The sequence below is a fragment of the Schistocerca americana genome, chromosome 5 (genome assembly GCF_021461395.2).
Source record: "Schistocerca americana isolate TAMUIC-IGC-003095 chromosome 5, iqSchAmer2.1, whole genome shotgun sequence".
Taxonomy (NCBI): Eukaryota; Metazoa; Arthropoda; class Insecta; order Orthoptera; family Acrididae; genus Schistocerca; species Schistocerca americana.
In genome coordinates, this window is record NC_060123.1 from 717999101 (window position 1) to 718143279 (window position 144179).

Consider the following 144179-nt stretch of genomic DNA (forward strand, 5'->3'; position numbering starts at 1 on the left):
GAGTTACTCCAACGACGATATCCTCGAGTTTCAAATAAATTTTCCAGAGTGACGAGGCATTAGGCTACCTTAAGAGAGTCATAGTTACTCCTGCCGGCTGCTCCCATTTCTTTAGGCCATTGTCATTCTTGCTATGGCCAGTCCTACAGAACCGATATGCCACTGTATGTCCACCTAAACGTCGTCACAGTTACTCCCACTACGAGTTTCTTGAGTTAGCAAATGTACTTCGCCGGATGACGAGGCATTTGGCTACCTTAAGAGAGGCATAGTTAGTCCTGCCGGCTGCTCCCATTTTTTCAGGCCATTATCATTCTTGCTATGGCCCGTCCTACAGAACGGATATGCCACCGTATATCCACCTTAACGTCGTCTCCCACTACGAGTTTCTCGAGTTAGTAAATGTACTTCGCCGGATGACGAGGCTTTTGACTACCTTAAGAGAGTCATAGTTCCTGCCGCCAGGTGCTCCCCTTCCTTTGAATCTTTCCTCTCTTTAATTCGTACTGCGGCCAGTCCATGCAGAAGCGAAATGCTGCAACATGTCCACCTTAACGTTGACCGAGTTACTCCAACGACGATATCCTCGAGTTTTCAAATAAATTTCGCAGAGTGACGAGGCATTTGGCTGCCTTAAGAGAGTCTTAGTTCCTCTTGCTAGCTGCTCCCCTTTCTTTGAACCTTTCCACTCTTTAATTCCGTACAGCGGCCAGTTCATGCAGAACCGGATTGTTGCAACATGTCCACCTTAACGTTGTCTGAGTTACTCCAACGAGGATATCCTCGAGTTTTCAAATAAATTTCGCAGAGTGACGAGGCATTTGGCTACCTTAAGAGTGTCATAGTTACTCCTCCTGGCTGCTCCCATTTCTTTAGGCCACTATCATTCATGCTATGGCCAGTCCTACAGAACCGATATGCCACTGTATGTCCACCTAAACGTCGTCACAATTACTCCCACTACGAGTTTCTTTAGTATGCAAATGTACTTCGCCGGATGACGTGGTATTTGGCTACCTTAAGAAAGTCATAGTTCCTGCTGCCAGCTGCTAGCCCTTCCTTTGAATCTTTCCTCTCTTTAATTCGTACTGCGGCCAGTCCATGCAGAAGCGGAATGCTGCAACATGTCCACCTTAACGTTGTCTGAGTTACTCCAACTACGATATCCTCGAGATTTCAAATAAATTTCGCAGAGTGACAAGGCATTTGGCTACCTTAAGAGAGTCATAGTCACTCCTGCCGGCTGCTCCCATTTCTTTAGGCCATTATCATTCTTGCTATGGCCAGTCCTACAGAACAGATATGCCACTGTATGTCCACCTAAACGTCGTCACAGTTACTCCCACTACGAGTTTCTTGAGTTAGCAAATGTACTTCGCCGGATGACGAGGCATTTGGCCACCTTAAGAGAGTCATAGTTCCTGCCGCCAGCTGCTCCCCTTCCTTTGAATCTTTCCTCTCTTTAATTCGTACAGCGGCCAGTCCATGCAGAAGCGAAATGCTGCAGCATGTCCACCTTAACGTTGTCTGAGTTACTCCAACGACGATATCCTCGAATTTTCAAATAAATTTCGCAGAGTGACGAGGCATTTGGCTGCCTTAAGAGAGTCTTAGTTCCTCTTGCTAGCTGCTCCCCTTTCTTTGAATCTTTCCACTCTTTAATTCCGTACAGCGGCCAGTTCATGCAGAACCGGAATGCTGCAACATGTCCACCTTAACGTTGTCTGAGTTACTCCAACGGGGATATCCTCGAGTTTTCAAATAAATTCCGCAGAGTGACGAGGCATTTGGCTACCTTAAGAGTGTCATAGTTACTCCTCCTGGCTGCTCCCGTTTCTTTAGGCCACTATCATTCATGCTATGGCCAGTCCTACAGAACCGATATGCCACTGTATGTCCACCTAAACGTCGTCACAATTACTGCCACTACGAGTTTCTTTAGTATGCAAATGTACTTCGCCGGATGACGTGGTATTTGGCTACCTTAAGAGAGTCATAGTTCCTGCTGCCAGCTGCTAGCCCTTCCTTTGAATCTTTCCTCTCTTTAATTCGTACTGCGGCCAGTCCATGCAGAAGCGGAATGCTGCAACATGTCCACCTTAACGTTGTCTGAGTTACTCCAACTACGATATCCTCGAGATTTCAAATAAATTTCGCAGAGTGACAAGGCATTTGGCTACCTTAAGAGAGTCATAGTTACTCCTGCCGGCTGCTCCCATTTCTTTATGCCATTATCATTCTTGCTATGGCCAGTCCTACAGAACAGATATGCCATTGTATGTCCACCAAAACGTCGTCACAGTTACTCCCACTACGAATTTCATGAGTTAGCAAATGTACTTCGCCGGATGACGAGGCATTTGGCCACATTAAGAGAGTCATAGTTCCTGCTGGCAGTTGCTCCCATTTCTTTGAATCTTTCCTCTCTTTAATTCGTACTGGGGCCAGTCCATGCAGAAGCGAAATGCTGCAACATGTTTACATTAACGCTGTTTGAGTTACTCCAACGACGATATCCTCGAGTTTCAAATAAATTTTCCAGAGTGACGAGGCATTAGGCTACCTTAAGAGAGTCATAGTTACTCCTGCCGGCTGCTCCCATTTCTTTAGGCCATTGTCATTCTTGCTATGGCCAGTCCTACAGAACCGATATGCCACTGTATGTCCACCTAAACGTCGTCACAGTTACTCCCACTACGAGTTTCTTGAGTTAGCAAATGTACTTCGCCGGATGACGAGGCATTTGGCTACCTTAAGAGAGGCATAGTTACTCCTGCCGGCTGCTCCCATTTTTTCAGGCCATTATCATTCTTGCTATGGCCCGTCCTACAGAACGGATATGCCACCGTATATCAACCTTAACGTCGTCTCCCACTACGAGTTTCTCGAGTTAGTAAATGTACTTCGCCGGATGACGAGGCTTTTGACTACCTTAAGAGAGTCATAGTTCCTGCCGCCAGGTGCTCCCCTTCCTTTGAATCTTTCCTCTCTTTAATTCGTACTGCGGCCAGTCCATGCAGAAGCGAAATGCTGCAACATGTCCACCTTAACGTTGACTGAGTTACTCCAACGACGATATCCTCGAGTTTTCAAATAAATTTCGCAGAGTGACGAGGCATTTGGCTGCCTTAAGAGAGTCTTAGTTCCTCTTGGTAGCTGCTCCCCTTTCTTTGAACCTTTCCACTCTTTAATTCCGTACAGCGGCCAGTTCATGCAGAACCGGATTGTTGCAACATGTCCACCTTAACGTTGTCTGAGATACTCCAACGAGGATATCCTCGAGTTTTCAAATAAATTTCGCAGAGTGACGAGGCATTTGGCTACCTTAAGAGTGTCATAGTTACTCCTCCTGGCTGCTCCCATTTCTTTAGGCCACTATCATTCATGCTATGGCCAGTCCTACAGAACCGATATGCCACTGTATGTCCACCTAAACGTCGTCACAATTACTCCCACTACGAGTCTCTTGAGTTAGCAAATGTACTTCGCCGGATGACGAGGCATTTGGCGACCTTAAGAGAGTCTTAGTTCCTGCTGCCAGCTGCTCCCCTTCCTTTGATACTTTCCTCTCTTTAATTCGTACTGCGGCCAGTCCATGCAGAAGCGAAATGCTGCAACATGTCCACCTTAACGTTGTCTGAGTTACCCCAAAGACGATATCCTCGAGTTTTCAAATAAATTTCGCAGAGTGACGAGGCATTTAACTACCTTAAGAGAGTCATAGTTACTCCTGCCGGCTGCTCCCATTTCTTTAGGCCATTATCATTCTCGCGATGGCCAGTCCTACAGAAACGATATGCCACTGTATGTCCACCTAAACGTCGTCACAGTTACTCCCACTACGAGTTTCTTGAGTTAGCAAATGTACTTCGCCGGATGACGACGCATTTGGCCACCTTAAGAGAGTCATAGTTCCTGCCGCCAGGTGCTCCCCTTCCTTTGAATCTTTCCTCTCTTTAATTCGTACTGCGGCCAGTCCATGCAGAAGCGAAATGCTGCAACATGTCCACCTTAACGTTGACTGAGTTACTCCAACGACGATATCCTCGAGTTTTCAAATAAATTTCGCAGAGTGACGAGGCATTTGGCTACCTTAAGAGAGGCATAGTTACTCCTGCCGGCTGCTCCCATTTCTTCAGGCCATTATCATTCTTGCTATGGCCCGTCTTACAGAACCGATATGCCACCGTATATCCACCTTAACGTCGTCTCAGTTACTCCCACTACGAATTTCTTGAGTTAGCAAATGTACTTCGCCGGATGACGAGGCATTTGGCTACCTCAAGAGAGTCATAGTTCCTGCTGGCAGTTGCTCCCCTTTCTTTGAATCTTTCCTCTCTTTAATTCGTACTGGGGCCAGTCCATGCAGAAGCGAAATGCTGCAACATGTTTACATTAACGCTGTCTGAGTTACTCCAACGACGATATCCTCGAGTTTTCAAATAAATTTCGCAGAGTGACGAGGCATTTGGCTACCTTAAGAGAGTCATAGTTACTCCTGCCGGCTGCTCCCATTTCTTTAGGCCATTGTCATTCTTGCTATGGCCAGTCCTACAGAACAGATATGCCACTGTATGTCCACCAACACGTCGTCACAGTTACTCCCACTACGATTTTCTTGAGTTAGCAAATGTACTTCGCCGGATGACGAGGCATTTGGCTACCTAAAGAGAGTCATAGTTCCTGCTGCCAGCTGCTCCCCTTCCTTTGAATCTTTCCTCTCTTTAGTTGGTACTGCGGCCAGTCCATGCAGAAGCGGAATGCTGCAACATGTCCACCTTATCGTTGTCTGAGTTACTCCAACGACGATATCCTCGAGTTTTCAAATAAATTTCGCAGAGTGACGAGGCATTTGGCTACCTTAAGAGAGGCATAGTTACTCCTGCCGGCTGCTCCCATTTCTTCAGGCCATTATCATTCTTGCTATGGCCCGTCTTACAGAACCGATATGCCACCGTATATCCACCTTAACGTCGTCTCAGTTACTCCCACTACGAATTTCTTGAGTTAGCAAATGTACTTCGCCGGATGACGAGGCATTTGGCTACCTCAAGAGAGTCATAGTTCCTGCTGGCAGTTGCTCTCCTTTCTTTGAATCTTTCCTCTCTTTAATTCGTAGTGGGGCCAGTCCATGCAGAAGCGAAATGCTGCAACATGTTTACATTAATGCTGTCTGAGTTACTCCAACGACGATATCCTCGAGTTTTCAAATAAATTTCGCAGGGTGACGAGGCATTTGGCTGCCTTAAGAGAGTCATAGTTCCTGCTGCCAGCTGCTCCCCTTCCTTTGAATCTTTCCTCTCTTTAGTTCGTACTGCGGCCAGTCCATGCAGAAGCGGAATGCTGCAACATGTCCACCTTATCGTTGTCTGAGTTACTCCAACGACGATATCCTCTAGTTTTCAAATAAATTTCGCAGAGTGACGAGGCATTTGGCTACCTTAAGATAGGCATAGTTACTCCTGCCGGCTGCTCATATTTCTTCAGGCCATTATCATTCTTGCTATGGCCCGTCCTACAGAACCGATATGCCACCGTATATCCACCTTAATGTCGTCACAGTTACTCCCACTACGAGTTTCTCGAGTTAGTAAATGTACTTCGCCGGATGACGAGGCTTTTGGCTACCTTAAGAGAGTCATAGTTCCTGCTGCCAGCTGCTCCCCTTTCTTTGAATCTTTCCTCTCTTTAATTCGTACTTCGGCCAGTCCATACAGAAGCGAAATGCTGCAACATGTTTACCTTAACGCTGTCCGAGTTACTCCAACGACGATATCCTCGAGTTTTCAAATAAATTTCGCAGAGTGACGAGGCTTTTGGCTACCTTAAGAGAGTCGTAGTTACTCCTGCCGGCTGCTCCCTTTTCTTTAGGCCATTATCGTTCTTGCTATGGTCAGTCCTACCGAACCGATATGCCACTGTATGTCCACCTAAACGTCGTCACAGTTACTCCCACTACGAGTTTCTTGAGTTAGCAAATGTACTTCGCCGGATGACGAGGCATTTGGCCACCTTAAGAGAGTCATAGTTCCTGCCGCCAGCTGCTCCCCTTCCTTTGAATCTTTCCTCTCTTTAATTCGTACTGCGGCCAGTCCATGCAGAAGCGAAATGCTGCAGCATGTCCACCTTAACGTTGTCTGAGTTACTCCAACGACGATATCCTCGAATTTTCAAATAAATTTCGCAGAGTGACGAGGCATTTGGCTGCCTTAAGAGAGTCTTAGTTCCTCTTGCTAGCTGCTCCCCTTTCTTTGAATCTTTCCACTCTTTAATTCCGTACAGCGGCCAGTTCATGCAGAAACGGAATGCTGCAACATGTCCACCTTAACGTTGTCTGAGTTACTCCAACGGGGATATCCTCGAGTTTTCAAATAAATTTCGCAGAGTGACGAGGCATTTGGCTACCTTAAGAGTGTCATAGTTACTCCTCCTGGCTGCTCCCGTTTCTTTAGGCCACTATCATTCCTGCTGTGGCCAGTCCTACAGAACCGATATGCCACTGTATGTCCACCTAAACGTCGTCACAATTACTGCCACTACGAGTTTCTTTAGTATGCAAATGTACTTCGCCGGATGACGTGGTATTTGGCTACCTTAAGAGAGTCATAGTTCCTGCTGCCAGCTGCTAGCCCTTCCTTTGAATCTTTCCTCTCTTTAATTCGTACTGCGGCCAGTCCATGCAGAAGCGGAATGCTGCAACATGTCCACCTTAACGTTGTCTGAGTTACTCCAACTACGATATCCTCGAGATTTCAAATAAATTTCGCAGAGTGACAAGGCATTTGGCTACCTTAAGAGAGTCATAGTTACTCCTGCCGGCTGCTCCCATTTCTTTAGGCCATTATCATTCTTGCTATGGCCAGTCCTACAGAACAGATATGCCACTGTATGTCCACCAACACGTCGTCACAGTTACTCCCACTACGATTTTCTTGAGTTAGCAAATGTACTTCGCCGGATGACGAGGCATTTGGCTACCTAAAGAGAGTCATAGTTCCTGCTGCCAGCTGCTCCCCTTCCTTTGAATCTTTCCTCTCTTTAGTTGGTACTGCGGCCAGTCCATGCAGAAGCGGAATGCTGCAACATGTCCACCTTATCGTTGTCTGAGTTACTCCAACGACGATATCCTCGAGTTTTCAAATAAATTTCGCAGAGTGACGAGGCATTTGGCTACCTTAAGAGAGGCATAGTTACTCCTGCCGGCTGCTCCCATTTCTTCAGGCCATTATCATTCTTGCTATGGCCCGTCTTACAGAACCGATATGCCACCGTATATCCACCTTAACGTCGTCTCAGTTACTCCCACTACGAATTTCTTGAGTTAGCAAATGTACTTCGCCGGATGACGAGGCATTTGGCTACCTCAAGAGAGTCATAGTTCCTGCTGGCAGTTGCTCTCCTTTCTTTGAATCTTTCCTCTCTTTAATTCGTAGTGGGGCCAGTCCATGCAGAAGCGAAATGCTGCAACATGTTTACATTAATGCTGTCTGAGTTACTCCAACGACGATATCCTCGAGTTTTCAAATAAATTTCGCAGGGTGACGAGGCATTTGGCTGCCTTAAGAGAGTCATAGTTCCTGCTGCCAGCTGCTCCCCTTCCTTTGAATCTTTCCTCTCTTTAGTTCGTACTGCGGCCAGTCCATGCAGAAGCGGAATGCTGCAACATGTCCACCTTATCGTTGTCTGAGTTACTCCAACGACGATATCCTCTAGTTTTCAAATAAATTTCGCAGAGTGACGAGGCATTTGGCTACCTTAAGATAGGCATAGTTACTCCTGCCGGCTGCTCATATTTCTTCAGGCCATTATCATTCTAGCTATGGCCCGTCCTACAGAACCGATATGCCACCGTATATCCACCTTAATGTCGTCACAGTTACTCCCACTACGAGTTTCTCGAGTTAGTAAATGTACTTCGCCGGATGACGAGGCTTTTGGCTACCTTAAGAGAGTCATAGTTCCTGCTGCCAGCTGCTCCCCTTTCTTTGAATCTTTCCTCTCTTTAATTCGTACTTCGGCCAGTCCATACAGAAGCGAAATGCTGCAACATGTTTACCTTAACGCTGTCCGAGTTACTCCAACGACGATATCCTCGAGTTTTCAAATAAATTTCGCAGAGTGACGAGGCTTTTGGCTACCTTAAGAGAGTCGTAGTTACTCCTGCCGGCTGCTCCCTTTTCTTTAGGCCATTATCGTTCTTGCTATGGTCAGTCCTACCGAACCGATATGCCACTGTATGTCCACCTAAACGTCGTCACAGTTACTCCCACTACGAGTTTCTTGAGTTAGCAAATGTACTTCGCCGGATGACGAGGCATTTGGCCACCTTAAGAGAGTCATAGTTCCTGCCGCCAGCTGCTCCCCTTCCTTTGAATCTTTCCTCTCTTTAATTCGTACTGCGGCCAGTCCATGCAGAAGCGAAATGCTGCAGCATGTCCACCTTAACGTTGTCTGAGTTACTCCAACGACGATATCCTCGAATTTTCAAATAAATTTCGCAGAGTGACGAGGCATTTGGCTGCCTTAAGAGAGTCTTAGTTCCTCTTGCTAGCTGCTCCCCTTTCTTTGAATCTTTCCACTCTTTAATTCCGTACAGCGGCCAGTTCATGCAGAAACGGAATGCTGCAACATGTCCACCTTAACGTTGTCTGAGTTACTCCAACGGGGATATCCTCGAGTTTTCAAATAAATTTCGCAGAGTGACGAGGCATTTGGCTACCTTAAGAGTGTCATAGTTACTCCTCCTGGCTGCTCCCGTTTCTTTAGGCCACTATCATTCCTGCTGTGGCCAGTCCTACAGAACCGATATGCCACTGTATGTCCACCTAAACGTCGTCACAATTACTGCCACTACGAGTTTCTTTAGTATGCAAATGTACTTCGCCGGATGACGTGGTATTTGGCTACCTTAAGAGAGTCATAGTTCCTGCTGCCAGCTGCTAGCCCTTCCTTTGAATCTTTCCTCTCTTTAATTCGTACTGCGGCCAGTCCATGCAGAAGCGGAATGCTGCAACATGTCCACCTTAACGTTGTCTGAGTTACTCCAACTACGATATCCTCGAGATTTCAAATAAATTTCGCAGAGTGACAAGGCATTTGGCTACCTTAAGAGAGTCATAGTTACTCCTGCCGGCTGCTCCCATTTCTTTAGGCCATTATCATTCTTGCTATGGCCAGTCCTACAGAACAGATATGCCATTGTATGTCCACCAAAACGTCGTCACAGTTACTCCCACTACGAATTTCATGAGTTAGCAAATGTACTTCGCCGGATGACGAGGCATTTGGCCACATTAAGAGAGTCATAGTTCCTGCTGGCAGTTGCTCCCATTTCTTTGAATCTTTCCTCTCTTTAATTCGTACTGGGGCCAGTCCATGCAGAAGCGAAATGCTGCAACATGTTTACATTAACGCTGTTTGAGTTACTCCAACGACGATATCCTCGAGTTTCAAATAAATTTTCCAGAGTGACGAGGCATTAGGCTACCTTAAGAGAGTCATAGTTACTCCTGCCGGCTGCTCCCATTTCTTTAGGCCATTGTCATTCTTGCTATGGCCAGTCCTACAGAACCGATATGCCACTGTATGTCCACCTAAACGTCGTCACAGTTACTCCCACTACGAGTTTCTTGAGTTAGCAAATGTACTTCGCCGGATGACGAGGCATTTGGCTACCTTAAGAGAGGCATAGTTAGTCCTGCCGGCTGCTCCCATTTTTTCAGGCCATTATCATTCTTGCTATGGCCCGTCCTACAGAACGGATATGCCACCGTATATCCACCTTAACGTCGTCTCCCACTACGAGTTTCTCGAGTTAGTAAATGTACTTCGCCGGATGACGAGGCTTTTGACTACCTTAAGAGAGTCATAGTTCCTGCCGCCAGGTGCTCCCCTTCCTTTGAATCTTTCCTCTCTTTAATTCGTACTGCGGCCAGTCCATGCAGAAGCGAAATGCTGCAACATGTCCACCTTAACGTTGACCGAGTTACTCCAACGACGATATCCTCGAGTTTTCAAATAAATTTCGCAGAGTGACGAGGCATTTGGCTGCCTTAAGAGAGTCTTAGTTCCTCTTGCTAGCTGCTCCCCTTTCTTTGAACCTTTCCACTCTTTAATTCCGTACAGCGGCCAGTTCATGCAGAACCGGATTGTTGCAACATGTCCACCTTAACGTTGTCTGAGTTACTCCAACGAGGATATCCTCGAGTTTTCAAATAAATTTCGCAGAGTGACGAGGCATTTGGCTACCTTAAGAGTGTCATAGTTACTCCTCCTGGCTGCTCCCATTTCTTTAGGCCACTATCATTCATGCTATGGCCAGTCCTACAGAACCGATATGCCACTGTATGTCCACCTAAACGTCGTCACAATTACTCCCACTACGAGTTTCTTTAGTATGCAAATGTACTTCGCCGGATGACGTGGTATTTGGCTACCTTAAGAAAGTCATAGTTCCTGCTGCCAGCTGCTAGCCCTTCCTTTGAATCTTTCCTCTCTTTAATTCGTACTGCGGCCAGTCCATGCAGAAGCGGAATGCTGCAACATGTCCACCTTAACGTTGTCTGAGTTACTCCAACTACGATATCCTCGAGATTTCAAATAAATTTCGCAGAGTGACAAGGCATTTGGCTACCTTAAGAGAGTCATAGTCACTCCTGCCGGCTGCTCCCATTTCTTTAGGCCATTATCATTCTTGCTATGGCCAGTCCTACAGAACAGATATGCCACTGTATGTCCACCTAAACGTCGTCACAGTTACTCCCACTACGAGTTTCTTGAGTTAGCAAATGTACTTCGCCGGATGACGAGGCATTTGGCCACCTTAAGAGAGTCATAGTTCCTGCCGCCAGCTGCTCTCCTTCCTTTGAATCTTTCCTCTCTTTAATTCGTACAGCGGCCAGTCCATGCAGAAGCGAAATGCTGCAGCATGTCCACCTTAACGTTGTCTGAGTTACTCCAACGACGATATCCTCGAATTTTCAAATAAATTTCGCAGAGTGACGAGGCATTTGGCTGCCTTAAGAGAGTCTTAGTTCCTCTTGCTAGCTGCTCCCCTTTCTTTGAATCTTTCCACTCTTTAATTCCGTACAGCGGCCAGTTCATGCAGAACCGGAATGCTGCAACATGTCCACCTTAACGTTGTCTGAGTTACTCCAACGGGGATATCCTCGAGTTTTCAAATAAATTCCGCAGAGTGACGAGGCATTTGGCTACCTTAAGAGTGTCATAGTTACTCCTCCTGGCTGCTCCCGTTTCTTTAGGCCACTATCATTCATGCTATGGCCAGTCCTACAGAACCGATATGCCACTGTATGTCCACCTAAACGTCGTCACAATTACTGCCACTACGAGTTTCTTTAGTATGCAAATGTACTTCGCCGGATGACGTGGTATTTGGCTACCTTAAGAGAGTCATAGTTCCTGCTGCCAGCTGCTAGCCCTTCCTTTGAATCTTTCCTCTCTTTAATTCGTACTGCGGCCAGTCCATGCAGAAGCGGAATGCTGCAACATGTCCACCTTAACGTTGTCTGAGTTACTCCAACTACGATATCCTCGAGATTTCAAATAAATTTCGCAGAGTGACAAGGCATTTGGCTACCTTAAGAGAGTCATAGTTACTCCTGCCGGCTGCTCCCATTTCTTTATGCCATTATCATTCTTGCTATGGCCAGTCCTACAGAACAGATATGCCATTGTATGTCGACCAAAACGTCGTCACAGTTACTCCCACTACGAATTTCATGAGTTAGCAAATGTACTTCGCCGGATGACGAGGCATTTGGCCACATTAAGAGAGTCATAGTTCCTGCTGGCAGTTGCTCCCATTTCTTTGAATCTTTCCTCTCTTTAATTCGTACTGGGGCCAGTCCATGCAGAAGCGAAATGCTGCAACATGTTTACATTAACGCTGTTTGAGTTACTCCAACGACGATATCCTCGAGTTTCAAATAAATTTTCCAGAGTGACGAGGCATTAGGCTACCTTAAGAGAGTCATAGTTACTCCTGCCGGCTGCTCCCATTTCTTTAGGCCATTGTCATTCTTGCTATGGCCAGTCCTACAGAACCGATATGCCACTGTATGTCCACCTAAACGTCGTCACAGTTACTCCCACTACGAGTTTCTTGAGTTAGCAAATGTACTTCGCCGGATGACGAGGCATTTGGCTACCTTAAGAGAGGCATAGTTACTCCTGCCGGCTGCTCCCATTTTTTCAGGCCATTATCATTCTTGCTATGGCCCGTCCTACAGAACGGATATGCCACCGTATATCAACCTTAACGTCGTCTCCCACTACGAGTTTCTCGAGTTAGTAAATGTACTTCGCCGGATGACGAGGCTTTTGACTACCTTAAGAGAGTCATAGTTCCTGCCGCCAGGTGCTCCCCTTCCTTTGAATCTTTCCTCTCTTTAATTCGTACTGCGGCCAGTCCATGCAGAAGCGAAATGCTGCAACATGTCCACCTTAACGTTGACTGAGTTACTCCAACGACGATATCCTCGAGTTTTCAAATAAATTTCGCAGAGTGACGAGGCATTTGGCTGCCTTAAGAGAGTCTTAGTTCCTCTTGGTAGCTGCTCCCCTTTCTTTGAACCTTTCCACTCTTTAATTCCGTACAGCGGCCAGTTCATGCAGAACCGGATTGTTGCAACATGTCCACCTTAACGTTGTCTGAGATACTCCAACGAGGATATCCTCGAGTTTTCAAATAAATTTCGCAGAGTGACGAGGCATTTGGCTACCTTAAGAGTGTCATAGTTACTCCTCCTGGCTGCTCCCATTTCTTTAGGCCACTATCATTCATGCTATGGCCAGTCCTACAGAACCGATATGCCACTGTATGTCCACCTAAACGTCGTCACAATTACTCCCACTACGAGTCTCTTGAGTTAGCAAATGTACTTCGCCGGATGACGAGGCATTTGGCGACCTTAAGAGAGTCTTAGTTCCTGCTGCCAGCTGCTCCCCTTCCTTTGATACTTTCCTCTCTTTAATTCGTACTGCGGCCAGTCCATGCAGAAGCGAAATGCTGCAACATGTCCACCTTAACGTTGTCTGAGTTACCCCAAAGACGATATCCTCGAGTTTTCAAATAAATTTCGCAGAGTGACGAGGCATTTAACTACCTTAAGAGAGTCATAGTTACTCCTGCCGGCTGCTCCCATTTCTTTAGGCCATTATCATTCTCGCGATGGCCAGTCCTACAGAAACGATATGCCACTGTATGTCCACCTAAACGTCGTCACAGTTACTCCCACTACGAGTTTCTTGAGTTAGCAAATGTATTTCGCCGGATGACGACGCATTTGGCCACCTTAAGAGAGTCATAGTTCCTGCCGCCAGGTGCTCCCCTTCCTTTGAATCTTTCCTCTCTTTAATTCGTACTGCGGCCAGTCCATGCAGAAGCGAAATGCTGCAACATGTCCACCTTAACGTTGACTGAGTTACTCCAACGACGATATCCTCGAGTTTTCAAATAAATTTCGCAGAGTGACGAGGCATTTGGCTACCTTAAGAGAGGCATAGTTACTCCTGCCGGCTGCTCCCATTTCTTCAGGCCATTATCATTCTTGCTATGGCCCGTCTTACAGAACCGATATGCCACCGTATATCCACCTTAACGTCGTCTCAGTTACTCCCACTACGAATTTCTTGAGTTAGCAAATGTACTTCGCCGGATGACGAGGCATTTGGCTACCTCAAGAGAGTCATAGTTCCTGCTGGCAGTTGCTCCCCTTTCTTTGAATCTTTCCTCTCTTTAATTCGTACTGGGGCCAGTCCATGCAGAAGCGAAATGCTGCAACATGTTTACACTAACGCTGTCTGAGTTACTCCAACGACGATATCCTCGAGTTTTCAAATAAATTTCGCAGAGTGACGAGGCATTTGGCTACCTTAAGAGAGTCATAGTTACTCCTGCCGGCTGCTCCCATTTCTTTAGGCCATTGTCATTCTTGCTATGGCCAGTCCTACAGAACAGATATGCCACTGTATGTCCACCAACACGTCGTCACAGTTACTCCCACTACGATTTTCTTGAGTTAGCAAATGTACTTCGCCGGATGACGAGGCATTTGGCTACCTAAAGAGAGTCATAGTTCCTGCTGCCAGCTGCTCCCCTTCCTTTGAATCTTTCCTCTCTTTAGTTGGTACTGCGGCCAGTCCATGCAGAAGCGGAATGCTGCAACATGTCCACCTTATCGTTGTCTGAGTTACTCCAACGACGATATCCTCGAGTTTTCAAATAAATTTCGCAGATTGACGAGGCATTTGGCTACCTTAAGAGAGGCATAGTTACTCCTGCCGGCTGCTCCCATTTCTTCAGGCCATTATCATTCTTGCTATGGCCCGTCTTACAGAACCGATATGCCACCGTATATCCACCTTAACGTCGTCTCAGTTACTCCCACTACGAATTTCTTGAGTTAGCAAATGTACTTCGCCGGATGACGAGGCATTTGGCTACCTCAAGAGAGTCATAGTTCCTGCTGGCAGTTGCTCTCCTTTCTTTGAATCTTTCCTCTCTTTAATTCGTAGTGGGGCCAGTCCATGCAGAAGCGAAATGCTGCAACATGTTTACATTAATGCTGTCTGAGTTACTCCAACGACGATATCCTCGAGTTTTCAAATAAATTTCGCAGGGTGACGAGGCATTTGGCTGCCTTAAGAGAGTCATAGTTCCTGCTGCCAGCTGCTCCCCTTCCTTTGAATCTTTCCTCTCTTTAGTTCGTACTGCGGCCAGTCCATGCAGAAGCGGAATGCTGCAACATGTCCACCTTATCGTTGTCTGAGTTACTCCAACGACGATATCCTCTAGTTTTCAAATAAATTTCGCAGAGTGACGAGGCATTTGGCTACCTTAAGATAGGCATAGTTACTCCTGCCGGCTGCTCATATTTCTTCAGGCCATTATCATTCTTGCTATGGCCCGTCCTACAGAACCGATATGCCACCGTATATCCACCTTAATGTCGTCACAGTTACTCCCACTACGAGTTTCTCGAGTTAGTAAATGTACTTCGCCGGATGACGAGGCTTTTGGCTACCTTAAGAGAGTCATAGTTCCTGCTGCCAGCTGCTCCCCTTTCTTTGAATCTTTCCTCTCTTTAATTCGTACTTCGGCCAGTCCATACAGAAGCGAAATGCTGCAACATGTTTACCTTAACGCTGTCCGAGTTACTCCAACGACGATATCCTCGAGTTTTCAAATAAATTTCGCAGAGTGACGAGGCTTTTGGCTACCTTAAGAGAGTCGTAGTTACTCCTGCCGGCTGCTCCCTTTTCTTTAGGCCATTATCGTTCTTGCTATGGTCAGTCCTACCGAACCGATATGCCACTGTATGTCCACCTAAACGTCGTCACAGTTACTCCCACTACGAGTTTCTTGAGTTAGCAAATGTACTTCGCCGGATGACGAGGCATTTGGCCACCTTAAGAGAGTCATAGTTCCTGCCGCCAGCTGCTCCCCTTCCTTTGAATCTTTCCTCTCTTTAATTCGTACTGCGGCCAGTCCATGCAGAAGCGAAATGCTGCAGCATGTCCACCTTAACGTTGTCTGAGTTACTCCAACGACGATATCCTCGAATTTTCAAATAAATTTCGCAGAGTGACGAGGCATTTGGCTGCCTTAAGAGAGTCTTAGTTCCTCTTGCTAGCTGCTCCCCTTTCTTTGAATCTTTCCACTCTTTAATTCCGTACAGCGGCCAGTTCATGCAGAACCGGAATGCTGCAACATGTCCACCTTAACGTTGTCTGAGTTACTCCAACGGGGATATCCTCGAGTTTTCAAATAAATTTCGCAGAGTGACGAGGCATTTGGCTACCTTAAGAGTGTCATAGTTACTCCTCCTGGCTGCTCCCGTTTCTTTAGGCCACTATCATTCATGCTATGGCCAGTCCTACAGAACCGATATGCCACTGTATGTCCACCTAAACGTCGTCAAAATTACTGCCACTACGAGTTTCTTTAGTATGCAAATGTACTTCGCCGGATGACGTGGTATTTGGCTACCTTAAGAGAGTCATAGTTCCTGCTGCCAGCTGCTAGCCCTTCCTTTGAATCTTTCCTCTCTTTAATTCGTACTGCGGCCAGTCCATGCAGAAGCGGAATGCTGCAACATGTCCACCTTAACGTTGTCTGAGTTTCTCCAACTACGATATCCTCGAGATTTCAAATAAATTTTGCAGAGTGACAAGGCATTTGGCTACCTTAAGAGAGTCATAGTTACTCCTGCCGGCTGCTCCCATTTCTTTAGGCCATTATCATTCTTGCTATGGCCAGTCCTACAGAACAGATATGCCATTGTATGTCCACCAAAACGTCGTCACAGTTACTCCCACTACGAATTTCATGAGTTAGCAAATGTACTTCGCCGGATGACGAGGCATTTGGCCACATTAAGAGAGTCATAGTTCCTGCTGGCAGTTGCTCCCATTTCTTTGAATCTTTCCTCTCTTTAATTCGTACTGGGGCCAGTCCATGCAGAAGCGAAATGCTGCAACATGTTTACATTAACGCTGTTTGAGTTACTCCAACGACGATATCCTCGAGTTTCAAATAAATTTTCCAGAGTGACGAGGCATTAGGCTACCTTAAGAGAGTCATAGTTACTCCTGCCGGCTGCTCCCATTTCTTTAGGCCATTGTCATTCTTGCTATGGCCAGTCCTACAGAACCGATATGCCACTGTATGTCCACCTAAACGTCGTCACAGTTACTCCCACTACGAGTTTCTTGAGTTAGCAAATGTACTTAGCCGGATGACGAGGCATTTGGCTACCTTAAGAGAGGCATAGTTACTCCTGCCGGCTGCTCCCATTTTTTCAGGCCATTATCATTCTTGCTATGGCCCGTCCTACAGAACGGATATGCCACCGTATATCCACCTTAACGTCGTCTCCCACTACGAGTTTCTCGAGTTAGTAAATGTACTTCGCCGGATGACGAGGCATTTGGCTACCTCAAGAGAGTCATAGTTCCTGCTGGCAGTTGCTGCCCTTTCTTTGAATCTTTCCTCTCTTTAATTCGTACTGGGGCCAGTCCATGCAGAAGCGAAATGCTGCAACATGTTTACATTAACGCTGTCTGAGTAACTCCAACGACGATATCCTCGAGTTTTCAAATAAATTTCGCAGAGTGACGAGGCATTTGGCTACCTTAAGAGAGTCATAGTTACTCCTGCCGGCTGCTCCCATTTCTTTAGGCCATTGTCATTCTTGCTATGGCCAGTCCTACAGAACCGATATGCCACTGTATGTCCACCTAAACGTCGTCACAGTTACTCCCACTACGAGTTTCTTGAGTTAGCAAATGTACTTCGCCGGATGACGAGGCATTTGGCTACCTTAAGAGAGGCATAGTTACTCCTGCCGGCTGCTCCCATTTTTTCAGGCCATTATCATTCTTGCTATGGCCCGTCCTACAGAACGGATATGCCACCGTATATCAACCTTAACGTCGTCTCCCACTACGAGTTTCTCGAGTTAGTAAATGTACTTCGCCGGATGACGAGGCTTTTGACTACCTTAAGAGAGTCATAGTTCCTGCCGCCAGGTGCTCCCCTTCCTTTGAATCTTTCCTCTCTTTAATTCGTACTGCGGCCAGTCCATGCAGAAGCGAAATGCTGCAACATGTCCACCTTAACGTTGACTGAGTTACTCCAACGACGATATCCTCGAGTTTTCAAATAAATTTCGCAGAGTGACGAGGCATTTGGCTGCCTTAAGAGAGTCTTAGTTCCTCTTGGTAGCTGCTCCCCTTTCTTTGAACCTTTCCACTCTTTAATTCCGTACAGCGGCCAGTTCATGCAGAACCGGATTGTTGCAACATGTCCACCTTAACGTTGTCTGAGATACTCCAACGAGGATATCCTCGAGTTTTCAAATAAATTTCGCAGAGTGACGAGGCATTTGGCTACCTTAAGAGTGTCATAGTTACTCCTCCTGGCTGCTCCCATTTCTTTAGGCCACTATCATTCATGCTATGGCCAGTCCTACAGAACCGATATGCCACTGTATGTCCACCTAAACGTCGTCACAATTACTCCCACTACGAGTCTCTTGAGTTAGCAAATGTACTTCGCCGGATGACGAGGCATTTGGCGACCTTAAGAGAGTCTTAGTTCCTGCTGCCAGCTGCTCCCCTTCCTTTGATACTTTCCTCTCTTTAATTCGTACTGCGGCCAGTCCATGCAGAAGCGAAATGCTGCAACATGTCCACCTTAACGTTGTCTGAGTTACCCCAAAGACGATATCCTCGAGTTTTCAAATAAATTTCGCAGAGTGACGAGGCATTTAAGAGAGTCATAGTTACTCCTGCCGGCTGCTCCCATTTCTTTAGGCCATTATCATTCTCGCGATGGCCAGTCCTACAGAAACGATATGCCACTGTATGTCCACCTAAACGTCGTCACAGTTACTCCCACTACGAGTTTCTTGAGTTAGCAAATGTACTTCGCCGGATGACGACGCATTTGGCCACCTTAAGAGAGTCATAGTTCCTGCCGCCAGGTGCTCCCCTTCCTTTGAATCTTTCCTCTCTTTAATTCGTACTGCGGCCAGTCCATGCAGAAGCGAAATGCTGCAACATGTCCACCTTAACGTTGACTGAGTTACTCCAACGACGATATCCTCGAGTTTTCAAATAAATTTCGCAGAGTGACGAGGCATTTGGCTACCTTAAGAGAGGCATAGTTACTCCTGCCGGCTGCTCCCATTTCTTCAGGCCATTATCATTCTTGCTATGGCCCGTCTTACAGAACCGATATGCCACCGTATATCCACCTTAACGTCGTCTCAGTTACTCCCACTACGAATTTCTTGAGTTAGCAAATGTACTTCGCCGGATGACGAGGCATTTGGCTACCTCAAGAGAGTCATAGTTCCTGCTGGCAGTTGCTCCCCTTTCTTTGAATCTTTCCTCTCTTTAATTCGTACTGGGGCCAGTCCATGCAGAAGCGAAATGCTGCAACATGTTTACATTAACGCTGTCTGAGTTACTCCAACGACGATATCCTCGAGTTTTCAAATAAATTTCGCAGAGTGACGAGGCATTTGGCTACCTTAAGAGAGTCATAGTTACTCCTGCCGGCTGCTCCCATTTCTTTAGGCCATTGTCATTCTTGCTATGGCCAGTCCTACAGAACAGATATGCCACTGTATGTCCACCAACACGTCGTCACAGTTACTCCCACTACGATTTTCTTGAGTTAGCAAATGTACTTCGCCGGATGACGAGGCATTTGGCTACCTAAAGAGAGTCATAGTTCCTGCTGCCAGCTGCTCCCCTTCCTTTGAATCTTTCCTCTCTTTAGTTGGTACTGCGGCCAGTCCATGCAGAAGCGGAATGCTGCAACATGTCCACCTTATCGTTGTCTGAGTTACTCCAACGACGATATCCTCGAGTTTTCAAATAAATTTCGCAGAGTGACGAGGCATTTGGCTACCTTAAGAGAGGCATAGTTACTCCTGCCGGCAGCTCCCATTTCTTCAGGCCATTATCATTCTTGCTATGGCCCGTCTTACAGAACCGATATGCCACCGTATATCCACCTTAACGTCGTCTCAGTTACTCCCACTACGAATTTCTTGAGTTAGCAAATGTACTTCGCCGGATGACGAGGCATTTGGCTACCTCAAGAGAGTCATAGTTCCTGCTGGCAGTTGCTCTCCTTTCTTTGAATCTTTCCTCTCTTTAATTCGTAGTGGGGCCAGTCCATGCAGAAGCGAAATGCTGCAACATGTTTACATTAATGCTGTCTGAGTTACTCCAACGACGATATCCTCGAGTTTTCAAATAAATTTCGCAGAGTGACGAGGCATTTGGCTGCCTTAAGAGAGTCATAGTTCCTGCTGCCAGCTGCTCCCCTTCCTTTGAATCTTTCCTCTCTTTAGTTCGTACTGCGGCCAGTCCATGCAGAAGCGGAATGCTGCAACATGTCCACCTTATCGTTGTCTGAGTTACTCCAACGACGATATCCTCTAGTTTTCAAATAAATTTCGCAGAGTGACGAGGCATTTGGCTACCTTAAGATAGGCATAGTTACTCCTGCCGGCTGCTCATATTTCTTCAGGCCATTATCATTCTTGCTATGGCCCGTCCTACAGAACCGATATGCCACCGTATATCCACCTTAATGTCGTCACAGTTACTCCCACTACGAGTTTCTCGAGTTAGTAAATGTACTTCGCCGGATGACGAGGCATTTGGCCACCTTAAGAGAGTCATAGTTCCTGCCGCCAGCTGCTCCCCTTCCTTTGAATCTTTCCTCTCTTTAATTCGTACTGCGGCCAGTCCATGCAGAAGCGAAATGCTGCAGCATGTCCACCTTAACGTTGTCTGAGTTACTCCAACGACGATATCCTCGAATTTTCAAATAAATTTCGCAGAGTGACGAGGCATTTGGCTGCCTTAAGAGAGTCTTAGTTCCTCTTGCTAGCTGCTCCCCTTTCTTTGAATCTTTCCACTCTTTAATTCCGTACAGCGGCCAGTTCATGCAGAACCGGAATGCTGCAACATGTCCACCTTAACGTTGTCTGAGTTACTCCAACGGGGATATCCTCGAGTTTTCAAATAAATTTCGCAGAGTGACGAGGCATTTGGCTACCTTAAGAGTGTCATAGTTACTCCTCCTGGCTGCTCCCGTTTCTTTAGGCCACTATCATTCATGCTATGGCCAGTCCTACAGAACCGATATGCCACTGTATGTCCACCTAAACGTCGTCAAAATTACTGCCACTACGAGTTTCTTTAGTATGCAAATGTACTTCGCCGGATGACGTGGTATTTGGCTACCTTAAGAGAGTCATAGTTCCTGCTGCCAGCTGCTAGCCCTTCCTTTGAATCTTTCCTCTCTTTAATTCGTACTGCGGCCAGTCCATGCAGAAGCGGAATGCTGCAACATGTCCACCTTAACGTTGTCTGAGTTTCTCCAACTACGATATCCTCGAGATTTCAAATAAATTTTGCAGAGTGACAAGGCATTTGGCTACCTTAAGAGAGTCATAGTTACTCCTGCCGGCTGCTCCCATTTCTTTAGGCCATTATCATTCTTGCTATGGCCAGTCCTACAGAACAGATATGCCATTGTATGTCCACCAAAACGTCGTCACAGTTACTCCCACTACGAATTTCATGAGTTAGCAAATGTACTTCGCCGGATGACGAGGCATTTGGCCACATTAAGAGAGTCATAGTTCCTGCTGGCAGTTGCTCCCATTTCTTTGAATCTTTCCTCTCTTTAATTCGTACTGGGGCCAGTCCATGCAGAAGCGAAATGCTGCAACATGTTTACATTAACGCTGTTTGAGTTACTCCAACGACGATATCCTCGAGTTTCAAATAAATTTTCCAGAGTGACGAGGCATTAGGCTACCTTAAGAGAGTCATAGTTACTCCTGCCGGCTGCTCCCATTTCTTTAGGCCATTGTCATTCTTGCTATGGCCAGTCCTACAGAACAGATATGCCACTGTATGTCCACCAACACGTCGTCACAGTTACTCCCACTACGATTTTCTTGAGTTAGCAAATGTACTTCGCCGGATGACGAGGCATTTGGCTACCTAAAGAGAGTCATAGTTCCTGCTGCCAGCTGCTCCCCTTCCTTTGAATCTTTCCTCTCTTTAGTTGGTACTGCGGCCAGTCCATGCAGAAGCGGAATGCTGCAACATGTCCACCTTATCGTTGTCTGAGTTACTCCAACGACGATATCCTCGAGTTTTCAAATAAATTTCGCAGAGTGACGAGGCATTTGGCTACCTTAAGAGAGGCATAGTTACTCCTGCCGGCTGCTCCCATTTCTTCAGGCCATTATCATTCTTGCTATGGCCCGTCTTACAGAACCGATATGCCACCGTATATCCACCTTAACGTCGTCTCAGTTACTCCCACTACGAATTTCTTGAGTTAGCAAATGTACTTCGCCGGATGACGAGGCATTTGGCTACCTCAAGAGAGTCATAGTTCCTGCTGGCAGTTGCTCTCCTTTCTTTGAATCTTTCCTCTCTTTAATTCGTAGTGGGGCCAGTCCATGCAGAAGCGAAATGCTGCAACATGTTTACATTAATGCTGTCTGAGTTACTCCAACGACGATATCCTCGAGTTTTCAAATAAATTTCGCAGAGTGACGAGGCATTTGGCTGCCTTAAGAGAGTCATAGTTCCTGCTGCCAGCTGCTCCCCTTCCTTTGAATCTTTCCTCTCTTTAGTTCGTACTGCGGCCAGTCCATGCAGAAGCGGAATGCTGCAACATGTCCACCTTATCGTTGTCTGAGTTACTCCAACGACGATATCCTCTAGTTTTCAAATAAATTTCGCAGAGTGACGAGGCATTTGGCTACCTTAAGATAGGCATAGTTACTCCTGCCGGCTGCTCATATTTCTTCAGGCCATTATCATTCTTGCTATGGCCCGTCCTACAGAACCGATATGCCACCGTGTATCCACCTTAATGTCGTCACAGTTACTCCCACTACGAGTTTCTCGAGTTAGTAAATGTACTTCGCCGGATGACGAGGCATTTGGCCACCTTAAGAGAGTCATAGTTCCTGCCGCCAGCTGCTCCCCTTCCTTTGAATCTTTCCTCTCTTTAATTCGTACTGCGGCCAGTCCATGCAGAAGCGAAATGCTGCAGCATGTCCACCTTAACGTTGTCTGAGTTACTCCAACGACGATATCCTCGAATTTTCAAATAAATTTCGCAGAGTGACGAGGCATTTGGCTGCCTTAAGAGAGTCTTAGTTCCTCTTGCTAGCTGCTCCCCTTTCTTTGAATCTTTCCACTCTTTAATTCCGTACAGCGGCCAGTTCATGCAGAACCGGAATGCTGCAACATGTCCACCTTAACGTTGTCTGAGTTACTCCAACGGGGATATCCTCGAGTTTTCAAATAAATTTCGCAGAGTGACGAGGCATTTGGCTACCTTAAGAGTGTCATAGTTACTCCTCCTGGCTGCTCCCGTTTCTTTAGGCCACTATCATTCATGCTATGGCCAGTCCTACAGAACCGATATGCCACTGTATGTCCACCTAAACGTCGTCAAAATTACTGCCACTACGAGTTTCTTTAGTATGCAAATGTACTTCGCCGGATGACGTGGTATTTGGCTACCTTAAGAGAGTCATAGTTCCTGCTGCCAGCTGCTAGCCCTTCCTTTGAATCTTTCCTCTCTTTAATTCGTACTGCGGCCAGTCCATGCAGAAGCGGAATGCTGCAACATGTCCACCTTAACGTTGTCTGAGTTTCTCCAACTACGATATCCTCGAGATTTCAAATAAATTTTGCAGAGTGACAAGGCATTTGGCTACCTTAAGAGAGTCATAGTTACTCCTGCCGGCTGCTCCCATTTCTTTAGGCCATTATCATTCTTGCTATGGCCAGTCCTACAGAACAGATATGCCATTGTATGTCCACCAAAACGTCGTCACAGTTACTCCCACTACGAATTTCATGAGTTAGCAAATGTACTTCGCCGGATGACGAGGCATTTGGCCACATTAAGAGAGTCATAGTTCCTGCTGGCAGTTGCTCCCATTTCTTTGAATCTTTCCTCTCTTTAATTCGTACTGGGGCCAGTCCATGCAGAAGCGAAATGCTGCAACATGTTTACATTAACGCTGTTTGAGTTACTCCAACGACGATATCCTCGAGTTTCAAATAAATTTTCCAGAGTGACGAGGCATTAGGCTACCTTAAGAGAGTCATAGTTACTCCTGCCGGCTGCTCCCATTTCTTTAGGCCATTGTCATTCTTGCTATGGCCAGTCCTACAGAACCGATATGCCACTGTATGTCCACCTAAACGTCGTCACAGTTACTCCCACTACGAGTTTCTTGAGTTAGCAAATGTACTTAGCCGGATGACGAGGCATTTGGCTACCTTAAGAGAGGCATAGTTACTCCTGCCGGCTGCTCCCATTTTTTCAGGCCATTATCATTCTTGCTATGGCCCGTCCTACAGAACGGATATGCCACCGTATATCCACCTTAACGTCGTCTCCCACTACGAGTTTCTCGAGTTAGTAAATGTACTTCGCCGGATGACGAGGCATTTGGCTACCTCAAGAGAGTCATAGTTCCTGCTGGCAGTTGCTGCCCTTTCTTTGAATCTTTCCTCTCTTTAATTCGTACTGGGGCCAGTCCATGCAGAAGCGAAATGATGCAACATGTTTACATTAACGCTGTCTGAGTAACTCCAACGACGATATCCTCGAGTTTTCAAATAAATTTCGCAGAGTGACGAGGCATTTGGCTACCTTAAGAGAGTCATAGTTACTCCTGCCGGCTGCTCCCATTTCTTTAGGCCATTGTCATTCTTGCTATGGCCAGTCCTACAGAACCGATATGCCACTGTATGTCCACCTAAACGTCGTCACAGTTACTCCCACTACGAGTTTCTTGAGTTAGCAAATGTACTTCGCCGGATGACGAGGCATTTGGCTACCTAAAGAGAGTCATAGTTCCTGCTGCCAGCTGCTCCCCTTCCTTTGAATCTTTCCTCTCTTTAGTTGGTACTGCGGCCAGTCCATGCAGAAGCGGAATGCTGCAACATGTCCACCTTATCGTTGTCTGAGTTACTCCAACGACGATATCCTCGAGTTTTCAAATAAATTTCGCAGAGTGACGAGGCATTTGGCTACCTTAAGAGAGGCATAGTTACTCCTGCCGGCTGCTCCCATTTCTTCAGGCCATTATCATTCTTGCTATGGCCCGTCTTACAGAACCGATATGCCACCGTATATCCACCTTAACGTCGTCTCAGTTACTCCCACTACGAATTTCTTGAGTTAGCAAATGTACTTCGCCGGATGACGAGGCATTTGGCTACCTCAAGAGAGTCATAGTTCCTGCTGGCAGTTGCTCTCCTTTCTTTGAATCTTTCCTCTCTTTAATTCGTAGTGGGGCCAGTCCATGCAGAAGCGAAATGCTGCAACATGTTTACATTAATGCTGTCTGAGTTACTCCAACGACGATATCCTCGAGTTTTCAAATAAATTTCGCAGAGTGACGAGGCATTTGGCTGCCTTAAGAGAGTCATAGTTACTCCTGCCGGCTGCTCCCATTTCTTTAGGCCATTATCATTCTTGCGATGGCCAGTCCTACAGAACCGATATGCCACTGTATGTCCACCTAAACGTCGTCACAATTACTGCCACTACGAGTTTCTTTAGTATGCAAATGTACTTCGCCGGATGACGTGGTATTTGGCTACCTTAAGAGAGTCATAGTTCCTGCTGCCAGCTGCTAGCCCTTCCTTTGAATCTTTCCTCTCTTTAATTCGTACTGCGGCCAGTCCATGCAGAAGCGGAATGCTGCAACATGTCCACCTTAACGTTGTCTGAGTTTCTCCAACTACGATATCCTCGAGATTTCAAATAAATTTTGCAGAGTGACAAGGCATTTGGCTACCTTAAGAGAGTCATAGTTACTCCTGCCGGCTGCTCCCATTTCTTTAGGCCATTATCATTCTTGCTATGGCCAGTCCTACAGAACAGATATGCCATTGTATGTCCACCAAAACGTCGTCACAGTTACTCCCACTACGAATTTCATGAGTTAGCAAATGTACTTCGCCGGATGACGAGGCATTTGGCCACATTAAGAGAGTCATAGTTCCTGCTGGCAGTTGCTCCCATTTCTTTGAATCTTTCCTCTCTTTAATTCGTACTGGGGCCAGTCCATGCAGAAGCGAAATGCTGCAACATGTTTACATTAACGCTGTTTGAGTTACTCCAACGACGATATCCTCGAGTTTCAAATAAATTTTCCAGAGTGACGAGGCATTAGGCTACCTTAAGAGAGTCATAGTTACTCCTGCCGGCTGCTCCCATTTCTTTAGGCCATTGTCATTCTTGCTATGGCCAGTCCTACAGAACCGATATGCCACTGTATGTCCACCTAAACGTCGTCACAGTTACTCCCACTACGAGTTTCTTGAGTTAGCAAATGTACTTAGCCGGATGACGAGGCATTTGGCTACCTTAAGAGAGGCATAGTTACTCCTGCCGGCTGCTCCCATTTTTTCAGGCCATTATCATTCTTGCTATGGCCCGTCCTACAGAACGGATATGCCACCGTATATCCACCTTAACGTCGTCTCCCACTACGAGTTTCTCGAGTTAGTAAATGTACTTCGCCGGATGACGAGGCATTTGGCTACCTCAAGAGAGTCATAGTTCCTGCTGGCAGTTGCTGCCCTTTCTTTGAATCTTTCCTCTCTTTAATTCGTACTGGGGCCAGTCCATGCAGAAGCGAAATGCTGCAACATGTTTACATTAACGCTGTCTGAGTAACTCCAACGACGATATCCTCGAGTTTTCAAATAAATTTCGCAGAGTGACGAGGCATTTGGCTACCTTAAGAGAGTCATAGTTACTCCTGCCGGCTGCTCCCATTTCTTTAGGCCATTGTCATTCTTGCTATGGCCAGTCCTACAGAACCGATATGCCACTGTATGTCCACCTAAACGTCGTCACAGTTACTCCCACTACGAGTTTCTTGAGTTAGCAAATGTACTTCGCCGGATGACGAGGCATTTGGCTACCTAAAGAGAGTCATAGTTCCTGCTGCCAGCTGCTCCCCTTCCTTTGAATCTTTCCTCTCTTTAGTTGGTACTGCGGCCAGTCCATGCAGAAGCGGAATGCTGCAACATGTCCACCTTATCGTTGTCTGAGTTACTCCAACGACGATATCCTCGAGTTTTCAAATAAATTTCGCAGAGTGACGAGGCATTTGGCTACCTTAAGAGAGGCATAGTTACTCCTGCCGGCTGCTCCCATTTCTTCAGGCCATTATCATTCTTGCTATGGCCCGTCTTACAGAACCGATATGCCACCGTATATCCACCTTAACGTCGTCTCAGTTACTCCCACTACGAATTTCTTGAGTTAGCAAATGTACTTCGCCGGATGACGAGGCATTTGGCTACCTCAAGAGAGTCATAGTTCCTGCTGGCAGTTGCTCTCCTTTCTTTGAATCTTTCCTCTCTTTAATTCGTAGTGGGGCCAGTCCATGCAGAAGCGAAATGCTGCAACATGTTTACATTAATGCTGTCTGAGTTACTCCAACGACGATATCCTCGAGTTTTCAAATAAATTTCGCAGAGTGACGAGGCATTTGGCTGCCTTAAGAGAGTCATAGTTACTCCTGCCGGCTGCTCCCATTTCTTTAGGCCATTATCATTCTTGCGATGGCCAGTCCTACAGAACCGATATGCCACTGTATGTCCACCTAAACGTCGTCACAATTACTGCCACTACGAGTTTCTTTAGTATGCAAATGTACTTCGCCGGATGACGTGGTATTTGGCTACCTTAAGAGAGTCATAGTTCCTGCTGCCAGCTGCTAGCCCTTCCTTTGAATCTTTCCTCTCTGTAATTCGTACTGCGGCCAGTCCATGCAGAAGCGGAATGCTGCAACATGTCCACCTTAACGTTGTCTGAGTTACTCCAACTACGATATCCTCGAGATTTCAAACAAATTTCGCAGAGTGACAAGGCATTTGGCTACCTTAAGAGAGTCATAGTCACTCCTGCCGGCTGCTCCCATTTCTTTAGGCCATTATCATTCTTGCTATGGCCAGTCCTACAGAACAGAAATGCCACTGTATGTCCACCTAAACGTCGTCACAGTTACTCCCACTACGAGTTTCTTGAGTTAGCAAATGTACTTCGCCGGATGACGAGGCATTTGGCTACCTAAAGAGAGTCATAGTTCCTGCTGCCAGCTGCTCCCCTTCCTTTGAATCTTTCCTCTCTTTAGTTGGTACTGCGGCCAGTCCATGCAGAAGCGGAATGCTGCAACATGTCCACCTTATCGTTGTCTGAGTTACTCCAACGACGATATCCTCGAGTTTTCAAATAAATTTCGCAGAGTGACGAGGCATTTGGCTACCTTAAGAGAGGCATAGTTACTCCTGCCGGCTGCTCCCATTTCTTCAGGCCATTATCATTCTTGCTATGGCCCGTCTTACAGAACCGATATGCCACCGTATATCCACCTTAACGTCGTCTCAGTTACTCCCACTACGAATTTCTTGAGTTAGCAAATGTACTTCGCCGGATGACGAGGCATTTGGCTACCTCAAGAGAGTCATAGTTCCTGCTGGCAGTTGCTCTCCTTTCTTTGAATCTTTCCTCTCTTTAATTCGTAGTGGGGCCAGTCCATGCAGAAGCGAAATGCTGCAACATGTTTACATTAATGCTGTCTGAGTTACTCCAACGACGATATCCTCGAGTTTTCAAATAAATTTCGCAGAGTGACGAGGCATTTGGCTGCCTTAAGAGAGTCATAGTTACTCCTGCCGGCTGCTCCCATTTCTTTAGGCCATTATCATTCTTGCGATGGCCAGTCCTACAGAACCGATATGCCACTGTATGTCCACCTAAACGTCGTCACAATTACTGCCACTACGAGTTTCTTTAGTATGCAAATGTACTTCGCCGGATGACGTGGTATTTGGCTACCTTAAGAGAGTCATAGTTCCTGCTGCCAGCTGCTAGCCCTTCCTTTGAATCTTTCCTCTCTGTAATTCGTACTGCGGCCAGTCCATGCAGAAGCGGAATGCTGCAACATGTCCACCTTAACGTTGTCTGAGTTACTCCAACTACGATATCCTCGAGATTTCAAACAAATTTCGCAGAGTGACAAGGCATTTGGCTACCTTAAGAGAGTCATAGTCACTCCTGCCGGCTGCTCCCATTTCTTTAGGCCATTATCATTCTTGCTATGGCCAGTCCTACAGAACAGATATGCCACTGTATGTCCACCTAAACGTCGTCACAGTTACTCCCACTACGAGTTTCTTGAGTTAGCAAATGTACTTCGCCGGATGACGAGGCATTTGGCCACCTTAAGAGAGTCATAGTTCCTGCCGCCAGCTGCTCCCCTTCCTTTGAATCTTTCCTCTCTTTAATTCGTACTGCGGCCAGTCCATGCAGAAGCGAAATGCTGCAGCATGTCCACCTTAACGTTGTCTGAGTTACTCCAACGACGATATCCTCGAATTTTCAAATAAATTTCGCAGAGTGACGAGGCATTTGGCTGCCTTAAGAGAGTCTTAGTTCCTCTTGCTAGCTGCTCCCCTTTCTTTGAATCTTTCCACTCATTAATTCCGTACAGCGGACAGTTCATGCAGAACCGGAATGCTGCAACATGTCCACCTTAACGTTGTCTAAGTTACTCCAACGGGGATATCCTCGAGTTTTCAGATAAATTCCGCAGAGTGACGAGGCATTTGGCTACCTTAAGAGTGTCATAGTTACTCCTCCTGGCTGCTCCCGTTTCTTTAGGCCACTATCATTCATGCTATGGCCAGTCCTACAGAACCGATATGCCACTGTATGTCCACCTAAACGTCGTCACAATTACTGCCACTACGAGTTTCTTTAGTATGCAAATGTACTTCGCCGGATGACGTGGTATTTGGCTACCTTAAGAGAGTCATAGTTCCTGCTGCCAGCTGCTAGCCCTTCCTTTGAATCTTTCCTCTCTTTAATTCGTACTGCGGCCAGTCCATGCAGAAGCGGAATGCTGCAACATGTCAACCTTAACGTTGTCTGAGTTACTCCAACTACGATATCCTCGAGATTTCAAATAAATTTCGCAGAGTGACAAGGCATTTGGCTACCTTAAGAGAGTCATAGTTACTCCTGCCGGCTGCTCCCATTTCTTTAGGCCATTATCATTCTTGCTATGGCCAGTCCTACAGAACAGATATGCCATTGTATGTCCACCAAAACGTCGTCACAGTTACTCCCACTTCGAATTTCATGAGTTAGCAAATGTACTTCGCCGGATGACGAGGCATTTGGCCACATTAAGAGAGTCATAGTTCCTGCTGGCAGTTGCTCCCATTTCTTTGAATCTTTCCTCTCTTTAATTCGTACTGGGGCCAGTCCATGTAGAAGCGAAATGCTGCAACATGTTTACATTAACGCTGTTTGAGTTACTCCAACGACGATATCCTCGAGTTTCAAATAAATTTTCCAGAGTGACGAGGCATTAGGCTACCTTAAGAGAGTCATAGTTACTCCTGCCGGCTGCTCCCATTTCTTTAGGCCATTGTCATTCTTGCTATGGCCAGTCCTACAGAACCGATATGCCACTGTATGTCCACCTAAACGTCGTCACAGTTACTCCCACTACGAGTTTCTTGAGTTAGCAAATGTACTTAGCCGGATGACGAGGCATTTGGCTACCTTAAGAGAGGCATAGTTACTCCTGCCGGCTGCTCCCATTTTTTCAGGCCATTATCATTCTTGCTATGGCCCGTCCTACAGAACGGATATGCCACCGTATATCCACCTTAACGTCGTCTCCCACTACGAGTTTCTCGAGTTAGTAAATGTACTTCGCCGGATGACGAGGCTTTTGACTACCTTAAGAGAGTCATAGTTCCTGCCGCCAGGTGCTCCCCTTCCTTTGAATCTTTCCTCTCTTTAATTCGTACTGCGGCCAGTCCATGCAGAAGCGAAATGCTGCAACATGTCCACCTTAACGTTGACTGAGTTACTCCAACGACGATATCCTCGAGTTTTCAAATTAATTTCGCAGAGTGACGAGGCATTTGGCTGCCTTAAGAGAGTCTTAGTTCCTCTTGCTAGCTGCTCCCCTTTCTTTGAACCTTTCCACTCTTTAATTCCGTACAGCGGCCAGTTCATGCAGAACCGGATTGTTGCAACATGTCCACCTTAACGTTGTCTGAGTTACTCCAACGAGGATATCCTCGAGTTTTCAAATAAATTTCGCAGAGTGACGAGGCATTTGGCTACCTTAAGAGTGTCATAGTTACTCCTCCTGGCTGCTCCCATTTCTTTAGGCCATTGTCATTCTTGCTATGGCCAGTCCTACAGAACCGATATGCCACTGTATGTCCACCTAAACGTCGTCACAGTTACTCCCACTACGAGTTTCTTGAGTTAGCAAATGTACTTCGCCGGATGACGAGGCATTTGGCTACCTTAAGAGAGTCATAGTTCCTGCTGGCAGTTGCTCCCCTTTCTTTGAATCTTTCCTCTCTTTAATTCGTACTGGGGCCAGTCCATGCAGAAGCGAAATGCTGCAACATGTTTACATTAACGCTGTCTGAGTTACTCCAACGACGATATCCTCGAGTTTTCAAATAAATTTCGCAGAGTGACGAGGCATTTGGCTACCTTAAGAGAGTCATAGTTACTCCTGCCGGCTGCTCCCATTTCTTTAGGCCATTGTCATTCTTGCTATGGCCAGTCCTACAGAACAGATATGCCACTGTATGTCCACCTAATCGTCGTCACAGTTACTCCCACTACGAGTTTCTTGAGTTAGCAAATGTACTTCGCCGGATGACGAGGCATTTGGCTACCTAAAGAGAGTCATAGTTCCTGCTGCCAGCTGCTCCCCTTCCTTTGAATCTTTCCTCTCTTTAGTTGGTACTGCGGCCAGTCCATGCAGAAGCGGAATGCTGCAACATGTCCACCTTATCGTTGTCTGAGTTACTCCAACGACGATATCCTCGAGTTTTCAAATAAATTTCGCAGAGTGACGAGGCATTTGGCTACCTTAAGAGAGGCATAGTTACTCCTGCCGGCTGCTCCCATTTCTTCAGGCCATTATCATTCTTGCTATGGCCCGTCTTACAGAACCGATATGCCACCGTATATCCACCTTAACGTCGTCTCAGTTACTCCCACTACGAATTTCTTGAGTTAGCAAATGTACTTCGCCGGATGACGAGGCATTTGGCTACCTCAAGAGAGTCATAGTTCCTGCTGGCAGTTGCTCTCCTTTCTTTGAATCTTTCCTCTCTTTAATTCGTAGTGGGGCCAGTCCATGCAGAAGCGAAATGCTGCAACATGTTTACATTAATGCTGTCTGTGTTACTCCAACGACGATATCCTCGAGTTTTCAAATAAATTTCGCAGAGTGACGAGACATTTGGCTGCCTTAAGAGAGTCATAGTTCCTGCTGCCAGCTGCTCCCCTTCCTTTGAATCTTTCCTCTCTTTAGTTCGTACTGCGGCCAGTCCATGCAGAAGCGGAATGCTGCAACATGTCCACCTTATCGTTGTCTGAGTTACTCCAACGACGATATCCTCTAGTTTTCAAATAAATTTCGCAGAGTGACGAGGCATTTGGCTACCTTAAGATAGGCATAGTTACTCCTGCCGGCTGCTCCCATTTCTTCAGGCCATTATCATTCTTGCTATGGCCCGTCCTACAGAACCGATATGCCACCGTATATCCACCTTAATGTCGTCACAGTTACTCCCACTACGAGTTTCTCGAGTTAGTTAATGTACTTCGCCGGATGACGAGGCTTTTGGCTACCTTAAGAGAGTCATAGTTCCTGCTGCCAGCTGCTCCCCTTTGTTTGAATCTTTCCTCTCTTTAATTCGTACTTCGGCCAGTCCATACAGAAGCGAAATGCTGCAACATGTTTACCTTAACGCTGTCCGAGTTACTCCAACGACGATATCCTCGAGTTTTCAAATAAATTTCGCAGAGTGACGAGGCATTTGGCTACCTTAAGAGAGTCGTAGTTACTCCTGCCGGCTGCTCCCTTTTCTTTAGGCCATTATCGTTCTTGCTATGGTCAGTCCTACCGAACCGATATGCCACTGTATGTCCACCCAAACGTCGTCACAGTTACTCCCACTACGAGTTTCTTGAGTTAGCAAATGTACTTCGCCGGATGACGAGGCATTTGGCCACCTTAAGAGAGTCATAGTTCCTGCCGCCAGCTGCTCCCCTTCCTTTGAATCTTTCCTCTCTTTAATTCGTACTGCGGCCAGTCCATGCAGAAGCGAAATGCTGCAACATGTCCACCTTAACGTTGTCTGAGTTACTCCAACTACGATATCCTCGAGATTTCAAATAAATTTCGCAGAGTGACAAGGCATTTGGCTACCTTAAGAGAGTCATAGTTACTCCTGCCGGCTGCTCCCATTTCTTTAGGCCATTATCATTCTTGCTATGGCCAGTCCTACAGAACAGATATGCCATGGTATGTCCACCAAAACGTCGTCACAGTTACTCCCACTACGAATTTCTTGAGTTAGCAAATGTACTTCGCCGGATGACGAGGCATTTGGCCACATTAAGAGAGTCATAGTTCCTGCTGGCAGTTGCTCCCGTTTCTTTGAATCTTTCCTCTCTTTAATTCGTACTGGGGCCAGTCCATGCAGAAGCGAAATGCTGCAACATGTTTACATTAACGCTGTTTGAGTTACTCCAACGACGATATCCTCGAGTTTCAAATAAATTTTGCAGAGTGACGAGGCATTAGGCTACCTTAAGAGAGTCATAGTTACTCCTGCCGGCTGCTCCCATTTCTTTAGGCCATTGTCATTCTTGCTATGGCCAGTCCTACAGAACCGATATGCCACTGTATGTCCACCTAAACGTCGTCACAGTTACTCCCACTACGAGTTTCTTGAGTTAGCAAATGTACTTCGCCGGATGAGGAGGCATTTGGCTACCTTAAGAGAGGCATAGTTACTCCTGCCGGCTGCTCCCATTTTTTCAGGCCATTATCATTCTTGCTATGGCCTGTCCTACAGAACCGATATGCCACTGTATGTCCACCTAAACGTCGTCACAATTACTCCCACTACGAGTCTCTTGAGTTAGTAAATGTACTTCGCCGGATGACGAGGCATTTGGCGACCTTAAGAGAGTCTTAGTTCCTGCTGCCAGCTGCTCCCCTTCCTTTGATACTTTCCTCTCTTTAATTCGTACTGCGGCCAGTCCATGCAGAAGCGAAATGCTGCAACATGTCCACCTTAACGTTGTCAGAGTTACCCCAAAGACGATATCCCCGAGTTTTCAAATAAATTTCGCAGAGTGACGAGGCATTTAACTACCTTAAGAGAGTCATAGTTACTCCTGCCGGCTGCTCCCTTTTCTTTAGGCCATTATCGTTCTTGCTATGGTCAGTCCTACCGAACCGATATGCCACTGTATGTCCACCTAAACGTCGTCACAGTTACTCCCACTACGAGTTTCTCGAGTTAGTAAATGTACTTCGCCGGATGACGAGGCTTTTGGCTACCTTAAGAGAGTCATAGTTCCTGCTGCCAGCTGCTCCCCTTTCTTTGAATCTTTCCTCTCTTTAATTCGTACTTCGGCCAGTCCATACAGAAGCGAAATGCTGCAACATGTTTACCTTAACGCTGTCCGAGTTACTCCAACGACGATATCCTCGAGTTTTCAAATAAATTTCGCAGAGTGACGAGGCATTTGGCTACCTTAAGAGAGTCGTAGTTACTCCTGCCGGCTGCTCCCTTTTCTTTAGGCCATTATCGTTCTTGCTATGGTCAGTCCTACCGAACCGATATGCCACCGTATGTCCACCTAAACGTCGTCACAGTTACTCCCACTACGAGTTTCTTGAGTTAGCAAATGTACTTCGCCGGATGACGAGGCATTTGGCCACCTTAAGAGAGTCATAGTTCCTGCCGCCAGCTGCTCCCCTTCCTTTGAATCTTTCCTCTCTTTAATTCGTACTGCGGCCAGTTCATGCAGAAGCGAAATACTGCAGCATGTCCACCTTAACGTTGTCTGAGTTACTCCAACGACGATATCCTCGAATTTTCAAATAAATTTCGCAGAGTGACGAGGCATTTGGCTGCCTTAAGAGAGTCTTAGTTCCTCTTGCTAGCTGCTCCCCTTTCTTTGAATCTTTCCACTCTTTAATTCCGTACAGCGGCCAGTTCATGCAGAACCGGAATGCTGCAACATGTCCACCTTAACGTTGTCTGAGTTACTCCAACGGGGATATCCTCGAGTTTTCAAATAAATTCCGCAGAGTGACGAGGCATTTGGCTACCTTAAGAGTGTCATAGTTACTCCTCCTGGCTGCTCCCGTTTCTTTAGGCCACTATCATTCATGCTATGGCCAGTCCTACAGAACCGATATGCCACTGTATGTCCACCTAAACGTCGTCACAATTACTGCCACTACGAGTTTCTTTAGTATGCAAATGTACTTCGCCAGATGACGTGGTATTTGGCTACCTTAAGAGAGTCATAGTTCCTGCTGCCAGCTGCTAGCCCTTCCTTTGAATCTTTCCTCTCTTTAATTCGTACTGCGGCCAGTCCATGCAGAAGCGGAATGCTGCAACATGTCCACCTTAACGTTGTCTGAGTTACTCCAACTACGATATCCTCGAGATTTCAAATAAATTTCGCAGAGTGACAAGGCATTTGGCTACCTTAAGAGAGTCATAGTTACTCCTGCCGGCTGCTCCCATTTCTTTAGGCCATTATCATTCTTGCTATGGCCAGTCCTACAGAACAGATATGCCATTGTATGTCCACCAAAACGTCGTCATATTACTCCCACTACGAATTTCTTGAGTTAGCAAATGTACTTCGCCGGATGACGAGGCATTTGGCCACATTAAGAGAGTCATAGTTCCTGCTGGCAGTTGCTCCCATTTCTTTGAATCTTTCCTCTCTTTAATTCGTACTGGGGCCAGTCCATGCAGAAGCGAAATGCTGCAACATGTTTACATTAACGCTGTTTGAGTTACTCCAACGACGATATCCTCGAGTTTCAAATAAATTTTGCAGAGTGACGAGGCATTAGACTACCTTAAGAGAGTCATAGTTACTCCTGCCGGCTGCTCCCATTTCTTTAGGCCATTATCGTTCTTGCTATGGTCAGTCCTACAGAACCGATATGCCACTGTATGTCCACCTAAACGTCGTCACAGTTACTCCCACTACGAGTTTCTTGAGTTAGCAAATGTACTTCGCCGGATGAGGAGGCATTTGGCTACCTTAAGAGAGGCATAGTTACTCCTGCCGGCTGCTCCCATTTTTTCAGGCCATTATCATTCTTGCTATGGCCTGTCCTACAGAACCGATATGCCACTGTATGTCCACCTAAACGTCGTCACAATTACTCCCACTACGAGTCTCTTGAGTTAGTAAATGTACTTCGCCGGATGACGAGGCATTTGGCGACCTTAAGAGAGTCTTAGTTCCTGCTGCCAGCTGCTCCCCTTCCTTTGATACTTTCCTCTCTTTAATTCGTACTGCGGCCAGTCCATGCAGAAGCGAAATGCTGCAACATGTCCACCTTAACGTTGTCAGAGTTACCCCAAAGACGATATCCCCGAGTTTTCAAATAAATTTCGCAGAGTGACGAGGCATTTAACTACCTTAAGAGAGTCATAGTTACTCCTGCCGGCTGCTCCCTTTTCTTTAGGCCATTATCGTTCTTGCTATGGTCAGTCCTACCGAACCGATATGCCACTGTATGTCCACCTAAACGTCGTCACAGTTACTCCCACTACGAGTTTCTCGAGTTAGTAAATGTACTTCGCCGGATGACGAGGCTTTTGGCTACCTTAAGAGAGTCATAGTTCCTGCTGCCAGCTGCTCCCCTTTCTTTGAATCTTTCCTCTCTTTAATTCGTACTTCGGCCAGTCCATACAGAAGCGAAATGCTGCAACATGTTTACCTTAACGCTGTCCGAGTTACTCCAACGACGATATCCTCGAGTTTTCAAATAAATTTCGCAGAGTGACGAGGCATTTGGCTACCTTAAGAGAGTCGTAGTTACTCCTGCCGGCTGCTCCCTTTTCTTTAGGCCATTATCGTTCTTGCTATGGTCAGTCCTACCGAACCGATATGCCACCGTATGTCCACCTAAACGTCGTCACAGTTACTCCCACTACGAGTTTCTTGAGTTAGCAAATGTACTTCGCCGGATGACGAGGCATTTGGCCACCTTAAGAGAGTCATAGTTCCTGCCGCCAGCTGCTCCCCTTCCTTTGAATCTTTCCTCTCTTTAATTCGTACTGCGGCCAGTTCATGCAGAAGCGAAATACTGCAGCATGTCCACCTTAACGTTGTCTGAGTTACTCCAACGACGATATCCTCGAATTTTCAAATAAATTTCGCAGAGTGACGAGGCATTTGGCTGCCTTAAGAGAGTCTTAGTTCCTCTTGCTAGCTGCTCCCCTTTCTTTGAATCTTTCCACTCTTTAATTCCGTACAGCGGCCAGTTCATGCAGAACCGGAATGCTGCAACATGTCCACCTTAACGTTGTCTGAGTTACTCCAACGGGGATATCCTCGAGTTTTCAAATAAATTCCGCAGAGTGACGAGGCATTTGGCTACCTTAAGAGTGTCATAGTTACTCCTCCTGGCTGCTCCCGTTTCTTTAGGCCACTATCATTCATGCTATGGCCAGTCCTACAGAACCGATATGCCACTGTATGTCCACCTAAACGTCGTCACAATTACTGCCACTACGAGTTTCTTTAGTATGCAAATGTACTTCGCCAGATGACGTGGTATTTGGCTACCTTAAGAGAGTCATAGTTCCTGCTGCCAGCTGCTAGCCCTTCCTTTGAATCTTTCCTCTCTTTAATTCGTACTGCGGCCAGTCCATGCAGAAGCGGAATGCTGCAACATGTCCACCTTAACGTTGTCTGAGTTACTCCAACTACGATATCCTCGAGATTTCAAATAAATTTCGCAGAGTGACAAGGCATTTGGCTACCTTAAGAGAGTCATAGTTACTCCTGCCGGCTGCTCCCATTTCTTTAGGCCATTATCATTCTTGCTATGGCCAGTCCTACAGAACAGATATGCCATTGTATGTCCACCAAAACGTCGTCATATTACTCCCACTACGAATTTCTTGAGTTAGCAAATGTACTTCGCCGGATGACGAGGCATTTGGCCACATTAAGAGAGTCATAGTTCCTGCTGGCAGTTGCTCCCATTTCTTTGAATCTTTCCTCTCTTTAATTCGTACTGGGGCCAGTCCATGCAGAAGCGAAATGCTGCAACATGTTTACATTAACGCTGTTTGAGTTACTCCAACGACGATATCCTCGAGTTTCAAATAAATTTTGCAGAGTGACGAGGCATTAGACTACCTTAAGAGAGTCATAGTTACTCCTGCCGGCTGCTCCCATTTCTTTAGGCCATTGTCATTCTTGCTATGGCCAGTCCTACAGAACCGATATGCCACTGTATGTCCACCTAAACGTCGTCACAGTTACTCCCACTACGAGTTTCTTGAGTTAGCAAATGTACTTCGCCGGATGAGGAGGCATTTGGCTACCTTAAGAGAGGCATAGTTACTCCTGCCGGCTGCTCCCATTTTTTCAGGCCATTATCATTCTTGCTATGGCCCGTCCTACAGAACGGATATGCCACCGTATATCCACCTTAACGTCGTCTCCCACTACGAGTTTCTCGAGTTAGTAAATGTACTTCGCCGGATGACGAGGCTTTTGACTACCTTAAGAGAGTCATAGTTCCTGCTGCCAGCTGCTCCCCTTCCTTTGAATCTTTCCTCTCTTTAATTCGCACTTCGGCCAGTTCATACAGAAGCGAAATGCTGCAACATGTTTACCTTAACGCTGTCCGAGTTACTCCAACGACGATATCCTCGAGTTTTCAAATAAATTTCACAGAGTGACGAGGCATTTGGCTACCTTAAGAGAGTCGTAGTTACTCCTGCCGGCTGCTCCCATTTCTTTTGGCCATTATCATTCTTGCTATGGCCTGTCCTACAGAACCGATATGCCACTGTATGTCCACCTAAACGTCGTCACAATTACTCCCACTACGAGTCTCTTGAGTTAGCAAATGTACTTCGCCGGATGACGAGGCATTTGGCGACCTTAAGAGAGTCATAGTTCCTGCTGCCAGCTGCTCTCCTTCCTTTGATACTTTCCTCTCTTTAATTCGTACTGCGGCCAGTCCATGCAGAAGCGAAATGCTGCAGCATGTCCACCTTAACGTTGTCTGAGTTACTCCAACGACGATATCCTCGAATTTTCAAATAAATTTCGCAGAGTGACGAGGCATTTGGCTGCCTTAAGAGAGTCTTAGTTCCTCTTGCTAGCTGCTCCCCTTTCTTTGAATCTTTCCACTCTTTAATTCCGTACAGCGGCCAGTTCATGCAGAACCGGAATGCTGCAACATGTCCACCTTAACGTTGTCTGAGTTACTCCAACGGGGATATCCTCGAGTTTTCAAATAAATTCCGCAGAGTGACGAGGCATTTGGCTACCTTAAGAGTGTCATAGTTACTCCTCCTGGCTGCTCCCGTTTCTTTAGGCCACTATCATTCATGCTATGGCCAGTCCTACAGAACCGATATGCCACTGTATGTCCACCTAAACGTCGTCACAATTACTGCCACTACGAGTTTCTTTAGTATGCAAATGTACTTCGCCGGATGACGTGGTATTTGGCTACCTTAAGAGAGTCATAGTTCCTGCTGCCAGCTGCTAGCCCTTCCTTTGAATCTTTCCTCTCTTTAATTCGTACTGCGGCCAGTCCATGCAGAAGCGGAATGCTGCAACATGTCCACCTTAACGTTGTCTGAGTTACTCCAACTACGATATCCTCGAGATTTCAAATAAATTTCGCAGAGTGACAAGGCATTTGGCTACCTTAAGAGAGTCATAGTTACTCCTGCCGCTGCTCCCATTTCTTTAGGCCATTATCATTCTTGCTATGGCCAGTCCTACAGAACAGATATGCCATTGTATGTCCACCAAAACGTCGTCACAGTTACTCCCACTACGAATTTCTTGAGTTAGCAAATGTACTTCGCCGGATGACGAGGCATTTGGCCACATTAAGAGAGTCATAGTTCCTGCTGGCAGTTGCTCCCATTTCTTTGAATCTTTCCTCTCTTTAATTCGTACTGGGGCCAGTCCATGCAGAAGCGAAATGCTGCAACATGTTTACATTAACGCTGTTTGAGTTACTCCAACGACGATATCCTCGAGTTTCAAATAAATTTTGCAGAGTGACGAGGCATTAGGCTACCTTAAGAGAGTCATAGTTACTCCTGCCGGCTGCTCCCATTTCTTTAGGCCATTGTCATTCTTGCTATGGTTAGTCCTACAGAACCGATATGCCACTGTATGTCCACCTAAACGTCGTCACAGTTACTCCCACTACGAGTTTCTTGAGTTAGCAAATGTACTTCGCCGGATGAGGAGGCATTTGGCTACCTTAAGAGAGGCATAGTTACTCCTGCCGGCTGCTCCCATTTTTTCAGGCCATTATCATTCTTGCTATGGCCCGTCCTACAGAACGGATATGCCACCGTATATCCACCTTAACGTCGTCTCCCACTACGAGTTTCTCGAGTTAGTAAATGTACTTCGCCGGATGACGAGGCTTTTGACTACCTTAATAGAGTCATAGTTCCTGCTGCCAGCTGCTCCCCTTCCTTTGAATCTTTCCTCTCTTTAATTCGTACTTCGGCCAGTTCATACAGAAGCGAAATGCTGCAACATGTTTACCTTAACGCTGTCCGAGTTACTCCAACGACGATATCCTCGAGTTTTCAAATAAATTTCACAGAGTGACGAGGCATTTGGCTACCTTAAGAGAGTCGTACTTACTCCTGCCGGCTGCTCCCATTTCTTTTGGCCATTATCATTCTTGCTATGGCCTGTCCTACAGAACCGATATGCCACTGTATGTCCACCTAAACGTCGTCACAATTACTCCCACTACGAGTCTCTTGAGTTAGCAAATGTACTTCGCCGGATGACGAGGCATTTGGCGACCTTAAGAGAGTCTTAGTTCCTGCTGCCAGCTGCTCCCCTTCCTTTGATACTTTCCTCTCTTTAATTCGTACTGCGGCCAGTCCATGCAGAAGCGAAATGCTGCAACATGTCCACCTTAACGTTGTCTGAGTTACCCCAAAGACGATATCCTCGAGTTTTCAAATAAATTTCGCAGAGTGACGAGGCATTTAACTACCTTAAGAGAGTCATAGTTACTCCTGCCGGCTGCTCCCATTTCTTTAGGCCATTATCATTCTTGCGATGGCCAGTCCTACAGAAACGATATGCCACTGTATGTCCACCTAAACGTCGTCACAGTTACTCCCACTACGAGTTTCTTGAGTTAGCAAATGTACTTCGCCGGATGACGACGCATTTGGCCACCTTAAGAGAGTCATAGTTCCTGCCGCCAGGTGCTCCCCTTCCTTTGAATCTTTCCTCTCTTTAATTCGTACTGCGGCCAGTCCATGCAGAAGCGAAATGCTGCAACATGTCCACCTTAACGTTGACTGAGTTACTCCAACGACGATATCCTCGAGTTTTCAAATAAATTTCGCAGAGTAACGAGGCATTTGGCTGCCTTAAGAGAGTCTTAGTTCCTCTTGCTAGCTGCTCCCCTTTCTTTGAACCTTTCCACTCTTTAATTCCGTACAGCGGCCAGTTCATGCAGAACCGGATTGTTGCAACATGTCCACCTTAACGTTGTCTGAGTTACTCCAACTACGATATCCTCGAGATTTCAAATAAATTTCGCAGAGTGACAAGGCATTTGGCTACCTTAAGAGAGTCATAGTCACTCCTGCCGGCTGCTCCCATTTCTTTAGGCCATTATCATTCTTGCTATAGCCAGTCCTACAGAACAGATATGCCACTGTATGTCCACCTAAACGTCGTCACAGTTACTCCCACTACGAATTTCTTGAGTTAGCAAATGTACTTCGCCGGATGACGAGGCATTTGGCTACCTCAAGAGAGTCATAGTTCCTGCTGGCAGTTGCTCCCCTTTCTTTGAATCTTTCCTCTCTTTAATTCGTACTGGGGCCAGTCCATGCAGAAGCGAAATGCTGCAACATGTTTACATTAACGCTGTCTGAGTTACTCCAACGACGATATCCTCGAGTTTTCAAATAAATTTCGCAGAGTGACGAGGCATTTGGCTATTTAAGCCGTCTTTATTCACGTCTATGTGAACATACAAAAGATATAGGTACCCACAAAGTGGGTTTACAAATGACAAAATACAAAAACAAACATTAGACGGACAGGAAGAGACGTTTACAGAGAAGGGTTTGTGCCTGTTGACAGACGCCAGGCAGCAGCGTAGACAACATATAATTGGGCCATCACCCAACACCAGTCCGGGGCATCGTGCGCGTAATGGCAGTCATAGTGTCGAACCGCCGTGCCGCCATCACAGTCCCGATGAGTACTCTTGTTGACATCGCCGCAAAGTGGTGGTCCTTGAATCCAAGTCGCCGCAGATCCTGCGCAGATGTGGGTGACCACACCCCCCTCCATGAGATGGTAGCTGAAGAGGTGGTGATGGTCTTGGCTGCTGGGGTCTGACTCCTAATCGCCTGGTGGACGGCTTCCCTATTGTAAACCGCGACTTTCTGCTGGTGACACTCTTCGACGTCAAGATTGACACCAACCACCTGGGCATCGATGATATAGGCTGCATCGCCATGAACTGCCACGATGTCCGGCTTCCTCAGTCCCTCAGATGTCCTAAGGTGGGGCTCCAGGTGGACGTCGAAGCCCCTGCGACGAAGCCCCTGCGCGACATAAGACGCTAGGGCGTTATGTCGCTTCACTCGTGCGTCGTGACTTCGGAAGCAGTGCTGGACAACGTGATTTGCAGTTTCCTTCGCGATGCAGCCAGCCCGGCAGTTAGTATCACCAGCACGACCTCGCTGCAACCGTGCCCGGGTTGGAAGGGCATTGATCCTCGTACGGATGCAGGAGATAAAGTCGCGGCCTGTGATCGCTAGTCGAGGATCGTCGACCCAGCGATGCTGCCCTGGTGTTCGGGCAGACTTCTTAAGGGCAGCGCCGTCCACCGACAGATGCAACCGTTCAGCCCACATCCGGCCCATTTGGTTGGAAGTTCTTATGACCGTATTATTACCCCGTAGTTGCTGCTCAAGCCTCCCAATCTCACGCCCCAGAACGTCGTCTGCTGTCCCGTCAGATAGGACACCCAATGCCCGCATCCTAGCGAGCCGGTTCCGCCGCAGAAGAGGCCCTAGCCAGCGCGCTGATGGCACTCCCAGCCCCCCAGATGACACAGGGGCATGGAAGTAACCAACAGGGACGTCCGCTGGCAGGCACAACCAAGATCTAATTGCTGCGCGGATGGTGGTGTCCATTGCTGACAGGGCTCCTAGCCGGGTCCTCGAAAGGGCCAGGCCATGGTGTATCCCTGGCAAGACGACGGTTCTGAGGGCGTGCAAACGCTGTTGTGGCTTTAGTGGTGCCTTGGACAGGACGGTCAGCTGTCGCTCGACCTCCCGCCTCGGATGAAAGAGGCTGCGTCCGCTCGTGGAGAACTCCAGGCCAAGATACCGGAAAGTGCTCTCGATCCCCAGGGCTGGGAGGATGGTATACCCAGCCCTGAAGGTCGCGGTGTCGTCGACCTTGATCTTCTTCTCACGGCCAGAAGCCGTCAGGGCGAGAGTGAAGCACTTTCCGGGATTGACTTGGAGACCAAGGTCCCCAAGGGCAGATGTTGCTGCATCAATAAGGTCCTGGAGCCCTCCTGGAGTCTCGGCGAACAGCAGGAGGTCGTCAGCAAAGGCAGCAGCGTTGAGACGTCGTCCCATCACATTGGCACCAATGTAATCTGGGAGGCGAGCAAGCATGAGGTCTAAGGACAGGTTGAAAAGGATAGGAGAGAGTGGATCACCCTGCCTAACACCCCTTGAAGGCCGCACTGGACCCAGCGACATCCCAGGACCAGAGATCATCGTCACCCCATCCTCATAGCATCCCAGGACGTATCCAATGAACTCGTCAGGCAGACCATGTGCCCTCAGGGCAGGCCTCAGGGCACCATGGTCTAGCGAGTCGAAAGCCTTGGACACGTCCAGGGACGCAACATAGAGGGAGCGACAGTTCGCCCTGGCCTGAGTCATCGCCAAGTCCAACAAGAACGTATTGTGCAGCATCCCATCCTGAGGAAGGAAAGCCCGCTGACGCCCGTCCAGCACACAGGTCCGCATCAGACGGCCCGCCAGGATCTTATGGAAGACCCTAGCGAGGACTGAGCAAACCGTGATCGGACGGAAGTCAGCGGGGGATGCTGGGGCGGCCTTCTTGGGCAACAGGGATGTACGGGCTAGGAGAAGACGGGATGGGAGGCAACGGGTCAAGAGGAAGAGGTTAAGGATTTTAAGGAGGACCTCACGGGGTATACGGCGAATCTGGGCCGGTGTAAGTCGGTCTGGGCCTGGAGCAGAGCGACGAGGGGGGAGCGCTGAAGCAACTTCCTCCATCGTAATAGGCGCCCACAGCTGTTCAAAGGGAACCTCGATGGAGGAAGGCAACAGCCGACCCTCCAGACGGTCCACCCGGCCAGATGGTCGCCGGGTGAAAAGGTCCTTCCAAAACTCCACCAACCCAGGAATAGGGGGTGGTGGGTGAAGGAGCGTTCCATCCAGAAGGCCGCTGATGCAGCGAGCAGCGCTCTTAGAGAAGGCCCGCTGACAGAGGGCGTACTCCCTCCTCCGCAGGGCCCGCTTCGTCGCTCGTGGCTCTGACATCCGGCGAGAGGCAACAGGATTAGGTGATGGTGATGGTTCCCTGCTGCCAATGGCGTCAAGGGCAGCCGACAGCATGCCCATTATGACTGAGGCCGATGTTGTTGGCCCAAGCGCCAGGATGTCATCGACTGCTTTATACCTAGACCCAGACGACGGGAGGGCTGCCAGGGCCGACCAGACAGCTTGGTCGACAGTATCCACAGCTGCAGACGGAGAGGGGGATGCTGCACAAGAACCGGCTGGCTCCACAGCTGCAACAGATGGAGGCGACCCCGCCCCAACAGCAGAGAGGGCAGCAACAAACTCGGCGACCTGGTTCCTATAGGCTGTTCCACGACGCTGCCCCTTAATGGACTCAAGTGAACGATTTGGGAACGCCTTTGCAAGCTCTTGATTTAGGAACCGGGTGCCCTTGAGCGTAAGTGCTGCTTCAGAGTGGGCCAGGCGTAGCAGCTCTTCACTAGACCACCTGGCCTTTACCCTCTCGGTGGTCACCTCTGCGTTGGCTGCGGCAGGATGGGCACGGCGACGATGTACTCCAAGACCCGTCTTCGTGGTGAAGGTCCGGTGGCACTCAGGACATGTGATGGCAGGCACAGCGGCTCGACCCGAACTGGCGGCGTCGGATGCTGACCCAACGGCTGGCGCGGCGTCTCCTGTGGGAGTACCGCTACCTGGTTTCTTCGTTTTGTTGGGGCCAGCTGAAACAAGGGCAGGGGGGGCGGCAACCCCCAAGCCCCGAAAAGTTCACCCCGCTCTGTCTGTCGAGGAACTTCGGAAGAGTTATACGCGAGCATAATCTTCCTAAGAACCTCTCACGACCCCTGCCACGAGAAGGCCAGAGCTAGGATTTCCCACCGAGAGGCTAAGCGAACCATCCTCCACTCGACATCGCTAGGATGCTGAGGAGTGGAGAGAGAGGATCCGTATATGACGCATCATGTGAGCCTTAAGAGAGTCATAGTTACTCCTGCCGGCTGCTCCCATTTCTTTAGGCCATTGTCATTCTTGCTATGGCCAGTCCTACAGAACCGATATGCCACTGTATGTCCACCTAAACGTCGTCACAGTTACTCCCACTACGAGTTTCTTGAGTTAGCAAATGTACTTCGCCGGATGACGAGGCATTTGGCTACCTAAAGAGAGTCATAGTTCCTGCTGCCAGCTGCTCCCCTTCCTTTGAATCTTTCCTCTCTTTAGTTGGTACTGCGGCCAGTCCATGCAGAAGCGGAATGCTGCAACATGTCCACCTTATCGTTGTCTGAGTTACTCCAACGACGATATCCTCGAGTTTTCAAATAAATTTCGCAGAGTGACGAGGCATTTGGCTACCTTAAGAGAGGCATAGTTACTCCTGCCGGCTGCTCCCATTTCTTCAGGCCATTATCATTCTTGCTATGGCCCGTCTTACAGAACCGATATGCCACCGTATATCCACCTTAACGTCGTCACAGTTACTCCCACTACGAGTTTCTCGAGTTAGCAAATGTACTTCGCCGGATGACGAGGCATTTGGCCACCTTAAGAGAGTCATAGTTCCTGCCGCCAGCTGCTCCCCTTCCTTTGAATCTTTCCTCTCTTTAATTCGTACTGCGGCCAGTCCATGCAGAAGCGAAATGCTGCAGCATGTCCACCTTAACGTTGTCTGAGTTACTCCAACGACGATATCCTCGAGTTTTCAAATAAATTTCGCAGAGTGACGAGGCATTTGGCTGCCTTAAGAGAGTCTTAGTTCCTCTTGCTAGCTGCTCCCCTTTCTTTGAATCTTTCCACTCTTTAATTCCGTACAGCGGCCAGTTCATGCAGAACCGGAATGCTGCAACATGTCCACCTTAATGTTGTCTGAGTTACTCCAACGAGGATATCCTCGAGTTTTCAAATAAATTTCGCAGAGTGACGAGGCATTTGGCTACCTTAAGAGTGTCATAGTTACTCCTCCTGGCTGCTCCCGTTTCTTTAGGCCACTATCATTCATGCTATGGCCAGTCCTACAGAACCGATATGCCACTGTATGTCCACCTAAACGTCGTCACAATTACTGCCACTACGAGTTTCTTTAGTATGCAAATGTACTTCGCCGGATGACGTGGTATTTGGCTACCTTAAGAGAGTCATAGTTCCTCCTGCCAGCTGCTAGCCCTTCCTTTGAGTCTTTCCTCTCTTTAATTCGTACTGGGGCCAGTCCATGCAGAAGCGAAATGCTGCAACATATTTACATTAACGCTGTTTGAGTTACTCCAACGACGATATCCTGGAGTTTTCAAATAAATTTTCCAGAGTGACGAGGCATTAGGCTACCTTAAGAGAGTCATAGTTACTCCTGCCGGCTGCTCCCATTTCTTTAGGCCATTGTCATTCTTGCTATGGCCAGTCCTACAGAACCGATATGCCACTGTATGTCCACCTAAACGTCGTCACAGTTACTCCCACTACGAGTTTCTTGAGTTAGCAAATGTACTTCGCCGGATGACGAGGCATTTGGCTACCTTAAGAGAGGCATAGTTACTCCTGCCGGCTGCTCCCATTTTTTCAGGCCATTATCATTCTTGCTATGGCCCGTCCTACAGAACGGATATGCCACCGTATATCCACCTTAACGTCGTCTCCCACTACGAGTTTCTCGAGTTAGTAAATGTACTTCGCCGGATGACGAGGCTTTTGGCTACCTTAAGAGAGTCATAGTTCCTGCTGCCAGCTGCTCCCCTTCCTTTGAATCTTTCCTCTCTTTAATTCGTACTGCGGCCAGTCCATGCAGAAGCGAAATGCTGCAGCATGTCCACCTTAACGTTGTCTGAGTTACTCCAACGACGATATCCTCGAGTTTTCAAATAAATTTCGCAGAGTGACGAGGCATTTGGCTGCCTTAAGAGAGTCTTAGTTCCTCTTGCTAGCTGCTCCCCTTTCTTTGAATCTTTCCACTCTTTAATTCCGTACAGCGGCCAGTTCATGCAGAACCGGAATGCTGCAACATGTCCACCTTAATGTTGTCTGAGTTACTCCAACGAGGATATCCTCGAGTTTTCAAATAAATTTCGCAGAGTGACGAGGCATTTGGCTACCTTAAGAGTGTCATAGTTACTCCTCCTGGCTGCTCCCGTTTCTTTAGGCCACTATCATTCATGCTATGGCCAGTCCTACAGAACCGATATGCCACTGTATGTCCACCTAAACGTCGTCACAATTACTGCCACTACGAGTTTCTTTAGTATGCAAATGTACTTCGCCGGATGACGTGGTATTTGGCTACCTTAAGAGAGTCATAGTTCCTCCTGCCAGCTGCTAGCCCTTCCTTTGAGTCTTTCCTCTCTTTAATTCGTACTGGGGCCAGTCCATGCAGAAGCGAAATGCTGCAACATATTTACATTAACGCTGTTTGAGTTACTCCAACGACGATATCCTGGAGTTTTCAAATAAATTTTCCAGAGTGACGAGGCATTAGGCTACCTTAAGAGAGTCATAGTTACTCCTGCCGGCTGCTCCCATTTCTTTAGGCCATTGTCATTCTTGCTATGGCCAGTCCTACAGAACCGATATGCCACTGTATGTCCACCTAAACGTCGTCACAGTTACTCCCACTACGAGTTTCTTGAGTTAGCAAATGTACTTCGCCGGATGACGAGGCATTTGGCTACCTTAAGAGAGGCATAGTTACTCCTGCCGGCTGCTCCCATTTTTTCAGGCCATTATCATTCTTGCTATGGCCCGTCCTACAGAACGGATATGCCACCGTATATCCACCTTAACGTCGTCTCCCACTACGAGTTTCTCGAGTTAGTAAATGTACTTCGCCGGATGACGAGGCTTTTGGCTACCTTAAGAGAGTCATAGTTCCTGCTGCCAGCTGCTCCCCTTCCTTTGAATCTTTCCTCTCTTTATTTCGTACTTCGGCCAGTTCATACAGAAGCGAAATGCTGCAACATGTTTACCTTAACGCTGTCCGAGTTACTCCAACGACGATATCCTCGAGTTTTCAAATAAATTTCGCAGAGTGACGAGGCATTTGGCTACCTTAAGAGAGTCGTAGTTACTCCTGCCGGCTGCTCCCATTTCTTTTGGCCATTATCAATCTTGCTATGGCCTGTCCTACAGAACCGATATGCCACTGCATGTCCACGTAAACGTCGTCACAATTACTCCCACTACGAGTCTCTTGAGTTAGCAAATGTACTTCGCCGGATGACGAGGCATTTGGCGACCTTAAGAGAGTCTTAGTTCCTGCTGCCAGCTGCTCCCCTTCCTTTGATACTTTCCTCTCTTTAATTCGTACTGCGGCCAGTCCATGCAGAAGCGAAATGCTGCAACATGTCCACCTTAACGTTGCCTGAGTTACCCCAAAGACGATATCCTCGAGTTTTCAAATAAATTTCGCAGAGTGACGAGGCATTTAACTACCTTAAGAGAGTCACAGTTACTCCTGCCGGCTGCTCCCATTTCTTTAGGCCATTATCATTCTTGCGATGGCCAGTCCTACAGAAACGATATGCCACTGTATGTCCACCTAAACGTCGTCACAGTTACTCCCACTACGAGTTTCTTGAGTTAGCAAATGTACCTCGCCGGATGACGACGCATTTGGCCACCTTAAGAGAGTCATAGTTCCTGCCGCCAGGTGCTCCCCTTCCTTTGAATCTTTTCTCTCTTTAATTCGTACTGCGGCCAGTCCATGCAGAAGCGAAATGCTGCAACATGTCCACTTTAACGTTGACTGAGTTACTCCAACGACGATATCCTCGAGTTTTCAAATAAATTTCGCAGAGTGACGAGGCATTTGGCTGCCTTAAGAGAGTCTTAGTTCCTCTTGCTAGCTGCTCCCCTTTCTTTGAACCTTTCCACTCTTTAATTCCGTACAGCGGCCAGTTCATGCAGAACCGGATTGTTGCAACATGTCCACCTTAACGTTGTCTGAGTTACTCCAACGAGGATATCCTCGAGTTTTCAAATAAATTTCGCAGAGTGACGAGGCATTTGGCTACCTTAAGAGTGTCATAGTTACTCCTCCTGGCTGCTCCCATTTCTTTAGGCCACTATCATTCATGCTATGGCCAGTCCTACAGAACCGATATGCCACTGTATGTCCACCTAAACGTCGTCACAATTACTCCCACTACGAGTTTCTTTAGTATGCAAATGTACTTCGCCGGATGACGTGGTATTTGGCTACCTTAAGGAAGTCATAGTTCCTGCTGCCAGCTGCTAGCCCTTCCTTTGAATCTTTCCTCTCTTTAATTCGTACTGCGGCCAGTCCATGCAGAAGCGGAATGCTGCAACATGTCCACCTTAACGTTGTCTGAGTTACTCCAACTACGATATCCTCGAGATTTCAAATAAATTTCGCAGAGTGACAAGGCATTTGGCTACCTTAAGAGAGTCATAGTCACTCCTGCCGGCTGCTCCCATTTCTTTAGGCCATTATCATTCTTGCTATGGCCAGTCCTACAGAACAGATATGCCACTGTATGTCCACCAAAACGTCGTCACAGTTACTCCCACTACGAATTTCTTGAGTTAGCAAATGTACTTCGCCGGATGACGAGGCATTTGGCTACCTCAAGAGAGTCATAGTTCCTGCTGGCAGTTGCTCCCCTTTCTTTGAATCTTTCCTCTCTTTAATTCGTACTGGGGCCAGTCCATGCAGAAGCGAAATGCTGCAACATGTTTACATTAAAGCTGTCTGAGTTACTCCAACGACGATATCCTCGAGTTTTCAAATAAATTTCGCAGAGTGACGAGGCATTTGGCTAACTTAAGAGAGTCATAGTTACTCCTGCCGGCTGCTCCCATTTCTTTAGGCCATTGTCATTCTTGCTATGGCCAGTCCTACAGAACCGATATGCCACTGTATGTCCACCTAAACGTCGTCACAGTTACTCCCACTACGAGTTTCTCGAGTTAGCAAATGTACTTCGCCGGATGACGAGGCATTTGGCCACCTTAAGAGAGTCATAGTTCCTGACGCCAGCTGCTCCCCTTCCTTTGAATCTTTCCTCTCTTTAATTCGTACTGCGGCCAGTCCATGCAGAAGCGGAATGCTGCAACATGTCCACCTTAACGTTGACTGAGTTACTCCAACGACGATATCCTCGAGTTTTCAAATAAATTTCGCAGAGTGACGAGGCATTTGGCTGCCTTAAGAGAGTCTTAGTTCCTCTTGCTAGCTGCTCCCCTTTCTTTGAACCTTTCCACTCTTTAATTCCGTACAGCGGCCAGTTCATGCAGAACCGGATTGTTGCAACATGTCCACCTTAACGTTGTCTGAGTTACTCCAACTACGATATCCTCGAGATTTTAAATAAATTTCGCAGAGTGACAAGGCATTTGGCTACCTTAAGAGAGTCATAGTCACTCCTGCCGGCTGCTCCCATTTCTTTAGGCCATTATCATTCTTGCTATGGCCAGTCCTACAGAACCGATATGCCACTGTATGTCCACCTAAACGTCGTCACAATTACTCCCACTACGAGTTTCTTTAGTATGCAAATGTACTTCGCCGGATGACGTGGTATTTGGCTACCTTAAGAAAGTCATAGTTCCTGCTGCCAGCTGCTAGCCCTTCCTTTGAATCTTTCCTCTCTTTAATTCGTACTGCGGCCAGTCCATGCAGAAGCGGAATGCTGCAACATGTCCACCTTAACGTTGTCTGAGTTACTCCAACTACGATATCCTCGAGATTTCAAATAAATTTCGCAGAGTGACAAGGCATTTGGCTACCTTAAGAGAGTCATAGTCACTCCTGCCGGCTGCTCCCATTTCTTTAGGCCATTATCATTCTTGCTATGGCCAGTCCTACAGAACAGATATGCCACTGTATGTCCACCAAAACGTCGTCACAGTTACTCCCACTACGAATTTCTTGAGTTAGCAAATGTACTTCGCCGGATGACGAGGCATTTGGCTACCTCAAGAGAGTCATAGTTCCTGCTGGCAGTTGCTCCCCTTTCTTTGAATCTTTCCTCTCTTTAATTCGTACTGGGGCCAGTCCATGCAGAAGCGAAATGCTGCAACATGTTTACATTAAAGCTGTCTGAGTTACTCCAACGACGATATCCTCGAGTTTTCAAATAAATTTCGCAGAGTGACGAGGCATTTGGCTAACTTAAGAGAGTCATAGTTACTCCTGCCGGCTGCTCCCATTTCTTTAGGCCATTGTCATTCTTGCTATGGCCAGTCCTACAGAACCGATATGCCACTGTATGTCCACCTAAACGTCGTCACAGTTACTCCCACTACGAGTTTCTCGAGTTAGCAAATGTACTTCGCCGGATGACGAGGCATTTGGCCACCTTAAGAGAGTCATAGTTCCTGCCGCCAGCTGCTCCCCTTCCTTTGAATCTTTCCTCTCTTTAATTCGTACTGCGGCCAGTCCATGCAGAAGCGGAATGCTGCAACATGTCCACCTTAACGTTGACTGAGTTACTCCAACGACGATATCCTCGAGTTTTCAAATAAATTTCGCAGAGTGACGAGGCATTTGGCTGCCTTAAGAGAGTCTTAGTTCCTCTTGCTAGCTGCTCCCCTTTCTTTGAACCTTTCCACTCTTTAATTCCGTACAGCGGCCAGTTCATGCAGAACCGGATTGTTGCAACATGTCCACCTTAACGTTGTCTGAGTTACTCCAACTACGATATCCTCGAGATTTTAAATAAATTTCGCAGAGTGACAAGGCATTTGGCTACCTTAAGAGAGTCATAGTCACTCCTGCCGGCTGCTCCCATTTCTTTAGGCCATTATCATTCTTGCTATGGCCAGTCCTACAGAACAGATATGCCACTGTATGTCCACCTAAACGTCGTCACAGTTACTCCCACTACGAATTTCTTGAGTTAGCAAATGTACTTCGCCGGATGACGAGGCATTTGGCTACCTCAAGAGAGTCATAGTTCCTGCTGGCAGTTGCTCCCCTTTCTTTGAATCTTTCCTCTCTTTAATTCGTACTGGGGCCAGTCCATGCAGAAGCGAAATGCTGCAACATGTTTACATTAACGCTGTCTGAGTTACTCCAACGACGATATCCTCGAGTTTTCAAATAAATTTCGCAGAGTGACGAGGCATTTGGCTACCTTAAGAGAGTCATAGTTACTCCTGCCGGCTGCTCCCATTTCTTTAGGCCATTGTCATTCTTGCTATGGCCAGTCCTACAGAACCGATATGCCACTGTATGTCCACCTAAACGTCGTCACAGTTACTCCCACTACGAGTTTCTTGAGTTAGCAAATGTACTTCGCCGGATGACGAGGCATTTGGCTACCTAAAGAGAGTCATAGTTCCTGCTGCCAGCTGCTCCCCTTCCTTTGAATCTTTCCTCTCTTTAGTTGGTACTGCGGCCAGTCCATGCAGAAGCGGAATGCTGCAACATGTCCACCTTATCGTTGTCTGAGTTACTCCAACGACGATATCCTCGAGTTTTCAAATAAATTTCGCAGAGTGACGAGGCATTTGGCTACCTTAAGAGAGGCATAGTTACTCCTGCCGGCTGCTCCCATTTCTTCAGGCCATTATCATTCTTGCTATGGCCCGTCTTACAGAACCGATATGCCACCGTATATCCACCTTAACGTCGTCGCAGTTACTCCCACTACGAGTTTCTCGAGTTAGCAAATGTACTTCGCCGGATGACGAGGCATTTGGCCACCTTAAGAGAGTCATAGTTCCTGCCGCCAGCTGCTCCCCTTCCTTTGAATCTTTCCTCTCTTTAATTCGTACTGCGGCTAGTCCATGCAGAAGCGAAATGCTGCAGCATGTCCACCTTAACGTTGTCTGAGTTACTCCAACGACGATATCCTCGAGTTTTCAAATAAATTTCGCAGAGTGACGAGGCATTTGGCTGCCTTAAGAGAGTCTTAGTTCCTCTTGCTAGCTGCTCCCCTTTCTTTGAATCTTTCCACTCTTTAATTCCGTACAGCGGCCAGTTCATGCAGAACCGGAATGCTGCAACATGTCCACCTTAACGTTGTCTGAGTTACTCCAACGAGGATATCCTCGAGTTTTCAAATAAATTTCGCAGAGTGACAAGGCATTTGGCTACCTTAAGAGAGTCATAGTTACTCCTGCCGGCTGCTCCCATTTCTTTAGGCCACTATCATTCATGCTATGGCCAGTCCTACAGAACCGATATGCCACTGTATGTCCACCTAAACGTCGTCACAATTACTGCCACTACGAGTTTCTTTAGTATGCAAATGTACTTCGCCGGATGACGTGGTATTTGGCTACCTTAAGAGAGTCATAGTTCCTGCTGCCAGCTGCTAGCCCTTCCTTTGAGTCTTTCCTCTCTTTAATTCGTACTGCGGCCAGTCCATGCAGAAGCGGAATGCTGCAACTTGTCCACCTTAACGTTGTCTGAGTTACTCCAACTACGATATCCTCGAGATTTCAAATAAATTTCGCAGAGTGACAAGGCATTTGGCTACCTTAAGAGAGTCATAGTTACTCCTGCCGGCTGCTCCCATTTCTTTAGGCCATTATCATTCTTGCTATGGCCAGTCCTACAGAACAGATATGCCACTGTATGTCCACCAAAACGTCGTCACAGTTACTCCCACTACGAATTTCTTGAGTTAGCAAATGTACTTCGCCGGATGACGAGGCATTTGGCCACATTAAGAGAGTCATAGTTCCTGCTGGCAGTTGCTCCCATTTCTTTGAATCTTTCCTCTCTTTAATTCGTACTGGGGCCAGTCCATGCAGAAGCGAAATGCTGCAACATATTTACATTAACGCTGTTTGAGTTACTCCAACGACGATATCCTGGAGTTTTCAAATAAATTTTCTAGAGTGACGAGGCATTAGGCTACCTTAAGAGAGTCATAGTTACGCCTGCCGGCTGCTCCCATTTTTTTAGGCCATTATCATTCTTGCTATGGCCCGTCCTACAGAACGGATATGCCACCGTATATCCACCTTAACGTCGTCTCCCACTACGAGTTTCTCGAGTTAGTAAATGTACTTCGCCGGATGACGAGGCTTTTGGCTACCTTAAGAGAGTCATAGTTCCTGCTGCCAGCTGCTCCCCTTCCTTTGAATCTTTCCTCTCTCTAATTCGTACTTCGGCCAGTTCATACAGAAGCGAAATGCTGCAACATGTTTACCTTAACGCTGTCCGAGTTACTCCAACGACGATATCCTCGAGTTTTCAAATAAATTTCGCAGAGTGACGAGGCATTTGGCTACCTTAAGAGAGTCGTAGTTACTCCTGCCGGCTGCTCCCATTTCTTTTGGCCATTATCATTCTTGCTATGGCCTGTCCTACAGAACCGATATGCCACTGCATGTCCACCTAAACGTCGTCACAATTACTCCCACTACGAGTCTCTTGAGTTAGCAAATGTACTTCGCCGGATGACGAGGCATTTGGCGACCTTAAGAGAGTCTTAGTTCCTGCTGCCAGCTGCTCCCCTTCCTTTGAATCTTTCCTCTCTTTAATTCGTACTGCGGCCAGTCCATGCAGAAGCGAAATGCTGCAACATGTCCACCTTAACGTTGTCTGAGTTACTCCAACGACGATATCCTCGAGTTTTCAAATAAATTTCGCAGAGTGACGAGGCATTTGGCTGCCTTAAGAGAGTCTTAGTTCCTCTTGCTAGCTGCTCCCCTTTCTTTGAATCTTTCCACTCTTTAATTCCGTACAGCGGCCAGTTCATGCAGAACCGGAATGCTGCAACATGTCCACCTTAACGTTGTCTGAGTTACTCCAACGAGGATATCCTCGAGTTTTCAAATAAATTTCGCAGAGTGACGATTCATTTGGCTACCTTAAGAGTGTCATAGTTACTCCTCCTGGCTGCTCCCATTTCTTTAGGCCACTATCATTCATGCTATGGCCAGTCCTACAGAACCGATATGCCACTGTATGTCCACCTAAACGTCGTCACAATTACTCCCACTACGAGTTTCTTTAGTATGCAAATGTACTTCGCCGGATGACGTGGTATTTGGCTACCTTAAGAAAGTCATAGTTCCTGCTGCCAGCTGCTAGCCCTTCCTTTGAATCTTTCCTCTCTTTAATTCGTACTGCGGCCAGTCCATGCAGAAGCGGAATGCTGCAACATGTCCACCTTAACGTTGTCTGAGTTACTCCAACTACGATATCCTCGAGATTTCAAATAAATTTCGCAGAGTGACAATGCATTTGGCTACCTTAAGAGAGTCATAGTCACTCCTGCCGGCTGCTCCCATTTATTTAGGCCATTATCATTCTTGCTATGGCCAGTCCTACAGAACAGATATGCCACTGTATGTCCACCAAAACGTCGTCACAGTTACTCCCACTACGAATTTCTTGAGTTAGCAAACGTACTTCGCCGGATGACGAGGCATTTGGCTACCTCAAGAGAGTCATAGTTCCTGCTGCCAGCTGCTCCCCTTCCTTTGAATCTTTCCTCTCTTTAGTTGGTACTGCGGCCAGTCCATGCAGAAGCGGAATGCTGCAACATGTCCACCTTATCGTTGTCTGAGTTACTCCAACGACGATATCCTCGAGTTTTCAAATAAATTTCGCAGAGTGACGAGGCATTTGGCTACCTTAAGAGAGGCATAGTTACTCCTGCCGGCTGCTCCCATTTCTTCAGGCCATTATCATTCTTGCTATGGCCCGTCTTACAGAACCGATATGCCACCGTATATCCACCTTAACGTCGTCACAGTTACTCCCACTACGAGTTTCTCGAGTTAGCAAATGTACTTCGCCGGATGACGAGGCATTTGGCCACCTTAAGAGAGTCATAGTTCCTGCCGCCAGCTGCTCCCCTTCCTTTGAATCTTTCCTCTCTTTAATTCGTACTGCGGCCAGTCCATGCAGAAGCGAAATGCTGCAACATGTCCACCTTAACGTTGACTGAGTTACTCCAACGACGATATCCTCGAGTTTTCAAATAAATTTCGCAGAGTGACGAGGCATTTGGCTGCCTTAAGAGAGTCTTAGTTCCTCTTGCTAGCTGCTCCCCTTTCTTTGAATCTTTCCACTCTTTAATTCCGTACAGCGGCAAGTTCATGCAGAACCGGAATGCTGCAACATGTCCACCTTAACGTTGTCTGAGTTACTCCAACGAGGATATCCTCGAGTTTTCAAATAAATTTCGCAGAGTGACGAGGCATTTGGCTACCTTAAGAGTGTCATAGTTACTCCTCCTGGCTGCTCCCATTTCTTTAGGCCACTATCATTCATGCTAAGGCCAGTCCTACAGAACCGATATGCCACTGTATGTCCACCTAAACGTCGTCACAATTACTCCCACTACGAGTTTCTTTAGTATGCAAATGTACTTCGCCGGATGACGTGGTATTTGGCTACCTTAAGAAAGTCATAGTTCCTGCTGCCAGCTGCTAGCCCTTCCTTTGAATCTTTCCTCTCTTTAATTCGTACTGCGGCCAGTCCATGCAGAAGCGGAATGCTGCAACATGTCCACCTTAACGTTGTCTGAGTTACTCCAACTACGATATCCTCGAGATTTCAAATAAATTTCGCAGAGTGACAATGCATTTGGCTACCTTAAGAGAGTCATAGTCACTCCTGCCGGCTGCTCCCATTTATTTAGGCCATTATCATTCTTGCTATGGCCAGTCCTACAGAACAGATATGCCACTGTATGTCCACCAAAACGTCGTCACAGTTACTCCCACTACGAATTTCTTGAGTTAGCAAACGTACTTCGCCGGATGACGAGGCATTTGGCTACCTCAAGAGAGTCATAGTTCCTGCTGCCAGCTGCTCCCCTTCCTTTGAATCTTTCCTCTCTTTAGTTGGTACTGCGGACAGTCCATGCAGAAGCGGAATGCTGCAACATGTCCACCTTATCGTTGTCTGAGTTACTCCAACGACGATATCCTCGAGTTTTCAAATAAATTTCGCAGAGTGACGAGGCATTTGGCTACCTTAAGAGAGGCATAGTTACTCCTGCCGGCTGCTCCCATTTCTTCAGGCCATTATCATTCTTGCTATGGCCCGTCTTACAGAACCGATATGCCACCGTATATCCACCTTAACGTCGTCACAGTTACTCCCACTACGAGTTTCTCGAGTTAGCAAATGTACTTCGCCGGATGACGAGGCATTTGGCCACCTTAAGAGAGTCATAGTTCCTGCCGCCAGCTGCTCCCCTTCCTTTGAATCTTTCCTCTCTTTAATTCGTACTGCGGCTAGTCCATGCAGAAGCGAAATGCTGCAGCATGTCCACCTTAACGTTGTCTGAGTTACTCCAACGACGATATCCTCGAGTTTTCAAATAAATTTCGCAGAGTGACGAGGCATTTGGCTGCCTTAAGAGAGTCTTAGTTCCTCTTGCTAGCTGCTCCCCTTTCTTTGAATCTTTCCACTCTTTAATTCCGTACAGCGGCCAGTTCATGCAGAACCGGAATGCTGCAACATGTCCACCTTAACGTTGTCTGAGTTACTCCAACGAGGATATCCTCGAGTTTTCAAATAAATTTCGCAGAGTGACGAGGCATTTGGCTACCTTAAGAGTGTCATAGTTACTCCGCCTGGCTGCTCCCATTTCTTTAGGCCACTATCATTCATGCTATGGCCAGTCCTACAGAACCGATATGCCACTGTATGTCCACCTAAACGTCGTCACAATTACTGCCACTACGAGTTTCTTTAGTATGCAAATGTACTTCGCCGGATGACGTGGTATTTGGCTACCTTAAGAGAGTCATAGTTCCTGCTGCCAGCTGCTAGCCCTTCCTTTGAGTCTTTCCTCTCTTTAATTCGTACTGCGGCCAGTCCATGCAGAAGCGGAATGCTGCAACTTGTCCACCTTAACGTTGTCTGAGTTACTCCAACTACGATATCCTCGAGATTTCAAATAAATTTCGCAGAGTGACAAGGCATTTGGCTACCTTAAGAGAGTCATAGTTACTCCTGCCGGCTGCTCCCATTTCTTTAGGCCATTATCATTCTTGCTATGGCCAGTCCTACAGAACAGATATGCCACTGTATGTCCACCAAAACGTCGTCACAGTTACTCCCACTACGAATTTCTTGAGTTAGCAAATGTACTTCGCCGGATGACGAGGCATTTGGCCACATTAAGAGAGTCATAGTTCCTGCTGGCAGTTGCTCCCATTTCTTTGAATCTTTCCTCTCTTTAATTCGTACTGGGGCCAGTCCATGCAGAAGCGAAATGCTGCAACATATTTACATTAACGCTGTTTGAGTTACTCCAACGACGATATCCTGGAGTTTTCAAATAAATTTTCTAGAGTGACGAGGCATTAGGCTACCTTAAGAGAGTCATAGTTACGCCTGCCGGCTGCTCCCATTTTTTTAGGCCATTATCATTCTTGCTATGGCCCGTCCTACAGAACGGATATGCCACCGTATATCCACCTTAACGTCGTCTCCCACTACGAGTTTCTCGAGTTAGTAAATGTACTTCGCCGGATGACGAGGCTTTTGGCTACCTTAAGAGAGTCATAGTTCCTGCTGCCAGCTGCTCCCCTTCCTTTGAATCTTTCCTCTCTCTAATTCGTACTTCGGCCAGTTCATACAGAAGCGAAATGCTGCAACATGTTTACCTTAACGCTGTCCGAGTTACTCCAACGACGATATCCTCGAGTTTTCAAATAAATTTCGCAGAGTGACGAGGCATTTGGCTACCTTAAGAGAGGCATAGTTACTCCTGCCGGCTGCTCCCATTTCTTCAGGCCATTATCATTCTTGCTATGGCCCGTCTTACAGAACCGATATGCCACCGTATATCCACCTTAACGTCGTCACAGTTACTCCCACTACGAGTTTCTCGAGTTAGCAAATGTACTTCGCCGGATGACGAGGCATTTGGCCACCTTAAGAGAGTCATAGTTCCTGCCGCCAGCTGCTCCCCTTCCTTTGAATCTTTCCTCTCTTTAATTCGTACTGCGGCCAGTCCATGCAGAAGCGAAATGCTGCAACATGTCCACCTTAACGTTGACTGAGTTACTCCAACGACGATATCCTCGAGTTTTCAAATAAATTTCGCAGAGTGACGAGGCATTTGGCTGCCTTAAGAGAGTCTTAGTTCCTCTTGCTAGCTGCTCCCCTTTCTTTGAATCTTTCCACTCTTTAATTCCGTACAGCGGCCAGTTCATGCAGAACCGGAATGCTGCAACATGTCCACCTTAACGTTGTCTGAGTTACTCCAACGAGGATATCCTCGAGTTTTCAAATAAATTTCGCAGAGTGACGAGGCATTTGGCTACCTTAAGAGTGTCATAGTTACTCCTCCTGGCTGCTCCCATTTCTTTAGGCCACTATCATTCATGCTAAGGCCAGTCCTACAGAACCGATATGCCACTGTATGTCCACCTAAACGTCGTCACAATTACTCCCACTACGAGTTTCTTTAGTATGCAAATGTACTTCGCCGGATGACGTGGTATTTGGCTACCTTAAGAAAGTCATAGTTCCTGCTGCCAGCTGCTAGCCCTTCCTTTGAATCTTTCCTCTCTTTAATTCGTACTGCGGCCAGTCCATGCAGAAGCGGAATGCTGCAACATGTCCACCTTAACGTTGTCTGAGTTACTCCAACTACGATATCCTCGAGATTTCAAATAAATTTCGCAGAGTGACAATGCATTTGGCTACCTTAAGAGAGTTATAGTCACTCCTGCCGGCTGCTCCCATTTATTTAGGCCATTATCATTCTTGCTATGGCCAGTCCTACAGAACAGATATGCCACTGTATGTCCACCAAAACGTCGTCACAGTTACTCCCACTAAGAATTTATTGAGTTAGCAAACGTACTTCGCTGGATGACGATGCATTTGGCTACCTCAAGAGAGTCATAGTTCCTGCTGCCAGCTGCTCCCCTTCCTTTGAATCTTTCCTCTCTTTAGTTGGTACTGCGGCCAGTCCATGCAGAAGCGGAATGCTGCAACATGTCCACCTTATCGTTGTCTGAGTTACTCCAACGACGATATCCTCGAGTTTTCAAATAAATTTCGCAGAGTGACGAGGCATTTGGCTACCTTAAGAGAGGCATAGTTACTCCTGCCGGCTGCTCCCATTTCTTCAGGCCATTATCATTCTTGCTATGGCCCGTCTTACAGAACCGATATGCCACCGTATATCCACCTTAACGTCGTCACAGTTACTCCCACTACGAGTTTCTCGAGTTAGCAAATGTACTTCGCCGGATGACGAGGCATTTGGCCACCTTAAGAGAGTCATAGTTCCTGCCGCCAGCTGCTCCCCTTCCTTTGAATCTTTCCTCTCTTTAATTCGTACTGCGGCTAGTCCATGCAGAAGCGAAATGCTGCAGCATGTCCACCTTAACGTTGTCTGAGTTACTCCAACGACGATATCCTCGAGTTTTCAAATAAATTTCGCAGAGTGACGAGGCATTTGGCTGCCTTAAGAGAGTCTTAGTTCCTCTTGCTAGCTGCTCCCCTTTCTTTGAATCTTTCCACTCTTTAATTCCGTACAGCGGCCAGTTCATGCAGAACCGGAATGCTGCAACATGTCCACCTTAACGTTGTCTGAGTTACTCCAACGAGGATATCCTCGAGTTTTCAAATAAATTTCGCAGAGTGACGAGGCATTTGGCTACCTTAAGAGTGTCATAGTTACTCCGCCTGGCTGCTCCCATTTCTTTAGGCCACTATCATTCATGCTATGGCCAGTCCTACAGAACCGATATGCCACTGTATGTCCACCTAAACGTCGTCACAATTACTGCCACTACGAGTTTCTTTAGTATGCAAATGTACTTCGCCGGATGACGTGGTATTTGGCTACCTTAAGAGAGTCATAGTTCCTGCTGCCAGCTGCTAGCCCTTCCTTTGAGTCTTTCCTCTCTTTAATTCGTACTGCGGCCAGTCCATGCAGAAGCGGAATGCTGCAACTTGTCCACCTTAACGTTGTCTGAGTTACTCCAACTACGATATCCTCGAGATTTCAAATAAATTTCGCAGAGTGACAAGGCATTTGGCTACCTTAAGAGAGTCATAGTTACTCCTGCCGGCTGCTCCCATTTCTTTAGGCCATTATCATTCTTGCTATGGCCAGTCCTACAGAACAGATATGCCACTGTATGTCCACCAAAACGTCGTCACAGTTACTCCCACTACGAATTTCTTGAGTTAGCAAATGTACTTCGCCGGATGACGAGGCATTTGGCCACATTAAGAGAGTCATAGTTCCTGCTGGCAGTTGCTCCCATTTCTTTGAATCTTTCCTCTCTTTAATTCGTACTGGGGCCAGTCCATGCAGAAGCGAAATGCTGCAACATATTTACATTAACGCTGTTTGAGTTACTCCAACGACGATATCCTGGAGTTTTCAAATAAATTTTCTAGAGTGACGAGGCATTAGGCTACCTTAAGAGAGTCATAGTTACGCCTGCCGGCTGCTCCCATTTTTTTAGGCCATTATCATTCTTGCTATGGCCCGTCCCACAGAACGGATATGCCACCGTATATCCACCTTAACGTCGTCTCCCACTACGAGTTTCTCGAGTTAGTAAATGTACTTCGCCGGATGACGAGGCTTTTGGCTACCTTAAGAGAGTCATAGTTCCTGCTGCCAGCTGCTCCCCTTCCTTTGAATCTTTCCTCTCTCTAATTCGTACTTCGGCCAGTTCATACAGAAGCGAAATGCTGCAACATGTTTACCTTAACGCTGTCCGAGTTACTCCAACGACGATATCCTCGAGTTTTCAAATAAATTTCGCAGAGTGACGAGGCATTTGGCTACCTTAAGAGAGTCGTAGTTACTCCTGCCGGCTGCTCCCATTTCTTTTGGCCATTATCATTCTTGCTATGGCCTGTCCTACAGAACCGATATGCCACTGCATGTCCACCTAAACGTCGTCACAATTACTCCCACTACGAGTCTCTTGAGTTAGCAAATGTACTTCGCCGGATGACGAGGCATTTGGCGACCTTAAGAGAGTCTTAGTTCCTGCTGCCAGCTGCTCCCCTTCCTTTGAATCTTTCCTCTCTTTAATTCGTACTGCGGCCAGTCCATGCAGAAGCGAAATGCTGCAACATGTCCACCTTAACGTTGTCTGAGTTACTCCAACGACGATATCCTCGAGTTTTCAAATAAATTTCGCAGAGTGACGAGGCATTTGGCTGCCTTAAGAGAGTCTTAGTTCCTCTTGCTAGCTGCTCCCCTTTCTTTGAATCTTTCCACTCTTTAATTCCGTACAGCGGCCAGTTCATGCAGAACCGGAATGCTGCAACATGTCCACCTTAACGTTGTCTGAGTTACTCCAACGAGGATATCCTCGAGTTTTCAAATAAATTTCGCAGAGTGACGATTCATTTGGCTACCTTAAGAGTGTCATAGTTACTCCTCCTGGCTGCTCCCATTTCTTTAGGCCACTATCATTCATGCTATGGCCAGTCCTACAGAACCGATATGCCACTGTATGTCCACCTAAACGTCGTCACAATTACTGCCACTACGAGTTTCTTTAGTATGCAAATGTACTTCGCCGGATGACGTGGTATTTGGCTACCTTAAGAAAGTCATAGTTCCTGCTGCCAGCTGCTAGCCCTTCCTTTGAATCTTTCCTCTCTTTAATTCGTACTGCGGCCAGTCCATGCAGAAGCGGAATGCTGCAACATGTCCACCTTAACGTTGTCTGAGTTACTCCAACTACGATATCCTCGAGATTTCAAATAAATTTCGCAGAGTGACAATGCATTTGGCTACCTTAAGAGAGTCATAGTCACTCCTGCCGGCTGCTCCCATTTATTTAGGCCATTATCATTCTTGCTATGGCCAGTCCTACAGAACAGATATGCCACTGTATGTCCACCAAAACGTCGTCACAGTTACTCCCACTACGAATTTCTTGAGTTAGCAAACGTACTTCGCCGGATGACGAGGCATTTGGCTACCTCAAGAGAGTCATAGTTCCTGCTGCCAGCTGCTCCCCTTCCTTTGAATCTTTCCTCTCTTTAGTTGGTACTGCGGCCAGTCCATGCAGAAGCGGAATGCTGCAACATGTCCACCTTATCGTTGTCTGAGTTACTCCAACGACGATATCCTCGAGTTTTCAAATAAATTTCGCAGAGTGACGAGGCATTTGGCTACCTTAAGAGAGGCATAGTTACTCCTGCCGGCTGCTCCCATTTCTTCAGGCCATTATCATTCTTGCTATGGCCCGTCTTACAGAACCGATATGCCACCGTATATCCACCTTAACGTCGTCACAGTTACTCCCACTACGAGTTTCTCGAGTTAGCAAATGTACTTCGCCGGATGACGAGGCATTTGGCCACCTTAAGAGAGTCATAGTTCCTGCCGCCAGCTGCTCCCCTTCCTTTGAATCTTTCCTCTCTTTAATTCGTACTGCGGCCAGTCCATGCAGAAGCGAAATGCTGCAACATGTCCACCTTAACGTTGACTGAGTTACTCCAACGACGATATCCTCGAGTTTTCAAATAAATTTCGCAGAGTGACGAGGCATTTGGCTGCCTTAAGAGAGTCTTAGTTCCTCTTGCTAGCTGCTCCCCTTTCTTTGAATCTTTCCACTCTTTAATTCCGTACAGCGGCCAGTTCATGCAGAACCGGAATGCTGCAACATGTCCACCTTAACGTTGTCTGAGTTACTCCAACGAGGATATCCTCGAGTTTTCAAATAAATTTCGCAGAGTGACGAGGCATTTGGCTACCTTAAGAGTGTCATAGTTACTCCTCCTGGCTGCTCCCATTTCTTTAGGCCACTATCATTCATGCTAAGGCCAGTCCTACAGAACCGATATGCCACTGTATGTCCACCTAAACGTCGTCACAATTACTCCCACTACGAGTTTCTTTAGTATGCAAATGTACTTCGCCGGATGACGTGGTATTTGGCTACCTTAAGAAAGTCATAGTTCCTGCTGCCAGCTGCTAGCCCTTCCTTTGAATCTTTCCTCTCTTTAATTCGTACTGCGGCCAGTCCATGCAGAAGCGGAATGCTGCAACATGTCCACCTTAACGTTGTCTGAGTTACTCCAACTACGATATCCTCGAGATTTCAAATAAATTTCGCAGAGTGACAATGCATTTGGCTACCTTAAGAGAGTCATAGTCACTCCTGCCGGCTGCTCCCATTTATTTAGGCCATTATCATTCTTGCTATGGCCAGTCCTACAGAACAGATATGCCACTGTATGTCCACCAAAACGTCGTCACAGTTACTCCCACTACGAATTTCTTGAGTTAGCAAACGTACTTCGCCGGATGACGAGGCATTTGGCTACCTCAAGAGAGTCATAGTTCCTGCCGCCAGCTGCTCCCCTTCCTTTGAATCTTTCCTCTCTTTAATTCGTACTGCGGCCAGTCCATGCAGAAGCGAAATGCTGCAACATGTCCACCTTAACGTTGACTGAGTTACTCCAACGACGATATCCTCGAGTTTTCAAATAAATTTCGCAGAGTGACGAGGCATTTGGCTGCCTTAAGAGAGTCTTAGTTCCTCTTGCTAGCTGCTCCCCTTTCTTTGAATCTTTCCACTCTTTAATTCCGTACAGCGGCCAGTTCATGCAGAACCGGAATGCTGCAACATGTCCACCTTAACGTTGTCTGAGTTACTCCAACGAGGATATCCTCGAGTTTTCAAATAAATTTCGCAGAGTGACGAGGCATTTGGCTACCTTAAGAGTGTCATAGTTACTCCTCCTGGCTGCTCCCATTTCTTTAGGCCACTATCATTCATGCTAAGGCCAGTCCTACAGAACCGATATGCCACTGTATGTCCACCTAAACGTCGTCACAATTACTCCCACTACGAGTTTCTTTAGTATGCAAATGTACTTCGCCGGATGACGTGGTATTTGGCTACCTTAAGAAAGTCATAGTTCCTGCTGCCAGCTGCTAGCCCTTCCTTTGAATCTTTCCTCTCTTTAATTCGTACTGCGGCCAGCCCATGCAGAAGCGGAATGCTGCAACATGTCCACCTTAACGTTGTCTGAGTTACTCCAACTACGATATCCTCGAGATTTCAAATAAATTTCGCAGAGTGACAAGGCATTTGGCTACCTTAAGAGAGTCATAGTCACTCCTGCCGGCTGCACCCATTTCTTTAGGCCATTATCATTCTTGCTATGGCCAGTCCTACAGAACAGATATGCCACTGTATGTCCACCAAAACGTCGTCGCAGTTACTCCCACTACGAATTTCTTGAGTTAGCAAACGTACTTCGCCGGATGACGAGGCATTTGGCTACCTCAAGAGAGTCATAGTTCCTGCTGGCAGTTGCTCCCCTTTCTTTGAATCTTTCCTCTCTTTAATTCGTACTGGGGCCAGTCCATGCAGAAGCGAAATACTGCAACATGTTTACATTAACGCTGTCTGAGTTACTCCAACGACGATATCCTCGAGTTTTCAAATAAATTTCGCAGAGTGACGAGGCATTTGGCTACCTTAAGAGAGGCATAGTTACTCCTGCCGGCTGCTCCCATTTCCTCAGGCCATTATCATTCTTGCTATGGCCCGTCTTACAGAACCGATATGCCACCGTATATCCACCTTAACGTCGTCACAGTTACTCCCACTACGAGTTTCTCGAGTTAGCAAATGTACTTCGCCGGATGACGAGGCATTTGGCCACCTTAAGAGAGTCATAGTTCTTGCCGCCAGCTGCTCCCCTTCCTTTGAATCTTTCCTCTCTTTAATTCGTACTGCGGCCAGTCCATGCAGAAGCGAAATGCTGCAACATGTCCACCTTAACGTTGTCTGAGTTACTCCAACGACGATATCCTCGAGTTTTCAAATAAATTTCGCAGAGTGACGAGGCATTTGGCTGCCTTAAGAGAGTCTTAGTTCCTCTTGCTAGCTGCTCCCCTTTCTTTGAATCTTTCCACTCTTTAATTCCGTACAGCGGCCAGTTCATGCAGAACCGGAATGCTGCAACATGTCCACCTTAACGTTGTCTGAGTTACTCCAACGAGGATATCCTCGAGTTTTCAAATAAATTTCGCAGAGTGACGAGGCATTTGGCTACCTTAAGAGTGTCATAGTTACTCCTCCTGGCTGCTCCCATTTCTTTAGGCCACTATCATTCACGCTATGGCCAGTCCTACAGAACCGATATGCCACTGTATGTCCACCTAAACGTCGTCACAATTACTCCCACTACGAGTTTCTTTAGTATGCAAATGTACTTCGCCGGATGACGTGGTATTTGGCTACCTTAAGAAAGTCATAGTTCCTGCTGCCAGCTGCTAGCCCTTCCTTTGAATCTTTCCTCTCTTTAATTCGTACTGCGGCCAGTCCATGCAGAAGCGGAATGCTGCAACATGTCCACCTTAACGTTGTCTGAGTTACTCCAACTACGATATCCTCGAGATTTCAAATAAATTTCGCAGAGTGACAAGGCATTTGGCTACCTTAAGAGAGTCATAGTCACTCCTGCCGGCTGCTCCCATTTATTTAGGCCATTATCATTCTTGCTATGGCCAGTCCTACAGAACAGATATGCCACTGTATGTCCACCAAAACGTCGTCACAGTTACTCCCACTACGAATTTCTTGAGTTAGCAAACGTACTTCGCCGGATGACGAGGCATTGGGCTACCTCAAGAGAGTCATAGTTCCTGCTGGCAGTTGCTCCCCTTTCTTTGAATCTTTCCTCTCTTTAATTCGTACTGGGGCCAGTCCATGCAGAAGCGAAATGCTGCAACATGTTTACATTAACGCTGTCTGAGTTACACCAACGACGATATCCTCGAGTTTTCAAATAAATTTCGCAGAGTGACGAGGCATTTGGCTACCTTAAGAGAGTCATAGTTACTCCTGCCGGCTGCTCCAATTTCTTTAGGCCATTGTCATTCTTGCTATGGCCAGTCCTACAGAACCGATATGCCACTGTATGTCCACCTAAACGTCGTCACAGTTACTCCCACTACGAGTTTCTTGAGTTAGCAAATGTACTTCGCCGGATGACGAGGCATTTGGCTACCTAAAGAGTGTCATAGTTCCTGCTGCCAGCTGCTCCCCTTCCTTTGAATCTTTCCTCTCTTTAGTTGGTACTGCGGCCAGTCCATGCAGAAGCGGAATGCTGCAACATGTCCACCTTATCGTTGTCTGAGTTACTCCAACGACGATATCCTCGAGTTTTCAAATAAATTTCGCAGAGTGACGAGGCATTTGGCTACCTTAAGAGAGGCATAGTTACTCCTGCCGGCTGCTCCCATTTCCTCAGGCCACTATCATTCTTGCTATGGCCCGTCTTACAGAACCGATATGCCACCGTATATCCACCTTAACGTCGTCACAGTTACTCCCACTACGAGTTTCTCGAGTTAGCAAATGTACTTCGCCGGATGACGAGGCATTTGGCCACCTTAAGAGAGTCATAGTTCCTGCCGCCAGCTGCTCCCCTTCCTTTGAATCTTTCCTCTCTTTAATTCGTACTGCGGCCAGTCCATGCAGAAGCGAAATGCTGCAACATGTCCACCTTAACGTTGTCAGAGTTACTCCAACGACGATATCCTCGAGTTTTCAAATAAATTTCGCAGAGTGACGAGGCATTTGGCTGCCTTAAGAGAGTCTTAGTTCCTCTTGCTAGCTGCTCCCCTTTCTTTGAATCTTTCCACTCTTTAATTCCGTACAGCGGCCAGTTCATGCAGAACCGGAATGCTGCAACATGTCCACCTTAACGTTGTCTGAGTTACTCCAAGTAGGATATCCTCGAGTTTTCAAAAAAATTTCGCAGAGTGACGAGGCATTTGGCTACCTTAAGAGTGTCATAGTTACTCCTCCTGGCTGCTCCCATTTCTTTAGGCCACTATCATTCATGCTATGGCCAGTCCTACAGAACCGATATGCCACTGTATGTCCACCTAAACGTCGTCACAATTACTCCCACTACGAGTTTCTTCAGTTAGCAAATGTACTTCGCCGGATGACGAGGCATTTGGCTACCTAAAGAGTGTCATAGTTCCTGCTGCCAGCTGCTCCCCTTCCTTTGAATCTTTCCTCTCTTTAGTTGGTACTGCGGCCAGTCCATGCAGAAGCGGAATGCTGCAACATGTCCACCTTATCGTTGTCTGAGTTACTCCAACGACGATATCCTCGAGTTTTCAAATAAATTTCGCAGAGTGACGAGGCATTTGGCTACCTTAAGAGAGGCATAGTTACTCCTGCCGGCTGCTCCCATTTCCTCAGGCCACTATCATTCTTGCTATGGCCCGTCTTACAGAACCGATATGCCACCGTATATCCACCTTAACGTCGTCACAGTTACTCCCACTACGAGTTTCTCGAGTTAGCAAATGTACTTCGCCGGATGACGAGGCATTTGGCCACCTTAAGAGAGTCATAGTTCCTGCCGCCAGCTGCTCCCCTTCCTTTGAATCTTTCCTCTCTTTAATTCGTACTGCGGCCAGTCCATGCAGAAGCGAAATGCTGCAACATGTCCACCTTAACGTTGTCTGAGTTACTCCAACGACGATATCCTCGAGTTTTCAAATAAATTTCGCAGAGTGACGAGGCATTTGGCTGCCTTAAGAGAGTCTTAGTTCCTCTTGCTAGCTGCTCCCCTTTCTTTGAATCTTTCCACTCTTTAATTCCGTACAGCGGCCAGTTCATGCAGAACCGGAATGCTGCAACATGTCCACCTTAACGTTGTCTGAGTTACTCCAACGAGGATATCCTCGAGTTTTCAAATAAATTTCGCAGAGTGACGAGGCATTTGGCTACCTTAAGAGTGTCATAGTTACTCCTCCTGGCTGCTCCCATTTCTTTAGGCCACTATCATTCATGCTATGGCCAGTCCTACAGAACCGATATGCCACTGTATGTCCACCTAAACGTCGTCACAATTACTCCCACTACGAGTTTCTTTAGTATGCAAATGTACTTCGCCGGATGACGTGGTATTTGGCTACCTTAAGAAAGTCATAGTTCCTGCTGCCAGCTGCTAGCCCTTCCTTTGAATCTTTCCTCTCTTTAATTCGTACTGCGGCCAGTCCTTGCAGAAGCGGAATGCTGCAACATGTCCACCTTAACGTTGTCTGAGTTACTCCAACTACGATATCCTCGAGATTTCAAATAAATTTCGCAGAGTGACAAGGCATTTGGCTACCTTAAGAGAGTCATAGTCACTCCTGCCGGCTGCTCCCATTTATTTAGGCCATTATCATTCTTGCTATGGCCAGTCCTACAGAACAGATATGCCACTGTATGTCCACCAAAACGTCGTCACAGTTACTCCCACTACGAATTTCTTGAGTTAGCAAACGTACTTCGCCGGATGACGAGGCATTTGGCTACCTCAAGAGAGTCATAGTTCCTGCTGGCAGTTGCTCCCCTTTCTTTGAATCTTTCCTCTCTTTAATTCGTACTGGGGCCAGTCCATGCAGAAGCGAAATGCTGCAACATGTTTACATTAACGCTGTCTGAGTTACACCAACGACGATATCCTCGAGTTTTCAAATAAATTTCGCAGAGTGACGAGGCATTTGGCTACCTTAAGAGAGTCATAGTTACTCCTGCCGGCTGCTCCCATTTCTTTAGGCCATTGTCGTTCTTGCTATGGCCAGTCCTACAGAACCGATATGCCACTGTATGTCCACCTAAACGTCGTCACAGTTACTCCCACTACGAGTTTCTTGAGTTAGCAAATGTACTTCGCCGGATGACGAGGCATTTGGCTACCTAAAGAGTGTCATAGTTCCTGCTGCCAGCTGCTCCCCTTCCTTTGAATCTTTCCTCTCTTTAGTTGGTACTGCGGCCAGTCCATGCAGAAGCGGAATGCTGCAACATGTCCACCTTATCGTTGTCTGAGTTACTCCAACGACGATATCCTCGAGTTTTCAAATAAATTTCGCAGAGTGACGAGGCATTTGGCTACCTTATGAGAGGCATAGTTACTCCTGCCGGCTGCTCCCATTTCCTCAGGCCACTATCATTCTTGCTATGGCCCGTCTTACAGAACCGATATGCCACCGTATATCCACCTTAACGTCGTCACAGTTACTCCCACTACGAGTTTCTCGAGTTAGCAAATGTACTTCGCCGGATGACGAGGCATTTGGCCACCTTAAGAGAGTCATAGTTCCTGCCGCCAGCTGCTCCCCTTCCTTTGAATCTTTCCTCTCTTTAATTCGTACTGCGGCCAGTCCATGCAGAAGCGAAATGCTGCAACATGTCCACCTTAACGTTGTCTGAGTTACTCCAACGACGATATCCTCGAGTTTTCAAATAAATTTCGCAGAGTGACGAGGCATTTGGCTGCCTTAAGAGAGTCTTAGTTCCTCTTGCTAGCTGCTCCCCTTTCTTTGAATCTTTCCACTCTTTAATTCCGTACAGCGGCCAGTTCATGCAGAACCGGAATGCTGCAACATGTCCACCTTAACGTTGTCTGAGTTACTCCAACGAGGATATCCTCGAGTTTTCAAATAAATTTCGCAGAGTGACGAGGCATTTGGCTACCTTAAGAGTGTCATAGTTACTCCTCCTGGCTGCTCCCATTTCTTTAGGCCACTATCATTCACGCTATGGCCAGTCCTACAGAACCGATATGCCACTGTATGTCCACCTAAACGTCGTCACAATTACTCCCACTACGAGTTTCTTTAGTATGCAAATGTACTTCGCCGGATGACGTGGTATTTGGCTACCTTAAGAAAGTCATAGTTCCTGCTGCCAGCTGCTAGCCCTTCCTTTGAATCTTTCCTCTCTTTAATTCGTACTGCGGCCAGTCCATGCAGAAGCGGAATGCTGCAACATGTCCACCTTAACGTTGTCTGAGTTACTCCAACTACGATATCCTCGAGATTTCAAATAAATTTCGCAGAGTGACAAGGCATTTGGCTACCTTAAGAGAGTCATAGTCACTCCTGCCGGCTGCTCCCATTTATTTAGGCCATTATCATTCTTGCTATGGCCAGTCCTACAGAACAGATATGCCACTGTATGTCCACCAAAACGTCGTCACAGTTACTCCCACTACGAATTTCTTGAGTTAGCAAACGTACTTCGCCGGATGACGAGGCATTGGGCTACCTCAAGAGAGTCATAGTTCCTGCTGGCAGTTGCTCCCCTTTCTTTGAATCTTTCCTCTCTTTAATTCGTACTGGGGCCAGTCCATGCAGAAGCGAAATGCTGCAACATGTTTACATTAACGCTGTCTGAGTTACACCAACGACGATATCCTCGAGTTTTCAAATAAATTTCGCAGAGTGACGAGGCATTTGGCTACCTTAAGAGAGTCATAGTTACTCCTGCCGGCTGCTCCAATTTCTTTAGGCCATTGTCATTCTTGCTATGGCCAGTCCTACAGAACCGATATGCCACTGTATGTCCACCTAAACGTCGTCACAGTTACTCCCACTACGAGTTTCTTGAGTTAGCAAATGTACTTCGCCGGATGACGAGGCATTTGGCTACCTAAAGAGTGTCATAGTTCCTGCTGCCAGCTGCTCCCCTTCCTTTGAATCTTTCCTCTCTTTAGTTGGTACTGCGGCCAGTCCATGCAGAAGCGGAATGCTGCAACATGTCCACCTTATCGTTGTCTGAGTTACTCCAACGACGATATCCTCGAGTTTTCAAATAAATTTCGCAGAGTGACGAGGCATTTGGCTACCTTAAGAGAGGCATAGTTACTCCTGCCGGCTGCTCCCATTTCCTCAGGCCACTATCATTCTTGCTATGGCCCGTCTTACAGAACCGATATGCCACCGTATATCCACCTTAACGTCGTCACAGTTACTCCCACTACGAGTTTCTCGAGTTAGCAAATGTACTTCGCCGGATGACGAGGCATTTGGCCACCTTAAGAGAGTCATAGTTCCTGCCGCCAGCTGCTCCCCTTCCTTTGAATCTTTCCTCTCTTTAATTCGTACTGCGGCCAGTCCATGCAGAAGCGAAATGCTGCAACATGTCCACCTTAACGTTGTCAGAGTTACTCCAACGACGATATCCTCGAGTTTTCAAATAAATTTCGCAGAGTGACGAGGCATTTGGCTGCCTTAAGAGAGTCTTAGTTCCTCTTGCTAGCTGCTCCCCTTTCTTTGAATCTTTCCACTCTTTAATTCCGTACAGCGGCCAGTTCATGCAGAACCGGAATGCTGCAACATGTCCACCTTAACGTTGTCTGAGTTACTCCAAGTAGGATATCCTCGAGTTTTCAAAAAAATTTCGCAGAGTGACGAGGCATTTGGCTACCTTAAGAGTGTCATAGTTACTCCTCCTGGCTGCTCCCATTTCTTTAGGCCACTATCATTCATGCTATGGCCAGTCCTACAGAACCGATATGCCACTGTATGTCCACCTAAACGTCGTCACAATTACTCCCACTACGAGTTTCTTCAGTTAGCAAATGTACTTCGCCGGATGACGAGGCATTTGGCTACCTAAAGAGTGTCATAGTTCCTGCTGCCAGCTGCTCCCCTTCCTTTGAATCTTTCCTCTCTTTAGTTGGTACTGCGGCCAGTCCATGCAGAAGCGGAATGCTGCAACATGTCCACCTTATCGTTGTCTGAGTTACTCCAACGACGATATCCTCGAGTTTTCAAATAAATTTCGCAGAGTGACGAGGCATTTGGCTACCTTAAGAGAGGCATAGTTACTCCTGCCGGCTGCTCCCATTTCCTCAGGCCACTATCATTCTTGCTATGGCCCGTCTTACAGAACCGATATGCCACCGTATATCCACCTTAACGTCGTCACAGTTACTCCCACTACGAGTTTCTCGAGTTAGCAAATGTACTTCGCCGGATGACGAGGCATTTGGCCACCTTAAGAGAGTCATAGTTCCTGCCGCCAGCTGCTCCCCTTCCTTTGAATCTTTCCTCTCTTTAATTCGTACTGCGGCCAGTCCATGCAGAAGCGAAATGCTGCAACATGTCCACCTTAACGTTGTCTGAGTTACTCCAACGACGATATCCTCGAGTTTTCAAATAAATTTCGCAGAGTGACGAGGCATTTGGCTGCCTTAAGAGAGTCTTAGTTCCTCTTGCTAGCTGCTCCCCTTTCTTTGAATCTTTCCACTCTTTAATTCCGTACAGCGGCCAGTTCATGCAGAACCGGAATGCTGCAACATGTCCACCTTAACGTTGTCTGAGTTACTCCAACGAGGATATCCTCGAGTTTTCAAATAAATTTCGCAGAGTGACGAGGCATTTGGCTACCTTAAGAGTGTCATAGTTACTCCTCCTGGCTGCTCCCATTTCTTTAGGCCACTATCATTCATGCTATGGCCAGTCCTACAGAACCGATATGCCACTGTATGTCCACCTAAACGTCGTCACAATTACTCCCACTACGAGTTTCTTTAGTATGCAAATGTACTTCGCCGGATGACGTGGTATTTGGCTACCTTAAGAAAGTCATAGTTCCTGCTGCCAGCTGCTAGCCCTTCCTTTGAATCTTTCCTCTCTTTAATTCGTACTGCGGCCAGTCCTTGCAGAAGCGGAATGCTGCAACATGTCCACCTTAACGTTGTCTGAGTTACTCCAACTACGATATCCTCGAGATTTCAAATAAATTTCGCAGAGTGACAAGGCATTTGGCTACCTTAAGAGAGTCATAGTCACTCCTGCCGGCTGCTCCCATTTATTTAGGCCATTATCATTCTTGCTATGGCCAGTCCTACAGAACAGATATGCCACTGTATGTCCACCAAAACGTCGTCACAGTTACTCCCACTACGAATTTCTTGAGTTAGCAAACGTACTTCGCCGGATGACGAGGCATTTGGCTACCTCAAGAGAGTCATAGTTCCTGCTGGCAGTTGCTCCCCTTTCTTTGAATCTTTCCTCTCTTTAATTCGTACTGGGGCCAGTCCATGCAGAAGCGAAATGCTGCAACATGTTTACATTAACGCTGTCTGAGTTACACCAACGACGATATCCTCGAGTTTTCAAATAAATTTCGCAGAGTGACGAGGCATTTGGCTACCTTAAGAGAGTCATAGTTACTCCTGCCGGCTGCTCCCATTTCTTTAGGCCATTGTCGTTCTTGCTATGGCCAGTCCTACAGAACCGATATGCCACTGTATGTCCACCTAAACGTCGTCACAGTTACTCCCACTACGAGTTTCTTGAGTTAGCAAATGTACTTCGCCGGATGACGAGGCATTTGGCTACCTAAAGAGTGTCATAGTTCCTGCTGCCAGCTGCTCCCCTTCCTTTGAATCTTTCCTCTCTTTAGTTGGTACTGCGGCCAGTCCATGCAGAAGCGGAATGCTGCAACATGTCCACCTTATCGTTGTCTGAGTTACTCCAACGACGATATCCTCGAGTTTTCAAATAAATTTCGCAGAGTGACGAGGCATTTGGCTACCTTATGAGAGGCATAGTTACTCCTGCCGGCTGCTCCCATTTCCTCAGGCCACTATCATTCTTGCTATGGCCCGTCTTACAGAACCGATATGCCACCGTATATCCACCTTAACGTCGTCACAGTTACTCCCACTACGAGTTTCTCGAGTTAGCAAATGTACTTCGCCGGATGACGAGGCATTTGGCCACCTTAAGAGAGTCATAGTTCCTGCCGCCAGCTGCTCCCCTTCCTTTGAATCTTTCCTCTCTTTAATTCGTACTGCGGCCAGTCCATGCAGAAGCGAAATGCTGCAACATGTCCACCTTAACGTTGTCTGAGTTACTCCAACGACGATATCCTCGAGTTTTCAAATAAATTTCGCAGAGTGACGAGGCATTTGGCTGCCTTAAGAGAGTCTTAGTTCCTCTTGCTAGCTGCTCCCCTTTCTTTGAATCTTTCCACTCTTTAATTCCGTACAGCGGCCAGTTCATGCAGAACCGGAATGCTGCAACATGTCCACCTTAACGTTGTCTGAGTTACTCCAACGAGGATATCCTCGAGTTTTCAAATAAATTTCGCAGAGTGACGAGGCATTTGGCTACCTTAAGAGTGTCATAGTTACTCCTCCTGGCTGCTCCCATTTCTTTAGGCCACTATCATTCATGCTATGGCCAGTCCTACAGAACCGATATGCCACTGTATGTCCACCTAAACATCGTCACAATTACTCCCACTACGAGTTTCTTTACTATGCAAATGTACTTCGCCGGATGACGTGGTATTTGGCTACCTTAAGAAAGTCATAGTTCCTGCTGCCAGCTGCTAGCCCTTCCTTTGAATCTTTCCTCTCTTTAATTCGTACTGCGGCCAGTCCATGCAGAAGCGGAATGCTGCAACATGTCCACCTTAACGTTGTCTGAGTTACTCCAACTTCGATATCCTCGAGATTTCAAATAAATTTCGCAGAGTGACAAGGCATTTGGCTACCTTAAGAGTGTCATAGTCACTCCTGCCGGCTGCTCCCATTTATTTAGGCCATTATCATTCTTGCTATGGCCAGTCCTACAGAACAGATATGCCACTGTATGTCCACCAAAACGTCGTCACAGTTACTCCCACTACGAATTTCTTGAGTTAGCAAACGTACTTCGCCGGATGACGAGGCATTTGGCTACCTCAAGAGAGTCATAGTTCCTGCTGGCAGTTGCTCCCCTTTCTTTTAATCTTTCCTCTCTTTAATTCGTACTGGGGCCAGTCCATGCAGAAGCGAAATGCTGCAACATGTTTACATTAACGCTGTCTGAGTTACTCCAACGACGATATCCTCGAGTTTTCAAATAAATTTCGCAGTGTGACGAGGCATTTGGCTACCTTAAGAGAGTCATAGTTACTCCTGCCGGCTGCTCCCATTTCTTTAGGCCATTGTCATTCTTGCTATGGCCAGTCCTACAGAACCGATATGCCACTGTATGTCCACCTAAACGTCGTCACAGTTACTCCCACTACGAGTTTCTTGAGTTAGCAAATGTACTTCGCCGGATGACGAGGCTTTTGGCTACCTAAAGAGAGTCATAGTTCCTGCTGCCAGCTGCTCCCCTTCCTTTGAATCTTTCCTCTCTTTAGTTGGTACTGCGGCCAGTCCATGCAGAAGCGGAATGCTGCAACATGTCCACCTTATCGTTGTCTGAGTTACTCCAACGACGATATCCTCGAGTTTTCAAATAAATTTCGCAGAGTGACGAGGCATTTGGCTACCTTAAGAGAGGCATAGTTACTCCTGCCGGCTGCTCCCATTTCTTCAGGCCATTATCATTCTTGCTATGGCCCGTCTTACAGAACCGATATGCCACCGTATATCCACCTTAACGTCGTCACAGTTACTCCCACTACGAGTTTCTCGAGTTAGCAAATGTACTTCGCCGGATGACGAGGCATTTGGCCACCTTAAGAGAGTCATAGTTCCTGCCGCCAGCTGCTCCCCTTCCTTTGAATCTTTCCTCTCTTTAATTCGTACTGCGGCCAGTCCATGCAGAAGCGAAATGCTGCAACATGTCCACCTTAACGTTGACTGAGTTACTCCAACGACGATATCCTCGAGTTTTCAAATAAATTTCGCAGAGTGACGAGGCATTTGGCTGCCTTAAGAGAGTCTTAGTTCCTCTTGCTAGCTGCTCCCCTTTCTTTGAATCTTTCCACTCTTTAATTCCGTACAGCGGCCAGTTCATGCAGAACCGGAATGCTGCAACATGTCCACCTTAACGTTGTCTGAGTTACTCCAACGAGGATATCCTCGAGTTTTCAAATAAATTTCGCAGAGTGACGAGGCATTTGGCTACCTTAAGAGTGTCATAGTTACTCCTCCTGGCTGCTCCCATTTCTTTAGGCCACTATCATTCATGCTAAGGCCAGTCCTACAGAACCGATATGCCACTGTATGTCCACCTAAACGTCGTCACAATTACTCCCACTACGAGTTTCTTTAGTATGCAAATGTACTTCGCCGGATGACGTGGTATTTGGCTACCTTAAGAAAGTCATAGTTCCTGCTGCCAGCTGCTAGCCCTTCCTTTGAATCTTTCCTCTCTTTAATTCGTACTGCGGCCAGTCCATGCAGAAGCGGAATGCTGCAACATGTCCACCTTAACGTTGTCTGAGTTACTCCAACTACGATATCCTCGAGATTTCAAATAAATTTCGCAGAGTGACAAGGCATTTGGCTACCTTAAGAGAGTCATAGTCACTCCTTCCGGCTGCTCCCATTTCTTTAGGCCATTATCATTCTTGCTATGGCCAGTCCTACAGAACAGATATGCCACTGTATGTCCACCAAAACGTCGTCACAGTTACTCTCACTACGAATTGCTTGAGTTAGCAAACGTATTTCGCCGGATGACGAGGCATTTGGCTACCTCAAGAGAGTCATAGTTCCTGCTGGCAGTTGCTCCCCTTTCTTTGAATCTTTCCTCTCTTTAATTCGTACTGGGGCCAGTCCATGCAGAAGCGAAATACTGCAACATGTTTACATTAACGCTGTCTGAGTTACTCCAACGACGATATCCTCGAGTTTTCAAATAAATTTCGCAGAGTGACGAGGCATTTGGCTACCTTAAGAGAGTCATAGTTACTCCTGCCGGCTGCTCCCATTTCTTTAGGCCATTGTCATTCTTGCTATGGCCAGTCCTACAGAACCGATATGCCACTGTATGTCCACCTAAACGTCGTCACAGTTACTCCCACTACGAGTTTCTTGAGTTAGCAAATGTACTTCGCCGGATGACGAGGCTTTTGGCTACCTAAAGAGAGTCATAGTTCCTGCTGCCAGCTGCTCCCCTTCCTTTGAATCTTTCCTCTCTTTAGTTGGTACTGCGGCCAGTCCATGCAGAAGCGGAATGCTGCAACATGTCCACCTTATCGTTGTCTGAGTTACTCCAACGACGATATCCTCGAGTTTTCAAATAAATTTCGCAGAGTGACGAGGCATTTGGCTACCTTAAGAGAGGCATAGTTACTCCTGCCGGCTGCTCCCATTTCTTCAGGCCATTATCATTCTTGCTATGGCCCGTCTTACAGAACCGATATGCCACCGTATATCCACCTTAACGTCGTCACAGTTACTCCCACTACGAGTTTCTCGAGTTAGCAAATGTACTTCGCCGGATGACGAGGCATTTGGCCACCTTAAGAGAGTCATAGTTCCTGCCGCCAGCTGCTCCCCTTCCTTTGAATCTTTCCTCTCTTTAATTCGTACTGCGGCCAGTCCATGCAGAAGCGAAATGCTGCAACATGTCCACCTTAACGTTGACTGAGTTACTCCAACGACGATATCCTCGAGTTTTCAAATAAATTTCGCAGAGTGACGAGGCATTTGGCTGCCTTAAGAGAGTCTTAGTTCCTCTTGCTAGCTGCTCCCCTTTCTTTGAATCTTTCCACTCTTTAATTCCGTACAGCGGCCAGTTCATGCAGAACCGGAATGCTGCAACATGTCCACCTTAACGTTGTCTGAGTTACTCCAACGAGGATATCCTCGAGTTTTCAAATAAATTTCGCAGAGTGACGAGGCATTTGGCTACCTTAAGAGTGTCATAGTTACTCCTCCTGGCTGCTCCCATTTCTTTAGGCCACTATCATTCATGCTAAGGCCAGTCCTACAGAACCGATATGCCACTGTATGTCCACCTAAACGTCGTCACAATTACTCCCACTACGAGTTTCTTTAGTATGCAAATGTACTTCGCCGGATGACGTGGTATTTGGCTACCTTAAGAAAGTCATAGTTCCTGCTGCCAGCTGCTAGCCCTTCCTTTGAATCTTTCCTCTCTTTAATTCGTACTGCGGCCAGTCCATGCAGAAGCGGAATGCTGCAACATGTCCACCTTAACGTTGTCTGAGTTACTCCAACTACGATATCCTCGAGATTTCAAATAAATTTCGCAGAGTGACAAGGCATTTGGCTACCTTAAGAGAGTCATAGTCACTCCTTCCGGCTGCTCCCATTTCTTTAGGCCATTATCATTCTTGCTATGGCCAGTCCTACAGAACAGATATGCCACTGTATGTCCACCAAAACGTCGTCACAGTTACTCTCACTACGAATTTCTTGAGTTAGCAAACGTACTTCGCCGGATGACGAGGCATTTGGCTACCTCAAGAGAGTCATAGTTCCTGCTGGCAGTTGCTCCCCTTTCTTTGAATCTTTCCTCTCTTTAATTCGTACTGGGGCCAGTCCATGCAGAAGCGAAATACTGCAACATGTTTACATTAACGCTGTCTGAGTTACTCCAACGACGATATCCTCGAGTTTTCAAATAAATTTCGCAGAGTGACGAGGCATTTGGCTACCTTAAGAGAGGCATAGTTACTCCTGCCGGCTGCTCCCATTTCCTCAGGCCATTATCATTCTTGCTATGGCCCGTCTTACAGAACCGATATGCCACCGTATATCCACCTTAACGTCGTCACAGTTACTCCCACTACGAGTTTCTCGAGTTAGCAAATGTACTTCGCCGGATGACGAGGCATTTGGCCACCTTAAGAGAGTCATAGTTCTTGCCGCCAGCTGCTCCCCTTCCTTTGAATCTTTCCTCTCTTTAATTCGTACTGCGGCCAGTCCATGCAGAAGCGAAATGCTGCAACATGTCCACCTTAACGTTGTCTGAGTTACTCCAACGACGATATCCTCGAGTTTTCAAATAAATTTCGCAGAGTGACGAGGCATTTGGCTGCCTTAAGAGAGTCTTAGTTCCTCTTGCTAGCTGCTCCCCTTTCTTTGAATCTTTCCACTCTTTAATTCCGTACAGCGGCCAGTTCATGCAGAACCGGAATGCTGCAACATGTCCACCTTAACGTTGTCTGAGTTACTCCAACGAGGATATCCTCGAGTTTTCAAATAAATTTCGCAGAGTGACGAGGCATTTGGCTACCTTAAGAGTGTCATAGTTACTCCTCCTGGCTGCTCCCATTTCTTTAGGCCACTATCATTCATGCTATGGCCAGTCCTACAGAACCGATATGCCACTGTATGTCCACCTAAACGTCGTCACAATTACTCCCACTACGAGTTTCTTTAGTATGCAAATGTACTTCGCCGGATGACGTGGTATTTGGCTACCTTAAGAAAGTCATAGTTCCTGCTGCCAGCTGCTAGCCCTTCCTTTGAATCTTTCCTCTCTTTAATTCGTACTGCGGCCAGTCCATGCAGAAGCGGAATGCTGCAACATGTCCACCTTAACGTTGTCTGAGTTACTCCAACTACGATATCCTCGAGATTTCAAATAAATTTCGCAGAGTGACAAGGCATTTGGCTACCTTAAGAGAGTCATAGTCACTCCTGCCGGCTGCACCCATTTATTTAGGCCATTATCATTCTTGCTATGGCCAGTCCTACAGAACAGATATGCCACTGTATGTCCACCAAAACGTCGTCACAGTTACTCCCAGTACGAATTTCTTGAGTTAGCAAACGTACTTCGCCGGATGACGAGGCATTTGGCTACCTCAAGAGAGTCATAGTTCCTGCTGGCAGTTGCTCCCCTTTCTTTGAATCTTTCCTCTCTTTAATTCGTACTGGGGCCAGTCCATGCAGAAGCGAAATGCTGCAACATGTTTACATTAACGCTGTCTGAGTTACACCAACGACGATATCCTCGAGTTTTCAAATAAATTTCGCAGAGTGACGAGGCATTTGGCTACCTTAAGAGAGTCATAGTTACTCCTGCCGGCTGCTCCCATTTCCTTAGGCCATTGTCATTCTTGCTATGGCCAGTCCTACAGAACCGATATGCCACTGTATGTCCACCTAAACGTCGTCACAGTTACTCCCACTACGAGTTTCTTGAGTTAGCAAATGTACTTCGCCGGATGACGAGGCATTTGGCTACCTAAAGAGTGTCATAGTTCCTGCTGCCAGCTGCTCCCCTTCCTTTGAATCTTTCCTCTCTTTAGTTGGTACTGCGGCCAGTCCATGCAGAAGCGGAATGCTGCAACATGTCCACCTTATCGTTGTCTGAGTTACTCCAACGACGATATCCTCGAGTTTTCAAATAAATTTCGCAGAGTGACGAGGCATTTGGCTACCTTAAGAGAGGCATAGTTACTCCTGCCGGCTGCTCCCATTTCCTCAGGCCACTATCATTCTTGCTATGGCCCGTCTTACAGAACCGATATGCCACCGTATATCCACCTTAACGTCGTCACAGTTACTCCCACTACGAGTTTCTCGAGTTAGCAAATGTACTTCGCCGGATGACGAGGCATTTGGCCACCTTAAGAGAGTCATAGTTCCTGCCGCCAGCTGCTCCCCTTCCTTTGAATCTTTCCTCTCTTTAATTCGTACTGCGGCCAGTCCATGCAGAAGCGAAATGCTGCAACATGTCCACCTTAACGTTGTCTGAGTTACTCCAACGACGATATCCTCGAGTTTTCAAATAAATTTCACAGAGTGACGAGGCATTTGGCTGCCTTAAGAGAGTCTTAGTTCCTCTTGCTAGCTGCTCCCCTTTCTTTGAATCTTTCCACTCTTTAATTTCGTACAGCGGCCAGTTCATGCAGAACCGGAATGCTGCAACATGTCCACCTTAACGTTGTCTGAGTTACTCCAACGAGGATATCCTCGAGTTTTCAAATAAATTTCGCAGAGTGACGAGGCATTTGGCTACCTTAAGAGTGTCATAGTTACTCCTCCTGGCTGCTCCCATTTCTTTAGGCCACTATCATTCATGCTATGGCCAGTCCTACAGAACCGATATGCCACTGTATGTCCACCTAAACGTCGTCACAGTTACTCCCACTACGAGTTTCTTGAGTTAGCAAATGTACTTCGCCGGATGACGAGGCATTTGGCTACCTAAAGAGTGTCATAGTTCCTGCTGCCAGCTGCTCCCCTTCCTTTGAATCTTTCCTCTCTTTAGTTGGTACTGCGGCCAGTCCATGCAGAAGCGGAATGCTGCAACATGTCCACCTTATCGTTGTCTGAGTTACTCCAACGACGATATCCTCGAGTTTTCAAATAAATTTCGCAGAGTGACGAGGCATTTGGCTACCTTAAGAGAGGCATAGTTACTCCTGCCGGCTGCTCCCATTTCCTCAGGCCACTATCATTCTTGCTATGGCCCGTCTTACAGAACCGATATGCCACCGTATATCCACCTTAACGTCGTCACAGTTACTCCCACTACGAGTTTCTCGAGTTAGCAAATGTACTTCGCCGGATGACGAGGCATTTGGCCACCTTAAGAGAGTCATAGTTCCTGCCGCCAGCTGCTCCCCTTCCTTTGAATCTTTCCTCTCTTTAATTCGTACTGCGGCCAGTCCATGCAGAAGCGAAATGCTGCAACATGTCCACCTTAACGTTGTCTGAGTTACTCCAACGACGATATCCTCGAGTTTTCAAATAAATTTCGCAGAGTGACGAGGCATTTGGCTGCCTTAAGAGAGTCTTAGTTCCTCTTGCTAGCTGCTCCCCTTTCTTTGAATCTTTCCACTCTTTAATTTCGTACAGCGGCCAGTTCATGCAGAACCGGAATGCTGCAACATGTCCACCTTAACGTTGTCTGAGTTACTCCAACGAGGATATCCTCGAGTTTTCAAATAAATTTCGCAGAGTGACGAGGCATTTGGCTACCTTAAGAGTGTCATAGTTACTCCTCCTGGCTGCTCCCATTTCTTTAGGCCACTATCATTCATGCTATGGCCAGTCCTACAGAACCGATATGCCACTGTATGTCCACCTAAACGTCGTCACAATTACTCCCACTACGAGTTTCTTTAGTATGCAAATGTACTTCGCCTGATGACGTGGTATTTGGCTACCTTAAGAAAGTCATAGATCCTGCTGCCAGCTGCTAGCCCTTCCTTTGAATCTTTCCTCTCTTTAATTCGTACTGCGGCCAGTCCATGCAGAAGCGGAATGCTGCAACATGTCCACCTTAACGTTGTCTGAGTTACTCCAACTACGATATCCTCGAGATTTCAAATAAATTTCGCAGAGTGACAAGGCATTTGGCTACCTTAAGAGAGTCATAGTCACTCCTGCCGGCTGCTCCCATTTATTTAGGCCATTATCATTCTTGCTATGGCCAGTCCTACAGAACAGATATGCCACTGTATGTCCACCAAAACGTCGTCACAGTTACTCCCACTACGAATTTCTTGAGTTAGCAAACGTACTTCGCCGGATGACGAGGCATTTGGCTACCTCAAGAGAGTCATAGTTCCTGCTGGCAGTTGCTCCCCTTTCTTTGAATCTTTCCTCTCTTTAATTCGTACTGGGGCCAGTCCATGCAGAAGCGAAATGCTGCAACATGTTTACATTAACGCTGTCTGAGTTACACCAACGACGATATCCTCGAGTTTTCAAATAAATTTCGCAGAGTGACGAGGCATTTGGCTACCTTAAGAGAGTCATAGTTACTCCTGCCGGCTGCTCCCATTTCTTTAGGCCATTGTCATTCTTGCTATGGCCAGTCCTACAGAACCGATATGCCACTGTATGTCCACCTAAACGTCGTCACAGTTACTCCCACTACGAGTTTCTTGAGTTAGCAAATGTACTTCGCCGGATGACGAGGCATTTGGCTACCTAAAGAGTGTCATAGTTCCTGCTGCCAGCTGCTCCCCTTCCTTTGAATCTTTCCTCTCTTTAGTTGGTACTGCGGCCAGTCCATGCAGAAGCGGAATGCTGCAACATGTCCACCTTATCGTTGTCTGAGTTACTCCAACGACGATATCCTCGAGTTTTCAAATAAATTTCGCAGAGTGACGAGGCATTTGGCTACCTTAAGAGAGGCATAGTTACTCCTGCCGGCTGCTCCCATTTCCTCAGGCCACTATCATTCTTGCTATGGCCCGTCTTACAGAACCGATATGCCACCGTATATCCACCTTAACGTCGTCACAGTTACTCCCACTACGAGTTTCTCGAGTTAGCAAATGTACTTCGCCGGATGACGAGGCATTTGGCCACCTTAAGAGAGTCATAGTTCCTGCCGCCAGCTGCTCCCCTTCCTTTGAATCTTTCCTCTCTTTAATTCGTACTGCGGCCAGTCCATGCAGAAGCGAAATGCTGCAACATGTCCACCTTAACGTTGTCTGAGTTACTCCAACGACGATATCCTCGAGTTTTCAAATAAATTTCGCAGAGTGACGAGGCATTTGGCTGCCTTAAGAGAGTCTTAGTTCCTCTTGCTAGCTGCTCCCCTTTCTTTGAATCTTTCCACTCTTTAATTTCGTACAGCGGCCAGTTCATGCAGAACCGGAATGCTGCAACATGTCCACCTTAACGTTGTCTGAGTTACTCCAACGAGGATATCCTCGAGTTTTCAAATAAATTTCGCAGAGTGACGAGGCATTTGGCTACCTTAAGAGTGTCATAGTTACTCCTCCTGGCTGCTCCCATTTCTTTAGGCCACTATCATTCATGCTATGGCCAGTCCTACAGAACCGATATGCCACTGTATGTCCACCAAAACGTCGTCACAGTTACTCCCACTACGAATTTCTTGAGTTAGCAAACGTACTTCGCCGGATGACGAGGCATTTGGCTACCTCAAGAGAGTCATAGTTCCTGCTGGCAGTTGCTCCCCTTTCTTTGAATCTTTCCTCTCTTTAATTCGTACTGGGGCCAGTCCATGCAGAAGCGAAATGCTGCAACATGTTTACATTAACGCTGTCTGAGTTACACCAACGACGATATCCTCGAGTTTTCAAATAAATTTCGCAGAGTGACGAGGCATTTGGCTACCTTAAGAGAGTCATAGTTACTCCTGCCGGCTACTCCCATTTCTTTAGGCCATTGTCATTCTTGCTATGGCCAGTCCTACAGAACCGATATGCCACTGTATGTCCACCTAAACGTCGTCACAGTTACTCCCACTACGAGTTTCTTGAGTTAGCAAATGTACTTCGCCGGATGACGAGGCATTTGGCTACCTAAAGAGTGTCATAGTTCCTGCTGCCAGCTGCTCCCCTTCCTTTGAATCTTTCCTCTCTTTAGTTGGTACTGCGGCCAGTCCATGCAGAAGCGGAATGCTGCAACATGTCCACCTTATCGTTGTCTGAGTTACTCCAACGACGATATCCTCGAGTTTTCAAATAAATTTCGCAGAGTGACGAGGCATTTGGCTACCTTAAGAGAGGCATAGTTACTCCTGCCGGCTGCTCCCGTTTCCTCAGGCCACTATCATTCTTGCTATGGCCCGTCTTACAGAACCGATATGCCACCGTATATCCACCTTAACGTCGTCACAGTTACTCCCACTACGAGTTTCTCGAGTTAGCAAATGTACTTCGCCGGATGACGAGGCATTTGGCCACCTTAAGAGAGTCATAGTTCCTGCCGCCAGCTGCTCCCCTTCCTTTGAATCTTTCCTCTCTTTAATTCGTACTGCGGCCAGTCCATGCAGAAGCGAAATGCTGCAACATGTCCACCTTAACGTTGTCTGAGTTACTCCAACGACGATATCCTCGAGTTTTCAAATAAATTTCGCAGAGTGACGAGGCATTTGGCTGCCTTAAGAGAGTCTTAGTTCCTCTTGCTAGCTGCTCCCCTTTCTTTGAATCTTTCCACTCTTTAATTCCGTACAGCGGCCAGTTCATGCAGAACCGGAATGCTGCAACATGTCCACCTTAACGTTGTCTGAGTTACTCCAACGAGGATATCCTCGAGTTTTCAAATAAATTTCGCAGAGTGACGAGGCATTTGGCTACCTTAAGAGTGTCATAGTTACTCCTTTTGGCTGCTCCCATTTCTTTAGGCCACTATCATTCATGCTATGGCCAGTCCTACAGAACCGATATGCCACTGTATGTCCACCTAAACGTCGTCACAGTTACTCCCACTACGAGTTTCTTGAGTTAGCAAATGTACTTCGCCGGATGACGAGGCATTTGGCTACCTAAAGAGTGTCATAGTTCCTGCTGCCAGCTGCTCCCCTTCCTTTGAATCTTTCCTCTCTTTAGTTGGTACTGCGGCCAGTCCATGCAGAAGCGGAATGCTGCAACATGTCCACCTTATCGTTGTCTGAGTTACTCCAACGACGATATCCTCGAGTTTTCAAATAAATTTCGCAGAGTGACGAGGCATTTGGCTACCTTAAGAGAGGCATAGTTACTCCTGCCGGCTGCTCCCGTTTCCTCAGGCCACTATCATTCTTGCTATGGCCCGTCTTACAGAACCGATATGCCACCGTATATCCACCTTAACGTCGTCACAGTTACTCCCACTACGAGTTTCTCGAGTTAGCAAATGTACTTCGCCGGATGACGAGGCATTTGGCCACCTTAAGAGAGTCATAGTTCCTGCCGCCAGCTGCTCCCCTTCCTTTGAATCTTTCCTCTCTTTAATTCGTACTGCGGCCAGTCCATGCAGAAGCGAAATGCTGCAACATGTCCACCTTAACGTTGTCTGAGTTACTCCAACGACGATATCCTCGAGTTTTCAAATAAATTTCGCAGAGTGACGAGGCATTTGGCTGCCTTAAGAGAGTCTTAGTTCCTCTTGCTAGCTGCTCCCCTTTCTTTGAATCTTTCCACTCTTTAATTCCGTACAGCGGCCAGTTCATGCAGAACCGGAATGCTGCAACATGTCCACCTTAACGTTGTCTGAGTTACTCCAACGAGGATATCCTCGAGTTTTCAAATAAATTTCGCAGAGTGACGAGGCATTTGGCTACCTTAAGAGTGTCATAGTTACTCCTTTTGGCTGCTCCCATTTCTTTAGGCCACTATCATTCATGCTATGGCCAGTCCTACAGAACCGATATGCCACTGTATGTCCACCTAAACGTCGTCACAATTACTCCCACTACGAGTTTCTTTAGTATGCAAATGTACTTCGCCGGATGACGTGGTATTTGGCTACCTTAAGAGAGTCATAGTTCCTGCTGCCAGCTGCTAGCCCTTCCTTTGAATCTTTCCTCTCTTTAATTCGTACTGCGGCCAGTCCATGCAGAAGCGGAATGCTGCAACATGTCCACCTTAACGTTGTCTGAGTTACTCCAACTACGATATCCTCGAGATTTCAAATAAATTTCGCAGAGTGACAAGGCATTTGGCTACCTTAAGAGAGTCATAGTCACTCCTGCCGGCTGCTCCCATTTATTTAGGCCATTATCATTCTTGCTATGGCCAGTCCTACAGAACAGATACGCCACTGTATGTCCACCAAAACGTCGTCACAGTTACTCCCACTACGAATTTCTTGAGTTAGCAAACGTACTTCGCCGGATGACGAGGCATTTGGCTACCTCAAGAGAGTCATAGTTCCTGCTGGCAGTTGCTCCCCTTTCTTTGAATCTTTCCTCTCTTTAATTCGTACTGGGGCCAGTCCATGCAGAAGCGAAATGCTGCAACATGTTTACATTAACGCTGTCTGAGTTACACCAACGACGATATCCTCGAGTTTTCAAATAAATTTCGCAGAGTGACGAGGCATTTGGCTACCTTAAGAGAGTCATAGTTACTCCTGCCGGCTGCTCCCATTTCTTTAGGCCATTGTCATTCTTGCTATGGCCAGTCCTACAGAACCGATATGCCACTGTATGTCCACCTAAACGTCGTCACAGTTACTCCCACTACGAGTTTCTTGAGTTAGCAAATGTACTTCGCCGGATGACGAGGCATTTGGCTACCTAAAGAGTGTCATAGTTCCTGCTGCCAGCTGCTCCCCTTCCTTTGAATCTTTCCTCTCTTTAGTTGGTACTGCGGCCAGTCCATGCAGAAGCGGAATGCTGCAACATGTCCACCTTATCGTTGTCTGAGTTACTCCAACGACGATATCCTCGAGTTTTCAAATAAATTTCGCAGAGTGACGAGGCATTTGGCTACCTTAAGAGAGGCATAGTTACTCCTGCCGGCTGCTCCCATTTCCTCAGGCCACTATCATTCTTGCTATGGCCCGTCTTACAGAACCGATATGCCACCGTATATCCACCTTAACGTCGTCACAGTTACTCCCACTACGAGTTTCTCGAGTTAGCAAATGTACTTCGCCGGATGACGAGGCATTTGGCCACCTTAAGAGAGTCATAGTTCCTGCCGCCAGCTGCTCCCCTTCCTTTGAAACTTTCCTCTCTTTAATTCGTACTGCGGCCAGTCCATGCAGAAGCGAAATGCTGCAACATGTCCACCTTAACGTTGTCTGAGTTACTCCAACGACGATATCCTCGAGTTTTCAAATAAATTTCGCAGAGTGACGAGGCATTTGGCTGCCTTAAGAGAGTCTTAGTTCCTCTTGCTAGCTGCTCCCCTTTCTTTGAATCTTTCCACTCTTTAATTTCGTACAGCGGCCAGTTCATGCAGAACCGGAATGCTGCAACATGTCCACCTTAACGTTGTCTGAGTTACTCCAACGAGGATATCCTCGAGTTTTCAAATAAATTTCGCAGAGTGACGAGGCATTTGGCTACCTTAAGAGTGTCATAGTTACTCCTCCTGGCTGCTCCCATTTCTTTAGGCCACTATCATTCATGCTATGGCCAGTCCTACAGAACCGATATGCCACTGTATGTCCACCTAAACGTCGTCACAATTACTCCCACTACGAGTTTCTTTAGTATGCAAATGTACTTCGCCTGATGACGTGGTATTTGGCTACCTTAAGAAAGTCATAGATCCTGCTGCCAGCTGCTAGCCCTTCCTTTGAATCTTTCCTCTCTTTAATTCGTACTGCGGCCAGTCCATGCAGAAGCGGAATGCTGCAACATGTCCACCTTAACGTTGTCTGAGTTACTCCAACTACGATATCCTCGAGATTTCAAATAAATTTCGCAGAGTGACAAGGCATTTGGCTACCTTAAGAGAGTCATAGTCACTCCTGCCGGCTGCTCCCATTTATTTAGGCCATTATCATTCTTGCTATGGCCAGTCCTACAGAACAGATATGCCACTGTATGTCCACCAAAACGTCGTCACAGTTACTCCCACTACGAATTTCTTGAGTTAGCAAACGTACTTCGCCGGATGATGAGGCATTTGGCTACCTCAAGAGAGTCATAGTTCCTGCTGGCAGTTGCTCCCCTTTCTTTGAATCTTTCCTCTCTTTAATTCGTACTGGGGCCAGTCCATGCAGAAGCGAAATGCTGCAACATGTTTACATTAACGCTGTCTGAGTTACACCAACGACGATATCCTCGAGTTTTCAAATAAATTTCGCAGAGTGACGAGGCATTTGGCTACCTTAAGAGAGTCATAGTTACTCCTGCCGGCTGCTCCCATTTCTTTAGGCCATTGTCATTCTTGCTATGGCCAGTCCTACAGAACCGATATGCCACTGTATGTCCACCTAAACGTCGTCACAGTTACTCCCACTACGAGTTTCTTGAGTTAGCAAATGTACTTCGCCGGATGACGAGGCATTTGGCTACCTAAAGAGTGTCATAGTTCCTGCTGCCAGCTGCTCCCCTTCCTTTGAATCTTTCCTCTCTTTAGTTGGTACTGCGGCCAGTCCGTGCAGAAGCGGAATGCTGCAACATGTCCACCTTATCGTTGTCTGAGTTACTCCAACGACGATATCCTCGAGTTTTCAAATAAATTTCGCAGAGTGACGAGGCATTTGGCTACCTTAAGAGAGGCATAGTTACTCCTGCCGGCTGCTCCCATTTCCTCAGGCCACTATCATTCTTGCTATGGCCCGTCTTACAGAACCGATATGCCACCGTATATCCACCTTAACGTCGTCACAGTTACTCCCACTACGAGTTTCTCGAGTTAGCAAATGTACTTCGCCGGATGACGAGGCATTTGGCCACCTTAAGAGAGTCATAGTTCCTGCCGCCAGCTGCTCCCCTTCCTTTGAATCTTTCCTCTCTTTAATTCGTACTGCGGCCAGTCCATGCAGAAGCGAAATGCTGCAACATGTCCACCTTAACGTTGTCTGAGTTACTCCAACGACGATATCCTCGAGTTTTCAAATAAATTTCGCAGAGTGACGAGGCATTTGGCTGCCTTAAGAGAGTCTTAGTTCCTCTTGCTAGCTGCTCCCCTTTCTTTGAATCTTTCCACTCTTTAATTCCGTACAGCGGCCAGTTCATGCAGAACCGGAATGCTGCAACATGTCCACCTTAACGTTGTCTGAGTTACTCCAACGAGGATATCCTCGAGTTTTCAAATAAATTTCGCAGAGTGACGAGGCATTTGGCTACCTTAAGAGTGTCATAGTTACTCCTCCTGGCTGCTCCCATTTCTTTAGGCCACTATCACTCATGCTATGGCCAGTCCTACAGAACCGATATGCCACTGTATGTCCACCTAAACGTCGTCACAGTTACTCCCACTACGAGTTTCTTGAGTTAGCAAATGTACTTCGCCGGATGACGAGGCATTTGGCTACCTAAAGAGTGTCATAGTTCCTGCTGCCAGCTGCTCCCCTTCCTTTGAATCTTTCCTCTCTTTAGTTGGTACTGCGGCCAGTCCATGCAGAAGCGGAATGCTGCAACATGTCCACCTTATCGTTGTCTGAGTTACTCCAACGACGATATCCTCGAGTTTTCAAATAAATTTCGCAGAGTGACGAGGCATTTGGCTACCTTAAGAGAGGCATAGTTACTCCTGCCGGCTGCTCCCGTTTCCTCAGGCCACTATCATTCTTGCTATGGCCCGTCTTACAGAACCGATATGCCACCGTATATCCACCTTAACGTCGTCACAGTTACTCCCACTACGAGTTTCTCGAGTTAGCAAATGTAGTTCGCCGGATGACGAGGCATTTGGCCACCTTAAGAGAGTCATAGTTCCTGCCGCCAGCTGCTCCCCTTCCTTTGAATCTTTCCTCTCTTTAATTCGTACTGCGGCCAGTCCATGCAGAAGCGAAATGCTGCAACATGTCCACCTTAACGTTGTCTGAGTTACTCCAACGACGATATCCTCGAGTTTTCAAAAAAATTTCGCAGAGTGACGAGGCATTTGGCTGCCTTAAGAGAGTCTTAGTTCCTCTTGCTAGCTGCTCCCCTTTCTTTGAATCTTTCCACTCTTTAATTCCGTACAGCGGCCAGTTCATGCAGAACCGGAATGCTGCAACATGTCCACCTTAACGTTGTCTGAGTTACTCCAACGAGGATATCCTCGAGTTTTCAAATAAATTTCGCAGAGTGACGAGGCATTTGGCTACCTTAAGAGTGTCATAGTTACTCCTTTTGGCTGCTCCCATTTCTTTAGGCCACTATCATTCATGCTATGGCCAGTCCTACAGAACCGATATGCCACTGTATGTCCACCTAAACGTCGTCACAATTACTCCCACTACGAGTTTCTTTAGTATGCAAATGTACTTCGCCGGATGACGTGGTATTTGGCTACCTTAAGAGAGTCATAGTTCCTGCTGCCAGCTGCTAGCCCTTCCTTTGAATCTTTCCTCTCTTTAATTCGTACTGCGGCCAGTCCATGCAGAAGCGGAATGCTGCAACATGTCCACCTTAACGTTGTCTGAGTTACTCCAACTACGATATCCTCGAGATTTCAAATAAATTTCGCAGAGTGACAAGGCATTTGGCTACCTTAAGAGAGTCATAGTCACTCCTGCCGGCTGCTCCCATTTATTTAGGCCATTATCATTCTTGCTATGGCCAGTCCTACAGAACAGATATGCCACTGTATGTCCACCAAAACGTCGTCACAGTTACTCCCACTACGAATTTCTTGAGTTAGCAAACGTACTTCGCCGGATGACGAGGCATTTGGCTACCTCAAGAGAGTCATAGTTCCTGCTGGCAGTTGCTCCCCTTTCTTTGAATCTTTCCTCTCTTTAATTCGTACTGGGGCCAGTCCATGCAGAAGCGAAATGCTGCAACATGTTTACATTAACGCTGTCTGAGTTACACCAACGACGATATCCTCGAGTTTTCAAATAAATTTCGCAGAGTGACGAGGCATTTGGCTACCTTAAGAGAGTCATAGTTACTCCTGCCGGCTGCTCCCATTTCTTTAGGCCATTGTCATTCTTGCTATGGCCAGTCCTACAGAACCGATATGCCACTGTATGTCCACCTAAACGTCGTCACAGTTACTCCCACTACGAGTTTCTTGAGTTAGCAAATGTACTTCGCCGGATGACGAGGCATTTGGCTACCTAAAGAGTGTCATAGTTCCTGCTGCCAGCTGCTCCCCTTCCTTTGAATCTTTCCTCTCTTTAGTTGGTACTGCGGCCAGTCCATGCAGAAGCGGAATGCTGCAACATGTCCACCTTATCGTTGTCTGAGTTACTCCAACGACGATATCCTCGAGTTTTCAAATAAATTTCGCAGAGTGACGAGGCATTTGGCTACCTTAAGAGAGGCATAGTTACTCCTGCCGGCTGCTCCCATTTCCTCAGGCCACTATCATTCTTGCTATGGCCCGTCTTACAGAACCGATATGCCACCGTATATCCACCTTAACGTCGTCACAGTTACTCCCACTACGAGTTTCTCGAGTTAGCAAATGTACTTCGCCGGATGACGAGGCATTTGGCCACCTTAAGAGAGTCATAGTTCCTGCCGCCAGCTGCTCCCCTTCCTTTGAAACTTTCCTCTCTTTAATTCGTACTGCGGCCAGTCCATGCAGAAGCGAAATGCTGCAACATGTCCACCTTAACGTTGTCTGAGTTACTCCAACGACGATATCCTCGAGTTTTCAAATAAATTTCGCAGAGTGACGAGGCATTTGGCTGCCTTAAGAGAGTCTTAGTTCCTCTTGCTAGCTGCTCCCCTTTCTTTGAATCTTTCCACTCTTTAATTTCGTACAGCGGCCAGTTCATGCAGAACCGGAATGCTGCAACATGTCCACCTTAACGTTGTCTGAGTTACTCCAACGAGGATATCCTCGAGTTTTCAAATAAATTTCGCAGAGTGACGAGGCATTTGGCTACCTTAAGAGTGTCATAGTTACTCCTCCTGGCTGCTCCCATTTCTTTAGGCCACTATCATTCATGCTATGGCCAGTCCTACAGAACCGATATGCCACTGTATGTCCACCTAAACGTCGTCACAATTACTCCCACTACGAGTTTCTTTAGTATGCAAATGTACTTCGCCTGATGACGTGGTATTTGGCTACCTTAAGAAAGTCATAGATCCTGCTGCCAGCTGCTAGCCCTTCCTTTGAATCTTTCCTCTCTTTAATTCGTACTGCGGCCAGTCCATGCAGAAGCGGAATGCTGCAACATGTCCACCTTAACGTTGTCTGAGTTACTCCAACTACGATATCCTCGAGATTTCAAATAAATTTCGCAGAGTGACAAGGCATTTGGCTACCTTAAGAGAGTCATAGTCACTCCTGCCGGCTGCTCCCATTTATTTAGGCCATTATCATTCTTGCTATGGCCAGTCCTACAGAACAGATATGCCACTGTATGTCCACCAAAACGTCGTCACAGTTACTCCCACTACGAATTTCTTGAGTTAGCAAACGTACATCGCCGGATGATGAGGCATTTGGCTACCTCAAGAGAGTCATAGTTCCTGCTGGCAGTTGCTCCCCTTTCTTTGAATCTTTCCTCTCTTTAATTCGTACTGGGGCCAGTCCATGCAGAAGCGAAATGCTGCAACATGTTTACATTAACGCTGTCTGAGTTACACCAACGACGATATCCTCGAGTTTTCAAATAAATTTCGCAGAGTGACGAGGCATTTGGCTACCTTAAGAGAGTCATAGTTACTCCTGCCGGCTGCTCCCATTTCTTTAGGCCATTGTCATTCTTGCTATGGCCAGTCCTACAGAACCGATATGCCACTGTATGTCCACCTAAACGTCGTCACAGTTACTCCCACTACGAGTTTCTTGAGTTAGCAAATGTACTTCGCCGGATGACGAGGCATTTGGCTACCTAAAGAGTGTCATAGTTCCTGCTGCCAGCTGCTCCCCTTCCTTTGAATCTTTCCTCTCTTTAGTTGGTACTGCGGCCAGTCCGTGCAGAATCGGAATGCTGCAACATGTCCACCTTATCGTTGTCTGAGTTACTCCAACGACGATATCCTCGAGTTTTCAAATAAATTTCGCAGAGTGACGAGGCATTTGGCTACCTTAAGAGAGGCATAGTTACTCCTGCCGGCTGCTCCCATTTCCTCAGGCCACTATCATTCTTGCTATGGCCCGTCTTACAGAACCGATATGCCACCGTATATCCACCTTAACGTCGTCACAGTTACTCCCACTACGAGTTTCTCGAGTTAGCAAATGTACTTCGCCGGATGACGAGGCATTTGGCCACCTTAAGAGAGTCATAGTTCCTGCCGCCAGCTGCTCCCCTTCCTTTGAATCTTTCCTCTCTTTAATTCGTACTGCGGCCAGTCCATGCAGAAGCGAAATGCTGCAACATGTCCACCTTAACGTTGTCTGAGTTACTCCAACGACGATATCCTCGAGTTTTCAAATAAATTTCGCAGAGTGACGAGGCATTTGGCTGCCTTAAGAGAGTCTTAGTTCCTCTTGCTAGCTGCTCCCCTTTCTTTGAATCTTTCCACTCTTTAATTCCGTACAGCGGCCAGTTCATGCAGAACCGGAATGCTGCAACATGTCCACCTTAACGTTGTCTGAGTTACTCCAACGAGGATATCCTCGAGTTTTCAAATAAATTTCGCAGAGTGACGAGGCATTTGGCTACCTTAAGAGTGTCATAGTTACTCCTCCTGGCTGCTCCCATTTCTTTAGGCCACTATCACTCATGCTATGGCCAGTCCTACAGAACCGATATGCCACTGTATGTCCACCAAAACGTCGTCACAGTTACTCCCACTACGAATTTCTTGAGTTAGCAAACGTACTTCGCCGGATGACGAGGCATTTGGCTACCTCAAGAGAGTCATAGTTCCTGCTGGCAGTTGCTCCCCTTTCTTTGAATCTTTCCTCTCTTTAATTCGTACTGGGGCCAGTCCATGCAGAAGCGAAATGCTGCAACATGTTTACATTAACGCTGTCTGAGTTACACCAACGACGATATCCTCGAGTTTTCAAATAAATTTCGCAGAGTGACGAGGCATTTGGCTACCTTAAGAGAGTCATAGTTACTCCTGCCGGCTGCTCCCATTTCTTTAGGCCAATGTCATTCTTGCTATGGCCAGTCCTACAGAACCGATATGCCACTGTATGTCCACCTAAACGTCGTCACAGTTACTCCCACTACGAGTTTCTTGAGTTAGCAAATGTACTTCGCCGGATGACGAGGCATTTGGCTACCTAAAGAGTGTCATAGTTCCTGCTGCCAGCTGCTCCCCTTCCTTTGAATCTTTCCTCTCTTTAGTTGGTACTGCGGCCAGTCCATGCAGAAGCGGAATGCTGCAACATGTCCACCTTATCGTTGTCTGAGTTACTCCAACGACGATATCCTCGAGTTTTCAAATAAATTTCGCAGAGTGACGAGGCATTTGGCTACCTTAAGAGAGGCATAGTTACTCCTGCCGGCTGCTCCCGTTTCCTCAGGCCACTATCATTCTTGCTATGGCCCGTCTTACAGAACCGATATGCCACCGTATATCCACCTTAACGTCGTCACAGTTACTCCCACTACGAGTTTCTCGAGTTAGCAAATGTACTTCGCCGGATGACGAGGCATTTGGCCACCTTAAGAGAGTCATAGTTCCTGCCGCCAGCTGCTCCCCTTCCTTTGAATCTTTCCTCTCTTTAATTCGTACTGCGGCCAGTCCATGCAGAAGCGAAATGCTGCAACATGTCCACCTTAACGTTGTCTGAGTTACTCCAACGACGATATCCTCGAGTTTTCAAATAAATTTCGCAGAGTGACGAGGCATTTGGCTGCCTTAAGAGAGTCTTAGTTCCTCTTGCTAGCTGCTCCCTTTTCTTTGAATCTTTCCACTCTTTAATTCCGTACAGCGGCCAGTTCATGCAGAACCGGAATGCTGCAACATGTCCACCTTAACGTTGTCTGAGTTACTCCAACGAGGATATCCACGAGTTTTCAAATAAATTTCGCAGAGTGACGAGGCATTTGGCTACCTTAAGAGTGTCATAGTTACTCCTTTTGGCTGCTCCCATTTCTTTAGGCCACTATCATTCATGCTATGGCCAGTCCTACAGAACCGATATGCCACTGTATGTCCACCTAAACGTCGTCACAATTACTCCCACTACGAGTTTCTTTAGTATGCAAATGTACTTCGCCGGATGACGTGGTATTTGGCTACCTTAAGAGAGTCATAGTTCCTGCTGCCAGCTGCTAGCCCTTCCTTTGAATCTTTCCTCTCTTTAATTCGTACTGCGGCCAGTCCATGCAGAAGCGGAATGCTGCAACATGTCCACCTTAACGTTGTCTGAGTTACTCCAACTACGATATCCTCGAGATTTCAAATAAATTTCGCAGAGTGACAAGGCATTTGGCTACCTTAAGAGAGTCATAGTCACTCCTGCCGGCTGCTCCCATTTATTTAGGCCATTATCATTCTTGCTATGGCCAGTCCTACAGAACAGATATGCCACTGTATGTCCACCAAAACGTCGTCACAGTTACTCCCACTACGAATTTCTTGAGTTAGCAAACGTACTTCGCCGGATGACGAGGCATTTGGCTACCTCAAGAGAGTCATAGTTCCTGCTGGCAGTTGCTCCCCTTTCTTTGAATCTTTCCTCTCTTTAATTCGTACTGGGGCCAGTCCATGCAGAAGCGAAATGCTGCAACATGTTTACATTAACGCTGTCTGAGTTACACCAACGACGATATCCTCGAGTTTTCAAATAAATTTCGCAGAGTGACGAGGCATTTGGCTACCTTAAGAGAGTCATAGTTACTCCTGCCGGCTGCTCCCATTTCTTTAGGCCATTGTCATTCTTGCTATGGCCAGTCCTACAGAACCGATATGCCACTGTATGTCCACCTAAACGTCGTCACAGTTACTCCCACTACGAGTTTCTTGAGTTAGCAAATGTACTTCGCCGGATGACGAGGCATTTGGCTACCTAAAGAGTGTCATAGTTCCTGCTGCCAGCTGCTCCCCTTCCTTTGAATCTTTCCTCTCTTTAGTTGGTACTGCGGCCAGTCCATGCAGAAGCGGAATGCTGCAACATGTCCACCTTATCGTTGTCTGAGTTACTCCAACGACGATATCCTCGAGTTTTCAAATAAATTTCGCAGAGTGACGAGGCATTTGGCTACCTTAAGAGAGGCATAGTTACTCCTGCCGGCTGCTCCCATTTCCTCAGGCCACTATCATTCTTGCTATGGCCCGTCTTACAGAACCGATATGCCACCGTATATCCACCTTAACGTCGTCACAGTTACTCCCACTACGAGTTTCTCGAGTTAGCAAATGTACTTCGCCGGATGACGAGGCATTTGGCCACCTTAAGAGAGTCATAGTTCCTGCCGCCAGCTGCTCCCCTTCCTTTGAAACTTTCCTCTCTTTAATTCGTACTGCGGCCAGTCCATGCAGAAGCGAAATGCTGCAACATGTCCACCTTAACGTTGTCTGAGTTACTCCAACGACGATATCCTCGAGTTTTCAAATAAATTTCGCAGAGTGACGAGGCATTTGGCTGCCTTAAGAGAGTCTTAGTTCCTCTTGCTAGCTGCTCCCCTTTCTTTGAATCTTTCCACTCTTTAATTTCGTACAGCGGCCAGTTCATGCAGAACCGGAATGCTGCAACATGTCCACCTTAACGTTGTCTGAGTTACTCCAACGAGGATATCCTCGAGTTTTCAAATAAATTTCGCAGAGTGACGAGGCATTTGGCTACCTTAAGAGTGTCATAGTTACTCCTCCTGGCTGCTCCCATTTCTTTAGGCCACTATCATTCATGCTATGGCCAGTCCTACAGAACCGATATGCCACTGTATGTCCACCTAAACGTCGTCACAATTACTCCCACTACGAGTTTCTTTAGTATGCAAATGTACTTCGCCTGATGACGTGGTATTTGGCTACCTTAAGAAAGTCATAGATCCTGCTGCCAGCTGCTAGCCCTTCCTTTGAATCTTTCCTCTCTTTAATTCGTACTGCGGCCAGTCCATGCAGAAGCGGAATGCTGCAACATGTCCACCTTAACGTTGTCTGAGTTACTCCAACTACGATATCCTCGAGATTTCAAATAAATTTCGCAGAGTGACAAGGCATTTGGCTACCTTAAGAGAGTCATAGTCACTCCTGCCGGCTGCTCCCATTTATTTAGGCCATTATCATTCTTGCTATGGCCAGTCCTACAGAACAGATATGCCACTGTATGTCCACCAAAACGTCGTCACAGTTACTCCCACTACGAATTTCTTGAGTTAGCAAACGTACATCGCCGGATGATGAGGCATTTGGCTACCTCAAGAGAGTCATAGTTCCTGCTGGCAGTTGCTCCCCTTTCTTTGAATCTTTCCTCTCTTTAATTCGTACTGGGGCCAGTCCATGCAGAAGCGAAATGCTGCAACATGTTTACATTAACGCTGTCTGAGTTACACCAACGACGATATCCTCGAGTTTTCAAATAAATTTCGCAGAGTGACGAGGCATTTGGCTACCTTAAGAGAGTCATAGTTACTCCTGCCGGCTGCTCCCATTTCTTTAGGCCATTGTCATTCTTGCTATGGCCAGTCCTACAGAACCGATATGCCACTGTATGTCCACCTAAACGTCGTCACAGTTACTCCCACTACGAGTTTCTTGAGTTAGCAAATGTACTTCGCCGGATGACGAGGCATTTGGCTACCTAAAGAGTGTCATAGTTCCTGCTGCCAGCTGCTCCCCTTCCTTTGAATCTTTCCTCTCTTTAGTTGGTACTGCGGCCAGTCCGTGCAGAAGCGGAATGCTGCAACATGTCCACCTTATCGTTGTCTGAGTTACTCCAACGACGATATCCTCGAGTTTTCAAATAAATTTCGCAGAGTGACGAGGCATTTGGCTACCTTAAGAGAGGCATAGTTACTCCTGCCGGCTGCTCCCATTTCCTCAGGCCACTATCATTCTTGCTATGGCCCGTCTTACAGAACCGATATGCCACCGTATATCCACCTTAACGTCGTCACAGTTACTCCCACTACGAGTTTCTCGAGTTAGCAAATGTACTTCGCCGGATGACGAGGCATTTGGCCACCTTAAGAGAGTCATAGTTCCTGCCGCCAGCTGCTCCCCTTCCTTTGAATCTTTCCTCTCTTTAATTCGTACTGCGGCCAGTCCATGCAGAAGCGAAATGCTGCAACATGTCCACCTTAACGTTGTCTGAGTTACTCCAACGACGATATCCTCGAGTTTTCAAATAAATTTCGCAGAGTGACGAGGCATTTGGCTGCCTTAAGAGAGTCTTAGTTCCTCTTGCTAGCTGCTCCCCTTTCTTTGAATCTTTCCACTCTTTAATTCCGTACAGCGGCCAGTTCATGCAGAACCGGAATGCTGCAACATGTCCACCTTAACGTTGTCTGAGTTACTCCAACGAGGATATCCTCGAGTTTTCAAATAAATTTCGCAGAGTGACGAGGCATTTGGCTACCTTAAGAGTGTCATAGTTACTCCTCCTGGCTGCTCCCATTTCTTTAGGCCACTATCACTCATGCTATGGCCAGTCCTACAGAACCGATATGCCACTGTATGTCCACCAAAACGTCGTCACAGTTACTCCCACTACGAATTTCTTGAGTTAGCAAACGTACTTCGCCGGATGACGAGGCATTTGGCTACCTCAAGAGAGTCATAGTTCCTGCTGGCAGTTGCTCCCCTTTCTTTGAATCTTTCCTCTCTTTAATTCGTACTGGGGCCAGTCCATGCAGAAGCGAAATGCTGCAACATGTTTACATTAACGCTGTCTGAGTTACACCAACGACGATATCCTCGAGTTTTCAAATAAATTTCGCAGAGTGACGAGGCATTTGGCTACCTTAAGAGAGTCATAGTTACTCCTGCCGGCTGCTCCCATTTCTTTAGGCCAATGTCATTCTTGCTATGGCCAGTCCTACAGAACCGATATGCCACTGTATGTCCACCTAAACGTCGTCACAGTTACTCCCACTACGAGTTTCTTGAGTTAGCAAATGTACTTCGCCGGATGACGAGGCATTTGGCTACCTAAAGAGTGTCATAGTTCCTGCTGCCAGCTGCTCCCCTTCCTTTGAATCTTTCCTCTCTTTAGTTGGTACTGCGGCCAGTCCATGCAGAAGCGGAATGCTGCAACATGTCCACCTTATCGTTGTCTGAGTTACTCCAACGACGATATCCTCGAGTTTTCAAATAAATTTCGCAGAGTGACGAGGCATTTGGCTACCTTAAGAGAGGCATAGTTACTCCTGCCGGCTGCTCCCGTTTCCTCAGGCCACTATCATTCTTGCTATGGCCCGTCTTACAGAACCGATATGCCACCGTATATCCACCTTAACGTCGTCACAGTTACTCCCACTACGAGTTTCTCGAGTTAGCAAATGTACTTCGCCGGATGACGAGGCATTTGGCCACCTTAAGAGAGTCATAGTTCCTGCCGCCAGCTGCTCCCCTTCCTTTGAATCTTTCCTCTCTTTAATTCGTACTGCGGCCAGTCCATGCAGAAGCGAAATGCTGCAACATGTCCACCTTAACGTTGTCTGAGTTACTCCAACGACGATATCCTCGAGTTTTCAAATAAATTTCGCAGAGTGACGAGGCATTTGGCTGCCTTAAGAGAGTCTTAGTTCCTCTTGCTAGCTGCTCCCTTTTCTTTGAATCTTTCCACTCTTTAATTCCGTACAGCGGCCAGTTCATGCAGAACCGGAATGCTGCAACATGTCCACCTTAACGTTGTCTGAGTTACTCCAACGAGGATATCCACGAGTTTTCAAATAAATTTCGCAGAGTGACGAGGCATTTGGCTACCTTAAGAGTGTCATAGTTACTCCTTTTGGCTGCTCCCATTTCTTTAGGCCACTATCATTCATGCTATGGCCAGTCCTACAGAACCGATATGCCACTGTATGTCCACCTAAACGTCGTCACAATTACTCCCACTACGAGTTTCTTTAGTATGCAAATGTACTTCGCCGGATGACGTGGTATTTGGCTACCTTAAGAGAGTCATAGTTCCTGCTGCCAGCTGCTAGCCCTTCCTTTGAATCTTTACTCTCTTTAATTCGTACTGCGGCCAGTCCATGCAGAAGCGGAATGCTGCAACATGTCCACCTTAACGTTGTCTGAGTTACTCCAACTACGATATCCTCGAGATTTCAAGTAAATTTCGCAGAGTGACAAGGCATTTGGCTACCTTAAGAGAGTCATAGTTACTCCTGCCGGCTGCTCCCATTTCTTTAGGCCATTATCATTCTTGCTATGGCCAGTCCTACAGAACCGATATGCCACTGTATGTCCACCTAAACGTCGTCACAGTTACTCCCACTACGAGTTTCTTGAGTTAGCAAATGTACTTCGCCGGATGACGAGGCTTTTGGCTACCTAAAGAGAGTCATAGTTCCTGCTGCCATCTGCTCCCCTTCCTTTGAATCTTTCCTCTCTTTAGTTGGTACTGCGGCCAGTCCATGCAGAAGCGGAATGCTGCAACATGTCCACCTTATCGTTGTCTGAGTTACTCCAACGACGATATCCTCGAGTTTTCAAATAAATTTCGCAGAGTGACGAGGCATTTGGCTACCTTAAGAGAGGCATAGTTACTCCTGCCGGCTGCTCCCATTTCCTCAGGCCACTATCATTCTTGCTATGGCCCGTCTTACAGAACCGATATGCCACCGTATATCCACCTTAACGTCGTCACAGTTACTCCCACTACGAGTTTCTCGAGTTAGCAAATGTACTTCCCCGGATGACGAGGCATTTGGCCACCTTAAGAGAGTCATAGTTCCTGCCGCCAGCTGCTCCCCTTCCTTTGAATCTTTCCTCTCTTTAATTCGTACTGCGGCCAGTCCATGCAGAAGCGAAATGCTGCAACATGTCCACCTTAACGTTGTCTGAGTTACTCCAACGACGATATCCTCGAGTTTTCAAATAAATTTCGCAGAGTGACGAGGCATTTGGCTGCCTTAAGAGAGTCTTAGTTCCTCTTGCTAGCTGCTCCCCTTTCTTTGAATCTTTCCACTCTTTAATTCCGTACAGCGGCCAGTTCATGCAGAACCGGAATGCTGCAACATGTCCACCTTAACGTTGTCTGAGTTACTCCAACGAGGATATCCTCGAGTTTTCAAATAAATTTCGCAGAGTGACGAGGCATTTGGCTACCTTAAGAGTGTCATAGTTACTCCTCCTGGGTGCTCCCATTTCTTTAGGCCACTATCATTCATGCTATGGCCAGTCCTACAGAACCGACATGCCACTGTATGTCCACCTAAACGTCGTCACAATTACTCCCACTACGAGTTTCTTTAGTATGCAAATGTACTTCGCCGGATGACGTGGTATTTGGCTACCTTAAGAGAGTCATACTTCCTGCTGCCAGCTGCTAGCCCTTCCTTTGAATCTTTACTCTCTTTAATTCGTACTGCGGCCAGTCCATGCAGAAGCGGAATGCTGCAACATGTCCACCTTAACGTTGTCTGAGTTACTCCAACTACGATATCCTCGAGATTTCAAGTAAATTTCGCAGAGTGACAAGGCATTTGGCTACCTTAAGAGAGTCATAGTTACTCCTGCCGGCTGCTCCCATTTCTTTAGGCCATTATCATTCTTGCTATGGCCAGTCCTACAGAACCGATATGCCACTGTATGTCCACCTAAACGTCGTCACAGTTACTCCCACTACGAGTTTCTTGAGTTAGCAAATGTACTTCGCCGGATGACGAGGCTTTTGGCTACCTAAAGAGAGTCATAGTTCCTGCTGCCAGCTGCTCCCCTTCCTTTGAATCTTTCCTCTCTTTAGTTGGTACTGCGGCCAGTCCATGCAGAAGCGGAATGCTGCAACATGTCCACCTTATCGTTGTCTGAGTTACTCCAACGACGATATCCTCGAGTTTTCAAATAAATTTCGCAGAGTGACGAGGCATTTGGCTACCTTAAGAGAGGCATAGTTACTCCTGCCGGCTGCTCCCATTTCTTCAGGCCATTATCATTCTTGCTATGGCCCGTCTTACAGAACCGATATGCCACCGTATATCCACCTTAACGTCGTCACAGTTACTCCCACTACGAGTTTCTCGAGTTAGCAAATGTACTTCGCCGGATGACGAGGCATTTGGCCACCTTAAGAGAGTCATAGTTCCTGCCGCCAGCTGCTCCCCTTCCTTTGAATCTTTCCTCTCTTTAATTCGTACTGCGGCCAGTCCATGCAGAAGCGAAATGCTGCAACATGTCCACCTTAACGTTGACTGAGTTACTCCAACGACGATATCCTCGAGTTTTCAAATAAATTTCGCAGAGTGACGAGGCATTTGGCTGCCTTAAGAGAGTCTTAGTTCCTCTTGCTAGCTGCTCCCCTTTCTTTGAATCTTTCCACTCTTTAATTCCGTACAGCGGCCAGTTCATGCAGAACCGGAATGCTGCAACATGTCCACCTTAACGTTGTCTGAGTTACTCCAACGAGGATATCCTCGAGTTTTCAAATAAATTTCGCAGAGTGACGAGGCATTTGGCTACCTTAAGAGTGTCATAGTTACTCCTCCTGGCTGCTCCCATTTCTTTAGGCCACTATCATTCATGCTACAGAACCGATATGCCACTGTATGTCCACCTAAACGTCGTCACAATTACTCCCACTACGAGTTTCTTTAGTATGCAAATGTACTTCGCCGGATGACGTGGTATTTGGCTACCTTAAGAAAGTCATAGTTCCTGCTGCCAGCTGCTAGCCCTTCCTTTGAATCTTTCCTCTCTTTAATTCGTACTGCGGCCAGTCCATGCAGAAGCGGAATGCTGCAACATGTCCACCTTAACGTTGTCTGAGTTACTCCAACTACGATATCCTCGAGATTTCAAATAAATTTCGCAGAGTGACAAGGCATTTGGCTACCTTAAGAGAGTCATAGTCACTCCTGCCGGCTGCTCCCATTTCTTTAGGCCATTATCATTCTTGCTATGGCCAGTCCTACAGAACAGATATGCCACTGTATGTCCACCAAAACGTCGTCACAGTTACTCCCACTACGAATTTCTTGAGTTAGCAAACGTACTTCGCCGGATGACGAGGCATTTGGCTACCTCAAGAGAGTCATAGTTCCTGCTGGCAGTTGCTCCCCTTTCTTTGAATCTTTCCTCTCTTTAATTCGTACTGGGGCCAGTCCATGCAGAAGCGAAATACTGCAACATGTTTACATTAACGCTGTCTGAGTTACTCCAACGACGATATCCTCGAGTTTTCAAATAAATTTCGCAGAGTGACGAGGCATTTGGCTACCTTAAGAGAGGCATAGTTACTAATGCCGGCTGCTCCCATTTCCTCAGGCCATTATCATTCTTGCTATGGCCCGTCTTACAGAACCGATATGCCACCGTATATCCACCTTAACGTCGTCACAGTTACTCCCACTACGAGTTTCTCGAGTTAGCAAATGTACTTCGCCGGATGACGAGGCATTTGGCCACCTTAAGAGAGTCATAGTTCTTGCCGCCAGCTGCTCCCCTTCCTTTGAATCTTTCCTCTCTTTAATTCGTACTGCGGCCAGTCCATGCAGAAGCGAAATGCTGCAACATGTCCACCTTAACGTTGTCTGAGTTACTCCAACGACGATATCCTCGAGTTTTCAAATAAATTTCGCAGAGTGACGAGGCATTTGGCTGCCTTAAGAGAGTCTTAGTTCCTCTTGCTAGCTGCTCCCCTTTCTTTGAATCTTTCCACTCTTTAATTCCGTACAGCGGCCAGTTCATGCAGAACCGGAATGCTGCAACATGTCCACCTTAACGTTGTCTGAGTTACTCCAAAGAGGATATCCTCGAGTTTTCAAATAAATTTCGCAGAGTGACGAGGCATTTGGCTACCTTAAGAGTGTCATAGTTACTCCTCCTGGCTGCTCCCATTTCTTTAGGCCACTATCATTCATGCTATGGCCAGTCCTACAGAACCGATATGCCACTGTATGTCCACCTAAACGTCGTCACAATTACTCCCACTACGAGTTTCTTTAGTATGCAAATGTACTTCGCCGGATGACGTGGTATTTGGCTACCTTAAGAAAGTCATAGTTCCTGCTGCCAGCTGCTAGCCCTTCCTTTGAATCTTTCCTCTCTTTAATTCGTACTGCGGCCAGTCCATGCAGAAGCGGAATGCTGCAACATGTCCACCTTAACGTTGTCTGAGTTACTCCAACTACGATATCCTCGAGATTTCAAATAAATTTCGCAGAGTGACAAGGCATTTGGCTACCTTAAGAGAGTCATAGTCACTCCTGCCGGCTGCTCCCATTTATTTAGGCCATTATCATTCTTGCTATGGCCAGTCCTACAGAACAGATATGCCACTGTATGTCCACCAAAACGTCGTCACAGTTACTCCCACTACGAATTTCTTGAGTTAGCAAACGTACTTCGCCGGATGACGAGGCATTTGGCTACCTCAAGAGAGTCATAGTTCCTGCTGGCAGTTGCTCCCCTTTCTTTGAATCTTTCCTCTCTTTAATTCGTACTGGGGCCAGTCCATGCAGAAGCGAAATGCTGCAACATGTTTACATTAACGCTGTCTGAGTTACACCAACGACGATATCCTCGAGTTTTCAAATAAATTTCGCAGAGTGACGAGGCATTTGGCTACCTTAAGAGAGTCATAGTTACTCCTGCCGGCTGCTCCCATTTCTTTAGGCCTTTGTCATTCTTGCTATGGCCAGTCCTACAGAACCGATATGCCACTGTATGTCCACCTAAACGTCGTCACAGTTACTCCCACTACGAGTTTCTTGAGTTAGCAAATGTACTTCGCCGGATGACGAGGCATTTGGCTACCTAAAGAGTGTCATAGTTCCTGCTGCCAGCTGCTCCCCTTCCTTTGAATCTTTCCTCTCTTTAGTTGGTACTGCGGCCAGTCCATGCAGAAGCGGAATGCTGCAACATGTCCACCTTATCGTTGTCTGAGTTACTCAAACGACGATATCCTCGAGTTTTCAAATAAATTTCGCAGAGTGACGAGGCATTTGGCTACCTTAAGAGAGGCATAGTTACTCCTGCCGGCTGCTCCCATTTCCTCAGGCCACTATCATTCTTGCTATGGCCCGTCTTACAGAACCGATATGCCACCGTATATCCACCTTAACGTCGTCACAGTTACTCCCACTACGAGTTTCTCGAGTTAGCAAATGTACTTCGCCGGATGACGAGGCATTTGGCCACCTTAAGAGAGTCATAGTTCCTGCCGCCAGCTGCTCCCCTTCCTTTGAATCTTTCCTCTCTTTAATTCGTACTGCGGCCAGTCCATGCAGAAGCGAAATGCTGCAACATGTCCACCTTAACGTTGTCTGAGTTACTCCAACGACGATATCCTCGAGTTTTCAAATAAATTTCGCAGAGTGACGAGGCATTTGGCTGCCTTAAGAGAGTCTTAGTTCCTCTTGCTAGCTGCTCCCCTTTCTTTGAATCTTTCCACTCTTTAATTCCGTACAGCGGCCAGTTCATGCAGAACCGGAATGCTGCAACATGTCCACCTTAACGTTGTCTGAGTTACTCCAACGAGGATATCCTCGAGTTTTCAAATAAATTTCGCAGAGTGACGAGGCATTTGGCTACCTTAAGAGTGTCATAGTTACTCCTTTTGGCTGCTCCCATTTCTTTAGGCCACTATCATTCATGCTATGGCCAGTCCTACAGAACCGATATGCCACTGTATGTCCACCTAAACGTCGTCACAATTACTCCCACTACGAGTTTCTTTAGTATGCAAATGTACTTCGCCGGATGACGTGGTATTTGGCTACCTTAAGAGAGTCATAGTTCCTGCTGCCAGCTGCTAGCCCTTCCTTTGAATCTTTCCTCTCTTTAATTCGTACTGCGGCCAGTCCATGCAGAAGCGGAATGCTGCAACATGTCCACCTTAACGTTGTCTGAGTTACTCCAACTACGATATCCTCGAGATTTCAAGTAAATTTCGCAGAGTGACAAGGCATTTGGCTACCTTAAGAGAGTCATAGTTACTCCTGCCGGCTGCTCCCATTTCTTTAGGCCATTATCATTCCTGCTATGGCCAGTCCTACAGAACAGATATGCCACTATATGTCCACCAAAACGTCGTCTCAGTTACTCCCACTACGAATTACTTGAGTTAGCAAATGTACTTCGCCGGATGACGAGGCATTTGGCTACCTCAAGAGAGTCATAGTTCCTGCTGGCAGTTGCTCTCCTTTCTTTGAATCTTTCCTCTCTTTAATTCGTAGTGGGGCCAGTCCATGCAGAAGCGAAATGCTGCAACATGTTTACATTAACGCTGTCTGAGTTACTCCAACGACGATATCCTCGAGTTTTCAAATAAATTTCGCAGAGTGACGAGGCATTTGGCTACCTTAAGCGAGTCATAGTTACTCCTGCCGGCTGCTCCCATTTCTTTAGGCCATTGTCATTCTAGCCATGGCCAGTCCTACAGATCCGATATGCCACTGTATGTCCACCTAAACGTCGTCACAGTTACTCCCACTACGAGTTACTTGAGTTAGCAAATGTACTTCGCCGGATGACGAGGCATTTGGCTACCTTAAGAGAGTCAAAGTTCCTGCTGCCAGCTGCTCCCCTTCCTTTGAATCTTTCCTCTCTTTAGTTGGTACTGCGGCCAGTCCATGCAGAAGCGGAATGCTGCAACATGTCCACCTTATCGTTGTCTGAGTTATTCCAACGACGATATCCTCGAGTTTTCAAATAAATTTCGCAGAGTGACGAGGCATTTGGCTACCTTAAGAGAGGCATAGTTACTCCTGCCGGCTGCTCCCATTTCTTCAGGCCATTATCATTCTTGCTATGGCCCGTCTTACAGAACCGATATGCCACCGTATATCCACCTTAACGTCGTCACAGTTACTCCCACTACGAGTTTCTCGAGTTAGTAAATGTACTTCGCCGGATGACGAGGCTTTTGGCTACCTTAAGAGAGTCATAGTTCCTGCTGCCAGCTGCTCCCCTTCCTTTGAATCTTTCCTCTCTTTAATTCGTACTTCGGCCAGTCCATACAGAAGCGAAATGCTGCAACATGTTTACCTTAACGCTGTCCGAGCTACTCCAACGACGATATCCTCGAGTTTTCAAATAAATTTCGCAGAGTGACGTGGCATTTGGCTACCTTAAGAGAGTCGTAGTTACTCCTGCCGGCTGCTCCCATTTCTTTAGGCCATTATCATTCTTGCTATGGCCAGTCCTACAGAACCGATATGCCACTGTATGTCCACCTAAACGTCGTCACAGTTACTCCCACTACGAATTTCTTGAGTTAGCAAACGTACTTCGCCGGATGACGAGGCATTTGGCTACCTCAAGAGAGTCATAGTTCCTGCTGGCAGGTGCTCCCCTTTCTTTGAATCTTTCCTCTCTTTAATTCGTACTGGGGCCAGTCCATGCAGAAGCGAAATGCTGCAACATGTTTACATTAACGCTGTCTGAGTTACACCAACGACGATATCCTCGAGTTTTCAAATAAATTTCGCAGAGTGACGAGGCATTTGGCTACCTTAAGAGAGTCATAGTTACTCCTGCCGGCTGCTCCCATTTCTTTAGGCCATTGTCATTCTTGCTATGGCCAGTCCTACAGAACCGATATGCCACTGTATGTCCACCTAAACGTCGTCACAGTTACTCCCACTACGAGTTTCTTGAGTTAGCAAATGTACTTCGCCGGATGACGAGGCATTTGGCTACCTAAAGAGTGTCATAGTTCCTGCTGCCAGCTGCTCCCCTTCCTTTGAATCTTTCCTCTCTTTAGTTGGTACTGCGGCCAGTCCATGCAGAAGCGGAATGCTGCAACATGTCCACCTTATCGTTGTCTGAGTTACTCAAACGACGATATCCTCGAGTTTTCAAATAAATTTCGCAGAGTGACGAGGCATTTGGCTACCTTAAGAGAGGCATAGTTACTCCTGCCGGCTGCTCCCATTTCCTCAGGCCACTATCATTCTTGCTATGGCCCGTCTTACAGAACCGATATGCCACCGTATATCCACCTTAACGTCGTCACAGTTACTCCCACTACGAGTTTCTCGAGTTAGCAAATGTACTTCGCCGGATGACGAGGCATTTGGCCACCTTAAGAGAGTCATAGTTCCTGCCGCCAGCTGCTCCCCTTCCTTTGAATCTTTCCTCTCTTTAATTCGTACTGCGGCCAGTCCATGCAGAAGCGAAATGCTGCAACATGTCCACCTTAACGTTGTCTGAGTTACTCCAACGACGATATCCTCGAGTTTTCAAATAAATTTCGCAGAGTGACGAGGCATTTGGCTGCCTTAAGAGAGTCTTAGTTCCTCTTGCTAGCTGCTCCCCTTTCTTTGAATCTTTCCACTCTTTAATTCCGTACAGCGGCCAGTTCATGCAGAACCGGAATGCTGCAACATGTCCACCTTAACGTTGTCTGAGTTACTCCAACGAGGATATCCTCGAGTTTTCAAATAAATTTCGCAGAGTGACGAGGCATTTGGCTACCTTAAGAGTGTCATAGTTACTCCTCCTGGCTGCTCCCATTTCTTTAGGCCACTATCATTCATGCTATGGCCAGTCCTACAGAACCGATATGCCACTGTATGTCCACCTAAACGTCGTCACAATTACTCCCACTACGAGTTTCTTTAGTATGCAAATGTACTTCGCCGGATGACGTGGTATTTGGCTACCTTAAGAGAGTCATAGTTCCTGCTGCCAGCTGCTAGCCCTTCCTTTGAATCTTTACTCTCTTTAATTCGTACTGCGGCCAGTCCATGCAGAAGCGGAATGCTGCAACATGTCCACCTTAACGTTGTCTGAGTTACTCCAACTACGATATCCTCGAGATTTCAAGTAAATTTCGCAGAGTGACAAGGCATTTGGCTACCTTAAGAGAGTCATAGTTACTCCTGCCGGCTGCTCCCATTTCTTTAGGCCATTATCATTCCTGCTATGGCCAGTCCTACAGAACAGATATGCCACTATATGTCCACCAAAACGTCGTCTCAGTTACTCCCACTACGAATTACTTGAGTTAGCAAATGTACTTCGCCGGATGACGAGGCATTTGGCTACCTCAAGAGAGTCATAGTTCCTGCTGGCAGTTGCTCTCCTTTCTTTGAATCTTTCCTCTCTTTAATTCGTAGTGGGGCCAGTCCATGCAGAAGCGAAATGCTGCAACATGTTTACATTAACGCTGTCTTAGTTACTCCAACGACGATATCCTCGAGTTTTCAAATAAATTTCGCAGAGTGACGAGGCATTTGGCTACCTTAAGCGAGTCATAGTTACTCCTGCCGGCTGCTCCCATTTCTTTAGGCCATTGTCATTCTAGCCATGGCCAGTCCTACAGATCCGATATGCCACTGTATGTCCACCTAAACGTCGTCACAGTTACTCCCACTACGAGTTACTTGAGTTAGCAAATGTACTTCGCCGGATGACGAGGCATTTGGCTACCTTAAGAGAGTCAAAGTTCCTGCTGCCAGCTGCTCCCCTTCCTTTGAATCTTTCCTCTCTTTAGTTGGTACTGCGGCCAGTCCATGCAGAAGCGGAATGCTGCAACATGTCCACCTTATCGTTGTCTGAGTTATTCCAACGACGATATCCTCGAGTTTTCAAATAAATTTCGCAGAGTGACGAGGCATTTGGCTACCTTAAGAGAGGCATAGTTACTCCTGCCGGCTGCTCCCATTTCTTCAGGCCATTATCATTCTTGCTATGGCCCGTCTTACAGAACCGATATGCCACCGTATATCCACCTTAACGTCGTCACAGTTACTCCCACTACGAGTTTCTCGAGTTAGTAAATGTACTTCGCCGGATGACGAGGCTTTTGGCTACCTTAAGAGAGTCATAGTTCCTGCTGCCAGCTGCTCCCCTTCCTTTGAATCTTTCCTCTCTTTAATTCGTACTTCGGCCAGTCCATACAGAAGCGAAATGCTGCAACATGTTTACCTTAACGCTGTCCGAGCTACTCCAACGACGATATCCTCGAGTTTTCAAATAAATTTCGCAGAGTGACGTGGCATTTGGCTACCTTAAGAGAGTCGTAGTTACTCCTGCCGGCTGCTCCCATTTCTTTAGGCCATTATCATTCTTGCTATGGCCAGTCCTACAGAACCGATATGCCACTGTATGTCCACCTAAACGTCGTCACAGTTACTCCCACTACGAGTTTCTTGAGTTAGCAAATGTACTTCGCCGGATGACCAGGCATTTGGCCACCTTAACAGAGTCATAATTCCTGCCGCCAGCTGCTCCCCTTCCTTTGAATCTTTCCTCTCTTTAATTCGTACTGCGGCCAGTCCATGCAGAAGCGAAATGCTGCAACATGTCCACCTTAACGTTGTCTGAGTTACTCCAACGACGATATCCTCGAGTTTTCAAATAAATTTCGCAGAGTGACGAGGCATTTGGCTGCCTTAAGAGAGTCTTAGTTCCTCTTGCTAGCTGCTCCCCTTTCTTTGAATCTTTCCACTCCTTAATTCCGTACAGCGGCCAGTTCATGCAGAACCGGAATGCTGCAACATGTCCACCTTAACGTTGTCTGAGTTACTCCATCGAGGATATCCTCGAGTTATCAAATAAATTTCGCAGAGTGATGAGGCATTTGGCTACCTTAAGAGTCTCATAGTTACTCCTAATGGCTGCTCCCATTTCCTTAGTCCACTATCATTCATGCTATGGCCAGTCCTACAGAACCGATATGCCACTGTATGTCCACCTAAACGTCGTCACAGTTACTCCCACTACGAGTTTCTTGAGTTAGCAAATGTACTTCGCCGGATGACGAGGCATTTGGCTACCTAAAGAGTGTCATAGTTCCTGCTGCCAGCTGCTCCCCTTCCTTTGAATCTTTCCTCTCTTTAGTTGGTACAGCGGCCAGTCCATGCAGAAGCGGAATGCTGCAACATGTCCACCTTATCGTTGTCTGAGTTACTCCAACGACGATATCCTCGAGTTTTCAAATAAATTTCCCAGAGTGACGAGGCATTTGGCTACCTTAAGAGAGGCATAGTTACTCCTGCCGGCTGCTCCCATTTCCTCAGGCCATTATCATTCTTGCTATGGCCCGTCTTACAGAACCGATATGCCACCGTATATCCACCTTAACGTCGTCGCAGTTACTCCCACTACGAGTTTCTCGAGTTAGCAAATGTACTTCGCCGGATGACGAGGCATTTGGCCACCTTAAGAGAGTCATAGTTCCTGCCGCCAGCTGCTCCCCTTCCTTTGAATCTTTCCTCTCTTTAATTCGTACTGCGGCCAGTCCATGCAGAAGCGAAATGCTGCAACATGTCCACCTTAACGTTGTCTGAGTTACTCCAACGACGATATCCTCGAGTTTTCAAATAAATTTCGCAGAGTGACGAGGCATTTGTTTGCCTTAAGAGAGTCTTAGTTCCTCTTGCTAGCTGCTCCCCTTTCTTTGAATCTTTCCACTCTTTAATTCCGTACAGCGGCCAGTTCATGCAGAACCGGAATGCTGCAACATGTCCACCTTAACGTTGTCTGAGTTACTCCAACGAGGATATCCTCGAGTTTTCAAATAAATTTCGCAGAGTGACGAGGCATTTGGCTACCTTAAGAGTGTCATAGTTACTCCTCCTGGCTGCTCCCATTTCTTTAGGCCACTATCATTCATGCTATGGCCAGTCCTACAGAACCGATATGCCACTGTATGTCCACCTAAACGTCGTCACAATTACTCCCACTACGAGTTTCTTTAGTATGCAAATGTACTTCGCCGGATGACGTGGTATTTGGCTACCTTAAGAGAGTCATAGTTCCTGCTGCCAGCTGCTAGCCCTTCCTTTGAATCTTTCCTCTCTTTAATTCGTACTGCGGCCAGTCCATGCAGAAGCGAAATGCTGCAACATGTCCACCTTAACGTTGTCTGAGTTACTCCAACTACGATATCCTCGAGATTTCAAGTAAATTTCGCAGAGTGACAAGGCATTTGGCTACCTTAAGAGAGTCATAGTTACTCCTGCCGGCTGCACCCATTTCTTTAGGCCATTATCATTCTTGCTATGGCCAGTCCTACAGAACAGATATGCCACTGTATGTCCACCAAAACGTCGTCTCAGTTACTCCCACTACGAATTTCTTGAGTTAGCAAATGTATTTCGCCGGATGACGAGGCATTTGGCTACCTCAAGAGAGTCATAGTTCCTGCTGGCAGTTGCTCTCCTTTCTTTGAATCTTTCCTCTCTTTAATTCGTAGTGGGGCCAGTCCATGCACAAGCGAAATGCTGCAACATGTTTACATTAACGCTGTCTGAGTTACTCCAACGACGATATCCTCGAGTTTTCAAATAAATTTCGCAGAGTGACGAGGCATTTGGCTACCTTAAGAGAGGCATAGTTACTCCTGCCGGCTGCTCCCATTTCCTCAGGCCATTATCATTCTTGCTATGGCCCGTCTTACAGAACCGATATGCCACCGTATATCCACCTTAACGTCGTCGCAGTTACTCCCACTACGAGTTTCTCGAGTTAGCAAATGTACTTCGCCGGATGACGAGGCATTTGGCCACCTTAAGAGAGTCATAGTTCCTGCCGCCAGCTGCTCCCCTTCCTTTGAATCTTTCCTCTCTTTAATTCGTACTGCGGCCAGTCCATGCAGAAGCGAAATGCTGCAACATGTCCACCTTAACGTTGTCTGAGTTACTCCAACGACGATATCCTCGAGTTTTCAAATAAATTTCGCAGAGTGACGAGGCATTTGGCTGCCTTAAGAGAGTCTTAGTTCCTCTTGCTAGCTGCTCCCCTTTCTTTGAATCTTTCCACTCTTTAATTCCGTACAGCGGCCAGTTCATGCAGAACCGGAATGCTGCAACATGTCCACCTTAACGTTGTCTGAGTTACTCCAACGAGGATATCCTCGAGTTTTCAAATAAATTTCGCAGAGTGACGAGGCATTTGGCTACCTTAAGAGTGTCATAGTTACTCCTCCTGGCTGCTCCCATTCCTTTAGGCCACTATCATTCATGCTATGGCCAGTCCTACAGAACCGATATGCCACTGTATGTCCACCTAAACGTCGTCACAATTACTCCCACTACGAGTTTCTTTAGTATGCAAATGTACTTCGCCGGATGACGTGGTATTTGGCTACCTTAAGAGAGTCATAGTTCCTGCTGCCAGCTGCTAGCCCTTCCTTTGAATCTTTCCTCTCTTTAATTCGTACTGCGGCCAGTCCATGCAGAAGCGAAATGCTGCAACATGTCCACCTTAACGTTGTGTGGGTTACTCCACCGATGATATCCTCGAGTTTTCAAATAAATTTCGCAGAGTGACGAGGCATTTGGCTACCTTAAGAGAGTCACAGTTATTCCTGCCGGCTGCTCCCATTTCTTTAGGACTTTATCATTCATGCTAAGGCCAGTCCTACAGAACCGATATGCCACTGTATGTCCACCTAAACGTCGTCACAATTACTCCCACTACGAGTTTCTTTAGTATGCAAATGTACTTCGCCGGATGACGTGGTATTTGGCTACCTTAAGAGAGTCATAGTTCCTGCTGCCAGCTGCTAGCCCTTCCTTTGAATCTTTCCTCTCTTTAATTCGTACTGCGGCCAGTCCATGCAGAAGCGAAATGCTGCAACATGTCCACCTTAACGTTGTCTGAGTTACTCCAACTACGATATCCTCGAGATTTCAAGTAAATTTCGCAGAGTGACAAGGCATTTGGCTACCTTAAGAGAGTCATAGTTACTCCTGCCGGCTGCACCCATTTCTTTAGGCCATTATCATTCTTGCTATGGCCAGTCCTACAGAACAGATATGCCACTGTATGTCCACCAAAACGTCGTCTCAGTTACTCCCACTACGAATTTCTTGAGTTAGCAAATGTATTTCGCCGGATGACGAGGCATTTGGCTACCTCAAGAGAGTCATAGTTCCTGCTGGCAGTTGCTCTCCTTTCTTTGAATCTTTCCTCTCTTTAATTCGTAGTGGGGCCAGTCCATGCACAAGCGAAATGCTGCAACATGTTTACATTAACGCTGTCTGAGTTACTCCAACGACGATATCCTCGAGATTTCAAATAAATTTCGCAGAGTGACGAGGCATTTGGCTACCTTAAGAGAGGCATAGTTACTCCTGCCGGCTGCTCCCATTTCCTCAGGCCATTATCATTCTTGCTATGGCCCGTCTTACAGAACCGATATGCCACCGTATATCCACCTTAACGTCGTCGCAGTTACTCCCACTACGAGTTTCTCGAGTTAGCAAATGTACTTCGCCGGATGACGAGGCATTTGGCCACCTTAAGAGAGTCATAGTTCCTGCCGCCAGCTGCTCCCCTTCCTTTGAATCTTTCCTCTCTTTAATTCGTACTGCGGCCAGTCCATGCAGAAGCGAAATGCTGCAACATGTCCACCTTAACGTTGTCTGAGTTACTCCAACGACGATATCCTCGAGTTTTCAAATAAATTTCGCAGAGTGACGAGGCATTTGGCTGCCTTAAGAGAGTCTTAGTTCCTCTTGCTAGCTGCTCCCCTTTCTTTGAATCTTTCCACTCTTTAATTCCGTACAGCGGCCAGTTCATGCAGAACCGGAATGCTGCAACATGTCCACCTTAACGTTGTCTGAGTTACTCCAACGAGGATATCCTCGAGTTTTCAAATAAATTTCGCAGAGTGACGAGGCATTTGGCTACCTTAAGAGTGTCATAGTTACTCCTCCTGGCTGCTCCCATTCCTTTAGGCCACTATCATTCATGCTATGGCCAGTCCTACAGAACCGATATGCCACTGTATGTCCACCTAAACGTCGTCACAATTACTCCCACTACGAGTTTCTTTAGTATGCAAATGTACTTCGCCGGATGACGTGGTATTTGGCTACCTTAAGAGAGTCATAGTTCCTGCTGCCAGCTGCTAGCCCTTCCTTTGAATCTTTCCTCTCTTTAATTCGTACTGCGGCCAGTCCATGCAGAAGCGAAATGCTGCAACATGTCCACCTTAACGTTGTGTGGGTTACTCCACCGATGATATCCTCGAGTTTTCAAATAAATTTCGCAGAGTGACGAGGCATTTGGCTACCTTAAGAGAGTCACAGTTATTCCTGCCGGCTGCTCCCATTTCTTTAGGACTTTATCATTCATGCTAAGGCCAGTCCTACAGAACCGATATGACACTGTATCTCCACCCTAACGTCGTCACAGTTAATCCCACTACGAATTTCTTGAGTTAGCAAATGTACTTCGCCGGATGACGAGGCATTTGGCTACCTCAAGAGAGTCATAGTTCCTGCTGGCAGTTGCTCTCCTTTCTTCGAATCTTTCCTCTCTTTAATTCGTACTGGGGCCAGTCCATGCAGAAGCGAAATGCTGCAACATGTTTACATTAACGCTGTCTGAGTTACTCCAACGACGATATCCTCGAGTTTTCAAATAAATTTCGCAGAGTGACGAGGCATTTGGCTACCTTAAGAGAAGCATAGTTACTCCTGCCGGCTGCTCCCATTTCTTTAGGCCATTGTCATTCTAGCTATGGCCAGTCCTACAGAACCGATATGCCACTGTATGTCCACCTAAACGTCGTCACAGTTACTCCCACTACGAGTTTCTCGAGTTAGTAAATGTACTTCGCCGGATGACGAGGCTTTTGGCTACCTTAGGAGAGTCATAGTTCCTGCTGCCAGCTGCTCCCCTTCCTTTGAATCTTTCCTCTCTTTAATTCGAACTGCGGCCAGTCCATGCAGAAGCGAAATGCTGCAACATGTCCACCTTAACGTTGTCTGAGTTACTCCAACGACGATATCCTCGAGTTTTCAAATAAATTTCGCAGAGTGACGAGGCATTTGGCTGCCTTAAGAGAGTCTTAGTTCCTCCTGCTAGCTGCTCCCCTTTCTTTGAATCTTTCCACTCTTTAATTCCGTACAGCGGCCAGTTCATGCAGAACCGGAATGCTGCAACATGTCCACCTTAACGTTGTCTGAGTTACTCCATCGAGGATATCCTCGAGTTATCAAATAAATTTCGCAGAGTGATGAGGCATTTGGCTACCTTAAGAGTGTCATAGTTACTCCTCCTGGCTGCTCCCATTTCCTTAGTCCACTATCATTCATGCTATGGCCAGTCCTACAGAACCGATATGCCACTGTATGTCCACCTAAACGTCGTCACAGTTACTCCAACTACGAGTTTCTTGAGTTAGCAAATGTACTTTGCCGGATGACGAGGCATTTGGCTACCTTAAGAGAGTCATAGTTCCTGCTGCCAGCTGCTCCCCTTCCTTTGAATCTTTCCTCTCTTTAGTTGGTACTGCGGCCAGTCCATGCAGAAGCGGAATGCTGCAACATGTTCACCTTATCGTTGTCTGAGTTACTCCAACGACGATATCCTCGAGTTTTCAAATAAATTTCGCAGAGTGACGAGGCATTTTCTACCTTAAGAGAGGCATAGTTACTCCTGCCGGCTGCTCCCATTTCTTCAGGCCATTATCATTCTTGCTATGGCCCGTCTTACAGAACAGATATGCCACCGTATATCCACCTTAACGTCGTCACAGTTACTCCCACTACGAGTTTCTCGAGTTAGTAAATGTACTTCGCCGGATGACGAGGCTTTTGGCTACCTTAAGAGAGTCATAGTTCCTGCTGCCAGCTGCTCCCCTTCCTTTGAATCTTTCCTCTCTTTAATTCGTACTTCGGCCAGTCCATACAGAAGCGAAATGCTGCAACATGTTTACCTTAACGCTGACCGAACTACTCCATCGACGATATCCTCGAGTTTTCAAATAAATTTCGCAGAGTGACGTGGCATTTGGCTACCTTAAGAGAGTCGTAGTTACACCTGCCGGCCGCTCCCATTTCTTTAGGCCATTATCATTCTTGCTATGGCCAGTCCTACAGAACCGATATGCCACTGTATGTCCACCTAAACGTCGTCACAGTTACTCCCACTACGAGTTTCTTGAGTTAGCAAATGTACTTCGCCGGATGACGAGGCATTTGGCCACCTTAAGAGAGTCATAATTCCTGCCGTCGGCTGCTCCCCTTCCTTTGAATCTTTCCTCTCTTTAATTCGTACTGCGGCCAGTCCATGCAGAAGCGAAATGCTGCAACATGTCCACCTTAACGTTGTCTGAGTTACTCCAACGACGATATCCTCGAGTTTTCAAATAAATTTCGCAGAGTGACGAAACATTTGGCTGCCTTAAGAGAGTCTTAGTTCCTCTTGCTAGCTGCTCCCCTTTCTTTGAATCTTTCCACTCTTTAATTCCGTACAGCGGCCACTTCATGCAGAACCGGAATGCTGCAACATGTCCACCTTAACGTTGTCTGAGTTACTCCATCGAGGATATCCTCGAGTTATCAAATAAATTTCGCAGAGTGATGAGGCATTTGGCTACCTTAAGAGTGTCATAGTTACTCCTCCTGGCTAATCCCATTTCCTTAGTCCACTATCATTCATGCTATGGCCAGTCCTACAGAATCGATATGCCACTGTATGTCCACCTAAACGTCGTCACAATTACTCCCACTACGAGTTTCTTTAGTATGCAAATGTACTTCGCCGGATGACGAGGTATTTGGCTACCTTAAGAGAGTCATAGTTCCTGCTGCCAGCTGCTAGCCCTTCCTTTGAATCTTTCCTCTCTTTAATTCGTACTGCGGCCAGTCCATGCAGAAGTGGAATGCTGCAACATGTCCACCTTAACGTTGTCTGAGTTACTCCAACGACGTTATCCTCGAGTTTTCAAATAAATTTCGCAGAGTGACGAGGCATTTGGCTCTCTTAAGAGAGTCATGGTTACTGCTGCCAGCTGCTCTCCCATCTTAGAATCTTTCGTCTCTTTAATTCGTATTGCGGCCAGTCCTGCAGAAGCGAAATGCTACAGCATGTCCACCTTAACGTTGTGTGGGTTACTCCACCGATGATATCCTCGAGTTTTCAAATAAATTTCGCAGAGTGACGAGGCATTTGGCTACCTTAAGAGAGTCACAGTTATTCCTGCCGGCTGCTCCCATTTCTTTAGGACTTTATCATTCATGCTAAGGCCAGTCCTACAGAACCGATATGACACTGTATCTCCACCTTAACGTCGTCACAGTTAATCCCACTACGAATTTCTTGAGTTAGCAAATGTACTTCGCCGGATGACGAGGCATTTGGCTACCTCAAGAGAGTCATAGTTCCTGCTGGCAGTTGCTCTCCTTTCTTCGAATCTTTCCTCTCTTTAATTCGTACTGGGGCCAGTCCATGCAGAAGCGAAATGCTGCAACATGTTTACATTAACGCTGTCTGAGTTACTCCAACGACGATATCCTCGAGTTTTTAAATAAATTTCGCAGAGTGACGAGGCATTTGGCTACCTTAAGAGAAGCATAGTTACTCCTGCCGGCTGCTCCCATTTCTTTAGGCCATTGTCATTCTAGCTATGGCTAGTCCTACAGAACCGATATGCCACTGTATGTCCACCTAAACGTCGTCACAGTTACTCCCACTAAGAGTTTCTTAAATTAGCAAATGTACTTCGCCGGATGACGAGGCATTTGGCTACCTTAAGAGAGTCATAGTTCCTGCTGCCAGCTGCTCCCCTTCCTTTGAATCTTTCCTCTCTTTAGTTGGTACTGCGGCCAGTCCGTGCAGAAGCGGAATGCTGCAACATGTCCACCTTATCGTTGTCTGAGTTACTCCAACGACAATATCCTCGAGTTTTCAAATAAATTTCGCAGAGTGACGAGGCATTTGGCTACCTTAAGAGAAGCATGGTTACTCCTGCCGGCTGCTCCCATTTCTTCAGGCCATTATCATTCTTGCTGTGGCCCGTCTTACAGAACCGATATGCCACCGTATATCCACCTTAACGTCGTCACAGTTACTCCTACTACGAGTTTCTCGAGTTAGTAAATGTACTTCGCCGGATGACGAGGCTTTTGGCTACCTTAGGAGAGTCATAGTTCCTGCTGCCAGCTGCTCCCCTTCCTTTGAATCTTTCCTCTCTTTAATTCGAACTGCGGCCAGTCCATGCAGAAGCGAAATGCTGCAACATGTCCACCTTAACGTTGTCTGAGTTACTCCAACGACGATATCCTCGAGTTTTCAAATAAATTTCGCAGAGTGACGAGGCATTTGGCTGCCTTAAGAGAGTCTTAGTTCCTCCTGCTAGCTGCTCCCCTTTCTTTGAATCTTTCCACTCTTTAATTCCGTACAGCGGCCAGTTCATGCAGAACCGGAATGCTGCAACATGTCCACCTTAACGTTGTCTGAGTTACTCCATCGAGGATATCCTCGAGTTATCAAATAAATTTCGCAGAGTGATGAGGCATTTGGCTACCTTAAGAGTGTCATAGTTACTCCTCCTGGCTGCTCCCATTTCCTTAGTCCACTATCATTCATGCTATGGCCAGTCCTACAGAACCGATATGCCACTGTATGTCCACCTAAACGTCGTCACAGTTACTCCAACTACGAGTTTCTTGAGTTAGCAAATGTACTTTGCCGGATGACGAGGCATTTGGCTACCTTAAGAGAGTCATAGTTCCTGCTGCCAGCTGCTCCCCTTCCTTTGAATCTTTCCTCTCTTTAGTTGGTACTGCGGCCAGTCCATGCAGAAGCGGAATGCTGCAACATGTTCACCTTATCGTTGTCTGAGTTACTCCAACGACGATATCCTCGAGTTTTCAAATAAATTTCGCAGAGTGACGAGGCATTTTCTACCTTAAGAGAGGCATAGTTACTCCTGCCGGCTGCTCCCATTTCTTCAGGCCATTATCATTCTTGCTATGGCCCGTCTTACAGAACAGATATGCCACCGTATATCCACCTTAACGTCGTCACAGTTACTCCCACTACGAGTTTCTCGAGTTAGTAAATGTACTTCGCCGGATGACGAGGCTTTTGGCTACCTTAAGAGAGTCATAGTTCCTGCTGCCAGCTGCTCCCCTTCCTTTGAATCTTTCCTCTCTTTAATTCGTACTTCGGCCAGTCCATACAGAAGCGAAATGCTGCAACATGTTTACCTTAACGCTGACCGAACTACTCCATCGACGATATCCTCGAGTTTTCAAATAAATTTCGCAGAGTGACGTGGCATTTGGCTACCTTAAGAGAGTCGTAGTTACACCTGCCGGCCGCTCCCATTTCTTTAGGCCATTATCATTCTTGCTATGGCCAGTCCTACAGAACCGATATGCCACTGTATGTCCACCTAAACGTCGTCACAGTTACTCCCACTACGAGTTTCTTGAGTTAGCAAATGTACTTCGCCGGATGACGAGGCATTTGGCCACCTTAAGAGAGTCATAATTCCTGCCGTCGGCTGCTCCCCTTCCTTTGAATCTTTCCTCTCTTTAATTCGTACTGCGGCCAGTCCATGCAGAAGCGAAATGCTGCAACATGTCCACCTTAACGTTGTCTGAGTTACTCCAACGACGATATCCTCGAGTTTTCAAATAAATTTCGCAGAGTGACGAAACATTTGGCTGCCTTAAGAGAGTCTTAGTTCCTCTTGCTAGCTGCTCCCCTTTCTTTGAATCTTTCCACTCTTTAATTCCGTACAGCGGCCACTTCATGCAGAACCGGAATGCTGCAACATGTCCACCTTAACGTTGTCTGAGTTACTCCATCGAGGATATCCTCGAGTTATCAAATAAATTTCGCAGAGTGATGAGGCATTTGGCTACCTTAAGAGTGTCATAGTTACTCCTCCTGGCTAATCCCATTTCCTTAGTCCACTATCATTCATGCTATGGCCAGTCCTACAGAATCGATATGCCACTGTATGTCCACCTAAACGTCGTCACAATTACTCCCACTACGAGTTTCTTTAGTATGCAAATGTACTTCGCCGGATGACGAGGTATTTGGCTACCTTAAGAGAGTCATAGTTCCTGCTGCCAGCTGCTAGCCCTTCCTTTGAATCTTTCCTCTCTTTAATTCGTACTGCGGCCAGTCCATGCAGAAGTGGAATGCTGCAACATGTCCACCTTAACGTTGTCTGAGTTACTCCAACGACGTTATCCTCGAGTTTTCAAATAAATTTCGCAGAGTGACGAGGCATTTGGCTCTCTTAAGAGAGTCATGGTTACTGCTGCCAGCTGCTCTCCCATCTTAGAATCTTTCGTCTCTTTAATTCGTATTGCGGCCAGTCCTGCAGAAGCGAAATGCTACAGCATGTCCACCTTAACGTTGTGTGGGTTACTCCACCGATGATATCCTCGAGTTTTCAAATAAATTTCGCAGAGTGACGAGGCATTTGGCTACCTTAAGAGAGTCACAGTTATTCCTGCCGGCTGCTCCCATTTCTTTAGGACTTTATCATTCATGCTAAGGCCAGTCCTACAGAACCGATATGACACTGTATCTCCACCTTAACGTCGTCACAGTTAATCCCACTACGAATTTCTTGAGTTAGCAAATGTACTTCGCCGGATGACGAGGCATTTGGCTACCTCAAGAGAGTCATAGTTCCTGCTGGCAGTTGCTCTCCTTTCTTCGAATCTTTCCTCTCTTTAATTCGTACTGGGGCCAGTCCATGCAGAAGCGAAATGCTGCAACATGTTTACATTAACGCTGTCTGAGTTACTCCAACGACGATATCCTCGAGTTTTTAAATAAATTTCGCAGAGTGACGAGGCATTTGGCTACCTTAAGAGAAGCATAGTTACTCCTGCCGGCTGCTCCCATTTCTTTAGGCCATTGTCATTCTAGCTATGGCTAGTCCTACAGAACCGATATGCCACTGTATGTCCACCTAAACGTCGTCACAGTTACTCCCACTAAGAGTTTCTTAAATTAGCAAATGTACTTCGCCGGATGACGAGGCATTTGGCTACCTTAAGAGAGTCATAGTTCCTGCTGCCAGCTGCTCCCCTTCCTTTGAATCTTTCCTCTCTTTAGTTGGTACTGCGGCCAGTCCGTGCAGAAGCGGAATGCTGCAACATGTCCACCTTATCGTTGTCTGAGTTACTCCAACGACAATATCCTCGAGTTTTCAAATAAATTTCGCAGAGTGACGAGGCATTTGGCTACCTTAAGAGAAGCATGGTTACTCCTGCCGGCTGCTCCCATTTCTTCAGGCCATTATCATTCTTGCTGTGGCCCGTCTTACAGAACCGATATGCCACCGTATATCCACCTTAACGTCGTCACAGTTACTCCTACTACGAGTTTCTCGAGTTAGTAAATGTACTTCGCCGGATGACGAGGCTTTTGGCTACCTTAAGAGGGTCATAGTTCCTGCTGCCAGCTGCTCCCCTTCCTTTGAATCTTTCCTCTCTTTAATTCGTACTTCGGCCAGTCCATACAGAAGCGAAATGCTGCAACATGTTTACCTGAACGCTGTCCGAGCTACTCCAACGACGATATCCTCGAGTTTTCAAATAAATTTCGCAGAGTGACGAGGCATTTGGCTACCTTAAGAGTGTCGTAGTTACTCCTGCCGGCTGCTCCCATTTCTTTAGGCCATTATCATTCTTGCTATGGCCAGTCCTACAGAACCGATATGCCACTGTATGTCCACCTAAACGTCGTCACAGTTACTCCCACTACGAGTTCCTTGAGTTAGCAAATGTACTTCGCCGGATGACGAGGCATTTGGCCACCTTAAGAGAGTCATAGTTCCTGCCGCCAGCTGCTCCCCTTCCTTTGACTCTTTCCACTCTTTAATTCCGTACAGCGGCCAGTTCATGCAGAACCGGAATGCTCCAACATGTCCACCTTAACGTTGTCTGAGTTACTCCATCGAGGATATCCTCGAGTTATCAAATAAATTTCGCAGAGTGATGAGGCATTTGGCTACCTTAAGAGTGTCATAGTTACTCCTCCTGGCTGCTCCCATTTCTTTAGGCCACTATCATTCGTGCTATGGCCAGTCCTACAGAACCGATATGCCACTGTATGTCCACCTAAACGTCGTCACAATTACTCCCACTACGAGTTTCTTTAGTATGCAAATGTACTTCGCCGGATGACGAGGTATTTGGCTACCTTAAGAGAGTCATAGTTCCTGCTGCCAGCTGCTAGCCCTTCCTTTGAATCTTTCCTCTCTTTAATTCGTACTGCGGCCAGTCCATGCAGAAGTGGAATGCTGCAACATGTCCACCTTAACGTTGTCTGAGTTACTCCAACGACGTTATCCTCGAGTTTTCAAATAAATTTCGCAGAGTGACGAGGCATTTGGCTCTCTTAAGAGAGTCATGGTTACTGCTGCCAGCTGCTCTCCCATCTTAGAATCTTTCGTCTCTTTAATTCGTATTGCGGCCAGTCCTGCAGAAGCGAAATGCTACAGCATGTCCACCTTAACGTTGTGTGGGTTACTCCACCGATGATATCCTCGAGTTTTCAAATAAATTTCGCAGAGTGACGAGGCATTTGGCTACCTTAAGAGAGTCACAGTTATTCCTGCCGGCTGCTCCCATTTCTTTAGGACTTTATCATTCATGCTAAGGCCAGTCCTACAGAACCGATATGACACTGTATCTCCACCTTAACGTCGTCACAGTTAATCCCACTACGAATTTCTTGAGTTAGCAAATGTACTTCGCCGGATGACGAGGCATTTGGCTACCTCAAGAGAGTCATAGTTCCTGCTGGCAGTTGCTCTCCTTTCTTCGAATCTTTCCTCTCTTTAATTCGTACTGGGGCCAGTCCATGCAGAAGCGAAATGCTGCAACATGTTTACATTAACGCTGTCTGAGTTACTCCAACGACGATATCCTCGAGTTTTCAAATAAATTTCGCAGAGTGACGAGGCATTTGGCTACCTTAAGAGAAGCATAGTTACTCCTGCCGGCTGCTCCCATTTCTTTAGGCCATTGTCATTCTAGCTATGGCCAGTCCTACAGAACCGATATGCCACTGTATGTCCACCTAAACGTCGTCACAGTTACTCCCACTACGAGTTTCTTGAGTTAGCAAATGTACTTCGCCGGATGACGAGGCATTTGACTACCTTAAGAGAGTCATAGTTCCTGCTGCCAGCTGCTCCCCTTCCTTTGAATCTTTCCTCTCTTTAGTTGGTACTGCGGCCAGTCCGTGCAGAAGCGGAATGCTGCAACATGTCCACCTTATCGTTGTGTGAGTTACTCCAACGACAATATCCTCGAGTTTTCAAATAAATTTCGCAGAGTGACGAGGCATTTGGCTACCTTAAGAGAAGCATAGTTACTCCTGCCGGCTGCTCCCATTTCTTCAGGCCATTATCATTCTTGCTGTGGCCCGTCTTACAGAACCGATATGCCACCGTATATCCACCTTAACGTCGTCACAGTTACTCCTACTACGAGTTTCTCGAGTTAGTAAATGTACTTCGCCGGATGACGAGGCATTTGGCCACCTTAAGAGAGTCATAGTTCCTGCCGCCAGCTGCTCCCCTTCCTTTGAATCTTTCCACTCTTTAATTCCGTACAGCGGCCAGTTCATGCAGAACCGGAGTGCTGCAACATGTCCACCTTAACGTTGTCTGAGTTACTCCATCGAGGATATCCTCGAGTTATCAAATAAATTTCGCAGAGTGATGAGGCATTTGGCTACCTTAAGAGTGTCATAGTTACTCCTCCTGGCTGCTCCCATTTCTTTAGGCCACTATCATTCATGCTATGGCCAGTCCTACAGAACCGATATGCCACTGTATGTCCACCTAAACGTCGTCACAATTACTCCCACTACGAGTTTCTTTAATATGCAAATGTACTTCGCCGGATGACGAGGTATTTGGCTACCTTAAGAGAGTCATAGTTCCTGCTGCCAGCTGCTAGCCCTTCCTTTGAATCATTCCTCTCTTTAATTCGTACTGCGGCCAGTCCATGCAGAAGCGGAATGCTGCAACATGTCCACCTTAACGTTGTCCGAGTTACTCCAACGACGTTATCCTCGAGTTTTCAAATAAATTTCGCAGAGTGACGAGGCATTTGGCTCTCTTAAGAGAGTCATGGTTACTGCTGCCAGCTGCTCTCCCATCTTAGAATCTTTCGTCTCTTTAATTCGTATTGCGGCCAGTCCTGCAGAAGCGAAATGCAGCAGCATGTCCACCTTAATGTGGTGTGGGTTACTCCACCGATGATATCCTCGAGATTTCAAATAAATTTCGCAGAGTGACGAGGCATTTGGCTACCTTAAGAGAGTCACAGTTATTCCTGCCGGCTGCTCCCATTTCTTTAGGACTTTATCATTCATGCTAAGGCCAGTCCTACTGAACCGATATGTCACTGTATGTCCACCTTCACGACGTCACAGTTACTCCCACTACGAGTTTCTCGAGTTAGCAAATGTACTTCGCCGGATGACGAGGCATTTGGCTACCTTAAGATAGTCATAGTTCCTGTTGCCAGCTGCTCCTCTTTCTTTGAATCTTTCCTCTCTTTAATTCGTGCTGCTGCCAGTCCACGCAGAAGCGAAATACTGCAACATGTCCACCTTAACGTTGTCTGAGTTACTCCAACGACAATATCCACGAGTTTTCAAATAAATTTCACAGAGTGACGAGGCATTTGGCTGCCTTAAGAGAGTCTTAGTTCCTCTTGCTAGCTGCTCCCCTTTCTTTGAATCTTTCCACTCTTTAATTCCGTACAGCGGCCAGTTCATGCAGAACCGGAATGCTGCAACATGTCCACCTTAACGTTGTCTGAATTACTCCAACGAGGATATCCTCGAGTTTTCAAATAAATTTCGCAGAGTGACGAGGCATTTGGCTACTTAAGAGTGTCATAGTTACTCCTCCTGGCTGCTCCCATTTCTTTAGGCCACTATCATTCATGCTATGGCCAGTCCTACAGAACCGATATGCCACTGTATGTCCACCTAAACGTCGTCACAATTACTCCCACTACGAGTTTCTTTAGTATGCAAATGTACTTCGCCGGATGACGAGGTATTTGGCTACCTTAAAAGAGTCATAGTTCCTGCTGCCAGCTGCTAGCCCTTCCTTTGAATGTTTCCTCTCTTTAATTCGTACTGCGGCCAGTCCATGCAGAAGCGGAATCTGCAACATGTCCACCTTAACGTTGCCTGAGTTACTCCAACGACGTTATCCTCGAGTTTTCAAATAAATTTCGCAGAGTGACGAGGCATTTGGCTCTCTTAAGAGAGTCATGGTTACTGCTGCCAGCTGCTCTCCCATCTTAGAATCTTTCGTCTCTTTAATTCGTATTGCGGCCAGTCCTGCAGAAGCGAAATGCAGCAGCATGTCCACCTTAATGTGGTGTGGGTTACTCCACCGATGATATCCTCGAGATTTCAAATAAATTTCGCAGAGTGACGAGGCATTGGGCTACCTTAAGAGAGTCACAGTTATTCCTGCCGGCTGCTCCCATTTCTTTAGGACTTAGTCATTCATGCTAAGGCCAGTCCTACTGAACCGATATGTCACTGTATGTCCACCTTCACGACGTCACAGTTACTCCCACTACGAGTTTCTCGAGTTAGCAAATGTACTTCGCCGGATGACGAGGCATTTGGCTACCTTAAGATAGTCATAGTTCCTGTTGCCAGCTGCTCCTCTTTCTTTGAATCTTTCCTCTCTTTAATTCGTGCTGCTGCCAGTCCACGCAGAAGCGAAATGCTGCAACATGTTTACATTAACGCTGTCTGAGTTACTCCAACGACGATATCCTCGAGTTTTCAAATAAATTTCGCAGAGTGACGAGGCATTTGGCTACCTTAAGAGAGTCATAGTTACTCCTGCCGGCTGCTCCCATTTCTTTAGGCCATTGTCATTCTAGCTATGGCCAGTCCTACAGAACCCATATGCCACTGTATGTCCACCTAAACGTCGTCACAGTTACTCCCACTACGAGTTTCTCGAGTTAGCAAATGTACTTCGCCGGATGACGAGGCATTTGACTACCTTAAGAGAGTCATAGTTCCTGTTGCCAGCTGCTCCCCTTCCTTTGAATCTTTCCTCTCTTTAGTTGGTACTGCGGCCAGTCCATGCAGAAGCGGAATGCTGCAACATGTCCACCTTATCGTTGTCTGAGTTACTCCAACGACGATATCCTCGAGTTTTCAAATAAATTTCGCAGAGTGACGAGGCATTTAACTACCTTAAGAGAGGCATAGTTACTCCTGCCGGCTGCTCCCATTTCTTTAGGCCATTGTCATTCTAGCTATGGCCAGTCCTACAGAACCGATATGCCACTGTATGTCCACCTAAACGTCGTCACAGTTACTCCCACTACGAGTTCCTTGAGTTAGCAAATGTACTTCGCCGGATGACGAGGCATTTGGCCACCTTAAGAGAGTCATAGTTCCTGCTGCCAGCTGCTAGCCCTTCCTTTGAATCTTTCCTCTCTTTAATTCGTACTGCGGCCAGTCCATGCAGAAGCGGAATGCTGCAACATGTCCACCTTAACGTTGTCCGAGTTACTCCAACGACGTTATCCTCGAGTTTTCAAATAAATTTCGCAGAGTGACGAGGCATTTGGCTCTCTTAAGAGAGTCATGGTTACTGCTGCCAGCTGCTCTCCCATCTTAGAATCTTTCGTCTCTTTAATTCGTATTGCGGCCAGTCCTGCAGAAGCGAAATGCAGCAGCATGTCCACCTTAATGTGGTGTGGGTTACTCCACCGATGATATCCTCGAGATTTCAAATAAATTTCGCAGAGTGACGAGGCATTTGGCTACCTTAAGAGAGTCACAGTTATTCCTGCCGGCTGCTCCCATTTCTTTAGGACTTTATCATTCGTGCTAAGGCCAGTCCTACTGAACCGATATGTCACTGTATGTCCACCTTCACGACGTCACAGTTACTCCCACTACGAGTTTCTCGAGTTAGCAAATGTACTTCGCCGGATGACGAGGCATTTGGCTACCTTAAGATAGTCATAGTTCCTGTTGCCAGCTGCTCCTCTTTCTTTGAATCTTTCCTCTCTTTAATTCGTGCTGCTGCCAGTCCACGCAGAAGCGAAATACTGCAACATGTCCACCTTAACGTTGTCTGAGTTACTCCAACGACAATATCCACGAGTTTTCAAATAAATTTCACAGAGTGACGAGGCATTTGGCTGCCTTAAGAGAGTCTTAGTTCCTCTTGCTAGCTGCTCCCCTTTCTTTGAATCTTTCCACTCTTTAATTCCGTACAGCGGCCAGTTCATGCAGAACCGGAATGCTGCAACATGTCCACCTTAACGTTGTCTGAGTTACTCCAACGAGGATATCCTCGAGTTTTCAAATAAATTTCGCAGAGTGACGAGGCATTTGGCTACTTAAGAGTGTCATAGTTACTCCTCCTGGCTGCGCCCATTTCTTTAGGCCACTATCATTCATGCTATGGCCAGTCCTACAGAACCGATATGCCACTGTATGTCCACCTAAACGTCGTCACAATTACTCCCACTACGAGTTTCTTTAGTATGCAAATGTACTTCGCCGGATGACGAGGTATTTGGCTACCTTAAAAGAGTCATAGTTCCTGCTGCCAGCTGCTAGCCCTTCCTTTGAATGTTTCCTCTCTTTAATTCGTACTGCGGCCAGTCCATGCAGAAGCGGAATCTGCAACATGTCCACCTTAACGTTGCCTGAGTTACTCCAACGACGTTATCCTCGAGTTTTCAAATAAATTTCGCAGAGTGACGAGGCATTTGGCTCTCTTAAGAGAGTCATGGTTACTGCTGCCAGCTGCTCTCCCATCTTAGAATCTTTCGTCTCTTTAATTCGTATTGCGGCCAGTCCTGCAGAAGCGAAATGCAGCAGCATGTCCACCTTAATGTGGTGTGGGTTACTCCACCGATGACATCCTCGAGATTTCAAATAAATTTCGCAGAGTGACGAGGCATTGGGCTACCTTAAGAGAGTCACAGTTATTCCTGCCGGCTGCTCCCATTTCTTTAGGACTTAGTCATTCATGCTAAGGCCAGTCCTACTGAACCGATATGTCACTGTATGTCCACCTTCACGACGTCACAGTTACTCCCACTACGAGTTTCTCGAGTTAGCAAATGTACTTCGCCGGATGACGAGGCATTTGGCTACCTTAAGATAGTCATAGTTCCTGTTGCCAGCTGCTCCTCTTTCTTTGAATCTTTCCTCTCTTTAATTCGTGCTGCTGCCAGTCCACGCAGAAGCGAAATACTGCAACATGTCCACCTTAACGTTGTCTGAGTTACTCCAACGACAATATCCACGAGTTTTCAAATAAATTTCACAGAGTGACGAGGCATTTGGCTGCCTTAAGAGAGTCTTAGTTCCTCTTGCTAGCTGCTCCCCTTTCTTTGAATCTTTCCACTCTTTAATTCCGTACAGCGGCCAGTTCATGCAGAACCGGAATGCTGCAACATGTCCACCTCAACGTTGTCTGAGTTACTCCATCGAGGATATCCTCGAGTTATCAAATAAATTTCGCAGAGTGATGAGGCATTTGGCTACCTTAAGAGTGTCATAGTTACTCCTCCTGGCTGCTCCCATTTCCTTAGTCCACTATCATTCATTCTATGGCCAGTCCTACAGAACCGATATGCCACTGTATGTCCACCTAAACGTCGTCACAATTACTCCCAGTACGAGTTTCTTTAGTATGCAAATGTACTTCGCCGGATGACGAGGTATTTGGCTACCTTAAGAGAGTGATAGTTCCTGCTGCCAGCTGCTAGCCCTTCCTTTGAATCTTTCCTCTCTTTAATTCGTACTGCGGCCAGTCCATGCAGAAGCGGAATCTGCAACATGTCCACCTTAACGTTGCCTGAGTTACTCCAACGACGTTATCCTCGAGTTTTCAAATAAATTTCGCAGAGTGACGAGGCATTTGGCTACCTTAAGAGAGTCATAGTTACTCCTGCCGGCTGCTCCCATTTCTTTAGGCCATTGTCATTCTAGCTATGGCCAGTCCTACAGAACCGATATGCCACTGTATGTCCACCTAAACGTCGTCACAGTTACTCCCACTACGAGTTCCTTGAGTTAGCAAATGTACTTCGCCGGATGACGAGGCATTTGGCTACCTTAAGAGAGTCATAGTTCCTGCTGCCAGCTGCTCCCCTTCCATTGAATCTTTCCTCTCTTTAGTTGGTACTGCGGCCAGTCCTGCAGAAGCGAAATGCAGCAGCATGTCCACCTTAATGTGGTGTGGGTTACTCCACCGATGATATCCTCGAGTTTTCAAATAAATTTCGCAGAGTGACGAGGCATTTGGCTACCTTAAGAGAGTCACAGTTATTCCTGCCGGCTGCTCAAATTTCTTTAGGACTTTATCATTCATGCTAAGGCCAGTCCTACTGAACCGATATGTCACTGTATGTCCACCTTCACGACGTCACAGTTACTCCCACTACGAGTTTCTCGAGTTAGCAAATGTACTTCGCCGGATGACGAGGCATTTGGCTACCTTAAGATAGTCATAGTTCCTGTTGCCAGCTGCTCCTCTTTCTTTGAATCTTTCCTCTCTTTAATTCGTGCTGCTGCCAGTCCACGCAGAAGCGAAATACTGCAACATGTCCACCTTAACGTTGCCTGAGTTACTCCAACGACGTTATCCTCGAGTTTTCAAATAAATTTCGCAGAGTGACGAGGCATTTGGCTACCTTAAGAGTGTCATAGTTACTCCTGCCGGCTGCTCCCATTTCTTTAGGCCATTGTCATTCTAGCTATGGCCAGTCCTACAGAACCGATATGCCACTGTATGTCCACCTAAACGTGGTCACAGTTACTCCCACTACGAGTTCCTTGAGTTAGCAAATGTACTTCGCCGGATGACGAGGCATTTGGCTACCTTAAGAGAGTCATAGTTCCTGCTGCCAGCTGCTCCCCTTCCTTTGAATCTTTCCTCTCTTTAGTTGGTATTGCGGCCAGTCCTGCAGAAGCGAAATGCAGCAGCATGTCCACCTTAATGTGGTGTGGGTTACTCCACCGATGATATCCTCGAGTTTTCAAATAAATTTCGCAGAGTGACGAGGCATTTGGCTACCTTAAGAGAGTCACAGTTATTCCTGCCGGCTGTTCCCATTTTTTCAGGACTTTATCATTGGTGCCAAGGCCAGTCCTACAGAACCGATATGACACTGTATCTCCACCTTAACCTCGTCACAATTACTCCCACTACGAGTTTCTTTAGTATGCAAATGTACTTCGCCGGATGACGTGGTATTTGGCTACCTTAAGGGAGTCATAGTTCCTGCTGCCAGCTGCTAGCCCTTCCTTTGAATCTTTCCTCTCTTTAATTCGTACTGCGGCCAGTCCATGCAGAAGCGGAATGCTGCAACATGTCCACCTTAACGTTGCCTGAGTTACTCCAACTACGATATCCTCGAGATTCCAAATAAATTTCGCAGAGTGACAAAGCATTTGGCTACCTTAAGAGAGACATAGTTACTCCTGCCGGCTGCTCCCATTTCTTTAGGCCATTATCATTCTTGCTATGGCCAGTCCTACAGAACAGATATGCCACTGTATGTCCACCAAAACGTCGTCACAGTTACTCCCACTACGAATTTCTTGAGTTAGCAAATGTACTTCGCCGGAAGACGAGGCATTTGGCTACCTCAAGAGAGTCATAGTTCCTGCTGGCAGTTGCTCCCCTTTCTTTGAATCTTTCCACTCTTTAATTCGTACTGGGGCCAGTCCATGCAGAAGCGAAATGCTGCAACATGTTTACATTAACGCTGTCTGAGTTACTCCAACGACGATATCCTCGAGTTTTCAAATAAATTTCGCAGAGTGACGAGGCATTTGGCTACCTTAAGAGAGTCATAGTTACTCCTGCCGGCTGCTCCCATTTCTTTAGGCCATTGTCATTCTAGCTATGGCCAGTCCTACAGAACCCATATGCCACTGTATGTCCACCTAAACGTCGTCACAGTTACTCCCACTACGAGTTTCTCGAGTTAGCAAATGTACTTCGCCGGATGACGAGGCATTTGACTACCTTAAGAGAGTCATAGTTCCTGCTGCCAGCTGCTCCCCTTCCTTTGAATCTTTCCTCTCTTTAGTTGGTACTGCGGCCAGTCCATGCAGAAGCGGAATGCTGCAACATGTCCACCTTATCGTTGTCTGAGTTACTCCAACGACGATATCCTCGAGTTTTCAAATAAATTTCGCAGAGTGACGAGGCATTTAACTACCTTAAGAGAGGCATAGTTACTCCTGCCGGCTGCTCCCATTTCTTCAGGCCATTATCATTCTTGCTATATCCCGTCCTACAGAACCGATATGCCACCGTATATCCACCTTAACGTCGTCACAGTTACTCCCACTTTGAGTTTCTCGAGTTAGTAAATGTACTTCGCCGGATGACGAGGCTTTTGGCTACCTTAAGAGATTCATAGTTCCTGCTGCCAGCTGCTCCCCTTCCTTTGAATCTTTCCTCTCTTTAATTCGTACTTCGGCCAGTCCATACAGAAGCGAAATGCTGCAACATGTTTACCTTAACGCTGTCCGAGCTACTCCAACGACGATATCCCCGAGTTTTCAAATAAATTTCGCAGAGTGACGAGGCATTTGGCTACCTTAAGATGGTCGTAGTTACTCCTGCCGGCTGCTCCCATTTCTTTAGGCCATTATCATTCTTGCTATGGCCAATCCTACAGAACCGATATGCCACTGTATGTCCACCTAAACGTCGTCACAGTTACTCCCACTACGAGTTTCCTGAGTTAGCAAATGTACTTCGCCGGATGACGAGGCATTTGGCCACCTTAAGAGAGTCATAGTTCCTGCCGCCAGCTGCTCCCCTTCCTTTGAATCTTTCCTCTCTTTAATTCGTACTGCGGCCAGTCCATGCAGAAGCGAAATGCTGCAACATGTCCACCTTAACGTTGTCTGAGTTACTCCAACGACGATATCCTCGAGTTATCAAATAAATTTCGCAGAGTGATGAGGCATTTGGCTACCTTAAGAGTGTCATAGTTACTCCTCCTGGCTGCTCCCATTTCTAAAGGCTACTATCATTCATGCTATGGCCAGTCCTACAGAACCGATATGCCACTGTATGTCCACCTAAACGTCGTCACAATTACTCCCACTACGAGTTTCTTTAGTATGCAAATGTACTTCGCCGGATGACGAGGTATTTGGCTACCTTAAGAGAGTCATAGTTCCTGCTGCCAGCTGCTAGCCCTTCCTTTGAATCTTTCCTCTCTTTAATTCGTACTGCGGCCAGTCCATGCAGAAGCCGAATGCTGCAACATGTCCACCTTAACGTTGTCTGAGTTACTCCAACGACGTTATCCTCGAGTTTTCAAATAAATTTCGCAGAGTGACGAGGCATTTGGCTCTCTTAAGAGAGTCATGGTTACTGCTGCCAGCTGCTCTCCCATCTTAGAATCTTTCGTCTCTTTAATTCGTATTGCGGCCAGTCCTGCAGAAGCGAAATGCTGCAGCATGTCCACCTTAACGTTGTGTGGGTTACTCCACCGATGATATCCTCGAGTTTTCAAATAAATTTCGCAGAGAGACGAGGCATTTGGCTACCTTAAGAGAGTCACAGTTATTCCTGCCGGCTGCTCCCATTTCTTTAGGACTTTATCATTCATGCTAAGGCCAGTCCTACAGAACCGATATGACACTGTATCTCCACCTTAACGTCGTCACAGTTAATCCCACTACGAGTTTCTCGAGTTAGCAAATGTACTTCGCCGGATGACGAGGCATTTGACTCCCTTAAGGGAGTCATAGTTCCTGTTGCCAGCTGCTCCTCTTTCTTTGAATCTTTCCTCTCTTTAATTCGTTCTGCCTCCAGTCCACGCAGAAGCGAAATACTGCAACATGTCCACCTTAACGTTGTCTGAGTTACTCCAACGACAATATCCACGAGCTTTCAAATGAATTTCGCAAGAGTGACGAGGCATTTTGCTACCTTAAGAGAGTCATAGTTACTGCTGCCAGCTGCTCCCCCTTCTTTGATCTTTCCTCTCTTTAATTCGTATTGCGGCCAGTCCTGCAGAAGCGAAATGCTGCAACATGTCCACCTTAACGTTGTCTGAGTTACTCCAACGACGATATCCTCGAAATTTCAAATAAATTTCGCAGAGTGACAAGGCATTTGGCTACTTTAAGAGAGTCATAGTTACTCCTGCCGGCTGCTCCCATTTCATTAGGCCTTAATCATTCTTGCTAAGGCCAGTCCTACTGAACCGATATGTCACCGTATGTCCACCTTCACGACGTCACAGTTACTCCCACTACGAGTTTCTGAGTTAGCCAATGTACTTCGCCGGATGACGAGGCATTTGGCTACCTTAAGAGAGTCATAGTTCCTGCTGCCAGCTGCTCCCCTTCCTTTGAATCTTTCCTCTCTTTAGTTGGTACTGCGGCCAGTCCTGCAGAAGCGAAATGCAGCAGCATGTCCACCTTAATGTGGTGTGGGTTACTCCACCGATGATATCCTCGAGTTTTCAAATAAATTTCGCAGAGTGACGAGGCATTTGGCTACCTTAAGAGAGTCACAGTTATTCCTGCCGGCTGCTCCCATTTCTTTAGGACTTTATCATTCATGCTAAGGCCAGTCCTACTGAACCGATATGTCACTGTATGTCCACCTTCACGACGTCACAGTTACTCCCACTACGAGTTTCTGAGTTAGCCAATGTACTTCGCCGGATGACGAGGCATTTGGCTACCTTAAGAGAGTCATAGTTCCTGTTGCCAGCTGCTCCTCTTTCTTTGAATCTTTCCTCTCTTTAATTCGTGCTGCTGCCAGTCCACGCAGAAACGAAATACTGCAACATGTCCACCTCAACGTTGTCTGAGTTACTCCAACGACAATATCCACGAGTTTTCAAATAAATTTCACAGAGTGACGAGGCATTTGGCTGCCTTAAGAGAGTCTTAGTTCCTCTTGCTAGTTGCTCCCCTTTCTTTGAATCTTTCCATTCTTTGATTCCGTACAGCGGCCAGTTCATGCAGAAGCGAAATGCTGCAACATGTTTACATTAACGCTGTCTGAGTTACTCCAACGACGATATCCTCGAGTTTTCAAATAAATTTCGCAGAGTTACGAGGCATTGGCCTACCTTAAGAGAGTCATAGTTACTCCTGCCGGCTGCTCCCATTTCTTTAGGCCATTGTCATTCTTGCTATGGCCAGTCCTACAGAACCGATATGCCACTGTATGTCCACCTAAACGTCGTCACAGTTACTCCCACTACGAGTTTCTTGAGTTATCAAATGTACTTCGCCGGATGACGAGGCATTTGGCCACCTTAAGAGAGTCATAGTTCCTGCCGCCAGCTGCTCCCCTTTCTTTGAATCTTTCCTCTCTTTAATTCGTACTGCGGCCAGTCCATGCAGAAGCGGAATGCTGCAACATGTCCACCTTAACGTTGTCTGAGTTACTCCAACGACGTTATCCTCGATTTTTCAAATATATTTCGAAGAGTGAAAAGGCATTTGGCTCTCTTAAGTGAGTCATGGTTACTGCTGCCAGCTGCTCTCCCATCTTAGAATCTTTCGTCTCTTTAATTCGTATTGCGGCCAGTCCTGCAGAAGCGAAATGCTACAGCATGTCCACCTTAACGTTGTGTGGGTTACTCCACCGATGATATCCTCGAGTTTTCAAATAAATTTCGCAGAGTGACGAGGCATTTGGCTACCTTAAGAGAGTCACAGTTATTCCTGCCGGCTGCTCCCATTTCTTTAGGACTTTATCATTCATGCTAAGGCCAGTCCTTCAGAACCGATATGACACTGTAACTCCACCTTAACGTCGTCACAGTTAATCCCACTACGAGTCTCTCGAGTTAGCAAATGTACTTCGCCGGATGACGAGGCATTTGGCTACCTTAAGGGAGTCATAGTTCCTGTTGCCAGCTGCCCCTCTTTCTTTGAATCTTTCCTCTCTTTAATTCGTTCTGCCTCCAGTCCACGCAGAAGCGAAATACTGCAACATGTCCACCTTAACGTTGTCTGAGTTACTCCAACGACAATATCCACGAGCTTTCAAATAAATTTCGCAAGAGTGACGAGGCATTTGGCTACCTTAAGAGAGTCATAGTTACTGCTGCCAGCTGCTCCCCCTTCTTTGATCTTTCCTCTCTTTAATTCGTATTGCGGCCAGTCCTGCAGAAGCGAAATGCTGCAACATGTCCACCTTAACGTTGTCTGAGTTACTCCAACGACGATATCCTCGAGATTTCAAATAAATTTCGCAGAGTGACAAGGCATTTGGCTACCTTAAGAGAGTCATAGTTACTCCTGCCGGCTGCTCCCATTTCTTTAGGCCTTAATCATTCTTGCTAAGGCCAATCCTACTGAACCGATATGTCACTGTATGTCCACCTTCACGACGTCACAGTTACTCCCACTACGAGTTTCTCGAGTTAGCAAATGTATTTCGCCGGATGACGAGGCATTTGGCTACCTTAAGAGAGTCATAGTTCCTGTTGCCAGCTGCTCCTCTTTCTTTGAAGCTTTCCTCTCTTTAATTCGTTCTGCCTCCAGTCCACGCAGAAGCGAAATACTGCAACATGTCCACCTTAACGTTGTCTGAGTTACTCCAACGACAATATCCACGAGCTTTCAAATAAATTTCACAGAGTGATGAGGCATTTGGCTACCTTAAGAGAGTCATAGTTACTGCTGCCAGCTGCTCTCCCTTCTTTGAATCTTTCGTCTCTTTAATTCGTATTGCGGTCAGTCCTGCAGAAGCGAAATGCTACAGCATGTCCATCTTAACGTTGTCTGAGTTACCCCAAAGACGATATCCTCGAGTTTTCAAATAAATTTCGCAGAGTGACGAGGCATTTAGCTACCTTAAGAGAGTCATAGTTACTCCTGCCGGCTGCTCCCATTTCTTTAGGCCATTATCATTCTTGCTATGGCCAGTCCTACAGAACCGATATGCCACTGTATGTCCACCTAAACGTCGTCACAGTTACTCCCACTACGAGTTTCTTGAGTTAGCAAATGTACTTCGACGGATGACGAGGCATTTGGCCACCTTAAGAGAGTTCCTGCCGCAAACTGCTCCCCTTCCTTTGAATCTTTCCTCTCTTTAATTCGTACTGCGGCCAGTCCATGCAGAAGCGAAATGCTGCAACATGTCCACCTTAACGTTGTCTGAGTTACTCCAACGACGATATCCTCGAGTTTTCAAATAAATTTCGCAGAGTGACGAGGATTTTGGCTGCCTTAAGAGAGTCATAGTTCCTCTTGCTAGCTGCTCCCCTTTCTTTGAATCTTTCCACTCTTTAATTCCTTACAGCGGCCCGTTCATGCAGAACCGGAATGCTGCAACATGTCCACCTTAACGTTGTCTGAGTTACTCCAACGAGGATATCCTCGAGTTTTCAAATAAATTTCGCAGGATGACGAGGCATTTGGCTTCCTTAAGAGTGTTATAGTTACTCCTCCTGGCTGCTCCCGTTTCTTTAGGCCATTATCATTCTTGCTATCGCCAGTGCTACAAAACCGATATGCCACTGTATGTCCACCTAAACGTCGTCACAATTACTCCCACTAAGAGTTTCTTTAGTATGCAAATGTACTTCGCCGGATGACGAGGTATTTGGCTACCTTAAGAGAGTCATAGTTCCCGCTGCCAGCTGCTAGCCCTTCCTTTGAATCTTTCCTCTCTTTAATTCGTACTGCGGCCAGTCCATGCAGAAGCGGAATGCTGCAACATGTCCACCTTAACGTTGTCTGAGTTACTCCAACGACGTCATCCTCGAGTTTTCAAATAAATTTCGCAGAGTGACGAGGCATTTGGATACCTTAAGAGAGTCACAGTTATTCCTGCCGGCTGCTCCCATTTCTTTAGGACTTTATCATTCTTGCTAAGGCCAGTCCTACAGAACCGATATGACACTGTATGTCCACCTTAACGTCGTCACAGTTAATCCCACTACGAGTTTCTCGAGTTAGCAAATGTACTTCGCCGGATGACGAGGCATTTGGCTACCTCAAGAGAGTCAAAGTTCCTGCTGGCAGTTGCTCCCCTTTCTTTGAATCTTTCCTCTCTTTAATTCGTACTGGGGCCAGTCCATGCAGAAGCGAAATGCTGCAACATGTTTACATTAACGCTGTCTGAGTTACTCCAACGACGATATCCTCGAGTTTTCAAATAAATTTCGCAGAGTTACGAGGCATTGGCCTACCTTAAGAGAGTCATAGTTACTCCTGCCGGCTGCTCCCATTTCTTTAGGCCATTGTCATTCTTGCTATGGCCAGTCCTACAGAACCGATATGCCACTGTATGTCCACCTAAACGTCGTCACAGTTACTCCCACTACGAGTTTCTTGAGTTAGCAAATGTACTTCGCCGGATGACGAGGCATTTGGCCACCTTAAGAGAGTCATAGTTCCTGCCGCCAGCGGCTCCCCTTTCTTTGAATCTTTCCTCTCTTTAATTCGTACTGCGGCCAGTCCATGCAGAAGCGGAATGCTGCAACATGTCCACCTTAACGTTGTCTGAGTTACTCCAACGACGTTACCCTCGATTTTTCAAATATATTTCGAAGAGTGACGAGGCATTTGGCTCTCTTAAGTGAGTCATGGTTACTGCTGCCAGCTGCTCTCCCATCTTAGAATCTTTCGTCTCTTTAATTCGTATTGCGGCCAGTCCTGCAGAAGCGAAATGCTACAGCATGTCCACCTTAACGTTGTGTGGGTTACTCCACCGATGATATCCTCGAGTTTTCAAATAAATTTCGCAGAGTGACGAGGCATTTGGCTACCTTAAGAGAGTCACAGTTATTCCTGCCGGCTGCTCCCATTTCTTTAGGACTTTATCATTCATGCTAAGGCCAGTCCTTCAGAACCGATATGACACTGTATCTCCACCTTAACGTCGTCACAGTTAATCCCACTACGAGTCTCTCGAGTTAGCAAATGTACTTCGCCGGATGACGAGGAATTTGGCTACCTTAAGGGAGTCATAGTTCCTGTTGCCAGCTGCCCCTCTTTCTTTGAATTTTTCCTCTCTTTAATTCGTTCTGCCTCCAGTCCACGCAGAAGCGAAATACTGCATGTCCACCTTAACGTTGTCTGAGTTACTCCAACGACAATATCCACGAGCTTTCAAATAAATTTCGCAAGAGTGACGAGGCATTTGGCTACCTTAAGAGAGTCATAGTTACTGCTGCCAGCTGCTCCCCCTTCTTTGATCTTTCCTCTCTTTAATTCGTATTGCGGCCAGTCCTGCAGAAGCGAAATGCTGCAACATGTCCACCTTAACGTTGTCTGAGTTACTCCAACGACGATATCCTCGAGATTTCAAATAAATTTCGCAGAGTGACAAGGCATTTGGCTACCTTAAGAGAGTCATAGTTACTCCTGCCGGCTGCTCCCATTTCTTTAGGCCTTAATCATTCTTGCTAAGGCCAATCCTACTGAACCGATATGTCACTGTATGTCCACCTTCACGACGTCACAGTTACTCCCACTACGAGTTTCTTGAGTTAGCAAATGTACTTCGACGGATGACGAGGCATTTGGCCACCTTAAGAGAGTTCCTGCCGCAAACTGCTCCCCTTCCTTTGAATCTTTCCTCTCTTTAATTCGTACTGCGGCCAGTCCATGCAGAAGCGAAATGCTGCAACATGTCCACCTTAACGTTGTCTGAGTTACTCCAACGACGATATCCTCGAGTTTTCAAATAAATTTCGCAGAGTGACGAGGATTTTGGCTGCCTTAAGAGAGTCATAGTTCCTCTTGCTAGCTGCTCCCCTTTCTTTGAATCTTTCCACTCTTTAATTCCTTACAGCGGCCAGTTCATGCTGAACCGGAATGCTGCAACATGTCCACCTTAACGTTGTCTGAGTTACTCCTACGAGGATATCCTCGAGTTTTCAAATAAATTTCGCAGGATGACGAGGCATTTGGCTACCTTAAGAGTGTTATAGTTACCCCTCCTGGCTGCTCCCGTTTCTTTAGGCCATTATCATTCTTGCTAACGCCAGTGCTACAAAACCGATATGCCACTGTATGTCCACCTAAACGTCGTCACAATTACTCCCACTACGAGTTTCTTTAGTATGCAAAAGTACTTCGCCGGATGACGAGGTATTTGGCTACCTTAAGAGAGTCATAGTTCCCGCTGCCAGCTGCTAGCCCTTCCTTTGAATCTTTCCTCTCTTTAATTCGTACTGCGGCCAGTCCATGCAGAAGCGGAATGCTGCAACATGTCCACCTTAACGTTGTCTGAGTTACTCCAACGACGTCATCCTCGAGTTTTCAAATAAATTTCGCAGAGTGACGAGGCATTTGGCTACCTTAAGAGAGTCACAGTTATTCCTGCCGGCTGCTCCCATTTCTTTGGGACTTTATCATTCTTGCTAAGGCCAGTCCTACAGAACCGATATGACACTGTATGTCCACCTTAACGTCGTCACAGTTAATCCCACTACGAGTTAGCAAATGTACTTCGCCGGATGACGAGGCATTTGGCTACCTCAAGAGAGTCAAAGTTCCTGCTGGCAGTTGCTCCCCTTTCTTTGAATCTTTCCTCTCTTTAATTCGTACTGGGGCCAGTCCATGCAGAAGCGAAATGCTGCAACATGTTTACATTAACGCTGTCTGAGTTACTCCAACGACGATATCCTCGAGTTTTCAAATAAATTTCGCAGAGTTACGAGGCATTGGCCTACCTTAAGAGAGTCATAGTTACTCCTGCCGGCTGCTCCCATTTCTTTAGGCCATTGTCATTCTTGCTATGGCCAGTCCTACAGAACCGATATGCCACTGTATGTCCACCTAAACGTCGTCACAGTTACTCCCACTACGAGTTTCTTGAGTTAGCAAATGTACTTCGCCGGATGACGAGGCATTTGGCCACCTTAAGAGAGTCATAGTTCCTGCCGCCAGCTGCTCCCCTTTCTTTGAATCTTTCCTCTCTTTAATTCGTACTGCGGCCAGTCCATGCAGAAGCGGAATGCTGCAACATGTCCACCTTAACGTTGTCTGAGTTACTCCAACGACGTTATCCTCGATTTTTCAAATATATTTCGAAGAGTGACGAGGCATTTGGCTCTCTTAAGTGAGTCATGGTTACTGCTGCCAGCTGCTCTCTCATCTTAGAATCTTTCGTCTCTTTAATTCGTATTGCGGCCAGTCCTGCAGAAGCGAAATGCTACAGCATGTCCACCTTAACGTTGTGTGGGTTACTCCACCGATGATATCCTCGAGTTTTCAAATAAATTTCGCAGAGTGACGAGGCATTTGGCTACCTTAAGAGAGTCACAGTTATTCCTGCCGGCTGCTCCCATTTCTTTAGGACTTTATCATTCATGCTAAGGCCAGTCCTTCAGAACCGATATGACACTGTATCTCCACCTTAACGTCGTCACAGTTAATCCCACTACGAGTCTCTCGAGTTAGCAAATGTACTTCGCCGGATGACGAGGCATTTGGCTACCTTAAGGGAGTCATAGTTCCTGTTGCCAGCTGCCCCTCTTTCTTTGAATCTTTCCTCTCTTTAATTCGTTCTGCCTCCAGTCCACGCAGAAGCGAAATACTGCAACATGTCCACCTTAACGTTGTCTGAGTTACTCCAACGACAATATCCACGAGCTTTCAAATAAATTTCGCAAGAGTGACGAGGCATTTGGCTTCCTTAAGAGAGTCATAGCTACTGCTGCCAGCTGCTCCCCCTTCTTTGATCTTTCCTCTCTTTAATTCGTATTGCGGCCAGTCCTGCAGAAGCGAAATGCTGCAACATGTCCACCTTAACGTTGTCTGAGTTACTCCAACGAGGATATCCTCGAGTTTTCAAATAAATTTCGCAGGATGCCGAGGCATTTGGCTACCTTAAGAGTGTTATAGTTACTCCTCCTGGCTGCTCCCGTTTCTTTAGGCCATTATCATTCTTGCTATCGCCAGTGCTACAAAACCGATATGCCACTGTATGTCCACCTAAACGTCGTCACAATTACTCCCACTAAGAGTTTCTTTAGTATGCAAATGTACTTCGCCGGATGACGAGGTATTTGGCTACCTTAAGAGAGTCATAGTTCCCGCTGCCAGCTGCTAGCCCTTCCTTTGAATCTTTCCTCTCTTTAATTCGTACTGCGGCCAGTCCATGCAGAAGCGGAATGCTGCAACATGTCCACCTTAACGTTGTCTGAGTTACTCCAACGACGTCATCCTCGAGTTTTCAAATAAATTTCGCAGAGTGACGAGGCATTTGGATACCTTAAGAGAGTCACAGTTATTCCTGCCGGCTGCTCCCATTTCTTTAGGACTTTATCATTCTTGCTAAGGCCAGTCCTACAGAACCGATATGACACTGTATGTCCACCTTAACGTCGTCACAGTTAATCCCACTACGAGTTTCTCGAGTTAGCAAATGTACTTCGCCGGATGACGAGGCATTTGGCTACCTCAAGAGAGTCAAAGTTCCTGCTGGCAGTTGCTCCCCTTTCTTTGAATCTTTCCTCTCTTTAATTCGTACTGGGGCCAGTCCATGCAGAAGCGAAATGCTGCAACATGTTTACATTAACGCTGTCTGAGTTACTCCAACGACGATATCCTCGAGTTTTCAAATAAATTTCGCAGAGTTACGAGGCATTGGCCTACCTTAAGAGAGTCATAGTTACTCCTGCCGGCTGCTCCCATTTCTTTAGGCCATTGTCATTCTTGCTATGGCCAGTCCTACAGAACCGATATGCCACTGTATGTCCACCTAAACGTCGTCACAGTTACTCCCACTACGAGTTTCTTGAGTTAGCAAATGTACTTCGCCGGATGACGAGGCATTTGGCCACCTTAAGAGAGTCATAGTTCCTGCCGCCAGCGGCTCCCCTTTCTTTGAATCTTTCCTCTCTTTAATTCGTACTGCGGCCAGTCCATGCAGAAGCGGAATGCTGCAACATGTCCACCTTAACGTTGTCTGAGTTACTCCAACGACGTTACCCTCGATTTTTCAAATGTATTTCGAAGAGTGACGAGGCATTTGGCTCTCTTAAGTGAGTCATGGTTACTGCTGCCAGCTGCTCTCCCATCTTAGAATCTTTCGTCTCTTTAATTCGTATTGCGGCCAGTCCTGCAGAAGCGAAATGCTACAGCATGTCCACCTTAACGTTGTGTGGGTTACTCCACCGATGATATCCTCGAGTTTTCAAATAAATTTCGCAGAGTGACGAGGCATTTGGCTACCTTAAGAGAGTCACAGTTATTCCTGCCGGCTGCTCCCATTTCTTTAGGACTTTATCATTCATGCTAAGGCCAGTCCTTCAGAACCGATATGACACTGTATCTCCACCTTAACGTCGTCACAGTTAATCCCACTACGAGTCTCTCGAGTTAGCAAATGTACTTCGCCGGATGACGAGGAATTTGGCTACCTTAAGGGAGTCATAGTTCCTGTTGCCAGCTGCCCCTCTTTCTTTGAATTTTTCCTCTCTTTAATTCGTTCTGCCTCCAGTCCACGCAGAAGCGAAATACTGCATGTCCACCTTAACGTTGTCTGAGTTACTCCAACGACAATATCCA